Source organism: Larus michahellis, chromosome 7, assembly GCF_964199755.1.
Source record: "Larus michahellis chromosome 7, bLarMic1.1, whole genome shotgun sequence".
NCBI lineage: Eukaryota > Metazoa > Chordata > Aves > Charadriiformes > Laridae > Larus > Larus michahellis.
Window position 1 is genome coordinate 31639837 of NC_133902.1, and position 144179 is coordinate 31784015.

A 144179-nucleotide genomic window follows, 5' to 3' on the forward strand; every position below is an offset into this window, starting at 1 on the left:
GAGTCTGTAGGTCAGGAGGAAAAAAAGAGACGCTTGGAGCGATGAAATCAAGGGGCTGGGGGAAAAGGAGAGGCAGGGAAGGTGGGAAACTGGAGCCGCGGAACCAGGGGACGGCCCGAGAGGGGAAGGCAGAGCCGGCTGCCGGGGAGATGCGGGAGAAGAAGCGGTGCCGGAGCAGCGAGCGGAGCGGGGAGGATGAAGCCGGCGCGGCAGAGCCCCGCCGCCCCCGGAGCGCAGCGCCCGTCCTTCGCCCCGACGGGAGGCACCCAGGAGCGCCTCGTACCTGCCGGCCCGGCTCCTCCACAGCCACGCGTGTCTCCTCGCCCAGTGCCGCCCGGGCTCGGCGGGCTTTAAGCCCCGCTGCCCTACTGCCTGCCACTTTATGTGTCTGTCTACTTAACTGTGCATCGGCAATTTGTTGACTATTTTGTTCTCGGGGAAGCGGACTGTACTGAACACGCTCAGAGGCACACGAACAGCATCCCACAGCTCCCGCCGCCCCCCGGGATTCAGCTTGCTGCCAGTGCCCTCCTCCCGGTGCTTTTGCCCGGTGTTTTCCCAGCGCCCCACACGCCGGGTGTATTCCCAGTCCGTCCCATCCAAACGTGGGTGACATTTTCCAGCAGCCGAGTCAGGGCTGGTCCAGCCCCATCCCTCTCCCGCGCCCTCAAAACCTCCTCAAACCTCGCCCGCTTCCAAACCCCCTCCCCTTCAGCAGCGCGGCAGCCCCAGCAGCGCCCCGTTAACGGGGTCGCACTCCCGAGGGGGCGGCCGGCCCGGAACGCGGGCATCCTCCCGGCCCCCGCCTCGGGGGCATCTCTGAGGGCAGACAGGGACTCGCCACGGGCAAAGGCTCGCACCGGCGCTGCCCTCCCGGCCGTGCCCCTGGGAAGGGCCGCAGCCGCCGGTGACCCGAGCGTGCCCCGCTGCAGCCCGGCCCGGCGGGCACACGCCACGGCTGCCGCCCCTCGCTTCGTACGGAGAAACCGGCCAGCTTGGAAATTAACAAAACGCAGCCGGTTGCCCTTCGTATTTGATTACCGAGGAGGCAAACATCCCCCGGAGTCCCCTCCTGCCGCCCCGCCAGTCCCAGGGCTATGTAGGTCACGAACAGGAGAGAAACGTTGTAAAAATAACCCGACCTGGAAAAATATCTTTCGGATCGGTCTCCGCGGGGCGGAATTATTGGTTTCGCGTTTAAAGCCGCATGAGGCGAAAATAAATTATTTCTTTTTATTGATTAAATCTCCGGATAACGCGTGCCGGTAGCAAAGCTCCCCGCGTTATCACGCAAGGGATGGAGATCTCCCCCCGTTAAAGCGCACCTCGAGAGTTTCGGCGGCGTTCGCAAACTGCGCCGCGGCGTTTAAAGACTTTCAAAGCGGCATTTCCATCCAAAAAAAAAAAAAAAACAAAAACCAAAAAACAACCCCACAACAACAACAAAAAACCCAACCAAAAACGGGGAAAGCGGGAACAGACGGCAGGACACACCGAGGGGGACAGCAGCCCCGGGACGCCGTATGTGTCCCCTTCCCCCGGGAGAAACCCACGGGTGCCTGTGGCGGCGGGAAGGACGGAGACAGGGAGGCTCCGGGGGTCAAAGGCTGATAAGGAGGGAGGGGGAGTGGGTGGCGGTGGGGACCCGCGGAGGCTGCACCCCGGAACAATGGGAACAATGAGGATACGCGTGTCGGGGAAGGACCCCCCCCCCCGGCGGCAGCGGGGCGGGCGAGGTGCGGAGCGGAGCGGTAGCTCCGCTCCGCACCTCGCCCGCCCCGCTGCCGCCGGGGGGGCTGGGGGGGATGTCCGTTCGGTGACAGATGGCGTCGCCCGGCGGGCCACAAAGGGCGTGGCGACTCAACGGGCGGGCGCGCGTCCGCATACAAATAAGGGGCGTCACAAGGTGGGGGGGGGAAAGGGGGGGGGATACAGGGATGAGGCGGGGGGGGGGGGGACGGCCACCGCCGCGCCTGACGTGGGCGGCCATATGGCGCGTGCCGGCGGGCGGGGCGGGGCGCGGGGCGGGGCGCAGGCGCGTTGGGGCGGTGGCGATCGGCGGCGGCAGAGCCAGGTCCCGGTGACCGGCCTCCTTTTCCCTCCCCATCCCACCCCCCGCCCCTCGCCGAGCATCCTCGGTGCCGCTATATAACGGGGGAGCCCGGCGCTGCGCAACCTCGGGGAAAAAAAAAAAAAAAAACAAAAAAAAACACCAAAACACCACAACACACAAAACCACCGCACCGTACCGCACGACACAGGCGGCTGCCCTCGCACGGAGGGGTTATGAGACCGTCACCGCGCCGGAGAGGCTGAGCAACGGAGGTAACGGAAAAACGGGGTTCTCCTCCCTACCGGGGAGCCTGCGGGGTCGGGGCGGGCGGGACCCGCCTCGGCCGGGGCGGCTTCGGTGTTATGGTGTCGCTTGCGGGCGTGGGAAGCGGCGGTTGTTCCTGCCGGTGTGTGCCGGCAGCTGTGTGCGTGCACACCTGTATCCATCCATCCGCACATATATATATATATATATAAGTATACATATATATATGTAAATATATATTTGCTTCCATACATATGTCTGTAAATGTGTATGTGCGTCCATACACATATAAATATGTACGTGTGCGTCCATCTACACGCATACATATTATATATGTCTCTCTGCTTCCACCTATACACATCCTAACTTCCAGCTCCCTCTCCTGCGCTGCGGGCTGCCGCCGCGGTCCCCCGGCGGGCGGGCGGGCGGCATTGTTCCTCCCCGGTGTGCCCAGTGCGATCGGAGGGCGGACGCAACCCCTCACGAAGGGGCCGCTGCGGGGAGCGGGGGGAGGATGCCCTGTCTGCGGCGGAGGGGATGGCGGAGACGAAAAGCCGGGACCGGTCCCGCACCTGTTACCGCGGGCGGGGGCCGCGCAGCGCCGCTGCTCGCCACCCCGCTGCGGGCAGCCGGCGGTAGTCCCGGGGACGCAGGCGGGACCGGGGGATGCTCGCCGGGAGAGGACGAGCTGAGTCGGTCAAGGGAGCAGGTGGTCGGTGCCCGGCGCCCGTCGGGGCGGCACGGGAGCCCCGCGCAAGGCGGCGGAGAACGACGGGGACAGGCATCAGAGGCGGCCGTCTGTCACTGTGAGTGTCCTGCGTGTGCCCCCCCACGCCTTTCTCCCTCCCCGACTCAGGAAACGTATTTTTTGGTGTCTGATTGTTTTTGTTTTGTTTTTCTTTAAAAAAAAAAAAATACCACCGCTTGGTCTGCCTGCGTCGTGCCGCCCAGGCTGCCTCCCGCACACGTAATCTGCTTATATTCCCCTCTAATATCAGCGAGTTACATAATGGCACTTGAACATATGTCAACTTAATTATAAGGCAGGACCGCGGAGACAATTAAAAGTTTGAGCTGGCACCGTGGGGAAGCCGGGGCTTCCCTCGGGAGGGACGGGAGGGTGGTAACGGGGGAGGGACGGGTGGCTGCGCGGGGCCGCGGCCGCCGGTGCAGGTGCTGACACGTCTCTCTTCTGTCCCCTCGGCGGCGCAGAGGCTCACCATGACCAAGTCGTACAGCGAGAGCGGGCTGATGGGCGAGCCCCAGCCCCAGGGGCCCCCGAGCTGGACGGACGAGTGCCTCAGCTCCCAGGACGAGGAGCACGAGGTGGACAAGAAGGAGGAGGACCTGGAGGGTCTGCACGCCGAGGCCGAGGAGGACTCGCTGCGGAACGGCGAGGAGGAGGACGAGGAGGACGACTTGGACGAAGAGGAGGAAGAAGAGGAGGAGGAGGAGGACGACGACCAGAAGCCCAAGAGGCGGGGCCCCAAGAAGAAGAAGATGACCAAGGCGCGCATGGAGCGGTTCAAGCTGCGGCGCATGAAGGCCAACGCCCGGGAGCGCAACCGCATGCATGGCCTCAACGCGGCCCTGGACAACCTGCGGAAGGTGGTGCCCTGCTACTCCAAGACGCAGAAGCTCTCCAAGATCGAGACCCTGCGCCTGGCCAAGAACTACATCTGGGCGCTCTCCGAGATCCTGCGCTCGGGCAAGAGCCCGGACCTGGTCTCCTTCGTGCAGACCCTCTGCAAGGGCCTCTCCCAGCCCACCACCAACCTGGTGGCCGGCTGCCTGCAGCTCAACCCGCGGACTTTCCTGCCGGAGCAGAGCCAGGAGGTGCCGCCACACGTGGCGGCGGCGGCGGCGGCGGCGGGGGGCGGCCCTTTCCCGGCCCACCCCTACCCCTACCAGTCCCCGGGCCTGCCCAGCCCGCCCTACGGCACCATGGACAGCTCCCACCTCTTCCACCTCAAGCCGCCCCACGCCTACGGCGCCGCGCTCGACCCCTTCTTCGAGAGCGGCCTGGCGGAGGGCGCCAGCCCCGCCTTCGACGGGCCCCTCAGCCCGCCCCTCAGCGTCAACGGCAACTTCTCCTTCAAGCACGAACCGGCCGCCGACTTCGACAAGAGCTACGCCTTCACCATGCACTACCCCGCCGCCGCCGCCGCGCTGGCCGCCGCCCCCGCCCACGCCGCCATCTTCCCGCCCGCCGCCGCCGCTTCGCGCTGCGAGATCCCCGTCGACGGCCTGGCGCCCTACGAGGGTCACCCCCACCACGAGCGGGTCCTCAGCGCCCAGCTCAACGCCATCTTCCACGACTGAGCCTCTCCCCACCCTCTTCCCCGTCCCCCTTCCCGCGGCGAGCCCCGTCGCCCGCCGGTGGCCACCGCCTTGTTTACAGGGGGCAGCCCGGAGGGTCCCGCCGCTGCCTTCGGGGGCCGCCGCGTCCCCCGCTCACCTTCTGTCCCGCTTCTGCCCCTCGGGGCGAAGCTGTAAATTCGGGGGTAAGGGGCACTGGGATCGCGACAATTACCTGATCGGGATGACAAAAAAAAAAAATCACAAGCAATAATTAGGATCTATGCAATTTTTAAACTAGCGATGGGCCAATTACAAAATATATATGAAATCTATATTTTTCAACCAACGTTTTACTACTTCTTACCTTTCCCATGCTGAATTATTTTGTTGTGATTTTGTACAGAATTTTTAATGACTTTTTATAACGTGAATTTCCTATTTTAAACCATGCAGCTTCATCAATTTTTATACATATTGGAAAGGTAGAATTATATCTAATTTATACAAAATAATTTAACTAATTTAAACCAGCAGAAAAGTGCTTAGAGAAGTTATGTTGCCTTAGCACTTCTTTCCTTTCAAATAGTTGAAGAAGAAAAAAAAATGCACAATCCGGGCAATTTCTTTCCCATTAAAGTATCTTTTTTATTATTATTTGTCTTTTCTTTTTTGTTGGTTTTTTTTTTTTTTTTTTAATTTTTCCTTTCCCCCCTACAACAAGAACCAGATCCCCTAGGTCTTGAGAAGATATAAGAACGAGAGACTTTTATTTTCTATTAAAACATATCAATTCAACACATGACTTGCACAAACTTGTATATAAAGATTATAAGCAAATGCCAACACCCTTTTTAAATCGAAAGCTGCTTGACTATCACATACAATTTGCACTGTTTCTTTTTAGTCTTTGAACCCCTTGGCATTCCGTGGTTTTTTTTGAAGAGAACTTGAAGATGTTAATGTTTCCAGGCGATATAAATGCATGATTTTATACATGTTCACACAATCCGTGGTTGTCATATGCTCATCTTATAAATCGGAACCTAAAACTAATCAGGTTGTTAAAGTCGGGCTATATACCTATTGTAGTCGATTAGTACGGTAGCTTGAAACAAATTCAAACCATTTAATCCGTAATTAGAACAATAGCTATTGCATGTACAATGCAGTCCAGAATAAGTGCTGTTTGAAATGTAACGCTGGTTCAACTGGAATCAATCTGTACTGTAATTTTGTTTGTAATCCTGTATATTATGGTGTAATGCACACTGGGATTTTAGAAAAAACATCCATCCTTTGGCAACAACATAGTATTGAACATTTGGTCGAATGTTGCATTTCTCCTTAAATGTGATGATGATTATTATTATTATTATTTTTCTTAGTGTAAGTAATTCCTATGGGATTATTGTTTTATTCGAATAGCTCATGAAAGGTGCGACACTTATTATTTGTAGAATAAAATTGGACTAAAAAAAGGACACGGAATCTTTACTTACCGTGAGGGGTTCCGAGGGAAGGGCTGGGTGTGTGTGTGTGTTGTGTTCGTTTGTTTACAGCGAAACCGGCCATTTGCAATGCTGATTTGTTGAATTAGGGAAAAGGGGGCAGAAACGCGGTTCCCCCCCGCCGCCCCATCCCGGAGCTGCGGCTGCCGGTTCGGGCTGCGTCGGCCGCTGCGGCGGCCCACGGGCGGCGAGGCTCAGCCCCACGGCTGCCGCCCACCCGCCGGGCTCCCCTCTCAGCCCACGCCCCCCGCCCCGGGCACCGGCACACCGGGAAAATGCCGTTTCGGCCCCGCCGGCAGCAGGTGCTCCTTCCCCCCCCCCCGCCCCCGCAAGCCAGCCCCGGATCCAGCGCTATCGATTCGCCGTCTCCCCCCCCCGCCCCAATCCCAGACGCGAAACATGTGTTTCTTTAATCTTCACTGATTATTCCGGGGTTTAAGAAACCCGGAGACACAACCTGCGGGAAAGCAATTCCCCTAATGACCAGGAACAATTATCAACAGGTCTTTGCCTCCGACCCTCAGAAACAGATTTAAGAGATTCCCCGAAATACCTTATACGAAGGTATTTATCTGTCACAAAACAGAGGTATTTCCTAAATATTTCACTTAAACCCCGCCGAAAATGAACAGGCTCTCCTCTGGATGAGGGCATTTTTTTTCATGAGAAATCAAGCTATTGACTTCTATTTTAACGGTGTTTATAGCTATGGAAATATGATGCATAAGCGCTGCAAACCAGTATTAGTATGGCAGCACCTTCACGGCCAGTCTTTCGTGCTAAAAACAGGCTGAAAATTAATTGCGACGCTGGCTGATGCATTTTTGCAGCACCTCCCTGTGCTTCGCCTGAGCCCGCAGCTCTGCACTCCAAAACTGTTGCTGCATCTGAAAAGGAAGAAAGCAAAAGGCAACTTTTCCAGCACCTGATTAACCTTTCCCAGTCAGTGGCAACACAGCTAAATATACCCTAGATAACCCGAGGTGGGGAAATGAATGACAATTTTTCAGATAAAATTGAAAAAGCTGACCTAGGCTTGCTCGCCTTTTGGTTGTGTGCCGCCTTCTTAAGCATAAGGATTCTTCTAGTCAGTCAAGGGGCAACTCACATGCCACCATCTTTTATTCAAAGGCAGGCACAGATGTTCCTTCTGCAGGGGAGGTTTTAATTTATGAAAATGATATTGTTTATGCATGAATGCACTCTGCATAACACACAGTACTTCCATCTGATGAGAGAAATACCACAGAACCAGTGCCAATGTCAGGAACATATTCTGCAAATTTAGTCGCTTAAATGTTTAATGAATATTTGGAAGGCATTTCCAAACCACAAGAAACCTTTTCAATTACCTTTTCTTTTTCCACGGTTAATAACAAAATTCAACTCCTCTAGCCAATGCAATTTACTTTAAAGATCTACCTAGGCTGTCTGAACGTTTGCTACTGTGATACTTTGGAGAAAATAATATTTTAATGTTATGAGCAACCTAATAAGGAAAATTAATTAGGCATTTTGGTAACTAGAGCCTCCATTTTACAAATCACTTGTGAGTTTTGTTATTTCAATTAGTTTAGGGCTTTTTTTCCCCCCCACCCTTATAAAATATTGGAGATGATCCCCTCCCCACACCCCTTTGCTACTGCTTCTGATGCTTCCATGATATTTAGTTTTTCTTACTGTTAATATCAAGCCAAATCTTGAAATCTCTGCTCATGACTCCCACAGGAAGGTCTATCAAGGTCTCTTTCAATGGAAAGAATTACTCACACTGTTCCTCTCCTAGGAACAGATCACTAATTAACTAAGGCTACAGTGGGATTATCTAACTTCCACATGCAGAGGAAACTCTGGGGTTGAGTCATACCCACACACATGCTGGGTCATCCAGTGGAGGCCTAGGACTCAATTTTTATGGCTTGTTGGGACCAATGGCCTTTCCCTTCTTCTTTATGCCATACTTCTGACAACAGAAATTGTTCTGCCACCAGTGCATGTTTGAGAAGACCCTGGTGAAATCTCTGCAGGTACAGTGCATGAGTAACAGTCATGGCTTGCAGCTTTTCCCTTCTTTGTTTTCTGAAGCAACAGAAGAGTAGTCCAGTAATTGCAGACTCATGGTTGCCTGTGATACAGCTGAGGCCCCAGCTACGACAGAGGGGTCTGAAATCATGGAATTCCAGGTTACATCCACAAGATGCCTGAGAGGCATCTGAAGCCTCAGGTTGTACCTAGCCCAAATGAAAAATGTGCCTGAACATCATCAGACTTTGGCCCAATGTCTTCAGGAGGACTCCCCAGGCACAGGGAAGTAGATTCAAGGATAACCAAGAATCCACCAGAAGCCAAGAGAACATCACTTTCTCCAGAAGATAACAGTTCTAGAATTTTAATAAACTAATATAAAAAGCAACATACAATCACAAAGGTAATAGGAATTAATAGAAATAATTCTAAACTAAGTCTTGAGAGCAAGTAAAACAAACCTTTTTCTATCATCTGTAATAGTAAAAATTCTTGCAATTATTTCAGTATTGTAACTGATCAAAAGTGGATCCTCTGTGACAATTGCTTTTGACATATGCAAAATATGAGTCTCCTTTTTTTAAAAAAAAGGAAAGAAAAAAACACAGTACTTCTGTACAAAGAACCATCTTGTGAAATAGTTTTAGAAACTACAGAGTTAAAATCCACTTCTCTTGTTTATATGTATCTGGTATCTAAAGATAAAAAACAAACCAACCCCACTCAAGTTCTTGCTCATTTCTATTGAGGAAGAACTCACAGAAATGAAAACTTGGAGTTCTGCCTGGTGCCGTACCAAGGAAAATATGCAGAAATTGGATTTAATTGACCAAGATGGGTTGTATAGTAATTATTTCAGAAATTATAAATGGTCTACACTTTTTCCTTAGCTGAAAATCCCATATTACAAAAAGGCTTGAGAAACACAGTACATGAATGCGTGTTGAAACAGTGAGCTGAAAATCTACAAATAGACTGTTCTTTAAATAGGTACATAAGCATTTTTTAAATAATTCATATATGTATTTAACAAACTGTCAGAAGCTATGCAATACAAAATTAAAACTGACAATGCTCTCAAAGCATTCTCTTAAGTATTTAGGTTGCCTACAGGGTATGTAAAACACAGAATATCAGCCCTGGCTTTCAGTTTCCTAGCTTGTAGTAGTTTGCTGCTTCTTATTCCTGCACAATAATTTCACTCATTCTTCTTCTCCTCTTTGCACAGATTTGTCTGTCTCCACAACTTCAGACTTTCTTTTCTAACTGCTCTTCTTTCTCTTTATTTTAGACGTTTTCCTTCTCCTTTTCAGACATACAGAAAGATGTCTAGCAGCAGCAATGCTTGCTTCTATAGACTATTGATGCCATTTTTCTTCAGAATAATTTATGACTTCACTTATTGTGTGAAAAGTTTGCTGCTCTGCTTGATGTCTCTTCTTTGAAGTCAAGGAAAAACAACACAACGGACATGAATTAATATTGAGAACTATAAAAGATTCTTTTCTAGAGTAGCAATAGAAGAAGGGAACACACTTGGGAGAGCTAATATTTGGGAAGGAACAGTTGAAGTGACTACCCAGTAAACCTTCATTGTATAAACAGACACTGTAGCCAGAAAAACCTACAAGCCAAGGGTATGCTGCCAATTTCAAAATCCGAATTTTTCCAGAAGCAAATCTCTATTAGCCACTGAAACAAGGCAGCTACCAGAAACATCCAGTTGAATCCTCCAGATTGGACATAAGGTATTTTCCCCACAGCGTCCCCTCATCTCTTCCATGAATCTAAAACTGGCCTTCCCATTTCTTGCCTATTTACCTCATTACATTTTTCTACCCATTTTTCTCAAGGGGAGAGGATCTGTTTTCCAATAGCTTGCTTTACCTGCTTGTTGTCCTTCAGTAAACACTAGCTATATTTCCCTCACTTGCTACTTCTGCCAGAGGTTGTCCTACCTCTTCTCTACACAGGGTTCTTCTAGAAAAGCATTCTGAGACTCCCACTACTTCCTAGCACCTAGACAGCAACAGATGATTTCCTTCATCCAGAAACACTGTTAATCAAGGGGAGGTTAGCTCATGTCCTTATTTCCTATTACCTCTTGTCTGAGCCCATAGGATGCTGCTCTCTCCTAGTTTAGTGGCCTTGTGCACAGGCATGTGTACCCTGGCATGGAGCAACATCTCCTCCAGGTCTAGACTGCTGAGAACAAGCTCTGAGAAACCCCAAGGGGGATCCCCCTCCATCAAAAATTGCTTAAGAAGAGGATCTCGCACCTGGTATCTGCCTTCATGATACTGCAGCCATACCTGTACCTGGCCATATGATGACCCTCCCCACAGACTTGATATCCTCACTTGACCTTGGACCCACCTTGACAGTATAGACTTCCCTAAGGGCTGCTAGGCTAGAACTGACACTGGCTCCTATCACCAGGCCAGACCCTGACCTGCTGAGTCTGCTTTTCAGCTTGATGTTGGACCTACCTCATTGCAATAAGTCTATCTATACTCTTAGCTGAACTTGGCTACATATAGTTCTGCTCACCTTGATCAAGTGTATGGGGCCTTACCTGACCTATAGCTACCCTTAGCTTTACTGGGTAGGGTAGGGTAGGGTAGGGTAGGGTAGGGTAGGGTAGGGTAGGGTAGGGTACCCTCATTCTTCCTTGATATTCCTCTTGCACTTCCAGCCACTAGGGCCCTACCAAGCCTTAAAAACCCTGACCAGCCCCACCTGCAACACCCCACCAACCCCGCCCAAGGGTCTGGAGGTCTATTTAAGCTCAACCTGGGGCTACAAACTCTTCTTTTGGAGATGATGGTCTTCAGTTCAGTTATGGTCCTGATCTGGCTACAAACTCTGCTAATCCTAATCTGCAAACTGATGGCCTAGTCTCAGCCCTGCCTCGTCATTATGAATTTGCCTGATGATTTGGATTCTTGGGGGGATCCTAGCACCCTCCCCTAGCTGACCTTGCTCAGATACCATCAGGTGGGTCCTGGCCAAAAAGGCCCTTGCCTTGCTAGCCCGGGGCTGGGGGGGGTGTCCCCCCTTTTGCTTGCTGGCCCTTGCTGTGCTCTGACAATGACTTTTCTTCCCTTTCTGGTGTGTCCCCTGCCCCATTTTTGCCCTTTCTACTTTACTTGAGCTATTTATTTAAAACAAAAAATGTTAAGACAATTTCTAAGGCAGCTCTACTGGCTCTCTAAGCAAGTAAAATGGAGCAATAGAGTAACCTGGCATTCAGACTATAAAACACAGCACAAAAATGTTTTGTGGAGTCAGTTCTATGATTTTTTTTAAAATTCCTGGTATACTGTAAGAACGCACACCTTCCATCCCTATCACTAGAAAAAGAGAATAGCTACGTCTTGTAGAGAACTGCTGATGAACTAAATGTCCTTGTGTACTGCATATTTAAATTAAAGGAGGTACATTAAATTCAAAGACAGAGTTGCTTTATGCATGGAAAACATGAAATATTTATAAATATTTGAAGAATACTTCTGGAGGCTCTCTGAAGAGCTGCAAAATTTAATTTGTAGTATTTTTGTAAAAAAATGTCCTCCCTATTAAGAGGTGAATAGGGCTTCTCTATGTTCATGTATCTGTTGCCATTGAATCAAAATACGCATGAGAGAACAGGAAAGTAAAACACACCTCAGCTGCTTTGGGTGATTTGCAATGCCTTCTACATCATCTCTGTTCCTCATGCAGCATACTGTATTTCTAGATGTCCCTTGATCACTCTGTCATCACAAGTACTTATATGCTCCACTTCCAATTCTGGTTATGATAAATGATTTAGATGAAATCAAGGCCATTACATGTAAGTTCAGTGCTCTACGCTATTTTGTTGTCTACTATACAGTTCCTGCAACTTATTTACTGTTTGTCTTGTGTCTCACTTTTTTTTCTCTAATATGGGAACATCACACCAGATACTACATGGGATCATCAATACACACTACCCTTCTTACAAGAGAGGACAAGAAGTTCTATGTGTGAGAGTTCCAGACATAGTCTGGAAAACAGATAAAAACGATATTGCTGGACTATTATGTATTATTTCCAAATTCAATGTACAAATATGAAAGTTTTGATATTTAAAAGAAGAGTAGATTTGCTTAGAATATAATTTTTTCCACCCAGGAAAAAGTGTGTGTCTCAGACTTACGAAGGATTGTGGGGACTGAGCATTTGTGAACAAAGAGTGAATAGGCTTGTATGTTCCTCCTACGGTTTTTGTTACTGTATGCAGTTCTCTTACTATTTTATGTTTTTACTACATTAAAAGATGTGTGGATGTGGCACTGAGGGACATGGTTTAGTGGTGGACTGGACAGCGTTAGGTTTATGGCTGGACTCGGTGATCTTAAAGGTTATTTCCAACTTAAAGGATTCTATGATTTTAGTATCTTAAGTTACTGATTTAATACTCCTTTCAAGCAATGCCAATAAAAAGGTGCAGAAGTTTTAATGACATTAATCAAAGGGTATTACAAGTCTCTTAGGAACTGTAAGTCTTCTACTGATGGTCCTGAAAACAGTATTATTTTATAGTGCTAAGACAGTTATCAGCTTATCCTTTCCTGTACCTTATGAGAAATTACCTGGCGACAATATATTATATACATAGATGGGATGGGTTAATAAATGGTCCCAGAAAAAAATACAAATGACTACAGGGGATTATAAAGGGCACACAGCCTCAAAATTGATTCAACTATATCCAGTTTCATGTTGTGCTTTATCTTCTAGTTAATGATTTAGCTTTCCTTTTGAATGACATCAACGCAAACACATTAAAGATCACCGATGCCAAATAACAGACACAAGTTTAATTGGTTCATCTACTGTTGTACCAGAATGATAAATTGGTAAAGCAAGCTTGTTTGTTTGGCTCCCAGTTTTTCTTGCTTTGTCACTCGGTTATCTTTAGGCAAAAAAATACTATTTTGCATTAAACTTCCATAGTTTACACATAATTTCAATTGTTTACACTTTATTTTATCCAATTACTCTGCAGTCAAGATACTTATATCCCAACAAAGAAGATCTAAGGGACAAAAAATATTGACAAAATTAAAGTCAGAATAAGACTATTGACACTAACAGCTTTAAGCAAGCAGAAACTATACAGTCGTGTTATGATTCAGAAAGGCAAATTGGTGAGGGCTGCACTGCAGTGAAAGCTGTATCAATGGCTCGATGAAAACCGAAGAGCATTTACAGGTTGTATATTTAACAAGTATTCAGAGCGTACTTTAAACTTGGCAAAGTACTAGGTGGAAATATGTACCAAAGAGCTGTACTGTAGCGACTTTTAAAATGCGTCTTGTAACTTTTCTTAGCTATATAATTAGCGGCTTGGTACAGGTTTTTCTGGAACTATTAAGGAAGGCAGCTTAACAGTTGTGAAATCATGTATCATCTCGTGGGCTCTCGGCTGGTTTGATTGCAGACAATGAGATTTCCTTACCTGTAACAGCATTTCTCTTCTAAAGCGACATAAATCATAGGAAGAGCCTTGGATATTTTTGACATGTGGCTTGAACTGTAATGTATATTGACCTGCCAAAGGCAATATTTTTAATTTATCACTTTATTTTTTAGAGGGGCAATGTATATTTGTCTTATAAATACTAGAGATAAAATTACTAAACTGCATGTTTAAAAATGTCCTTTTCATGCACTAATAAGCCAACATGACATCATACAACTCAGAACTAAAAAAAACCCACCTTGCTGTTTTCCTTCAAGTTAAGCCCTTACGGGCTCAGGAGCACCTTATAAATGGGAATTGATGCCAGAGCTGTAACGTGATTGTCATCAGTCAATCTTACAGCACCTGTGAGTAAAGCTGTCACACCTCCAGACAGTAAAATCTATCATTTACAGAGCGGGAGCAAAGAAGCGTGTCTCCCCTGCTCCGCGTTGAAGCTTTGAGGGTGCGGGATGACTGTGCAACATTCTGGGTACGCTTTCTGCATTTACCGCTTGATGGAGAGTCTAATGTATGAGTTTTTATTCGATTCTGAGTCACTGTGTTCCCACATTGTTATAAGGGTATGTATAATTGTGATACCTCCGCCTAGGTTTACGATCATACCCTGTTTTGCAGCAGGGATGTCAGCACGGTATTTATCTTAAGGCTAAGCCATAGACACAACCTGTGAAAAACTGGACCTTTTTAGTATGAAAGGGCTATTACAACTTCATGTTGCAGTTTTCTAAAGCTAAATAATCACACCCGTTTCGTGTCAACAGGAAAGCAGAAGACACGCGGTAATCTGACAAAACAAGCTTCTGTAGCTAGGGAATCACAGAAGGGTTCGGGTTGGAAAGGACCCCAAAGATCATCGAGTATTGGCATAGTATAGGAATTCCTTCATTGCTCTCCTCGGGGGAGTAACTCAGGGGAACAGAACCGTAAGAAGCCCGAGTGCCTGTGAACCGTTCCCGCTGTTACCGTACCCAACTTGGGGTCCCGGGGAGGCCTCAGCGGGTAGTAGGAGGGCCGCGGCACCGGCCCGGTCTCCGTGACCCACCGGCAGCAGCGAGGGCTCCGCTCCCGCTCAGCGGCGGAGGGAGAGGTTTCCCCCGCGAAGAGCCCCGGACAGCCCGGCCCGCTCCTCTCCCGCCGCTGCCTGTGAGGGGACGGCCGGCCGCGCGTGCGACACCGCCTCTCCCGGCCCGGAACGGGCGCCCTCCCGCCGGCCCCTGGGCGGCCGCGGCCCCGCCCGCGGGGCGGGGCGGGCGCTGCCTTGGCAGCAGCCGGGACGCCGGCAGCGGGCCGGTTTGGCGGGGTGGCGGTGCCGCCGCCATGCTGGGAGCCTCGGCCCCCTCCCTCCGCTCGCAGCGACGGGCCTGGCCCGAGCGGGGGGCGCAGGCGACGGCTGGGGGCGCCGCTCGCTTCTCAGCGGCAGCGCCCGAGGAGCGGCGGCGGCGAGTGGCCCCGCTGCCGGCGGCGGCCCCGCCGGCCGAGGCGGGAGAGGAGCCGCTCCTCAGGGGCATCTTCGAGATCAGCAAGAGGAGCTGCGACGTGGTGCTGAGCGCCCGGCGGCTCCGTTGGAGCCCCATCCTGCCCGAGAGCCCCACAGGTGGGCCGGGGCGGGGCGGGGCGGGGGGTGCCGCAGGGCCCGGGCCCGGGCCCCGGGAGCGGGCGGCGGGGCCGGGCGGGGCGGGGCGGGGCGGGGCGAGGCGGCTTCCCCGCGGTGCTGCGGGGGGAAGGCGGGCTGCGGCCGGGGCCTCTCCGGACAGGGCGAGGGGGTTAAAACAGGGTTGCAGCAAACTGGTTAAAGTCAGTGGGGTGTCCCTTCCCTTCAAGGTTATGCTGGTGATTAAGGAAAAAAAAAAAATTGTTCATAAGGCAATAAGTGTCCTGTATCTGGACCGACTCTTCCTGGCAAGAGCCTTTACTTTTTGGCGGGTGATACAAAAAGGACAAAATGTAAGAGATGGTGTTTTTATGGCTTCTTAGCCCCAGGCAGGGCAGTAAGAGGATTTGTTTTTGTTCCTGCTACATCAGCTTTCTTTGGCTTAACCTCTTTGACAGGTACATAAACTGGAGTGCGTAGAGGTGGGTATGGTTTTGTGAGATGTGCCTGGGTTTTGTGATGAGGCTTCTGTGGCAAGTCATCCTTGCTCTGTGCTTTTCCGATAAAGCAATACGCTGTGACAAAGTGCTGTTATAAAGGGCTTGATCAATTGAAACATTATACACAAAAGTTATAGAAGAAAACGAATGCTCTTTAAACTTATCCAAATAGTCTTTTTTTTTTTTATCCTAGGAACTGTGAAAATATGAATTTACTTTCAAAACTAAATATGCACGCTTAAAAGTGCTTGTATAATGCAGTGACCTCCCAGTGCTTATGTGAAGGAGGAATCAAAGTTGTGTTCAGGAATGCAGAGTATCCAGGCAGCGCACCTGCCTTCTGGTATGGTACGGTTAGCTTGTCCAGGCCTAAAATATCAGTATTATTTTAGTATTATTTTGGACAGAAATTAAAGCTTCATATGGGTAAGATCCAACAGCTGTAAACTCAGCATACAGAGAAACAAAGTTTCTTTCACGTGCCAGCTTTTCTATGTTAAAGTAATCTGTTCCTCTTCAGGGCAGTCTGTATGCTGCAGAGCCTTTAGAGTAGTGTGGAAGCCTGTGATTCCAGTGCTGCTGCTGCAGAGAAATACTCAGATGTTCACAGCTGAAGTCGTTATGCTTCATTTCATGTACCCATGTTGGGATACCAGAGCTACTGAAATCAAACTAAAGTGATGCCATGCACAGCTATTGATTCTTACCCTACGAATGGCATAACTGTCTTAAGGCAGTGTTGTGCTCGGACTAAAATACCTGCTTTTCAGCAGGACCGTTGAGTTTGAATGACAGCTGCAGTGATGTGTGTACAGTCCTTCCTCTTGTGGAGCCAGTTGGGCTGCCTTTTTAATGCTGTTACACAATGCTGTAGCCTCTTCCTTCCCTTTTGGGATTAACTACAGGTCTCTGTGTATATGATCTGAAGTCTGATTTATTAATTATTTAGTTCTGTGTGCAGTGCTCTAATTTGATAGCCACTTTATGTTCTGGCTACTTTAATGTAGCTTGAATTGTCATATATCAGGAGCTAGAGTCCACAGTTTTCTTTTAATTGTCACCGGTGAAGGATTTTAAGGTACAGACAAGAAGAATGAATTTTTGTATGTATTGCTTCATGCTTCAAGGGATGGGAGTACATTCTGATTCCTTTTTTTTTTTTTTTTTTTCCTAGGAAAAGTCCACCCCCTTAAATTGCTACTTTGTGTTAAGATCTTTTCATCCTTAGATTACTCACACAAACATGGGGAGCTTTTCTGTCTTAGCTCCTGCAAGGTAATAAAGTATGCAGTGCTTAAAGTCACGCATGTTGCAGATGGCAGGACTTGAGGAGTCTTATGGAAAGCAGAACTGACAAGTTGGTGTCAATTTTATCAGGATTTGGGCTTTTCCTGCACATGTACTAAATATATGCTGATAATTCTTTGTCTCTTCCAATTTGGTTTTGTACTATGTAGCATTGAGCTGCTAAATGTTTTGGTTTCTGAGACGCTCTTAACGTCCTACTTCTTTACTAACTTCAGTGGAAAAGACAGTGGTGTCTTCCAAATGCTGGGTTTTTCCTGAAGTCTCTGGTAGGCTATGAATTTTTACTATAGGATTTCCAAATTCTTAAATGTCAAGTACTGACATTGAAGATAAAGGGATTTTCAGTTCCTCTGTTGGTATAGATGCCACCACTATGTCACCTGTAGCTGTTCCAGGCTCTCTTTGAGAATGAAATAATCTTAAAAGGAAGACTATTAGTTTGTTTCTGAGACCCTTCTATCCTTCTGGCCACTTTGTGGTGGGAACACAATGGTCTACCCAAGCAGCATTCAGAAGGATACTTGTGACCCCTTCCTTCGGGCCAGCGTGGCTCTACGTGTACCTGTCGGTGACTGCAGATGAACTAAGAGCTGAAAAATTCACTGTGTGGGGCTTTTTGCCCTCACAGGGATGAATTCAACAAAAGTCTTCTCTGTTTTTCTTTCCGTCTTGGATACAGTAGGTCAGGATGGTTTTACCTCTGCAGTTCCTATTTTAGGAAAAGACCTTCTATGGCAGTCACTCCAGTCTGTCCAGTCAGAGAGCTCCCAGGCAATTGCTTTCTCCCATTTTCCCTGACCTCCCATCCCCAATAATTCCCCCAAAGTATTCCTGACTTGCTGAAGTTGTAATTTGTCATACGCAATTATGTGGTTCTTATTATATGTCCTTACATGTGGTAGCTTGTACAGCCTTGGCTTCTTCACCTTCTCCTAAATAGAACTGAAAGCTCCAGCTTAAAGTTCCCAAGCAGGTGACATCTGCTATGCCTGGGCTCGATCATGTCACGCTCACTTATGTGTAGTTCTGCCCCACTGCACTGTTTCTGTGGAGTTTTTGACAGTGTGATTATCAGGCAGACTTCCTTCTTTACCTTCTCTTTGTTTTCTTCAGCTTCTGTCTCCTTGAGTTTTTTGACTACCAGTGTTCGCTGAGGATTTCTGATGGCCTCCTTTGTTGTTCACTCTCCAGACCTTGTAGCAAGCTCCCGAGCAGCCTCCTCTCTAATAAGCGTGACCCATTATGAATTTTGCGTGTTCTCTATTACGACAAAACTTTGGGCAGAAGTAAGGCCTGGGCAGGCAACTGGATGTGGAGCCTGAGGAAGTGAACGTGTCCTGTGGGAATGCCGGCAGTGCGAGGCATGGCTCAGCTGCCCCCTCCAAAACGCCGCGGTTACGGTCCGGGCGTGCAGCTTGGCTCAGCCTTTCCTTCTGTCTGGAGCTGGGTACCCTCTGACCCATTGCTGGTTGCTGGCTGTTAACAATGCACCCAGCGTTGCAATGAGAAGTGGAGCTCACAGTCAGTAGTTAGGTTTTTTTTCCTCTGGCTTCTTTCTGTGTGATTTTCCTATGCTATAAATATAAATACTGAAATTATGAAAAAACAAGACTTCTCTCTCTGTATTAATAATCCATCCCCAAATTGATGCTTCTCCTTTTGGATGCTGCTTCAAAACCATATCAGAGAAAGCTACCTTTAGTATAGATTTGAAAATTCTATGTGATTTTTAGAAGTTCCCAGAAGATAATAAGAATGACTGAATGATGGAAAAATAAACATTTACATTTAAGAACAAATGCTCAGAGTGGATTTTTTTTTTTTTATTTTTTTGTATGGCTAAAGTTTAAAAGCTAATGACATGTAGGGGATCAGCAGCAGTGGATGCAGGAATCATTTGTATTTTAGAACATTTTCAGTACAAATAGTGTCAATTCGGTCGTCCTTATGCCGTTCGTCCAATATGGCTTGTTTCTTGTTTTTGAATAAGAACTTTATTCCTGATATTTTTTTAAAGCCTTCATCATCATCTTTTTAAAGATTGCCACAGAATTTCACAATTTACAGTAACTGTAGTTTTTCAGCAGATTTCTGGCAAATAGGAAACAGAACAAGACTGGCTCAGTGTTTTACTGGTATGTGAAGTCCGGAGGCTTTTGATCATTATGAAAAACTTTTTATACGCATAGTTTCTTTTTATGTGTGTAGTTTCTTGTGTGTGTAGTGTACTTGACTGAAGGGTATATGAAGTTGTTCTCAGACTGATAGCATGTAGGCTGGACTGAGTATTTGGATACTAATAACTTGGATAAAACTTGCTTTTTAAATATAAGTAATAGAGCATAATATTCTAAATGAATTGATGAATAAGAAAGTGAGATCTCTGGAGCAATCCAGTGGTTAATGTATTAATGAATATATATTTTCATAATGAAGTAAAAAAGATCAATGTGTTAAGTATACTATTCTTATATATAGTATACTATAGTTGTTGATGTTAATCTAAAATATAGATTTATAAATATTTTACATAAGTGCAGCAATAAGGAAAAAAAAAAAAGAGCACTGATGTATTGCAACAGTGAAAGAGTTAGCAATAAAGGACTTAAAATTAATTCCGAGTGCATAGTGGCCTGCTGCCAAGGCTATTTAGGAACAGATGTGGCTGAAATAGATACCAATAGTCTGTTTGGGATCTCTAAAGTAAGACATCTGTCAGTCTATCGGTCAGTCAGGAATAATGGAAATGGGAACTGGCTGTTACAAAATGCGAATTACTGAAGTTCCATGTTGGTCAAATTCAAAGCTTTTGATTCTACTTCTGACGTGTAGAGAACATAATTTCTCTAAGTGGCTTATCTATTGTCCAAATAGGAAAACTATTTTTAGGGAAGAGACATAAAAATAAATAATATGAAGTGTAACTAAGGGTGAGATGTACACGTATCACATTAATATATGGCTTTAAGAAGTAAATTGAAGGAAGAAAGCATGCAGTTTTAAACAACCCCGTGGTGTCTGAACTTGTAAGACACACTTAAATTTTTTTTTCAAGGAAGTCCATAAAATTAATGTCTTTTAGGTAATTGCTGCATGAAACTGCAAAAGAATTTATTAATTTACAACTTTTTATAAAAAATTAAAAATATTTCAGGAAATGGAGTATACTAATTAAAGGTCTCTTAAAATTTGTTCTTTATTTCAGGTGACTTCTAGACATAATGTTTTGATTCTCGGTGTGTCTTTTATGCTTTATCAGCGGATCAGTTCATGGCTACTTGTTTGTGGAACAATTTATGTTGTTTCATGCTTTCTGGTGGTTTTCTTGTATTTCACATCTTTATGCACCTCTCTGTTTACGTTGAAAGGAATTAACATTACTTTAATTCTCTGCCTCCAAAGAGAGAGATCAGATATTTAAATCTTTGTTGCGGAGAATAAGTTTCTATGCTAGGTCTTGCAAATTCTATTTGTGTATGTTTGGGTTTACATGCATGTTAAGTTGGAGCGTGTGTTAGTTGTAGGGAGCTACGTGAGTTTGAAATAACAAGATTTATATAGCTTTCACACAGCGTAGTAACTCTTCTTTGTGGCCTTTTCTTTTTAATGCAAAACACTTTCTATTGGTGATATGGTGGGTTTTGTTACCTTAAAGCTCTTGTAGGCCATAAAATGGCAAGTTTTAGACTTGCCTAAAGGTGATAGGTTTTGGTTTTGTGGTTGGGTTGGTGTTTATTTTTTTTCTTCCACTCTTCATTTTTCCTGTTGCACTGTGTAATAATTATACCTTGCCATATACTGTTATAGATAAGGCGATGCTCTGCTTTATTCATCTCCCGTGCCTGCCTGGCGAGTGAGGGACTGGGTGGCTGGGTGCTTGCCCGATTCTGCATCATCAGGCAGTTGGCACACCAGCAACGAGCCAGACGTAGCTGGTGCTGATATTTTGGCTGCGGAACAGGCCAATTGAAGAAAGATAGGTTGGAATCGAGGAGCGATCAAGAATACTGCCGTGGGGTGAGCTGATATATTAAGGATTTTGGTAAAGTGCCATATGGGTGTGAGAGGGATTTGTGGGTACTATGGAGAGGGATATCAGTGAGTGGAGGGGAAACTGAAGCTGTTGCTGGGCAGATAGGAAGACATGCAGGGTGATGCTATAATGCATGAGGTATGTCTGATACAGGGTAGGGAAATCCCTAGAAAGTCAGAGGAGACATAATAATGTGGTGAGGTAAAGAGAGGTAGGATGCAAGTTTATTTAAAAAACAAAATAATTATCAAACTTCCATAATTTTCCTGTCCATGGAATAATTGCCAACTCTTCTGCCTAAGCTTTCTGTGCAGAGGTGTGCAAGAGTAAATTGATGGTCTTGCTTATATACAATGATGGAAAGAATCCAGAAGTGTATATTTAAAAAAAAGTTGATATACTATCCAATCTGTGATGTCCATGCTAGTGCTATTTTCATGTCTGTGATAGTGATATAGGGTTAAGACGCCCTTCCTCAGTGTAAATTAATGTTCTTTTTAAGTCATTAAAACCAGTATGCAGGCAAATCCCACCTAAATCTTGTATCTCAATTTCTGAATCTGTTCTTCAGCCTTTGAGAAACACTACTTATTTTTTTTTTACCTCTCTTTTGTATTCTAGATGCTATTGTAATCTTTTGTTGGTTGCCATTTTACCATATCATCCCTGAATTTGTACCCCTCTACTGTGCACCTTTATGTGTTTTCTGTTGCATCAAATGTTGCCAACTTACCTTGACTTTTCGAGTGTAGTTTATTGGATAATGCATGATTTCTTTCAGGCAATCCCTTACAGTTAGAAGCAGTGCTCTGTAAATGTCCAAGAAGCTACATAATTCCTGATTCCTGAAATCCTTTTTTTTTTTTTTTTTTTTTTGTAATGTCTACAGGAAACACATACAAAATCTGATGAATAGCTTGGCCACCCGAAATCTGAGACTGCTGCCTACTTTCTTTGTCTGCGGCTGTTTCTCTCCTTGGACTGCGTGTAGAATGTGGTTCTGTAGCACCTTGCGTGAGATAGTTGTTGGGATCATGGTGTCTAATGGGGTCTTCTGCTATGGTAAATCCAAAAAAGCTTGCTCCCATAGTTGTAACTGTTCATGGTAATGAACAAGTTAAAATTGAGAATATGATGTTCTTTTGCATTTTCTTATTTTGTATCTTGGCAAAATACATGCTCAGATTAACGCATTTCTGTCTTTATTTTACAGTTACAAAATAGAAATAAAAATAAAGCAGGAAAGTCTGACATCTGCTCTCATTGGAGTCAAGATAAACAAAACTTAGATAAACAATTTTCCTTTCATTGTAGATGTCTTACTTGTTAACTATGTGTTACAAAAGCAGCAGGTAATAGATGCTGTTGCAATTCTGCAAAAAATAAACAAACAAATAGGTACTGGATAGAAGGAATTCCTTTATGTTTGCTGTTTCTTTTAGGTATATCTAACTATATTATATGCTGCCTTTAGAAGGAAGTTTTTACTTCAGTTCACTTAGTACTCTAAAAATATTTTTATCCTTCTTCTGAAAAATCTGAGAACATAGATCTGAAGTTTTTGTGTACCTTAACATTAGTGGGTCATGGAACTAATGTTTTCCTTTCAAGGAAATCAGTGGTTCCAGTTTTTATAACTTATGTTGTAACAGTATGTGCAGACAAAAAACCATAATGTGTTGCGTATGTGATACACATCTTACCATATTGCCATAAGGAACTGCTATTATGTTAGACACCAACTGATTTTGTGATAGTGTTGGATTTCTCTCACATATGCTTATGTTTTTGTACAGATGATCCTTTAGGAACATCTGCTAGTTTTGTGGTGGTATCTGCTGTTTCCTTTCAAAATGTGACCTTTTTGTCATCTACTACTGGGACTGCTATAGGATTGCATTATACTAAGATCCTTTTCTAAATTGATTCCTGTCTCATAGACATTAACGGTCAATGTTTGAGTTAATTGGGTTTCACCATTCTCTGACATACTACAGAGTTGATTGCAGCTGCAAAGTTAATAAATTAACCTTTTAAAATACTATTTAATGATTTTATTTATTTTTTTATTAAATCTGCTAACTTGTTAGTGACTAGAACTTCCTCCTTCCAACTGTTTAGGTTGCCTCAAAAATACTTGCGTCTGATGACTAAGTATAAGGATGGTATTTCTCAAACTATTTCACTAGGGAAGAAGTTTTGGAACTCCCCTCTTGCAGTTTAGGAACCCTTCCCACTTTAGTTGAAGCGCAGATCCTTTGGACGGTGATACCAGTTCAGGCATCACTGTCCAAGTGTAGCTGAGTAAGTGAAGTTGCAAGCGCAACTGAAATTCATTTGCACACATGGCACTGTAACTGGCAGAAAAGTCATAACCCTGTAACTGCAACCAAAAATGGGTTCTTAGCATTTTGGATGCTCCTCCTCTTGGATGAATTACCAAGTTGTAATATAATGTCTCTTTCACATGTAGATATTATCTGGGTAAATGGATGCTATGTAGCTACAATGAAGAGTTGAAGACATTGGTATTTCCTATTTCTGCACTCTGGCTGAGCATAGAAATCCTTTTTGTAGGACTTCAGACTTTACTGTCAAACTGTTTTTCTGTGGCCCTCTGCAGGAAAAAGTGGCGTCTTGATTTTTTGTCATTCGGAAAAGTGGCTAATTATTTTGTTTCCAACATATGAGGTATGCTTGTATAGAGATAGTAGTTACTTTCACATAATACTGTTTGTGGTTTTAGAAGTTAAATGTGTATTTAAGCATGCATGAGACTTAATATTTTGAAAAACAATTAGGTTTCTGGTACTTCTTTAGCTTCATTTATTGATACGCATTGTCATCTAGTTATACCTGTTTTACTCCAAACTGTATTAATTTCAAAGGTGATTTTGAAGTTAAAAGTAATTGACTTCTACTTTCCAGTGACAGTGTTGCTAAAGGAAACAAAAAATTAGTTAACTCATTTAAAATGTGTTTATGGCTTTCTTGGTTGAACCTAAATTTCTTGATGAACATGTATTTTGTTACTATCAAAGTACGCAGATCAAAAATGCACTATTGAATGAGAACATTTTGCTTCCTGTAAGGTCTCAAGGTAACTCTTTTCCAGTTGTGTTTCCTCATGGACTCATAAAAATCATAAACCCCCCCCCTCATAACGTAGCTCCATCAGAGCAACAAGGAATGTCCCACAAACCTGGAAGTTATGTGATACTAGAATTACCAATATCACCAGTTCTTTTTTGGAGAAGAATCAATAAGCTGATTTTCAGACAACATCACAGTCCCCGTTATTTAGGTACCGTTATGAGGAGTGGCTTGTTTATGGTGTAGGCAAGTCTTAGCTGAGTTTATCTTTTGGGAATGAGTTTGGTGCTGGGAGATGACTGCTTTTGTCTGAAGCCTTGAGCTGTATTTGTATCTTTATCGTGCTCGTAAGTGGGAGCGTTTAAAAATGCTGATGTACAGATTGAGAGGGTGCTTCTGATTTTATTCCTTCCCCAAATTTTCCTAGCTTGTTTCTTTTTAAGATTAAAGAGTAATCCTCATTTTATTCTTTGATGGTTGGGTATGTGATTAAAAGAATTTTTTTGGTGTGATTTACGTTTGCCACCCTAGCTGAATGTTGTGAAACATTTTAACATAGTGTCCACTGTAAATGCCAAATATTGAATGTTATTTTGTGAATGTTAGAGATTAAAGAAACAAAATACAAAGCACAGAACTCATGTGGAGCTCTTTATGTATTATCTGTCAATGACAACGTAGCTCTTAGCAACTTTGAGATTGATGCAATAAATACGTAAACCCTTAAGCTGCAAAACCAAGAAAATGCTTCAAGCCACGCTTAATTTGGAGTTTTGTGATATGATTGTAAGCCAGAGCATGCAGAATGATTGTAAGCCAGAGCATGCAGAATGATTGTAAGCCACAAAGCTTAATTTTTGTAAAATTGGAGCTCAGAAACCAGAGTGGATCACGAATCATTTGTGTGATCCTAGGATAACTTGTATAAGAGGTAAAAATTATTTTCCATGCCCACTATTGGCTTTATGTTACAAGGAATGATTAGTTTTCCTTACTAGTAGTATGGAAGCTGGTGTTTTCTCTCATGGTCTTTAAGTGATAACAGATGCAGATAGTAAGTTTGTTTAAAAAAAAAAAAAAAAAAAAAGGTGTTTTAAAGTAAAAAATAAAAATTGTAGGCTGAATTTTCATGCGAGCCTTGATAATATGGTAGCCTTTCTGTAAGGGATTTGATGAAAGAAAATTCTACTTCTTATGTTTAAGATCTGGTGCAACTTCCTCCCTTTCCTGGTTTCTTGTTTAATTGTAGATGTAAGAATATATTAATCTCTTGAGAAAAAAATATATAGTAACTTGGTTTACCTCACGGTTCTCTAATCTAGCATGTAGCTGTTTCTTTCCTGTGTGTTGCAATTTTAAACAAATCTGTTCATGAACAGAATTCAGTGATGAACTCTGGATTTCCTGGCTCTTGTCTGTTTGGCTATATAAGATGGGAGTTACTTAAATGCTTTTCAGTATGTAGTAATTGCCGTAGTTGTGGGTTTATTTGAACTGTGACAATAAATCTCTTCTGTCAGTCTATACACTCAAGTGAATATAGGAAAGTATGCTTTGCAAAGCTCCGAAAATGCAAAGCAACAGATGTTATGTACTGCACAATTATGCGTATCCTGGAAACAGTTCTTTACACAGTGCAGACAGTCTTGGAAAAACAAAATTTGACATACAAATGACCAAGTTAAGGGTAGCTGCAATAAATACTTACAACTAAATATAATGCTGTTTTGCAGATGCTGCTCTGAGTTTGAGTAATTAAATGCTAAACTTAATAGTTGTATTAAAACACCCTGTTTGACAGATGTTTAAATATCATCCTTGTATTTGTATTTTTCTGTATTGTTTTAGTCCAGCATAGGAGAAATAGAATAAGTATTCTCACTTAAAAATAATGTTATAGGAAAATGGATTTTTAAAAAAGAGCCTAAGTTATTCTAACTTAAGTGAAAATTCTTGTAAATAAATTGCTAAAAGTAAATAGGAAAAATTTCCAGCTAAATTGCCGGCTTTCTGTGTGAAAACAGCACATCTTTGCCTGTCTGATCTGTTGACTGCTCTGAAGATGGTTCAAAATGAGATTGCTCTTGTCCAAGTCCTCTCCCTGGTTCGCCGTTTGTCGCAGGGCCTTTTGGAGACTCGTCAAACAGCTCTGTCAAGAAAGCTACTGAAAGATTTCATACTTGGATGGTTTTGGACTTCCCAAAGGCCTGCTCTGTCACATCTACATAGTGTAACTGGAGGCGAGGTAATTAGTTAGAGATCAAAATTTTCATAGCACCAGTGAATAAAATTATCATAGCATAAGTGAATAATAACAGTTAGATGTCTGTAGATGGTGCTAACTCATGCTGACGTAAAACTTTGAACAGATTTGTGGTTTCATTTAGTAAATTCTGCAGTTGGCACATCCTGTAGTAAACCTAAATGTATTGATATGTTACAATGATCGGGAGAAGGTTGTATATAGATGTCTATTTTTAACTTGGTATTATTAAAGGAAAAAGAATGCTTCTGAATATTTTGTGTGAAATGGACTGTTTCTTGGTCACTTGACTACAACACAGTCATTAAACAAGGCTGTGATTAAACTAAGAATATCCTCCAAATCCTTTTCTGTTCCATGTATCTTTTGTGATAGAGGAGTAATAATAACTATGATTGCTTTAGAAAACAGTGCTTAGCAGAAGAGAGTACCTGATAAATGTCTGTAGTTCTTTTTTTTGTTTGTTTACTGTAGTACAAACAAAAATGAAATAAAAAGGCTTTTTTCTGCACTTACATTTGTTGAGGAGTTAATTATTTAAAATATGATGGAAACAAGCAGGTGGTGTTTTTGAAATTTCGTCCCTAGGTCTCACTTGTTTTATGGAAACCATTTGTGGAAAGTACACACAGAAATTCAGTACTAAACTTGCAATGTAATTTGTACATATATGCTTGTTTGTCTTCGTTAAAGTGGCTACTGCTTTTTACATTTGCAAGTTTAACATTTTAGCAATATTAGTTTATATGCAGGAGCAGACTAATAAAATGAACTTACAGTAAAAAGGAAGCTGTTCTTAAATATGTTTCTGTTTGTTTTGTTTCCAGTGTTTGTTTTCTTTGTCTAATTCATGGAGCGAAGGCTGAAAAGTTCACAATGCCTTTGGTATATTAACAATGTGGTCTGGAAGGAGTATGGAAGAGGAAAAAATGGCATGGGATAAACATGAAAAAGCAGAAATGCTAATTTTTTTTGTTGTTTGGGGAATGTTAAAATAGGAGTGGAAAAGCATTTAGAGACTGTCAGTTATGTCCTACAGCACAGCTTCAGAGACGTGACCATTTTGCAGATTTAACTGGGTAATTGGACAGTGAGTCCAAAAGTTGATATAATTAACCTTAGTATAATGTATTGATCTCTTATCTGAATGCCATCAGCTTGGGATCAAGATCAGGAGCTGTAGCTAGACCATTCCTAACCTATATTCCTAACCTGGGGCCCCTAACATTGCAAGGACACGGACCTGTTGGAGTGGGTCCAGAGGAGGGCCACAAAGATGATCAGAGGGGTGGAGCACGTCTCCTATGAGGACAGGCTGAGAGAGTTGGGGTTGTTCCGCCTGGAGAAGGCAAGGTTCTGAGGAGACCTTATAGCAGCCTTCCAGTACCTAAAAGGGTCCTACAGGAAAGCTGGGGAGGGACTCTTTATCAGGGAGTGTAGTGATAGGACAAGGGATAATGGTTTCAAACTGAAAGAGGGGAGATTTGGATTAGACATTAGGAAGAAATTCTTTACTGTGAGGGTGGTGAGACACTGGAACAGGTTGCCCAGGGAAGCTGTGGATGCCCCATCCCTGGAGGTGTTCGAGGCCAGGCTGGATGGGGCTTTGAGCAGCCTGGTCTAGTGGGAGGTGTCCCTGCCCAGGGCAGGGGGTTGGAACTGGATGATCTTTAAGGTCCCTTCCAACTCTAACCAGTCTATAGTTCTATGATTCTATATGATCATAGGTTTATTATGTGGAAAATGTCATCTGTCACTTAAACAGTTGTTATGTTCTAATGACCCTTAACATAATAATCCTAAATGGAGACTAAACCAGATGTTTGTATGCTCTATAAACCAAAGGTTGTTTAACCACATCTTGAATAGTGCGTGCAGTTCTGGTGTTCTCAACAAAGATGATGTGGGACTAGAGAAGGTTCAGGGGGTGACAATGATTAACGGTCGGGAATGGCACTTGGATGAGAGTGACAGACTAGGCTGGCACTCTTTGGTCTGAAAGGGAGGCAGTTGAGATGGGGCCTGGAGAGAGTAGATGGCAATGGCTTTCCATCTTCCAGCGTAAGAAATACGACGCATCTAATAAGGCTAACAAGAACCAGGCTCAAAACTAAAGGAATAATCACACAGCAAGTAAGAGAACTGCAGAACTTACTGCCAAGGGATATTGTTAATGCTAAAAGATTTTGTGGATTCAGCTGGAGAAGCAAGGCCTCATTTGAGTGCTGTTAAATGTGTAGAAACTGCAGTCAGTTCAGGGTGTCCCAAATGAAAACAGGTGGGGAGGGGAAAAGTATTAGTGGAAAATAGAATAAATGCTTGCTTTATTCCTTCTCTTCTCTTAGCATCTGCTTATGGCTATGGTTTGACATAAGATACTGGGACAGATGGACTTTTGCTCTGATCTGGTATTGCTGGTCTTACGTACCAGAAACCTGTTAGATTATATTTAAATTATATTTTACGTAAAAGCACACATGCACACTAGTCTGTAACTCCATCTGTATTTGCACTACTAAGCAAGCTTTCTTGGTAGAATTTGAACTTCAGTTTGCCTAACCTTCTATTTAAAAGGTACATATTTTTGTTGGTGGATTGATATAGTTTAAAGAATGTGTGTTCTTTGACAAAATATCGAGGTTAATTTTATTACATGTTTTTAAGAATTACAATACAGTAGCAGACTGTATGTGAAACCGGCATTTCTTAACCATTAGTGCCTTGAAAATATGGTTTATATGTATGTTTATAATTACTATAGTGTTGGGGTTTTTTATTTTTATTGTGGAGAAGGGAAGTTAAATTCCAAATACAATAGCTAAACTTGTATATGATATAAGTCTGAAACCATTACAAACCATTCCAGAGGAGTAATTAGTTTCATCAACCTCAAGGTAGGAAAAAGTGCAACTTTAATATGCTTAGCTGGTATTTCCATACATCTTTTTTGGAAGATTTCTGATATTCAGAGGGTGGAAGATGACTCTCGATGTAAAACACCCATTTGTTATGTCAACAGCTTAAAGATGTGTGCCAAGGTTGTCTATTGTAATTAATTCTTGAACACAGGTGGTGATAATTTTCTTGCACTGTTTCACTTTAAGGCTGTCAAAGATTATTGTCTGATTTGTAATGTGCGGCCGGATATGTGTAGAAACTCAGATGTGTTAAATTTACTTTTAAATGAGTGAGGTAAGTTTAATATTGCGATAGAGGAAAATTTGGATAGAATGGTAACAATAACGTGCACACTCTGCAAGCGCCTGCTGGAGACAGTCTGAAGATGCATCTCTGTTAGTTGGTGTATGGGTGCTTGGAATATGAAGCTCTCTGATACTGCAATCATATGCAGGATCTTTATGCTGTGAGTAAAATTCTTAGGATCTGCAAGTAAGAATCTTACATCAACCTTATAGTGGCAACCCCTGTACGTATGTGTCCATTTGGTGTAATGCTATCATTTAAAAGTTTGGAATAGTAAAAATTCATATGTATTATGAGACGTTTGAGTTGTGTCTTTCTGATCTGACGCATGTTTCTCCAAGAGTGAAAACTCATCTGAAACTGGTTTTTTTGATATGTCAATCAGTTAGTCTTTCTCTTTGATTTTTGTACTACTTAGTACTAGGATTAGGAATAGACTGCAATTAGCTACAGTTATCATACTGGAGTTAAGAGGAATAGATGAGGAGATGTCAAGGAATTTGCTTAAAATAGATAGGAGACTGCTGGTGCATGCAAGGATGAAAGTCATCATGGAAAATTTAAAGGTGGTGGTTTTTGTTGCTGTTTTTTTGTCTAGGGACTCTGTTTTGAAGCAGTTGATGTGCCTGTCAGGAAATAAGTAGGTTTCTGTAACATAGTATACTAATGTAGTTTGATGTAATAGTGGAAGTTATTTCTATGCTGATAGTTAATTTTGAATTTCATGGTACTCGATGCTAAAATTTTATTCACAAAGAGTTTAATAGATTCTGCACGTTCTTTAAAATGCATTAATATATTCTACTTTATGCACTGGTTATTACACAAATCAAAACCGAGATGGAGATCTTTTGATTTTTTGAGAATCTCATGAAAATTTCAAATAATGGATTTTAAATGACTCATTACCATTTATTCTTATAATTCCTGAACTGGGTAACAACATAAAACATTAAAATAACTCAAATTACGGGCTTTACCTGAAAATTTTTGAGTGTATTTTGATTTCCAAAATAGCATTATATGTCATTTTCTTACAGTCTAATCAGATATTCCCCAGAATTATTTTTTTTTCTGGAAAACATTTTGTAGAGCTGTTGGTACGCTTTGCCAGTGTCTTAGGTACGTGGTTCGAAATTTAAATTAGGTTAAAGACATTTGTTATTTGCAATTTTTAGTTTTATTTCGACATAAGTGTATTGCAGTGTGTATTCAACAGTTCTGCTGCTATATGAAGTAAGCATATCCTTAGCTTGCTGCGCAGATACACGGGCACAGGTGGACATCTTGGTAGTATGCACCATGCAGTGAAACACATGGCGCTACACAACATGGGGCAAAGAGCACGCAGTTTGAATTAGAAGTCATTTTATGGATACCTTGTAAATTTGTGCTTGTTCATATATGGGCTGTAATTTCTAAAAAGGTGTACATGTTTTGATATTGAACATTTCTGATACATGCATCACTCTAATGTAGCTGTCCTTGCTTTGTGAAGAGAGGCAGTATTGTATGAGCCTGTTTATGTCAATATTTTAATAATTTATCTTTATAACTGCTTTTGTCTATATTTATAGTAACATTGGCACCCTGTGTACAGAAGATACGATCAGTGCTGAAAGGAAACTTGCATCCATCTGGAAGCAATAAACTTTTCTAAAAGACTGCACAGTGTTACTTAATCCTGTGATTTCTTACTGTGAGTGAAATTAAGGTTGGGTTCAGTTGTGTCACATCATATTGGTATCAAATCTTCTGTGAGAGCTTTGTCATTGTGTTAAGCTACAAACAAAATATAAAAATTGATGAAAATCTGAGAATGTAATTTCCTCAGTCACAGGATTATGCATCACTGCAAATGTAGTCAATTCCATATAATAACAATAATTGTAATACCAGAAAGCTTTTTGTAAGCTTTCTCTTTATATGAAGGGCTAATTTGTATACTGCACCATTGAGTAAGTATACCTTAAATTTTGCGTTGTATTCTAAGCCATTTTTGTACTATACATATATCATGTATAAAGTATATTTTTAATGGGCCAAAATATTTTACAAAGTTAGAGAAATACGAACAGCTCCGTTAAGAGGAAGGGGGGAAAAAACCCCATGTATATTTCAAAGATCATCTAACAAAATTCTGTGAGGTTTCTTGTTGCGTTTCTTTTAAGTCTGTTAGAAGTGTGGCATACGTGAACAAAATAGGATTCATTCATCCCTGCAGGCTAAGTGGTGTAGTTTACATTCTTCCTTTTCCTATGTGGCAACTGAGCTGAAGAGTGCTGGGGTGAGGGAAGGGTTTTATGCTTGTCAGAGGATTCTGGTGGTGCTGTTGCCGTCTTCTACCCTTGGGCTAGTGTAGACGGTGCAGACAGATTGATACAAAGGAGGGCTGAGTGTATGAAGAAAGCTCCTGAAAAAATAGACCAAAGATCAATGAGGATGAAGCCAAACACGTAGCTGTTAATCAATGAGAAATTTATGGATGAGCTTATCTAACAGCTGATAGCTATGCTTCAATACCTAAAAGCATGAGTTGCTAATATACATGAATTAGCAATAGCTTCAGGAAGGAAATTGTCCTTTGTTTAGAATGGGATGTGTCTGTTCTTTTTTCCGGAAGAAAATGTTGGCTTGAAAATCTTTTCCAGAAAAGACCAAAATTCAGATATTTGAGGCATGTAGAGTTCTCTGAAACACTGATGTTTAGCACTATGGGTGGTTTGTAAATTTGTATTTGAGGCTGAAGCAAATCTTGTGCTGGGAGGAGTCCAAGTAGAACTAATTATTAACTTGTAGTTAATAGAAGTCACTGATGTCACATGGCCATAAGAGGCTATTTTGATTCCCTCTCATTTTCTGAAATGACAGAAGTAATTGCCATGATTATGACATATGTTAGTAGGTACAAAACAGCATGTATGCATGAGATTTTTTTCAAATGAATGTAAAATTAGGCTCATGTTTCCTCTTTGGAGATTCTCTAGTATCTTTCAGCTCTGCAAGCCCCATTGTACTGAATCATGTAAGCTATTAGATCCCAGTCTTCTGCTTTATTTCATAAATCTCTCTCTTTTAATGAATTCCATTATATTATGGTCGTATTGTTGGTCTATATGAGACTAGTCATTTAATCTGATGCTTGTGCTTGCAGCGGTTTTACACAATGATGGAAATCATTGATGTTAGTTACCGTGTTGTTACTCCGAAATCTGTTACGTAACTCCTTTAACTTATTACATTAAAAGCCCCAAAGTTTCAGGCACTTCATAAAAGGTTTGCTGCTACTTTTCCAATCATATTATGAAATTAGGCAGTGTGTGGGCCATACTCTTCACATAAAATGTAGCTTTCTGTAGTACGTTTATTTTCAGTGACCTCTTTCTTGGTGTGGTGTTAATGAGGAAATTTAAGTATTTAAAACCACAGTCTTTGCTGCGTGCATCCTCTCAAATGCTTCAGGTTCAGAATCACTCGGTGTCTGCCTTGCTTCCTTTCAGCTAGTGGTGGTGTTCTGCACAGCATTATTCCCAGTAGATCTTTTTAGGGCGGATATTTTTCATTTCATCACCTCCCTCAAATTCTTTGTTGGGGAAGGAAGGGGAAACGCTTCCTTAAGGTGACACTTCTTGTGTGGAACAGCATTAGGCCTCGTGCTAAGCTTTAATCACACTTATCTATGGAGGTATTTATTCAAGAAGCTATTGGGCTTCTTTTCAAACTACCAAGTTGGGTATGTTTTTTGGACAAAGTTCTGCCATTAGCCTGTAATTAATAAGCAAGGTACTTCACTGCTCTAAACCAGAGATGGATCAAGACATTAATGAAAGCTTGATGGATAGATGTCTAATGAGCCTCATTACAAGATGGTGGTCCTGTCCATGGCCTGCTGGGACATCACGGAGACCCAGGATGCTGGGTCCAGGTGTCACTCTTGAGATCTGGTGGCGCTCAGAGGGGAAGTCCCCAGGTCCGTCTCTGCTCCAGGGGGAGTCAGCTCCAGGAAAGATAACCTCTGAACTGTACTAAACTCTGCCCTTATGCTATGGGATTAATTGAACTGTTCCCGTGTTTGCTCTGCCAGTTGCCAGCATCATCTTTCATTTTGATTCAGCCAGAACTGGGCAGTTTAGCTGCCGTAGTTTTTTGTCAGAAATTTGCCTGTTGCCATCTTTTAAAGGTGGTGTGAACCTTACCCAAATTTAAAGTCCTTGAGCATGATCCAACTCAGGACTTCAAGGACTTACACCAAATGTCTCCTGAAGCTGCTCTTCCTGCAGTTGCTGTGATGATACGATGCTGGGCACAGAGGCATGTATCTGCAACAGCCCTCTAGGTTTGATAAGGATGTTCAGAAGTATGAGGTTTAGTCCTTAAAAGATGTGATGGAGAACATTGGAATCAGCTGCTCAAGGGGTCTTGGGGGAAAGCAGAGGTTGAAACATGGAGAGAGACAAGACGGGCGGATGAAAGGTAGGAGGCTGCCGGTTTAGATGTGTTTACTCATGCTATGAATATAGTAAAATTGCCAAGAAATACTCTGAGCAAAGAATGAAAGAACTTTTCACTTTCTGGAGAATGCATTGAAACTTGCACAAGACCATCAAAGCCAGTTTTATATTGTTGTCTTTATCACATTTTGTCTTTTTTTAATTATTTGTAAGAACTACTGGACAGAGAAATAAAATAATGTAATTTATGTTATCTTGTAAAAGCCTTTATCCCATGATCTCAGATTTGCATAGGGAAGTTACTGGGGTTTTTTGTTTGTTGGTTGGTTTTTTTTGATCTGAGTTTGAAAAATTGGATCCTGAAGTACATATTTGTTCAAGAATACTATTTATTTTTTTTAATATATCAATTATTCTTCATAATAATATTATTTTTAGAGATAGCATGATACTACTTGAAATAAGATGATTTCTTTGAGCTGGAGTAGTGAATAATGCTTTTTCCTGCTGTATTAAAATAGTGTGTAACTTCCTCTCCAGCAAAACTACCTTAATGTGCTGTTATAGGTTTATAAAGCAGAGTTTTATTCTGAGACTTACAATTTTTTTAGTTGATAAGATGTAAATAGAGCTCTAAAAAATTAAGAGAAAACGTTGTGCATCTTTCCCAGTTCTTGCTGACTCTTGTTGATTCTATGATCTGTGTGTGTGATCTTTGGGGAGTTAGCAATTGGAAGTGAAAATGCACAGCAGATTGGCTCCAACCATGTTGGCTTCCTGCTGGTGAAAGGAGACAGTCCCAGTCCTTCCTTCTGCCCTGTTGTGTATTTTCTTGTTGCTTTGAAGCACCTCTGGTTTTGTAGGACTTGTGTTGAACTGATCATATTAAACAACTTGTCAGAAGACCATGGCAGCACAAAAGCTAAAAATAGAGTGGACAATCTGTGTTACTTTAGGGAGTTGAATTGACTCAGCTTGGTTTTGCCCAGTGCCAGACATAAGGAAAAGGGCTGGACTACACAGTTGTATCAGTGAGGGAGGGTAGGTGCCTGTGTTGGAAGAGGGATTAGCGACAAGGTATTGCATTGGCTTGTCAAAATACATCCCTTCACCCTCACATTCTTGAGAGACAGAGGATGAAAATCGGTTGTATTCCTGACAGATGTTTTTAAGCTCAATTTTCTGCCCCGAAGGACTACAGCTGTTGCTGCAAGTGAATAGCTGCCATTAAAAGATGAAGTTAGTAGTTACACCTGCTTTTACTCTCCAGCTCTGGAGGAACAGAGATGCATCTCTTCAGTACTTTGTAGTACTTCTGAACTCCTTGATGCTCCTGAGGTCATTATACACAGTCTGAGAAACGTTTTTTTAGATTAGGGCCTTGGTTGTGTTATGCTTCTCTTACAACATCATTTGAAAGGACTAGAGTAGCATAAAGTAATCTTCAAAGAAAACACAGCCCCTCCCCAACCTGGCCCTTGCTGTCCCTTCGTCTCCTCAGCTTACCGTTTGATACCCTTGCCAAGCAGAAAGTGCAATTTTGCTTTCTCTGCTTGCGGAAGAGAGTAAGAGGTGTAGCGTCAAATTTTGCCAAAGTGTTGCATGACCTGTCTTTTTGAAATAAAAAAAAAAAAACAACCTTGAAAACTCAGATGTTCTGAAAATAGCTTTTCTGTCTCATGTTTGGTATTTAAATTAATGTTAAATAGCCTGACGAGCTATACAGTGATTCTCAGCTCTTCTGGCAACAACGATCATAGGCGCTCCTTTATATTTCTCATTGTCAGTCCTTAATCAAAGTTGTAACTGAAAACTGTAGAGGTTTTATGAATCAGTTGCATGCTACTTACTGTGCTTTGCAGACTACAGGAAGAAAAAAATGGGCTTAACAGTTCCTAGTTTATATGCGTTAGGCATTATCATATTAATTTGAAATATTCCTAAGCCTAAATTTGTAGATACATTGTCAAAATTAGTTTCATTTTTTATTCTATTTATTTCCTTTTTCGTTCTGTATTAATGCAGTTATATCCTTATTATATTATTATGTAGCTATATATATAATGCAGATGTATATTGCATATCCTGAATGGCTATTCTGAAAATAGTGTTTATACAGTGTAGGATGATCTGTAATCAGTTCTATAATAACTACCGTTGATCACTGTCTTTTCTTTGGTATAGTCTTGATAATTTTTATTTCTAAGTATTTCTATTATGTTACACTGCACTCAGTTATAGCAACCAACTATTAATGAAGTAAATGTTGAGAGTGTAATGGGACAGAGAGCCTAAAATGCGTAAGAGATTTATCTATTAAATGTAGTTAAGTGGGGCTAGGTGTCTTGCCAAAGGTCATAGGAAGAATTTATGACCAGGGGAGTATAACACATTTTCCTTCCTGTCCAATACTCGTACTTGAATTACACAGTCACATTTCATGTGTATTTTCTACTGTTTTCCAGATATTTGTTACGGAAATTAAGTCATCAAGTACCACTTCTAGATGTTGGGCCTCTGTGGTAGAAAAACAGTCCAATAAGTGTTTTATTCTTGAAGTGTTGGTGTTTATATTTTAATAACACCCTTCTCTTTCCAAACTGTTCTATTTTTCAGTAGTACTGCTTTCTTCTTTGTGTATGTTTTCATCAATTTTGCTGTAAACATGTGTAAAAATCTATTTGTTTAAAGCCTAGTTTAACACCCTTAACTAATTAAAATTTGGGTTGCTATTTATAATTAAACTGTATTTGAGCGTATTAGACCCTCACCCTTTGATTTAGCTCAGTGTGGTGTATTTAAACATAATTTTTTATTAAATAAGAGATTAGACTACCATAAATAGGAAAAATGTCAGGTAGCCTCATTGCTTGAAATCAGTGAGAGGATAAATAGGGGCATAAAACTTCTTAGAAATTCATATATCCAGGCAGGGTTTTTTTTTTTTCAAGCTGTATTTGGAAAAAAAAAAAAAAGCGGACATGTGCAGAAACTGTGAGTACAATTAGCGTCAAGCAGATAAATCCAACTCTAATCCTGTTTACGCTCTACATCAGACAGATGTGCTGAGATTGATTTAGACAAGCCCTTGGCTTACAGCAATTTTTTTTTTAAGTGCCATATATTCTGGTTTTGTTAGATCTTTGTTAAATGTTAAGTGCTGTTAGTTTTATTCTTCGGAACGCCTGCAACCTACTTTATACAGGTTCCCTCTCTGCTCTTGTGATGACAGAGCAGCCTGGTAGAAGAGATTATCTTTATTCCTTGTAATTAAATTGACTTTTTTTTTTCAGAAGATACAACAATGGGAAGCGGGTACTGAATTAAATAAATAGCATGATATCTAATAGATGTATACTTAAATCTCTTGCAAGAACAGATGGTACCCAATATCTTTCTAAGTAATGTGAGAGGATAGTTAATGTCCTGAAACAGCTAGCAATAACCAATGTGATACTAACGAATCATAGGGTTTTGGAAGTTTAAAAAAGTGTCTAACCAAATAAATAGTTTATTTTTAAAATAAACTTGGTTGTTACCACATACTAGAAATATTTTATAAATGTAGCTCACGATTAAATTTTCTTTATTTGAATTGTTTTATAAAATTTTGCTGTATTTGTGATGATCTTATTTTCAGTAAAAACAGATAATGAAAATTATAGAATGTGCTGAGGGACTTTTATGCAAATTTCTTTTCAACTTTAGTAAAAATTGGCTGTCCTAATCCTACTAGCTAGTTAATATTTGCTCTACAATTTAAAACTCGAGGCTGATGCTTTTGTACGATTCAGTATTCCTACAGTTTATGTGTTTCTCCAAGCTGTATCTGGAAATGTATTCCAGTAGAACAACGAGAGTCAAGTACTACTTTTGAAAGTGTAGTGCCGCCTAGTAAGAATATGTTATTTTAAATGTCCAAAGTTTTGACGTGCATCTGAGCAACACAAGAATTTGACAAATACAGAGTAAGGGGAAGGTGTAAAAGCAAATAAGAGTCTGGCTGAAATAGTAGCTTGAAAAGAATAGACAAGACCTGGCTTATGAGTAAATGTCATTCTATGAAAGCTAGTGGGGGAATATAAAGTATTTTAACAGGCCTTCATTTTACTTGATTTGTGCAGGATAAATAGGCTAATGTTTGGCATTTATTTGTGATGCGTATGCATAACATGATCATTTACCCCAAAAAAAGAGTAATACAAAGTATGAAAAAAAAAAAATATCAAGATCTCTGATTTGGTAATGTTGGTATTAAGGTTACTTGTACAGTGTCCACTCTCCCTTTGAGTCTATGCAAAATCATAGTTCAAATGGAATCATGCAAATTTTTTTCCCCTCAGTCCCCCAATTTCTTTCAATATATATTGTAGAAAATACTTTTATAGCAATGATTACAGTACTTTAAGCTTTGTTTTGTTTTCTGTTGTTTGGTGAGTTTCCTCCTGTTTATTTGCTGCATACTTCTGAAAAGCTGCGCTACAGACAATTTCCCGTGTACTATCTCAGTGCACACACACATTTACTTGTCACAGTATTCCTGATAAGGATGGAATGATTTTAGTCCAATTTTACACCTTAGTAGCTGACATATGGAGAAATCAAGATGGTAAAATGTAACAAGTTGGAAAAATATGTAGGAAGTATAAGGTCATCTGCGGTAGGTTATTTGGTATGGAATAGGAAAAATTGGGTTGTTTGAGAATTGTCAGGAGAGGTAATACTGACTTAAGCTTTAGCTGTGTTAGGATTGCTGCGGTGCAACAATCTTCCAGGATTTCTGGATAGAAAGATGATTGCTGCATAGTCTGGTTCAAGAAATAATGTTGAGAAATGCCGGCATCCGTTACAAGAATTGATGCAGGCTTCTTTTTCTCTGCTCAGGAAAGTTAGGACTCTCTGAAGCCCCCAGCTTCATGTCGTGTAATGAAATAGGCGACACGTGATTTTGCAGCCTCACACTTGCAGTGCTGTCCATCTTCTCCAGGAAGACAGTTAAAAGAGTCTTTTTCAGCTTCTCCCAGGCACTTCAGTTCAGCATGCAGCAAATAGTCATCAAACAGAATCTGTTATGGCTTTTGCTATTGAGAAACCACTTGACTGAGCTGTTGCGAGATTTGGAAAAGGTTTCTGGTTTGTAGTGTTTCTTGCCTTGGGCTGCAGAGGGACCTTTATAGGTCTAGCATATCGGAACGGCTGTAATTACAAAGAAAGCAGGAAAGCTTTTCTTTTCATGTCCAGAGTATCTGACCCCTACAGCAATGGTGACATTTTTCATTCAATCTGTGTATCTGACTTTGTTTTTGAGGAATCAGGTGTTTTATGGCTCAAGAGAGCAGAAGGAAGGGAAGCCTGTATCACAGTGGTTCACTTGGTCCATCTCCAAAAGGCATCTGGAACTAGTGTCACTGAAGCGGTAGTGTCTGCAGCCACGGTGTCCCTGTGCACGACAGCCCCGAGATAAGAAAACCTTCACTTAGTGTTCCAGCCTAGCGCAGATCTCCCCTGGGCTGAGGGTCTTGAACTGTCAAAAGAACTTTTGAAACTGTTTTTCTTGAAACTGTTTTTCTTTTACTTGTCTTCTAAAGTAAATTTGTAACTCGAAAATGAAAGCTAAGATGGGTGACACGCTTTTTGCTTATTTTTCTATTTTTGCTTAACTGTTTTCTGATATGTCTCCAGTCTAAACTCAAAAGGCAGAAGTCGTATCAAATGAGAAAATAAATTGAGCATATAGTCAGCTTGGGTCATAGCACCCTTTCTGATCGATGATTGAGGAGAATACAATGAAGAATTTGCTCTTTGAATGCAAATGCAAAAAATAAAAAGTGGTTCATTGTTCTTAGTCTGCAATTTTATTCATTTTTTTCAATATCAGAAAAGGGATTAAATAACCTCTTTGAATTCATGTTATTTGTATAGCTGGATACCTAACCTAAATAACAGAAAGTTGGTAAAATGTAAGACCAGTGATTGAGCCAAATTATATGCAATAAGTTTCAATACAGGCATGAGCAGATGCAACAAGTGAAGCTAGAGATGAAGCGGTAACGGTATTTTTTTTTTCTTTTTAGATATTACTCCTAATCATATCAATAATGCTTCTTTTTCTTTTCTTTTTTTTCTTTTTTTTTTCCCCACAGGTGATTCCAGTACGGTTTTACAGGCTCAAGAGGAGATTATTGAAATGAAAGATGTATTTTCAGTAAAACTGAAACGTCGTCGTTTTGCAGGGCAGAAAAATGGTGGTACTTTGTTGGGTATCACAATTTTTAAATGCTTGAATAAAGAAGGGAATAAACTAACAGACTGTGCTGTCCATTTAAATAACTTAAGTGAAGATCATTGTCAATCGTGGTTTAGACATCTAAAGGAAATTTTGAATGGTAAGTACTTAATTGGGGTTGATGTCATTATTATTTCAGACTTGTTTCTATTGGCAATACATAAAGTTGAGTGATGCCTAGAAAAATATTTTGCCTGTGGAAATTAAGACACACAGATATGAATGTTATTGCTGGTGAATGCTTACTACTGAAGTTTTACACGGTGAAGTGTAAAATTTAGGAAAGTGACAATAATTGACTAATGCATCTGTAAAAATTAAATTGATGCTATTTTTTGGAAGTGTTTTGGAAGCTGCTGAAAATAAGTGGCTTACTATATTCCGACAGAAGAGTCTTTTGGGAATTCAGTTTCTTAAAGAAATAAAACACATTGTTGATGTTTTCACATGGAATTGCAGCACATCTAATGGGACTACAGATACTGCAGTCCTGGGCACACTTCAGGGACTTCCCAGTGACTGTTTAGGAGCTCCCACTTGAGACCTGCAGATTCTTTAAGAGACTTATGGGAGAGGCTTTCCTCTTCTGCTTAAATTCACAGGTGGAACTCCTCTTAAGTTTCTGTAGGACTCTTATTGTATGATTTTATACAAAATGTATTGACACTAGCTAGTGATGAGAGGCTACTCTTAATTTTAAAAATACTGTTCTGTGTTTGCCTGGGCTGATGCCAGTTTCAGGATGCTTTGTTTAACCCATGATAGTTGCATTTTTTTTCATGGAAGCTGTATTAAATTTAAGAAAAAAATATTCACCATTTAGGGAAAAAACTCAAAACACCAAAGACTTTCACTGTAATTTAATACTATCAATGTTGGAAAGACACAGAATATAGCATACTTTTGATTTAAAAAAACCCCAAAACAATAAAAAACCCACAAACCAAACTCTCTGATTTAGCTCCAAAATATGTCTCTGCTTACAGACTATAGTAAACGAGTTTGTTTATTACAGAAGAAAAACAATCCATCTTGCAATAGCTGAGTTGTTGATGCTGAGCCAGATTACAGAATTCAAATCTTACACATCTGTAGTGTTTGTAATAACACTTTCAATAATGATTTATAGTTTACTTCTACTAAAGTGACTACTATCTGTGTCAAAAGCAGATATTAGAGAATGTAAAATAATATGAGTTATTAACGGTGCATTCTTACATTTTTTGCTTACAATATGCTTTGGATTTTACAAATAAAAGTGTATTAAAAAGTGCCTTCCCTTGCCCCTTTTTGAAAGGCTTTATCACGAAATATCCAAATCTGCAGAAGTGCCAAGATTCTTGCAGATCTCCAGCTACCCATAAAGGCAAGGACATTTGCATAAGGAGCAAATGTCTGTTTTGTTCCCAGATTACCCTCCATCCATCAGGAGCAGTGACACCATATGTTCACAGAAAAAAAGCTGCAGTGTCTCCTGCTCAGGTTGTCTTGACTTGGAGGTGCAGCCTCTGTTTTATAGCTTTGTAATTGGAAGCCACCTGAACCTGAAAAAAGCATTCTGTGCAATGTTGTTGCTGTTTCTAGTTCTTCCTTTGGCTTCAGTTTTTCTCCAGAAGCTCAAACCTTGCACAGATTTTTCTTGATCTCTAATCCATACATTTTTCTCCTTTCCTTTTAGTTCAGGAACAATCAGGACTAAGAAGGGGGGAAAAAAAACCCCAAACACAAGCCCCAGAATATAATTTACTAATGTGTTTATTGTTTTAAGTTCTGTAATTACAGTAGAAGTTTTTACACTGTTACGTTTTGAAGACTCAGTGGATATTCAAACTGCCTTTCTATCCAGAAAAGCAGCAAAAAAACCAGCAGCATTTTTGCATTTAGTGTGGCAGAGACACATTATCAGTAATTTAAACAGTGACGGTATAGTGATGGTATAATTCAGAAACAAAAGTCCTGTTATTTAGAACGTACCAAACATTGGCAGGAAGTTCCCAGTGGGATCCAAGTCTGGGCTAAAAGTATAAAATGCAGATAAGTTCTGTTGATTCCTCACTAACTGAAATCTCAAAAGGCACATTGGTATATCTCTGCTCAGTGATGAATTTTCAGTGGTTTTGCTTCTGACATCTTTGTTAATGAACTCAGATTGGCTCCTTTTTGGTTTCCTTATGAACTGCAGGATAAAGTTAAAATTTCATCCTTCTAAAATGATCACAATTTAAGTGTACATATCTTTTTCAGATCTATCTGATCACAAAGTAAATTTTCATTAATTGCTGCATTATTTACTTTAAGGTTTTTTATTACTTCTAGGCTGGAGCAAATGAAAAGCTGGTGATTTACCGAAGTAGAGTGTATATATGTTTGGGTATGGCTGTCAGTAAACATGTACTTTCATTTGTCAGAGTGGCTAAATATTATGGAAAGGTGTGTCTCTTTTCAAAAGAAATGCCATTTCTATTTGTTTACCTTACTCTGACAGGTTTTTAGGTTTTTATGCATATGTAGTAATTTGAGGAACAACAAAAGCAAGTTTATCAGTGATGACATGAGCTAGAGTTTTATCTGGAGATTTGCTCTAGTGAAGATTTCACTTTTTTTCTGAAACACCATGTACACGGTTTCCCTTTCACTGTGCGTCTTGTGTCTGACTTGAATGTTTCCTGCATGGTTTTTCCTGTTCATCCTTGCTCTCTTCATAGTGAGTATCCTCTGTTGCTTTCAATTTCTGCTCAGACTAGCTAGGCTATAATTTTTGATGAAGCCTGTCGTCATACAAGTGAGCACACAGATATAATGTAGTTATTTAGAATGTAGTTACTGTGGCTGCTATTAATGGCTTTTTGTGTGTGTGTGAGAGAGGGTAACAAAACACGTGTACTACCAGCTTCCCACTTTTAAATAAGTTCTTATTTTCTGCATAACGTTTCTGCTGCTCATGTGCATGCCAGCTAGATATGAAGAGCCTGCTCAATGATACGGTGATCTTCCCATATATTGCATATTCGCTAAACTGATGTAAAATAATCACTGCCGTCTTGAGGCATGCACCTATGGAGCCTTGGTTCTGGACTGGCTGCCGGAAAGCCCCAAATGGCAGCTTAGACACACTGTAGTGTGCTGGTGAGCTCACGTCAGACCTGTTGTACACCTAGCTCTCCGTGATTTTGATTTATATGTTCGCATCCTTTTGTGCTGGACTCACGGGCATGTACAGCGGACATACTCTGTCAGTGGAATTCACTGTTTAATTTAAAATCCTCTGTGCATGCAAATGCTCAGTGTTACTTAAAGAGTTGATAGCCCCAGAAATGGAAGAAAATGCATAATTATCAATGCTTATCCATTTGTTGATTATTATTATTATTATTTTTAGCAAGGTAAGACTTATTTTTTAGTAACAGTTGATTTGAAAAAGTTTTACTTAAAAACTTTGTAAACTATCAGAAGGCAGTAAATATGGTTAAGAATAAATGATAAAGTAGCAAAAAAATGCATAAAGTGCATTTTATTTTTATCTACTACTCTGTAGTATCTCTCAGTGGGATTTGATATGAATGTCTGAAACTTCATGCATGAAGTTTTAATTAAACCATTAATGTTAAACATTAACTTTGGTTAGTTAATATTAACAGTGGTGTCTCTATAGTTACATTAACAAATCTGTCTCATATTATTAGTTTTCCTCATGTATAAAATTCTTACTGCTGTATAAAGTATTTATAAATGTATGCAATAATGACATGATTCCAGGCTCTTAACTTTTGTAACATAAACCCATTTTCATAAAGCTAAGAGCTGAAAGCAGCACAGATGTACGTCTGAGCGTAGCGTCTCTGCTGCCCTATGAGCCTTTGTTTTCAGAACACCCTGATTGACCCACCACCTTTCATGGTTCACTGCTTCACTTGATAGATCAAGTTTAAACTAGTGCATATTAGCACATTTGTTAGTACTAGAGGAACAGTTGGCCTTCCTGCTTTCGGCTGCTGGTTCGTTTCAAATGGAGCAGCCACGGCAAACAATAACAGAATACCAGTTAGGAGAACACCAAAAGGCTGACAGACTGAAATCAGTTGCAGACTGTAGTAAATGAGATTTAATTTTCTTTAAACAACATCTATATGGATTAATCAAAGATGATTATTATTTAAAAATGCTTTTTAAGAAGTTTCACTACATAATTGTGTGAAAGTTTAATTTTTTGACTGTTACTGGATATTGTTATTCATTAAACTCAGTTTTTTGGTGTGTTATAACATGTCCAGCTAATGATAATAATGACAAATAATTTTTGTTGTGATCATTCTTTCATGTCAGTTGGCACTCATTTGGCACGAACAAATCAGTAGTGTACCATATCCCTGCTCAAATGCCTTGTTTGTGATACCTATTGCTATAAATAGTTTACCTCTCTAAAAAATTAAATTGATATTCAAGCAGTCATAAAGAGAATATTCTAACACTTCTATCCTGTGAATTCATTTGATTCTTGAAAATCTCACTAGGATTTATGTATTAACTCTGTTCTAGTTTTCAACAATAACCTAATATATATAATCATAAATACAGTTCCTGGTTTAGAATAATTTTTGGTTAAATAAAATAATTCAACTGTTTTCTTAAAAATCTAGGATTTCCCCCCGCCTCCAGTTGGAAAGTCTGTATTCTTTTGCCTGCTTATGCTTTCTTGTAAAGCTTTATATTGCCAGCTGGGGCTTCGATTTTTACACCTAAAACTCAAAGTTAAGTGAGATACTGATGTTTGCTTTTTTCCCTTCAGTTTTCTGCTCATGGTGGTTTAGCAGTTGTGGTTTATTGTAACTCGCACTGTCTGGGTCACATTTATGACACTTCATCACCTCTCTACAAGCTTTCTACTTTCCTATTCTCCTATTCCTTCCCTTCGCTTCATGTGTTATAAATATATATCCATTTATAAATTTAAAGGTATGTTTTACTTACAAATCAAAGACTCTGTAGTCATTTTTTACAGTTTTGTGGCTCTGGGTGTTGGTGGAGGTCAAGCATTTAGGGGCAGCTGATCACAGGTAGATCTCTCGTAGAGAAGATAAGAAGCATTACAGCACATTTATCAATGTGGCTAAATCTTTTCTCTTTTAAATCAGGAGTCCGTGTTCTTGTCGCCTTCAATTTAATTTCTATTGACACTTTAGGCAAAATTATCAGGCCACAGAAATTAATTTTTTGGTCTTAATATTTTTATGACATCTAAAAGACTGCAACAGTACCAGATAGCAGATTTCCATTAAGTGTTTTGTATAACAATTATTATAATGTCTTTATGATGATGATTTATGTGTTTTAATAGACTTCGGGAACATTTATTCCCTATTTGTGTGGTAATTCCTATGATTAGAAATTACACTACAGTACAGTACTGTTTCTGCTTCCAGAGAATCAAGAATAATTTAGTTGGAATGTACCTCTGGAAATTATCTATTCCAGCTTCCTGCTAGGAACAGGTGAGCTTCTATATGAGATCAGATTGCTAAATTGATAAGTTTCGAAAATCTCTAAGGACGGACATTCCACAGCATCTCTGGGCAGTGTGGTCCATGGCTTAACCGCCCTCATTGTGAAGAGTGTTTTTCTTTATTTCAGATTGGAATATCCCTTGCTGCAACTTGTGTCTGTTGCCTTTTTGTCCTTGCACCTGCAAGAAGTCTGGCTTGGTGGTCTTTGTTACTCCCACAGTAGACGCTTAAGGACAGAACTTTGGTAGATTCTCTTCTCAAGGCTATCCAAAGGCAGCTCCCTCTGCCTCTTGTATGTGGCCTGTTCCAGCCCCTTGTTGTTGTCACAGTCCTCCGTTGGACTTGCTCCCCTTTCTCAGTCTTATGCTGGGGGCCTAAAAGTGGACGCAGTTTTTGAGAGTCAAGCTCAAAAGATGTTGAATACAAGGGCATAGTGATACCCTTTGACCTGCTGATCACCCTCTTGTTGGTGCAACCCAGTAAGCACTTGGCCTTCATGGCATCAGTGGCACAGTGTACTCATGTCCCAACTTCCTGTCCATCAGGAACCTCAGATCTCTCTAAAGAGGTGCTGCATAGTTGGTCAATCCCCAGCCTGCACTTCGAGGGTTGTGCTGGGCCGGGTGCTGGACTTCATGGTTGTCTTTATTGAACATCTTGAGGCTTTTGTCAAACCTTTCTTGTAGCTAATCAAGGTCCTTGTGAATGGCAGCCCTGCCCTGCAGCACATCGGCTGTCCTCACCAAGTTCCCTATTTACTTTTTATCTCCTTTTTATAGGAGATACTTTCAAATATAGGTAGTAAGGCTTATTACTGAAGACATTCGGGATTCATCAGGCTCTAAGATTTCATCGGGATTAATTTGCCATGCAATGACACGGCACTGTGCGTAACATTTTGCCATAAATATAATTAGAAATCTTGTTTTTTATGTATGCTTTCAGGTTATAGTAGCAACCTGATCTCGTAATTTCATTCAGTATCTAAGAAGTCTTCTAAGATTTACTAACACAAACTGGATAAAATGCTAGTTTTCATTTCCATATTCTCTTATGTGTTTAAATAAGTGAAAAAAATAATCGGTGGGACTTTTATACTTGCTATCTTTTGATCTTAAGGAACGCTTTTCCCTTTGATGCTGAAATAATATTTAGCTAGAATTTCTCTGAGGAATTGCTCCTGTTCAGGTGTTGAGGTGAAGTGGGAAGAGCTTCAGAAGGTCCCAGCTGACATTCTGAAGGTACACGTGGCTGTAAAAATTGAAGTAACGCTCTAGATGGGGCAGCTTTCACTCTTGGCTCCTTTTGGAGTTGTGGCCTACTACTAATTTTGTTCTTGAATGTTGAAAGCAGTATACTTGCCAGATATTCTAGCTTTCACTTGGCTAAGACAGTGATAGTGTAACCTGATACTAAAAGAAAACTTAGAATTCATAAATTAATTGAGTACAAAATTGTTCAAATCATTTATCTTAAAAAACTACCAAAGAAACAGCAGTATCGCACACCACCAGTTGCTTTTTGTAGCAAACCAGCCTCGCTGAATCATGGCAATTGTAGGAATTCTAGAAAAGAGAACTTGAAAAGTAATGATGTTATTTGTTTTAGTATGAATTATTTACTATGCAACAAAATGCCATATTCCAAATAATAAAATTACTTCATGGGATGAATGTGCAAGACAAGATACTGCTTGCGTAGCAGTATTTCTCAGTGTTGTTTGCTCAGAACTTGTTACTTTGAAGACCTAAACTTAACTTTTTAAAAAATAAAATGAACAATAATTCTGAGATTTCTGAGTGATATTACCAGTTTTTCTATTTCTTTGTATTTCTTTGGACTTCTTTCAAGATGAGGGAATTTCATTTGCAGTGTTTGATTTGAAATCTCGGAAAACAAAAGTATTGGATTGTAGTATCAGTCTTGTTGGGTGTTATTGTCATACGCCTGCTGGCAGTGTTTCATATTAAGTTCCAAAAAGGATATGTTTTGATGTTTAATTTTTTGTTGTTGTTGTTGCCCAATCTTATAACTTCTCCACATTCACCCTGCTCCTGTATCAGGGTTTAACTAGATTATGACATACACTTTTTTTTTTTCTGGTTCCTACAATGTTTTGGTTAGTGTATGATTAATTTCTACTGTTTATTAGCTGTACACAGAAAAGTAATCAGTAGTATAATTTTAAGATAAATAGCGCACATCCAAGAAATTGAGACATTTTTTAGGCTATAGTTTACTTACCTTTACTTTACCCTGTTAAAGTACTGTAATAATTCTAATATTAAAAATTCATTTAAGCTGTACAAATAGCTGGGCTGTTTGTAATCTTAAATGTTTTGTGTTTTCCTTTAGGCTTTCAAAATAGACCAAAATCCTTAAAAGTGTTTGTTAATCCAAGCAGCCACAAAAGAGAAGCCGCTCATGTTTATTATGAACAAGTCGCACCTCTTTTTAGGCTTGCTGACATCAAAACTGATGTCACAGGTAAGTTGCTTCAAAAGCATAGTTTAATCCTTTGTGAAACAAGTACTTAAGTGCGCAAGATAACTTGAATTTACCGCTAATCTTTATTGGCTTTCCCTGCAAGTAGTGCATTTGAATGATAGTTAATGGAATATAATGTATTTTTATTTAGTAAAAAAAATGTTTTACTAATTCTGTTATTCGTTTAATATTTTTCCCCTCTAGTATCAATACTAGTAATATATTGTTTTTGTATTTTTTAAAGCAAGCATTCTATAAAAAGAAACCAGCATTTAATGTCTGAGAGTCCTGTATATGCTTACTAAGAGTTGTTCCCGCATTCTGACAAACACATGTCCTTATGTTTCTGAGCACATCTATTGGCCTGACATCGTAAGAGGGGCTTATCCGAAGGACACATTATTTCTGGATTCTGACTCAGTTTCAGAGATGACTTGGAAGCCTAAGTGATTAAGTTCTGTGATGACAAGGGCAGTTCTCACGAGGCACAGGGCCACAACTTGGTGTCTGGGGAATGCGAAGGTACAACTTATTAAAGTTGTAGTGATGCTGCCTTCTGCTCAGCAATGGGTTCCTGATAGCCGCTTTGGATTTAAGGCCCCAGTTTGTACCAGAGTTCTGCTTTATGTCCTGAATTTGCCCTTTGACTGTTTCATTTGTTTGACTTTTTATAGGAAAACGAACAAGGAAAACAATGCATTTTCTTAAAGCAGTAACGTATGAATGATCTGGTCATTACTTCTGCCCTCTTCTGTGAAGATACCAAAACTTATCGTGCACCAAATTTGGTCCTAAAACCCACCCAAGTTTACAGAGAAATTATATTAGTATTTCCTGTTCCAAATAATTTCTTATCCATAGTATTACAATTCCCTTTAATACACTGCTGATTCTTGATTTTGCATTTCATATCCATGGGAAGTATAAACTCTGGTGCAAGGTATTTTAACACCAAAAAGTATTTTTCCCTATGTCTGTTGTAATTGTCTTGCAAAATAATCAATTCCAGCTTAAACAAATTATCGGGCAGAGGGCTCATCCTACAGTTGTCACTTAAACTTCTTGTGAAATCATGAGTAGTTCAGGTTGTAGGCCAAAAATCATTCTGAGCAAATCTAATTTAGGCATGAGGATATAATAATGCAATAAGTGTTTGTATATGAGGTTTATCTTGCTAATTTTATTACCTGTATCTATGTATTTTTAAATTATTTAGCCCACGATTTAAAGTAAAATCAATCAAAGATTAAAGATGCATAGGAATAAGTGTGAAAAAGTTTGTCTGTGTTAGAATTCTGCAGTGATAATTTCTGAACTTCCTTTAATTGATAAGGGAATACCAGCAGCTTTATGTAAGTTTTGATTCTCACAGACATATTTTTCACCTGCAAGGCATGGATGATAGTTTAAACAGCTTAATGATAATGCTGTTTTCTTAGAAATTGAATTTAGCCTTGTTTGGTCACAATTTTGTAAAAGAAGGATTTTTTTGTCATGCAAACCTTAGTTAGAGATGACTGACTATGTCATATTGTTAAATTACTTATTACTTTACTTTAAGCATCTATTTAAAGAAAATTACCTTTAAAAAATTTTATTCCGTGCTACTGGTTAGTGTTTCTTTTATCTTTACTGTGAACATAACCTTGTTTGTTAGACTCTGTTAAAGGCAGCATTATTATTAACATGTGTAAGATTACGGTTTTAGCTGTGTAATGTCACCTGGAATCCTAAAGCTGAACTAATAAGCAAATCTGTATCGTAGTTTTTTAGATTAATTAATAGAATTTAATATAAGCTATGAGTATAATTTGTAGTGGTTTTAAAAACACTATTCCTAATTGAATAAATTTTTTTTGAAAATTATTTTTCTTTTAAAATTTGAAAAGAAACTTCTGGTTTTAGCCAGATAAATGTTTATCCTTAAAATAAAATTATTTTGGCAGTGTCCGAATACTATTGTGCTTATTAGCTGCCTAACACTCCTCCTACAGGCAAAATGAGAAAACTACATTAGAGTTTTAAATACTAGTAGAGAAATAAATAATTATAAATTATGTACTTAAAAAAAAAAAAAGGGGTGGTAGTGATGGGTGCTGATTGCAAGTACTGTCTACTGGTACCATCTTCTAATGAAGCTAAGTGCCTCAATGCAAGTAAATTGAACAGGTTTTTTTCCTCCCATAATTGCGTTGGATTTTGTGAAGTTGGAGTGGGAATCTGCTTTTTTGAAACATGGCCGATATACAGCATGTACACAATGGTGTACAAAGGTGTATTAGGTAGTAAAAGTTGAAGGCTTTTGCACAATTTTAACCCTGAAGATAGTTTACTTTTAGTCTTTTCACATATACATATTTAAAGTTTAATTGTGCGTAAAAATCTTAAAGCAAATTGGAACCTCTGAAGTGACTTCCAGTGCATACGCAATACAACATTTGCAGGGTACTTAAAAAAACCCACCCAAAACCCAACAAACTTTGACAATGGCATGCTGAAAGGCAGAGCTCTCCACATCCGATCTTGTATTTTGGTAGCTGGCTGTTTTTTCCTATGTGAGCAAGCTTGCCAGATCTTATTCTTGTAACTTCTGCTGGAATAAATTTTTAAAATTTATTTAGAAGTTTGGAGTGGAGGTATTTTCACCTACTCAAGGATATACAGCCATCAAATGGCATGTATGTAGATAAGTGAGTTCTGAAATAGCATTTACTTTCTCCAGTTATCTTTAAATTTGGTAGGGTTTTCTGTTTTTTTGCCAAATTACTTTGCACACTGCAAATGTATTAATTTTAGTAAAATTAACCACAGGTCTTAAGGAGCGGATTGTGTTTTGTTGAGTTTTGGGGTTATTTTTGTTACATGGAATAAACAAACCTTAAGTGTTTAGTGCAGAAGAAAGTGGGAATTATCAAATTTAAACTGAAACAGTATTTTAATGGCAGCTAAGGCTAAGCAATACTTAAAATTAGTCTTTATACAGTCTTTTAGGAGTTTGGCAATCTTGAGTGCTGCAGCTGGGATATGGCAGTTAGGAAAAGAACGGTGACTCTTCTAAAAATCTGGTTGAACAAAAGCTTGCTCTGCAGTTGGGATACCAATAAGTACTGGCACACAGCGATAATTGGAGCTAGTATTTTTGAAATATATTAGTATCTTGCAAAATCTTACACATACTGAAGAAAAATAAATAACGGTAACCCTGACAGACTCCTAGTTTGTCTCACTTCTATTCCTAGTTTTGACTCTTCTGTTGATGCACAATTACAAGCTGGATGTTTAGGCAAAACCAAGAGCATTCCCCACACCCCAATTTTTGGGACAGAATCACAAAGGAAAAAAGAGTGATTGAGAATTGGACAAACAACATAGGTTTAAACTTACTATACAGTAAATAACATTAATATTTTTTTCCATCCATTAACACCAGTTAATCTCTTGTTATCATTAGCAGGTTTAATCCTATTGACATTAGTCTGTGACACGAGCGCCAGTGTTTGTGCGTGTCATATGGAAGCGTCCCACTAATTATATGCTGCTTTTTCTATATGCGAGGGCTGAAAGCCTAGTTTCTTGTTGGCTGCATGAGACAGGGTATTACAATGTTTTGGATATGTTTGACTTCAAATGAGGTACACTTTTCTAATTATGCATTAGAAATGGTTGCAAACAGCATTAAATAATACTTTTGTGATAATATTTTTGCCAAATACGTAATCTGAATCCTTCTCAAATGGTGGATGAGCTCTTTTGTCCTGTTACCAAAATTTATTGTGTGGGTTTTTTTGGTTTTGGGTTTGGTTTTGGGTTTTTTCCCCTGAATTGGAACAGAACCAAATATTCAAACATCTAGCTTTTTTCCCAGCTATCAGAATGACTTGTACATGTCCCTCTGGAGGTTGTCAAGCCTGCAGAAAACTTTTTAGATGTGGTCTTTCTATGTCTGTGTTGGATTTTTTCAATCTTTTTTTACTTGATAGATTTTCTGTATGTTCCCATGAAGTCTTTCCTGGGAACTTTTTTCATTAACTTTTTGTTACAGTGTTTCCAAACAGATGCTGTGTACCTCTGTCATTCTCTCATCAAATTTTAAATTCATTGGAATTATCCCCAGTGTTAAGCCTTGCAGTAGTCCTTCTGTGTAAATTCCAAATTTAAGCCAAAGAGGATGGAGTCCCCATCAATCTGGCTAACGCTACTCAATTTTACTGCTTTTATTGATTTCTCTGTAGACATGAGTCCCCTTTATTTTCATGTCCTTATTCTTTGAGTGAATTAATCTTGTAATAGTAAGTGTAACTTACACACATTACATTAGGAAACCACTGAGCATGTTTTCTTTTACAAAATAAAATCGTATTTACTGTACCGTTTTAATTAGACTGTACTCATAATGTTCTAAATGTCATCGTGTTCATTTAACAAGGCACGTAACCTGGTAACCAACTGTATGTTTTCATGGGAAGAGTTTCTTTCACAGTTAAGCAATGGTAAGATATTTGAACCTTTCTGCATTTTTTGCATGATGAACGGTTTTATTGGTCACTTTTTTCCACAATCTACAGATAAGGATAAAAAGATAGTTCCCGTCAGTAAAAGCAAAACTGAGTACGATAGCTTAAATATTGTGCTTTGATCTTCCAGAAGAGATTCTGCATGAAAGTAAATTCTGTCAGTCATTCCTGAAAGCTGGTGATAGGTTTTTCTGTAGCAAAATGATAATTCTCTGCCTTTGATGTAATCAAAATAACTGTAGTTTTTAATTAAGAATTTCCGAAATGCCAAGCACTAGACCTTTGCTAATAATGGGTGTGACACATTAGAAGTTATATGCTGATATGCGATTTGTTTAGTGTGAAGTGTAAAAATCTTATCGCTCTTATTTGGCTTTTTGTTTTTTAAACAAATTTATATACACATGCATTTGTGTGTGTGTATGTATATAGGGCGAGAAAGAGGTCTTTTCAGTTGTTGTAAGCATCGCTTGAATAGTCTGTAGAAATACTGTTATAACAGGTACAGATACGGAATGATTGTTTTAGACACCAAGACTAATAATTTTAACAGTGTTTAGAAACACTGGAGAAAAGCCTTGAACTATGCTAGCACCAGGGACAGACAAGCATGAAAGATTAATGTAATTTTGCATATAATGATGCACATTCTTACACAAAAAATCCATCTGCAAGTGTCATGTCAGTCAGCAAAAATCTTTGATGGGTGGCTGCAGCTGGGCTGTCTCTTCTGGCAAAGCTGGCCTAGAAAATGCTAAATGTAGTTATGATGCTTTGTGCCATCTGTAGTATGCCAGTTTATCCTGTCTTCGCTGGCATTTACAGTACTATGTAGGGTATCAGCAAACACAGAGACATCAATGTGGAGTGACAGATTCATTTCCTCCAGAGGCTATGAACTCTGGTGTATACTTGTGCCACCTTCCTCTGTGTGTTATATTCTGTTGTCACTGGTATTTGGCTTGATTTCATACTTCTGTGTTTAACTCCTCATATTTTTTGATTTAGCTATTTGCATATCCTAACACAAAGGCAATTAGATTTGATTGATACTGAAATAATTCAGTCTTAACTGAGGATATGCTCACATTTTCCTGAAGTTTACCAACTGTGTCAATGCTAAAACTTGCATTTTGATGCAACAAACATCTTCGCTAATTCTCTGAATTTAAATGCACTAAATAGCCATGCGTCTGATGGCAGCTGAGTTTCCATGTGTCTTGCCTTCTTGCTAGAGTGTAGCTGTAAAACATACCTTCTCATACTTCTAATGCATTTAATGATTGTTTAAAAAATCTGAACTGAATTGCCGAATGTTCCTTAGGCTAGAAGGGCAAAAAAATAAAAAAAACCTCTTAAATTATCTAATCTGCTGATAATTAAATAATGTTATTTTCCACAGTAACTGAATACGAAGGACATGCTCTCGCAGTACTTAAAGAATGTGAACTCCAGGCATTTGATGGGTAAGTTGTTTAGTGACAACGAATGTTAGTAAACATCATCGCATTTGTTTTTATTTGTATTCCATCCAAAACTATGCTAGTAGGTATTGAATGAGTTAATCTGCTTCACATATGTATTAAGCCTGAGAAAATCAGTTCTCATTAGACGCTTTGCTTTTTATTACTTACTGACAATAGTTATGTATTTTAGATTCATAAATAATGATAAACATAAAGCTTTCTTAAATGTTCTTCATGAAAGTTTCAGTCTCTGTATTTGCAAGAATGGTACAAGTGCCTTGTATTTCACTCTATCCATTCAAATGGTTCTTAAGGAGAACATTTTGTCTAAAAGTAACGAATATTTTTTCCATTAAAAAAAAATAAATAAATTAAAACTTACTTGAAGTCAAGAGTGAAAATGTTTGTTCAATAATTTTTAAAGACCTTGCTATGTGGATTAATCCTGCAATCTTTGGTATTCTTACTTTAATTATTCAATAGGAGTCAATAATAGATAAGAATATTTTTGCATACCGTGGAAGTCTTACCACGTTCTTACAACTCTTGTTGGAATAGGCAGTGAGCCATACAAGAAGGCTTAAATAGTGTTTTATAGTTTAATCAATTTTTATTAGTTCTAGGAACTCACAGAGTTAGGTGAGAAAGTGTATCTGAAAAAGTATGTACGTATTCCAGATTCTGAGGATAATTTCTTTCCAATTAAGACATGCCTTTTGGGCTGCTAGCTGGGGAACCAGTTTGTCCTGGGAAGCAGATATGAAGACAGAGAAGAAAAAGCCTGGGTTGTATCTTCTTGCGCAAACCCCTTCCACTCTTGAGTCGTATTTGAGTTCCTTCATCTTTGATCATTGGGCAGAGTCACTGGAGTAATTCCCTTGTAAGACTTCTCTCCAGTAGCCAGAACTACGGGCAAATATGGCAGAAGAAACTGAAAGAAAATAACCCTTAAGTCGGTATGGTGCTAGGAATTCTGAGGTGAAAAGAACCCTGTCCTTTCTAAGTTAGCTGTTTAAGCGTTGTGTTTTTTTTTCATGTGGAAATTAAGTACCTCTTTTTTAAATCAGAGGTTATAAGCAAAAATGAAATTTCTGAAGTGTTTGAAGAATGAGTTTTATAACGTCTCAAATAACCTGGCCTCCGTCTATGTACTCATTCAATAAAGCACAAAATAGAAAAACATCCCATTAAATAGCTAACTTGAGATGCTTTTTGATATAAGACCATAGGGAAGAGGAGTTGCAAGGGTAACTCTTTACACTGATGTACCTAGAGATATCCTAATTGCTCTTTTCAAGTAAAATCTGAGACTGATAGGATGAGGTCAGCATTCATAATATGCTAAAGGACTAATACTTTGAAAAAGAGAGCTACAGAACATCACTAGTCTCTCCTCCGTTATCTTTAGAGTTGTTCTTAAGAACAGGAAGAGAATATTTGAAATTGGGATTTCCTTTTTCAAATTGTTTAATGGCTTATGGTGTACTTTTTATTATGTTCCTGTGAAGTCCTTTGTGACTTCCTCATTGCTGTCTAGCCTAAGAATTTTTGCCATAGATACAAATATGTTATAGGCCCCCCAAACCCCCCCAGTGTTTCCCAAATAAAATTTTAATTACAATTTTGGTTTATTGAAAATTAAACCAGGACATGTATGGGATCTGGTTTGACTTGAAAATTAACTCCACAACAATGAAACCGACCTACCGATGAAAAAATCACACTTTTAGCAATTCCAGCAGCCACCTGCCGTAATGTCTTTTCACTGTTTCCATTAGGCCTTGAGGAGTTTTACCTGTTTGTTGAGCAGCATTGCTTGTGATTTGGAAGGCTTTGGTGTTTTTTTACTGTTTTGCCTTGGCTTCCTGTCCTTTTAGACGTGGCAGGCACTGTATGTGGTGGTAAGAGGTAGGGTAGGTAGGTTTAGTGCTATTTGTACCCGGCAGAGTTCATGTCCCGTAGACCTCGTCTGCCTTGCCTGAGCCGCTGGAGGCGAGTGAGGCGTGGAGGGAAGGCCATGCCTGCACACGTTAGGCTGCTGCTCTCACTCGGCTCGTGCTTTTCCAGTGTTACCTATTTCAGATTGAAGCTAATTCAGGTAAAAATGTATAAAGGGCAAGACACAACAGGTGAGGTTTTTTTTATTTGTTACAGTAGGTAAGCAGTGTGGCAACATACAATTTCTGATCTTGAATTTCTCTCTAAGAGAGTTATGGTTCCTTACATGTTAAACAGCCTATGGAGTAAACTGAAGCTTACGTTTTGCAGCAGTACGTTGGAAGTTTGTATCTCAGTACTTTCTGTAAGCAATACTGCTATGTCTTAATTCTTTGTCAAAGCTGGTTTTTTCTATATATAAATTCTTTTCTCTGATTTCTCCAGTTCCCACTCTGTTTTGCAAGTTCATAGGCATATGTTGTGTATCTCATAAACTCCATCTTTTTTGCTATACCCCCCCCCACCTTTGTTTTTTTTCTTTCTTACCAACCCTGGAAATGTAGGTACTTTGCCAACTTGGCAGTGTGCTTTTTTCCCCTGCCTTGGGGCCAAGCCTTGGTGACAAATAGAGAGAGTGCATTTGTGATGCTGCTGTCTCAGCTGCACTTTCTTGTTTGCACAGTGACAGAAATACATAACATACATATATGCATTTCTTCCCTAATCAGGAGCCTTAAGGTATTATGGGTGTTATTTAGAGTAGCCCGGGTTAGTCGGACTTTAGTCAATAGTTAAGAAAACTTGTGTCTGATGATTAGACTGATGGTTAGACAGATGTTTCTTCCTGTAAGAAGCCTTCTTCAAGATCTTAGCAAACAGATTTGACTTAAGACTTCCTGCTGCTTATGCGTAGTAGGTTCTCACTGATTAGCTTTGGAATCCCTGGTCCCTGATGGTATCTCTATTTCCAGCCAAAAAGGCTACTCTTGATGATTAGTGCTAAATTAATAAAAATTAAAGTCAGCAGTATTTTTATGTTATTCCTTGGACTCTTCATCTATTTCCAATAACAACAAACCCAGCCTCTCAAAATGAGAAGAAAATATATCTGTGTTCAAAAGTTTTAATAGCCTGAAGACAATCCGTGTAAGTCTTTCCAGGTGTACAATTTATCAGACTGCAAAGATGAACTGTTTTTGCTGCTCTGGCAGAAACTTTTAAGCCTAGGAATAAACCAATCTAACCCAAAAGTAAGACAAAAGACAGGAGATGACTCCTAATTACGATTCCTAAGAATATAGAAACTAAGAAGTAGCTAGGAAATAATAATAGGAACTGAAGAAAAATTTAAGGGAGCTGAGTTAATTTAAACATTTAATAACATAATGAGTATTTTCTTATAAAGAGCATACCAGTTTTATCTGGTTGAATTATTGGACATAGTTTTACAACTGCATTCATAAAGATATATGAAAAAAAGATAATTTAAGTAAATGCCTCCTAAAGTAAATCTGGCATTTATATTGTAAATGCTTGCAGTGCACTATCACTATTTTTATGATTAAAATGTGTTTACCTTAAAAACATTTGACTTTCAAACATTATTAATTTGGAGAATCAGTTTAATAGTTACTTAAATACAAAAAAAATTAAAAAAAAAAACACCAACAGGAAAAAATAAAAGACTTTTGCTGTAACAGATCTTTTACAGACAAATGCATTCCTTTCTATAACCACAGCAGGTGGGAGTTTAATTACATGCTCCAGAAGCAGTGATTAAGTACCTTCATGCAAAGGATTGCTGGCACTAGGGTTTTATACCTTGCTAAATCCCTCAACTGCTTGCGTAGTGTGTGGAATTAGCTGTTTTCAAGTATTTCTAATTTTATTGTAATATTTGGTGAGTTGCTATTATAAGGGCAATTCCAAAGCTTTGGAATGCTTGTGTGGGTCAGCATTGAAAGATTTAAAGTACTTTTCCACTGGGGCACTTGAGCACGTGCTTAACACACTCTTCCATCTGATCCGTTCACGTGCATAACGCGTGATAAGGTAAGAAATATTTTGTAAGTCGTTAAATGTATTTACTCCTACTCAGAAGAAAGCAGAAATAGGGTTGCTTACATCTTGTTAGTTAACCTTGACTGATCTGACAGTGAAGCCCTAGCTTGTTCTTAAAGAAAGACTGGTTTTTAGCTATTTGGAATATCATTGTCTATATGGTGTGTGACAGCTGCCTTCCACTTGTTTGCTCAGCTATGGAAGAGTTTATTTTGAACTGTTTAGCATTTTTTGTTTTGTAATAGGGTAGTTTGTGTCGGTGGAGACGGATCTGTCAGCGAAGTTGCTCACGGTCTACTCCTTAGAGCCCAGATAGATGCTGGAAAAGACACAGACTATATACCAACGCCTGTCAGAGCACCGGTTCCTCTTGGAGTAATACCAGCAGGTGAGACTAAAAGGTACCGTTACATTTTGCGAGTCATCTGTTTTAATTCCCTCTGGCATGTTTTACAGTTTTGGCTACTAAAGGCAGTTCTTGGTGATAAAGCTTCAGATACTTAAGGGAGATATTGAATAAATGCCCTAAATTAGTGATTTAGATTGATTACGAATGACGAGATTTTAAATCATTATGATAATTTATAGTAATGGCACAGATGAGCTCTTTGCCTAAAGGAAGACACTCAGGAAGAAGAAAACTAAAATAATTTTCAGCTGATCCATGCAAAGATTAAGTTTTGCCCTCATTTGCTGCCAGAAATGAAACCAAATGAAAACTTTGTTTTCTAGATTTTCCTTAATATAAGCCATGCTGTTTCGCTTCTCTCTCCAGTTTTCTTGGCAGGACTCTCAGTTGGATTCATGCTTAGTGTCTATTTTTAAATGGTGTCCCAGGAATACATTTTGTGGATTATATTAAAAAAAATTAGTACTATCCACACTATTCTTGCTTTCTTCTTTACTTCTACAAACCTGAAAATGTACGAATCTCTCTTGAAAAGTCCTTTTGCTCCTTTATTAACCTGTACTTGCATCTTGTGGGGATTTTTTTGGTGTGCATATTTTGGGTTGGGGAGTCCCTTGTCCCAGTTTTTGTATTTGCCTTTCTCAGAGTATAACTTGGGCCAGGCAGGGAGGCTTAGCTAGAACTAAGTACAGGCAGGGTTGATTCTGGACTTTCATATGAATCACTCCTCTTTAAAAGAGGAGGGGTATTTTTGCATGGTGTGGATGTTGATGTGACTATTTGATGTAATTTCTCAGATGTTTTTAACTAGAAAGGAAAAAATTCCTGCAGCCAGGTTAACAGCAAGTCATCTTTTTCCGTTTTCTACAAAAAGAGGAGCAAGTTGCTTCTGAACTGAGCGAGCAGGTTTGCACTTCTGAAAGCAGCATTAAGACAGGGACTAGTTGCTTGTAAAAATGCAAGATTTTACATTTTTTAATTAATGAATTTTAGTACAGCAGTTGGACCATCGCTTATCAGTTCAGTTGCTGTGAGTATCTTGATGGTGTTGAGATGGAATTTCTCCAGCGCTTGACTCTATGCTGCTTGGGCATGCTTAGGTCACTGTGCCTCATCATTAGTGCTTCCTCTCTTCAGTTTAATACAAATAAGTCATGATCAAAAAGGATTTGTAAACCCAAAAGAATGCTGTATGGCGTGTTACACAGAATGCCATAGACTCTTAAAAGAGGGTGAGAACAATTTATGGAATGATAGCGTGGAAAACTCCTTAATGGGTTCTTTAAAATAATCTATAGCTTATTTTATTTCCATATTATTGATATTCCAAAAAGTAGTCAGTTAGGAAACATATAATTGTGATGCTTGTGTACATGAAGAAGATGGAACTCAATGGTCCAATAATTCTGCTCCCCCCCGCCCCGAAATCCATTGTAGCAAATTATTAGGATTCTCCAGCCAAATAAAAATTGAAACTGTATGATGGGATAGCGTTATTTGAGTGGCTTAAAATCTGTTTTTAGCCTTTATTATAAGTAATTAAGACAGCATTTTTGAAGTTCCAGCCAACTTGATGGGAAGGAACTGCTCTTAAAACAGGTTACCTCCTGAAGAGAAAGGTCCGGAGGGAAGTGTATTTATACTAAAATACTCTACTGAGCTGCCTTATTCTGGTCCAAATCAAATGGATGAGATGTGGGGAAGCCTGCAGTTGTACTGCTGGCCATTAGCAAGAGTGTTTGTTGCTATGGGAACTACTGCTAAGAAACTGTACTGAGGGGGAATGGGAGAAAGGGGAGGGGGAACTGGAAGGACATTAAAAAAGCTATCCAGTTGTTACGGAACAAGAGACAATCTATATCTGGTGACTGGGAACCTTTTGGTCCTAAATGGTTCGTTTAAATAAATTCATGATTTCCAATTAATTCAGAAAATAAAATATTACTGAGGGACTGTTAATTTCCGTGATATTTCAGGCAAAGGACCAAAATGTTGGTGCAGTTTTCATCAGAATTTTAGCTATGCTTGACTAGGAAGTCATTACATCACATTTATCTGTTTGGATGGGGGAGACATTAACAGCCTTATGAATATTCATGTTGTCTGGTTAATTAAGTTAATTGTACTGCAGAAGTGCTTGCACTTCCAAGGACAATTTTTTTCTCTACAATTTCTGTTTGGTACCTTTATCAGTCATGCTTTACATGACCTGCAGGTGCTTTGTCCATACTGTGGTACTTTTGCACTTTTCCTGGGAAGGAGGTCGTAGGAAGTTGTTTGTAATGTCAGGAAAATGGGTTAGTATTTTGAAGAGATTTCTTTTTTTTTTTAATAATAAAATCTTCTTTGTTTCTGTTTAAAAAAAAAAAAAAAGATGTTGGTGGCAGAGATGCTGGAGTTGTATGGATGAAACCTTTTTACAGTAAATTGAGTAGTTGGAGTGAGATCTAAAAATGTGTTAGTAATCTGTGTGGGGTGCAAGCCCGTCCACGAGCATCAAAGTAGGTTATTAGTCTCTGAAGTAATATGACAGTGTTCAGGGGAACCATCTTGTTACTGGTAAATAATATTCCGAGCTTACATAGGGGGCAGAAAAAGGTTTAGATGACTTCAGAAGATGAATAATAGCATTAAAACCACTATTATTGAATCACCTCTTAAATCAGCAAAGCTTATATTCTAATTTTTTTTGTATGATAACTTTAATTATTTTGGTTCTGTTCATAAGCTTGGGTTTTGTTTTCTTTTTGGTGTGGCATCCTGCTTGTATAGGACCTGGGTAACGAGACATATTATTCAGTCATTACTGGAATACAAGTACTGTTAGGCGTGTATTAAGAGTTTTATAGAGAAGGTGATGGTACTTGCCACTGCAAAACTGTGCGTGTTCTACCTCTTCAACTTGTGGGAGGGTGGGTACATTACTGACGATTTTGAACACGGGCAGAATTTATTTTATTTTCCCAGGAGTCATGAAAGGGTGGGGTTTTGCCTTGTTTACTTCTGCAAATGTTAATGAGCTCCACAGATTTAAGAGAAGGATGCAATTACTTGTGCCTATCCTGTTTAGTAAGTATGAGATTTAATTCTCATTAAAGTCACTATGAAGATTGGTATTGACTTCTGCTGTGGTCGTTTGTTATCTTGCTGCCATCTGTATTGATAAATTACTCTTACTTAAATGAGGAATCCCAGTTTTAAGACATACCAAGCCTGATCTTCAGAAGTATATTCCGCCTTACGCTCTTTCATTAGCTTGATCTTCAGGGACAAAGAAAAATATTTTTTCAGAATAACCATTTGCAGGAAATAAACACGATTTGCATGACTTGTAATGATCTGCTCTGTGTGTGCGTGATTTCCTTTGTTTTGGAGAGGTTCCCATAAAAGTTTATGAGTAGGAAAAATTTGATTGAAGGAAATACTGGAGTATTTTTGAGCTGCTACTTTAGCTAGCTTCACTGGCTAAGCAGAATTAGTTGAATCTAGAGGTTAAATGTCATAAGTCATTCAAACATGAAAGGTGTTGGGCATATACTCATTCTGTGAAGAATTGCTTTTTAGGTCAAAACTAATTTTTTTGTCCCTGACTTTTCCTTATAGAACTGTATTTTATGTCACCGAGTTGAAAAACTCACTATTTTGCCCCATCCCTGGAGGTGTTCAAGGCCAGGCTGGATGGGGCTTTGAGCAGCCTGGTCTAGTGGGAGGTGTCCCTGCCCAGGGCAGGGGGTTGGAACTAAATGACCTTTAAAGTCCCTTCCAACCCAAACCATTCTATGATTCTATGATTTTGCATAGTAAATGGTGTCTGGAGCTACGTTTTTGCCTTTTCTTTTTTATGCATATTGGACAGAAAGGCAAGTTCAAATTATTTTTAGTTGAGTTGTTGGGTGTAAGTTTTTGGATATAAGTGATTGAAACTGTAATATTCTTAGTAAATTGGACTTCCTGTTAATGTATCTACAGAGTCTTTCTTTTGAGAGAAAAAAAAAGACGACTTGCATTTAGGCTTTGAAGTTATCAGTTTATTCTTCTTTCAAAGTACTTCATAATCCCAATTTGGTGGGTTTATTTAAACATTACTTTTCTTTAGGAAAAGGAGAAAGAAATTAATAGTACAGCCACCTATAAAATTCTGAGAAATACCTGAATGAAATTACTCTTGTAATTGTTCACAGAATAAAACTGCACGTAACCTGATTTCTTCCATGTACCACTGGAGATGTAAACTTCAAAGAATGTTTTGTATCTGTTATCTTAACAGATGTACTTCGCTTGTTTCCATCACATAGCAGGAACCCCGACAGCCATACTCAGAGCTCGTCTCTCCCACGTTATCAAGGCTTTCCATGAGGTTCTGAGTATTCTGAATTACTTTCAGAGACTAAGGTGCTCTAAGGATGTAACAGGTGCTCTGTGAGATACTGAGATACAATTCCCAGTTACTTTACAAATTCTTATACAGAGAAATTACTGAAAAAAAAAATGAAGCATATACTTCTGAATAATAATGACAAGATGCCTTTAGGGCTTTGTAACTATGTACATCAGTCTTGCCAAATTTAGTATTTTTTTCTACCACTAAGATGACATCAAAGATTGCAGAGTTTTGGGACGAATATAATTTTTCAGTCTGGCACATGATGCTTTTAAAGTGCTTATTTAAATATTGAGTGCCTCTTGTTTGAAATGTGACGTCTTTCCCTTTCTTCTCTTCTCTCCCTCGCTTTTGAAAGACAAGTTTAAATACTTGCATAAAACGGAAGGTAAATTTAGCATCCGGAATTGTCTGTTGCTGCTGTAGCACATTAAATAATTCAAGCAACAAGAAAATGATTTGAAAATCTAACTGAACTCATTCCTTTATGGAATGTTAGGTTCTAAATTGTTCTTTTGTAACTTCTGTTATTTTAATGAATCTGTTATCGAATTATTCATCCCTTAATCAGTGATACGAAGCAGCTCAATATTCTGCCTGCTTGGTGGAGGTCCTGGTTCTTATTTTTGTGGAAACAAATCCCGGGGCTCTGATGCTTGGCTAAGAAATGCTAGAGATGCGACCAATGAGAAAAATCAACTTGAAATGCTGTTAAAACTATACCCATTTAGGAAAGACGCAACCATTCCTTGTTCAGGATTTTTAAAATAAATTGCTGTTTAGAAGTCAGCTGATACACAGACACACAATATCCTATAAATTAATGCAGAAGGGAGAAATTTACATGTATATCCATGTTTCTGACACAGGTAAAGTGACTTGACATATCAGTCACTGCCAAAGATGGGTCTCCAGAGCCATGCTGCTTTCTTTTACAAACTGGTAGCTAGTTTTTCACTCTCTCTTCCAACTCCATGCTCACATCGCTAGTTCTTGACTTTTTAATTCTATTTACCAGCTGATTTACTACTCATTTCCTTGTTTTGAAATAAATAAATCTCTTCTCTCCAATGCCTTGTAGTGCAACTGGTCTGCCAGTGTCCAGGCAGTGACAGAGACAAGTCAGATGGGTCCGTTTTCATGCACTGAATACAAGCCGACAATTTGTCAGACACATGTCAAATTCTATGTTCTCTCTGTGTTTCAGTTATTAATGTGTTCTCATAGGTAAAGCTGATGCGCAGTAGTTAATTTTATTCCCTATTGCTTCTAAGAACCTAAAATGTAGCCTGCAAGAGGCACAGCAGCTATCTTGGACTAGATCTAGTAGAATTCTGTCTGGGACATGTACAGTTTTGCACTGCCTGGGTATTATTTTATTTTTCCAACTTAAAAATATTCCCCAAATATATCTTATTAGATAATCCGCCTTCTAGTACAGTTGTCATTACAGCATTCTAGGTAAAGAGGAAGTGATTTTTAGGGAGATGGTTTAAAAAAAGGCAATTTTTGTTAAGCTTACCCCCCTCCCCGTTGTTTTTTTATGGCATTTTGTGAAGGAATTTGTGGAGAGGATTTTATAGACCTTTGGAAGTTTTAATGGTTTTAATTTGTACTGTTCAGCATTTCTGGTGTTACCAAGACAAAGTAATTTGTGGGGAGGCTTTCTTTTTTTTAATTTTTTTTTTGAAAATGTGATAAATGTCTCAGTTTCTTTATTCAAAAATGCTGTATTTTTTTTTTCTTGCTGTTCTGTATCTCTCATTTCTACAACCGTTTGTGTTCACTTTTACAGGTACTACTAACATTTTGGCCCACACTCTCTACGGTATTAAGCATGCAGTGACTGCAACGTTGCACATTGTAATGGGTAAATATTTTTTACATACTCTATCAGATTTTAAATAATGAAGCAGCATTTAGAATTTTGCCATAACCAGTGGTTTAAGAAAGGCTTACCGTTATGCTATATCACTGCAAACTATATTGTAAGACTTTTAAACCCAAGTGATTCTATCCTGATTTATAGTGTACTGGAAAGGGTGTGATTCTTTGAGTATAGTTTAGTAGCGAAGGTTGTGGGCCTCGTCTTTTGGTAACTAAAATCTGCCATGGAATAATGTCTCATTTTGGCATTCAAGCCCTATTACTGGTGTTCTTTTAATGCAACAAGTAACCTTTTCCAGACTGGATTGTGGGAATAGTGTTACTTTGTGTGTGTTATTATGCAACGATTGGTTGCATAATCACATGATTATTTTGATGTAATGTACCTGCTGAAGACAATGGGAAAATATACAGTACTTCCAGCTCGGGAAGTGGTTAGGATTGGACTTTTCAGGGAAGTATTGCCATATTTCTGGGAAAGTATCATTCAGCTTTTTAGCTCTGTGTGCATTTCTTTAAAATACTAACAGTTTCCATAAGAAAGCTTTATTAGTAGAAAAAACTGTATCACTCGCCATTTGGTTTGCACAATAAATAGGTTTTTGAACGTGAAAATGTAATTTTGCTAAAAGGAGAAACTACGTCGCTACTGCAAACCTTATTTTCAGGTCTTAGGAAATGGCAAATACTTAGTTGAGCAAGGTTAATATTCCTCTCAAAGCAATTTTTCTTTAGGATACTAGGAACGCTTTACTTTATGGTATTAGGATACTAATTCTTGAAAATTTGAATAGAATTAAGAGTCAGACCTTTTGCAGCTTGATGAAGTAGCTGAATTTCCGCCATGGCCTTTTTAACATTTTGAAGCATCTGAACGTTGTTCTCTGAAATGACTTGTTTTATAGAGGCTTAATTATATCTAGATTGGTTCTGGTTTCCGTTAGTAAAACTTGACTTCCTAAAGAGAGAAGAGTCTAGAGTTTTTTCCCCGCAGCTAAATTAGATGCAAAAGAAATGGTAAGATGTATTCCGTTTGAAATACAGACGTTACTTGTAATTTCTGATCTTTATCTTTGAAAATTTAGGACACATTCAACCAGTGGACGTCTGTACTTTCAGTACTCCAAGCAAGCTTTTGCGGTTTGGGTTCTCAGCTATGTTTGGTTTTGGTGCAAGGACTCTGGCTTTGGCTGAAAAACACCGTTGGATGCCCTCCAGTCAGCGGAAGGATTTTGCTTTTATCAAAACACTGGCCGATCTCAAGTATGCCGTGAGCTGTTGTATTTTTCTAGTATTTCTCATTTTCTTGAGGAAAATGCAATAATTAATGTGGTAAAAATATAGACAGTAGTTTATCTATCTTGACTTCTTAATTGCAGACAGATTTAACTCGGATGTGGTGTATATCCCTCTTACATGTTAAAGAGGAGATAAATTCTGTACAGTCAACATCTCCTTAAAATAATCTTAACTTGGATAAAATCTGTCTAGCACATATAATGTTGTTTTACATGATAGTAAATATCAATACTTTTCTAGGCCAGAAGAATGTGAATTATCGTTTCTACCTCTACAGATTCCACAGGAAGACTCTCATGAGAATGACAGGTAAATAAAACTGAGCCAAACAATTCTAAAGCTACAAAAATATGTGTCACTGAAGATAAAAATTTTACGAATTCTTAATTTTGTTCAAATTTGACCATCGGGTGAAACAATCTTTAAAAAAAAAAAGATTTGTTTTGACAACTCCAAATTCTTACACCTTCTAAAACGTTCCCTGTAGACTATAGAGGATTTGTTACGGAGCAGCCTTCCACTCAGTAGTACTGGTTTGTTCAGTTCCATTAATCCTTTCTTCCGTTGACATCTTCCTTTTTTTCTACAGTAGATGTTGTTTAAATGTGCTAAAATGACTCTAAATTATTTTACCTACGTGTTTCCAACCTTTTAGAAAGAAGAAAGAGAAGATCAAAAAAAAGGGTGAGTTTTTGCTTTTCTGGTTATTTAAAAGCGAACTGTGGCTGTTTGAACTGGAGTAATATAGAATTACTCTGTTATATTTAGGTAGCAAGGATCAATGGCACAAAATTCAGGGTCACTTCCTGAATGTGAGCATTATGGCAATCCCTTGTCTGTGTTCAATGGCACCGAGAGGCTTGGCACCTAATACGAGGTCAGTAGGGGTTTAGAGTATTAGTCATGTCTATAAATTCTGACATCTTACCTTAAGACCTTGGCTTTTCCAAGAATACGAGCCTGTGTTTAGGTAGTCTAGACCCTCTGGAATGGGGGAGGGAGCGTGGACTGCAGCAGACTCAATAATCCCAGGAATTGTAATCAGTTTTTGGATCAGGCAAATAAGGTCAAGCAGTCTAACTAGAATAATGAGTGGATAATTGCTGTGATTAAATTAGTTGGCAAGTCTGACTTAAGTAGTAGTCATCGAGCAGTCATCTGTCATGGGATTTGGCTATATGCAGAAACTTCATTCTTGGATTTTATTTTATTTTTTCAAATATAAAGGTGCCGCTCATCTTTTGCTTTACAGCCAGCAAAAACGAAGCACGACTCTTTCTCCTGTTATAAAGAACTGATATTCAGACTTGTCTTCTGACTTTTTTTCCCCCTGCTCTTTTTTCCCCCCTGAACTTAGAAAATGCAGGGTTTATACATGTATGGTTTTGGGAAACAAATGAGTATGTAATCTGGCTGTTGACGTTGACTCATAGTGCTTTTAGCTCATTGTGGAGAGCATGCTTTGTGGTGAGCAAAACAGTTATCAGGTGATAAATATTTGTACTTGATGTACCCCATTGATGATTAAGCAGAATAGCAAGTACAAACTTTGTAGTTGTACATGAAATACGACACGCTCCCTCAAAAAAGAATGCAGAAACTCACATGTGTATGTGTGTGTGTATCTATTTAAAAAAAAAAAAACAAACCACCAGCAGTCAGGAAAGTTTATGCAATGACTCTGTTTTGTTTCATTTGATTATCATTAGGTGAAAATTAGGTGTGCCTTAGAATTGATCAGGTATTTTTCTTCAAAAATACTGTCTCATCTGGTAGAATCTGACTTCTTGGAAACAATGTAGAAACAAATGTTTTTGATGAAACTCTAATTGAGTAGTTTTCTTTGCTACAGGGGTATCGCTAAGCCTCATATACCTCAAGATAGTGCCCTGATCCTATCCCCACTTAGGAATTTACTCTGTTCAGCATTTAGTGTGTTATATACCAGTCAGTAGAAAAATACTGACAAGAACTGAAGAAATCACTCTTTTTTAGCTTTGCTTTCTCTTTCCATCTGTTCTAGCACCTGTTTCTCAGTGACAGAGAATTTTATGACAAGTCCATGCAATTATTTCAGGTTTGAATGAGCCTGTTTCTCCCACAGTGTAGTTGCTCGGTGGATCCCCCTAGCCTTTCATATAAGGACATCCTTTCCTCCCCCCCTGCCTTAAAAAAATCATCGTAGGAGTGAAGTCAGCTAATAGGGTAGGAAGAGCAGACTCTTAGACAAGTGCTTCATTTCTCATAGCGAATAGCATCTTGACTGTAAGGCTTTTCAGTACGGGAAACATAAACGTTGCACTAATTGTTAGAGACCCGAGACCCATCATGGAAGGTTCAGCTCAACTCAGCTAGGTTTCTTTACTCTGTCCTGTTTTCCTCAAGAGGTTTTTGCCATGTGAAGACATTTGAAGTGGAATGAAAGCTTTGGCTGCTGCCTGTAACTCTAGTTATACTAGCCTAAGTCTGCAGACACATGCCAAGATATGTTTAACTCGCTAGGTGAGCCATGCGGGACATTTGTTTCTGGGAGCATGGTGTTGTGCTTCGCTGCAGATTGGACTTTCAAGAGGATTAATGAGAATTCTTTAGTCATCTCTGAAGATAAAAGGCCGTAGTGCCAAACGCATTGCCCGGCAGCCTGCTGTCCCCCTTTATTGCAGCAAATATGACAAGGAGGCAACTTTTTCGATTTCACCATTGCTGTTTTCTAAATCAGCAAAGTAACGCTATGCTGGGTGACTTGTTGCACGGTTACGTAAAATTACCTTCTTAGATTGTGCTGTGTCGTAGTCTGAGAACATTCCTGATGCAGTCATTCAGTAGCCAGAGAACTACGAGTGTGGAGAGATGTGTGGTGGTAGGCTGGAAATATATATATTTTTAAACATTCTCAATGTATTTTCTAAGGGTACATGCTGAATAAATAAATATATATACGTGTATGCATATATATTCAGAAGATATGAAGTACATAATCTCTATATAGACTCCAATTTCAGCAGTGATTGTCGTGTCCATCCGCTCCTCTTGGTGAATGTCAATTTGTCTCTACAGCTTAAACAGGATTTAGGCATGAGTGTGCTGAGATTTATGTTGTTCGCTGCTGCGACAAGGGACAGTTGCATTAAGGAATGTGTGAATTGATACTAGCTCATTGTCTAACCCAAATATTGATGCTAAAATATCAATGGCGACTGGATACCCATTGCGTATCTGCGCTGTAGGGTCTCTTCTTGATTAATCTCCAGGATATGACTATTTTATCTTGTGCAAAATTTCCCTTAGCTTTTAACTTTTATGTGCGTGGTGAAACGCGTAAGTAGAACTGTACCGAGAGCGGCGTAGAGAGTTTGAATAGTGGCATAGTTGAAGATGGGGATCTTTGTTAGGGCAGCATGAGTGTTAATGGAGGAGGCGAGTGAACCCACCTGCACTGGGCTGTGTGGTGGGGACGTGCTCGCCTGCATCATGCCAACGGTGTCTTGGTAAAGCTCCGCCTCACAGCGTTTATGGTAATCGTACCTTGCTGGAGAGAAAAGCAAAAAAACAAATTGGTGATGCCCAGTGTTTAAAAACCATCACTTAAATAGAAAACCAGGATTTTAGAAATTATATGTATTGCGTTCAATAATTTGGATTGGTTCAATAATTAAGGATATTGGTAAGGGAGTACGATTTTATTGTTACAGTGTATATTATATTGATGCTAAATAGCCTCAATTGCATAGTTTATATTGCTCTACGGGGGGGGTTGGCAAAAAAATGTAAAAAAACCATTGAGACTATTCTATTAATTTACTCTTGATAGCTTTTTAAAAAAAATCCTAGACTATTGAATAGCCTGTTAAACTTCCAAATTAATGAATTTTCTTTTGGGAACTAAATTGGTCTGCTTTTCAGGTTAAATAATGGAAGCATGGCTCTTATTCTTGTACAAAATACTTCTCGAACAGAGTTTATAAAACATCTGAAAAGATATGCCAGCATAAAAAATCAGGTACTGTTAATTTCTTTCTGGTGATTATGAAAAGATAGGCTGCAAGAGTTAATGTTTGCCTCCTCATAAGGAGACTTAGCTTCCTGTCAGAATACATTAGCCCCCTTTTTATCTGATTTTTTTTTTTTTTTTTTAAATCACTAGACTAATACCGATTAGCCTATTTCAGCCCATCTGTTGTGGTTTAAATTGTATTTGTGTTGTACCATAGTTTTATGGGTGTAAAGCCCTCTCACCACAATAAAGGAAATGCACGCTGTGTTTAGATTTTGTGTAGTAGTGAGATGCAGAACACAGGCTGAGGGGGCATCATGCACTTCTGTCAGAAATAGGTAAAGTCCGTAACTTCATCAGATCATGGCACGCTACACTGGTAGCAGTGGATTATGACCGTTGATTTTTAGCAGGTGTGCATTCCATCTAATTACGAATGCTTGCAGAACAGCACGTCAAAATTGTGGTCATTATTCTGTCTTTGAAGAGAAAAATGAAGCATCCAAAGGCAGCGCCCTTATTGCTGTCCTAAATACCCAACGCGCAGCCTGAGCACCCGGCTGCTCATTCAAATGTTTCAGGATTATGGGAAATCACTTTTACAAGGAGGTTTAGGTTTGAATTCATCAACGGTCGGGGAGATTGGGGGAGAGGTCACAATTTTTGCCACGATTCCATGTGACAGCACTAACAGCTGCACTTAGGAAATTGTTTATGCTTTCCAGTTACGCTTTTGGAGGAAGGCTTTGCTTCTCTCTCTGCATTTGTAGTTAGACAAGGAGATGTGGACCCTCCTTTAAACGTAAAAGGGCCATCTACTAGAATTCTAACTAGCCTTGTTTAGGGCAGGATTACTGGTAATAATGAACAGAGCACAGGAAAAAAATCTGCTTGGACTTTCACATATCCTGAAAGCGTGTGCCATTTTTGGCATGTGCAAAATATACCACCCCACCTGGAGATCCAGCAAGTCCAATATGGGAATGCAAATGGAGCGCCACCATTTTTTCTGAGGCGCTATTTAGGATAAAAATAGCATGTTAATCTATAAATGCTAGACGGAATGTATAATGCCTCATGTGGTCAAAGCTTGGGTTAAGTGTTCCTATTTACTTAAGTAAAAAAAAAAAATAAAAGGCAAGCTTTTTAATTTCAAGTAATACAGTTTGTTGCTAAGCTACCCCCAATATCTTTCATCTTCATTTAATATATATCTGTGTTTGGTTTAGTTCAATTTTCCCTTTGTTGAGACCTACACGGTTCAAGAAGTAAAAGTACAACCAAGGCCTAAAAATGGGCTTGATGCCAAAGAAAATACGCATTTGAATCCTGCTTCTGCAGAAGGAAATTACCCTTGGAATATAGATGGAGACTTAATGAAAGAAGCATCAGAAGTTCACATTCGGTAAGGCTAAGCGCTGTGTTTATGGACTGTATACCTGTAACAGATTAGTGCCACAGTCTTAAATGTATTACACCTGTATATAACAGAGATGACACCAAAACGGGGTGTTGTAAGTGCTATGAGAATAGTTCTGTTGTGCACTGCACAGTCTGGCCCTTTGGCCATTGCTTGGGCCTCTGCCCTGTTGCTTTCTGCCCATCTTGGGAAAGGTCCGTTAGGACCCACGTGGCCTTTCCTTTCTGGGGCTTCATCAGCCTCCAGCTCTACTTCCTCTCTGCTTTCTGCCGGTTACTTTACCCTCCTGTTTCTTAGAGCAGAACAGATGTATATAAAGGTCCGTGACTCCTGGGAGGAGCTCCTTTTGGGATAAGGATTCCTGCTTGGAAAGCAGTGTGTGTAAGGTTAATAAAAACATGTAGCTGTTCAATTGTGGGAAACTGCTGCTTGAGAATAGTCTCCGTGTGTGGGAGCGAAGAAAGAGACTGGGACGGCACAGGGCAATCGGAGGATGATCAGTGGAATTAAATGGGCGGTGGCTCGTGCTGCTGCAATGCACACAGGATTAGCCGAAGGCACAGAGCTCAGAGTAATGCTCTGGTATGTAAAATAAAAGGCAGATCATATTATAGAATATATAATATATAGTTCTAAAGAGTATAGAATCATAGAATGGTTCGGGTTGGAAGGGACCTCAGAGATCATCTAATCCCACCCCCCCGCCCTGGGCAGGGACACCTCCCACTAGACCAGGCTGCTCAAAGCCTCATCCAACCTGGCCTTGAATGATGACCTTAGATGAATTGTCAAAATGTAATTCACCTGTTTTTATTCCATGTAGTAGTTCATACGTATTTGTTCTTCCCCCCAACCCCCAGAGGTGGTGCGCCAATTGCAAGAGTTAATGAAGATAAAGTTTGACTTCCTCATTTCACAGGGTCCATCCTCAACTTATTAATCTCTACGGAGTGGACACTGATGACCTGGAGAGTTCCCAAGCAACGTGCAATTGCATATAGAAGGGACACGCTGCAAGTTCAGTGTTAAAGAATCCTTTTCTCACCTCTCTGCACAGCCTTCCAAGGTCCCAGGCTTTCACTCACTGAATTCATTTTGTAGGAGAAGCTTAACTGGGATGTTCGTAATATTTCTGGATTTAAATTTTTATCAAGTAGTTATATATATTTTTATCAGGTTGTATTTAATTGTAAAGAAACAGGCTTAACAAGAAAAAATGAAAACTGATTATATTGGTTTCTTATAAATTTGGGCTTTGACCAGTGTCCATCAGAATAGAAGAAAATATTTTTTTTTCTTTAAAATTATTCTAGCTTTTGCAATAAATATAGTATGAGATACTTTTAAGTCTGCTGCTGCTATCCGTGTTGTCAGGTAGCTCAGTTCAAATAGAGCTGGTGAGTGCAGGTATGGTACGACCTCATACTGAAGAATGGTGGCAAAATAGAATTTATTTATTTTTTTAATCAAGTACTTCCATTTCTAGCTATCATTTTTAATTTTGCCTTAATGTATTTGCTTTCAAATAATTTCTAGTCAAACAGCAATAGAATATGCTGATGTCTTATACGGCTTTTCTTCGTTGAAATGTACTTTAAAGACTACTCTTTGTACAAAATAAATATTTTAAAATATTTTGTCTATCCTAGAACTGAAATGATACTCAGCATAGTTTTTGTTATTGCTGAGAATAAAGTTATGATAAATAACTTAAAGAGTTTACCTAAATTTTTATAACTTCCTTATAGGGCATAAACATAATTTTTATGAATATCATCTGGGTTTTTTGTAACTTATTTAATACAATTATTTGAGATGGCAGCAAATTAAGACTCTGTTCTTCCTGGGAACTGGCTTTCTCTGAGATGATGAACAGTAGCAGATCAACAAGTTCACCCGTCTGCAAGACCACGGGGATAATGAACGTTTTCCTGGTGACTTGTCTATGAATCGTTCAGAAGGTGGCTGACAAATAATGGAATGAAATTGTCTCAGGGTGAGAATGAGTTGCTTTAAGTTCTTTCTTCAGTAAGCAGTCACGTTTAATGTAAAATTCATCCCTTTAAGATCTTCTAAATCAAGGGCCTAAGGCTTTACATAGGATCTATAGCTACTGTACTTTATTTAATTACTATTTGTGAAGAATTCTTCCCTGTGATAAATACACAAAACCAAGTAGTACTGCACCTAAAGCACTGCAGATTTATTATTTGCCTTCTAAGAACATGCTGTTACTTGTTGGAAATCTCATGCAATTTCTGCGGACAAACCCAGCCAGTAGTAAAGGCCAAATTCATAATTATTATAGGCATCTTACAGCTAGTTCTGCTCTTTGCAGTGGAGTTGGCAGCTGCAGAGCAGGATCAGAGTCAGGGCATCCTTTGGGCTGGCGGGGGCTGCAGCAGGGCTCTGCCCCGACCTCCCGCTGACAGAGGGTCCAGCTGCGAGATGAGATCTGGTTGCTCTGGGCTTCACCCAGACCAGCCTTGAAACCTCCAAGGGTGGAGACAACACAGCCTCTCTGCACCCCTGTTCCGCCGCCTGGCTAGCCTCATGAGGAAAATATTTTTCCTCGTGTCCGGTTGGAATCTCTCACGTCAGTTCATAGCCGTGGTCTGAGTCACACTGAGTAGTCTCCAGTTAAACTACTATAATTGATGCTATTCACATCAAGGACTTTTAGAATGTTAAGGCAATTCAAACTAACCTTCCTAAAGTTGTCTAAGAAGGAGACTCCAGCTACTTTTCGTAGATTTAACTGTTTTTATTACATAACTGAAAATTAACAAAATAATTGAACTCGCAGAAGAAACAGCATTCATGTGCTTCACTTGTTGGGGTTCTTTTTAATAAAATGCAATTGAGCGATACTTTAGAACCTTGCCATCATCAGGACAGTATACATTCATTTTTTGTCAACCTGGCTTATAAAAGCTAATTGAGTTTTGCTTCCTATCCTAAGAGGAGGCAGCCAACATTTACATGTTAATAATAAAATCTGAATAGGAATTATACAATTTCCAAGGCAACATTATCACATGTACTGACTTATGTAAACTACTTCAAAGATAAATAAAATGCTTTAGTTTTTCACTTCTTTGCATTGTTTGTACTAAAAAGAATGTTAATGCTCCTTCCGGTATTTGAGGTATATTTTTCACAAGATGCTGTAATATCAAACTCATTCTTCTTCAAAGATATTTTGGTTAAAGTGCAAAAATTCACTAAAGCCCTTTGGAAGATAAGCATTTTGTGTACATTTTCATAGACTTGCAAGAAAATATTTCATTCTTCACATACTTTATTTTGATTTTTTTAAAAAATATATGCACATTCATTTGTCTTTACACTGCAGAAGATTTGAGAGAGAAAATTTACTTTTGAGCGATTCACATCTTTGGCATCAAACGAAGTGAAAGGAAATTACAAAATGGTCCCTGATACCTTTAGGCTCTGTGGACAATGTGGCTTTTACGGCACCAAACGCTCTATTAGCAGAAGTGCTTGGTGAAGGCACTCTGCGTTGCTTTCGAGTCTTAGGCTAACTCTCGAATGGTGGTGCGGCTTCGAAGTGTGTGTACATGCTACATTCATTTCTCCTCGCAGTTCAGAAGGACGTCAAGGGCAGGGCAAGAAAGGCCACGTTGCGTACTGCTGGTGCAATAAGCTCAGTTATTGAAGAAGTTGTACATTCTCCAGTTAGCTGTACTGGGGAGCAAAGTAAAGTAATGCGTTGTTGGTTTTTTTCCCCTGGATTGTACTATTTCCCCAAAGCTAGGTGGCAGTGCAAACTTACATCTAGCTGAAGAAACTTCCTGTAGTAGCAGAGCAGTGGTTTGAACCATGTTTCTATTCAGGCATTTGCCTTTCTGCTGAGTGGCTTCTGAGGATGCCTGTTTGGATGGTATTTATCTGAAAACTTCACAAGAACCCAAGCTAGCTCTCCAAAGGACTTCTTTCAGGTAAAGGGTGGCACAACTAAATATAAAATTTGGCCCAGTAAGGTTGGCATTTGGAGTCTTTTGGGTATGTGTTTCTCTGTTTTGTCATCATGCGAAGTCTTTTTTATTTTTTCAGGTCCTGGAAGAATGCCAGTACCAAATACTATTATGCTAAGTACTATAGAAAAATCTTCAAATAAATAAAAATAAATACTTGCTTAAAACCTCCCCCCCCAGAATTATTTCATTGGAGAAGTCCAAAGCATCATGGCAGCAATATCTGAGGAAATGATGAAACAACTAATTCGGTCATGCTTGCAAGTACCATGTAAAAGATGGCTACAAATAATGATTTCCAATACATTACTCTTCCTACAGCTGAGAGAAGATTCTGTGCTGCGTCTCCAGGCTACCCCACAGAACTCCCTGCTCTGAATCCACCTTTGACCTTGCTGGTTCTGGCTTGCCTGGCTGTCTAAGTCTCTGCAGTCTTGTGGCTGTGCCTGTGAAGCCAAAGCTTACGAGGTCCTTCAGAAGCCCAAGAGAGCTTCTGATAGCTGTTTTCTACATCCGTGCACTCTACTTATGGTCCTTCTATTAATTTAAGCTAATTTACCCTTGTAAAACTGCCACAGCAAGATGAGGGAGGATTTCTTCTTCAATGTCTAATCAAAAGATTATTGAAACTTGAGAATTAATAGAATAACTCATGCTAATGTGGTTGACATTTTCCAGAATTGGCCAAACGTTGTTACTTTCTAGAAATTCTTCTTTCCGGTAAGTAATTCTTCTTCTCTTTATCTTTAGTGTTCTTCTGTCTGTTTGAAACCAGATATATATATGTGGCATTTCAAATGTTACTGTGAGACTTCAAACCAAACTGTTTTACCATTTTCATATTAGAAAAGCAACAGTACTCTAAGGTGTAGTCCTCCATACAGTTCAACAAAATAAAGTGTATTTTGTAAGAGCGAGTGAGCTCAAGACCAGTTTTCTTGTTACTGATGTCTCTCCTGTGAATTAACCTGAATCTTAAAGTCTTCATTTTAAAATCAAATGTTTATTTCCCCTCTTACTCATCTTTGTTCCCAGTTGTAAAACTCCAGCTGTCTCTTCTGTCCTTGTCTTGAGGGACTGGTTTGTATTGCCTTTTGAAAAAGCCAATCTGAAATACACAATTTTGGAATCTGTTGTCAGCAAATCTTTGTTATCAGATCAAAACCATAGAAGATAAACTAAAATAAAATGCATATATACGGTGTTTATGAATGATGGCATTTGCCGTTGCTTTGTCATACCAAGGAATCAAGCATTACTCAACCATCAAAAAAGTGGGTTTTCTTTTTCTTTTACTTTTTGGGAGGCTAGTGCTCTCCTGCAAGGAGTAAGGACGTGTGGGCTCGTGAACTCTAACACTCCACAGAATCCAGTATTTTTTTTAAAATGTGAAATGGTATTAAAACCTTCCTGTTAAATTTGTTTCATACACCTCCCTGGGAAAAATGAGGGATGGAGAAAGTCTGCGTGTAGGCAAAGAAGTTAACAACCTCTTCATCGCTTGCCAGAGAAGCTACATCCTTCAGTTTTCTTTTCTACTTATGCACTGGATTTTTTTAGCATTTATGTTGCAGTTTAAAATCTTAAACGTTCAATTCTGGCATGAAACTGTAGTTGTAGACTATTAGTCATCATGTGTCAAGTGACAGTAAAAAAGGAGCACTATCCCACAACAATGATCCATTTGATGTCATTAAATTATATAAATCATTTGCAAACATGAGATGCCATATAAAACTCGGGGTTTGTGCTGTTGAATAACAGATGATGCAGAATATGCAGAAGAAAAGTGAAGGAAAACTGAGAAGTATTTTGAAAAAAACCCCTCCCACGTTACAGGAAGAATTGTTTCTTTAGAAAGGAAAGATCATAATAAAATAATATTTATCCTTTAATCTGCATTAAGAGATCCAAAAATCCACCAACAATGCGAATTCCTGACTTGAGAACAACTGAGAAACACTGAAAACCTACCTTCCACAATACAAATGAAAGAAGCAAAAACAAGGTAACACCAACTATTAAGCCTATGCCAATAATTATCACAGTAACACGGTATTTTGGCTTTTGGTGGTGCACTCCTTCCAAATAGACCTGGAAAGCAGAAAATAAGTTTAGTGCTAACTGTTTTTTTTTTTTCCTATAAGGTACTAAAACAAACTAGGAAAATTAATTACATTCTTAAGTAATTAACACTATATTCATTGCATGTTTATAGATATGTATAGAATTTCACAATTTTAATTGTTGTTGGTTTTTCTAGTTTAACCGTTTATCACAAATTCATTAAAAGAATCTTACATATGCAACTTGCTTGTCCTTGTGTAGCTCAATAACTTTTGCATTTTTTTCTGGTGAGGCGGTTGCTCTTACTTCAAACTTCAACGATGATGCATCATCCTGATTTAAAAAATAAAAAAAATCCTCTCCTTTAAAAAAAAATGACTTCAACACGTTAATTCCTACCCAGCAAAAATGGTAACACAGCTGCTCGCAGAAACAGAATCTCCCACAAACGCACAATGGTGCCTTTTTCTGATCACAAAACAAATGAGGACCAGAAGCTGGAATAAAGCCCAGTTGGATTTTACTTAAGTCCACATCCATGCTGCTTTTCTTAGAAAAGTACAATTTATGAGTTGAAATTAAATCCCAGTCCTACATAAACCAGACAGAATGGGCAAAGCAATACACAGTGTAAAATAAAGTGATAATCTAAAATCCATATTTTTCAGTGGTTTTCATTTTTCATATTTCACCTTGAAAACAAGAAATAGGTTAACACCTAAAAGATTTGGGTTTAATCATACAGTGTGCAATAATATATTAATACCTAGAATTTATGTGCAAAGAATACTGCAAATATACTTGAGGGGAACATTTCAAGGCATGAAAAATTCTTGTGTTACCATTTCTAGAAGCGAAGGCGTAGCCTCCAGATGCACCTGAATGGTTGCTTCTTTTCCGCTTTCCATATTTCCAAGTTTGCAATGTATTTGTAAGCAAAGGCTATCGTTTTTCATGCAGTACTGCAGAAGGGAGGGAAAGATTAAAACTGAAGTTTATCAACTTTATCATCTTAGCATTAAAGACACTCAAGAACCGAGTAAAACAAGAAAATCCATGTTTGTTCTTGAAAAGCCAGGGTGTAACTCCAGGTTGCCATCCATCACTGTCAGTCCATAGGTGCTAAAGGAACAGTACAAGAGGCCAACCTAATTGTTACGGACGGCAACAGATCATTTTTCTTAAAAATCCAAATATTTTTATACTGAATAATAACAATTGTCATAATTTGGTTATATGGGTTTGGGTTTTTTTACACTGTTATTTCAAATTAGCTTTTATCAAGAATGATAAGTGACAACGACTAGATGATATCCAGTATAAACAGTATAACTGATTGATTCTTACACTTGTACACTGACAGCTAGCACCGTTTCACTCAACTTTGGGTAAGACAAAAAAGCAAGCCTGTAGATGGTTATATTCTTTGTTCTAGACAGCCGTGCCTAACTTCTGATTTGATATTCTACTGCAGTCATTGGTTGGTGTTCCTTGTCACATGCTTACTTAAAGTCACTTAAAATAACATATTTTAAAATGTCTGGCTTCTTTTTTAAGATGAAAGCATTAAACAAAATTGTACTTTATCAAATGCAAGTTGCAGGACACAGATTTCTTTGAGAACAGACCCTCAAAACCGTACCACTGGACTAGCAATTCTGGTTTGGACTACAGAGTCAAGTATCTGATCTCCAGCAGGGCCCATAAGCAGGTGCAGAGGGACGAGCTTGAACAGGCCAGGCACGTACGATATTCTCCCAGCCTCCCAAATATTTTTAATAAGAGCTTTGCAAGCCAAAATTTATTTCCATATACTTTGTAATTCTTAATGACTTTCAGTCCCATTAATTTGTATAGTATCCCTTGGAATTCACTTATTTTTGGCATTCATAACATCCTTCAGTAAGAATTTCCACCATGAGTACTACTTTGTTTTTTTTTTAACCTGGCTCTTATTAGTTATGTTTGATGGCACTTTTTTTGATGTGGAAAAGGCAATGAATATTTAATCTGCATAGTTCATGTAATTAAAATTAAGACTGCTTTTCCTACACGCATCGTTTTTGATTTGTAACTGAATTTCATCTGCCATTCTGTTAGCCCACTCATTCAGTTACATCACCCTTCGGCAGGTCGTTCTAGGTGACTCTCATCCACCCTGACTTTAGTGACGTGTCATTAATTAACTTTCTCATCTCAGATCTCAGCTCTTTCACTAACGTCACTTATGACGACATCAAACATATCACAGGTCGCACCACAAATCCTTGGAAGACTGCTTTGGTGACCTCATTCTATAAGGTATACTGTTGCCTTAAGGCTCATTCATGTGATCATTTATTTCCCACTGATGCCTGAAGACAGACCTTACCATTTGTCTCTTAGCAGGCTTTGAAAAGAAAGTGATGACCTCCTTTAATATGTTTTCATTTTTTTCTGTTGCATTACAGATTCTGGGATATTTATTATAGGAGCACTGTCCAACTGTAGTCTGGAAATAAAAATAACATCATCACTGTTAGAATTTAAACATCAGATAATAATCAGAATACAGATTTCTGAAAGGCAAGAAGCTCAAAAGGAATGTAATTTTTACTTTCGGAATTCTAAAACGCATGGGGCTGAAATATCATCCTGTTCTTGTTCGCACTGCTTCACCACAGCTAACAAACTGAACACATACTTAGTACCTAATTCTGCTATGCTCTGCTTCTCTTTTTCATAGAATTCATATAGCTAATAAAATTATATTGCGTAACTTGTGCTTACCTTGATATCCAATGCGTTGAATAATTTGTAGTCATTGGGTGGAAAAGCATTAGGTATCATTATCTCTAAGTTTGTATCTGGAGCCATGCTTGGTCCTGCACTGATAACCTTGTGGGGAAGATGTTATACATTTAAAGCTTTAATTCACAGTCGCTATTCAAGTAACAAAAACATATATATAAAGTATAAATACATAAAACTTCACAGAATGGGGTAGCACCTGCATTGTTATGCTGTCATGAAAGTGGATGCTGCTAGGAGTTGTAACATTTTTCTTAATTCATTGCGTAGGCTTACTGAACCCTTCACTTCTCTGAAGCCAATGAGTAAGCAGTGCTAATCTGCGATGACTACCCTGAGGTCATACACACTGCCTTCCGGGAGAGCATGCAAAAGGAACTAGGAGAGATTAATGTCCAACTCCTGCTTTTAATCCATTGGAGACAAATCTGATACCTATAGATCCCTTCCAAGGAGCTCCTAGTTCCTTTTGCTTACCATAAGATAATTCCTTTTAAAGTGTTTCTTAACGGAGGAAGTGGCAAGACAGAAATGCTCTACCACTTTCAATCCTACTTGGGCTAAGTATTTTTTCTGTGACCATTCAGTAGAAGATTGTCCAGGCCAAAAAAAGTGTTCAAAGAGGGATTAACAGCCACTTCCCAGTGCTAATGCTCAATAGTTGCTCACCATGCCCTTAAAAAGTTCTCTTATTGACTGTGCAGACTCGTTAGACACACTGGAAATATAAGTGGTAACCTTCAAAACAAGGATAATAGGGTTTACAAAGAAAAACTCTTACATGGAAAGTGAAGTTGATGCTCTCCTTCATACACGTAGCTGGTGAATCTTTCTCATTTGTTCCATAAACAAACGAAGCTGGTGATACAAATCTACAATGGTTTAGAAGTTGTAAATTAATGGAATTGTTATACATTGTTAACATAACTTTCTGCTCCATGCTATCTCCGGTAAGGTTGGTTCTAAGAAAACACCTGAGTTTGCGTTAAAGTAAATCTAGGAACACTGAGTAGAAGTCCTCTACCTTTGTACTCTTTCCTCTTAAAAAAGCAGATGAATCAGAAAAAGTCATAAATCCTCACCCAAAACTATGTTCCATGAATGCCCCACAGGAAACCCAGAATACAGAATCATAGAATGGTTCGGGTTGGAAGGGACCTTAAAGATTGTCTAGTTCCAACCCCCCTGCCCTGGGCAGGGACACCTCCCACGATATGCTTAACGTAGACCACAGATGTTAACATACATGTTAAGCAAGGAACATGAGGATCTGCTGTGCTCTTATTAAATACCTCCTTCTATAAAAAATATTCCTGTTCTTAAAAAAATTTTAGTCTGTTAAGAGAGAAGTTTGAAGCACCATAGATATCCATTGGTCTCATCTCACTGTGGTGGAAATAAAATCTTAGAAGTGGAAGGGTCACACCCCGGGACAGCTGCACCATTTCATTCCCAGGATTTTTCAGCTACATCGCGCTTCTGCTTAAAAGCTTTGGGAATTGAGAACAGTACCAAGAAAGCAGTTCTATGGATGTGCAGGTATAGCAATAGGTGACTTACCCATGAGCATTTAACTCAATCTCGTATTTTAGAGGTACAACTAAAGTTAGCATGTTATCCAGCAACATGTTCCCATCTTCATTTTGACTATAAAAATGCAATGAGAGAAAAGTGAGTATCGAATGCATCATCATATACTATGCGTTATTTCTATACACAAATATGAAACAGATCTTTTGTCTTATTAAAACAAAAATATTTTAATGGTAACAACATGGCTGGCAGTTAAAAAAAAAAGGAACATTTTACACAGGCGGAAACCTGCTCATTATTTAAATATCTATTATCTGGGGATTTATAATTTCCTTTTCTCTACAGATTTGCAACCGATGTGCTTTCTTGCAATTGTGCTTTGCTCAGTCTTTTCAGCATTCCCTATTCCGTTTTCCAAAGCTAGTAATATTTTTCATTGAGCAATTTTTATTAGACATTACCAGGTAGCATTAATGATGATGTTGAGGTCATCTTCTGCTCTGGTAAATGAGCTTGCATCCAAGAGGAAACTAAAATCCAGCTGTAGAACAAATAAAATTTTCTTTATAGCAAATGATAGTGTGTCTTCACACAGATTTAATAAAAATATTTTATTAAACTCCTTTAGAATTTCCTGCTCTAACAAAATTCAGAACTAAGAAAATACTTGCTTTTTGTGTCTTCTACTCCCTTTCTATTGACCTAACACACTTGTTCATAGCATTAGTCAGGCACCTTGGCTAAGAAGCCAAGCACAATCAGTTGATGCATAATACAAACTATGTTGTCCCTTAATTAATTATTCCAGAGAACGTTTAAGCAACTAATTTTAAAAGTAGCAGAAAGATTCAGAAACCAACATGATAAAAGGCGTTAGTTGGGAATGAAGGAGAGATTCTGAAAAACAAGGCTTTTTCTCCCCCCCGAAAATCCTCATAACATATTTAGGGTGTTTTTAAAGCTCGTAACTTCATATGTAGCTTACCTTTGATTTTTGATCTACATATAAATAACCAACGCTGCACTCAAGTTTCACTGCATGCATTTCTTTATCTAATACTTCACAATGTATCTGTTTTTCTTCCTAAAATACAGGACAAATTATTAATGATTAAAAGAAAACTGCTTTTTTCGGACATTTCAAATCACACGTACACACTGAAGTTGGGTGGCTTATATTTCCCTGAACTAGCGTGTTTGTTATTTCACTGATGCAAATATACAGAACGCTCATATTGTCCATCAATGTATCCTTAGATTGATTACTGTATCCTGTTACTTCATCTTCTGTTTGCTAATAGTGAAGCTGAGGCGTATGCATCAGACCCAGACCCGCTCAAAGCCAACCTGTGAAAGGGGGATTCTACGCAGAGAGCACTTATTTTAAAAAGGCAGAAAAAGAGCACAATTAGATTTGTGACTTCGTCATAAAACTATGTGAAAAAGGGCAGGTCCAACGAGATCTCTGTGATCACTGAAAACATGATCATCAGACAAAAAGTAGCAGTAACATCTTGAAAAACATTTCAAAACCATTTTTTTTTTTTAATTTTAGCTGTTACCATCACATCCTGTTACTGAAATTATTTAAGTCAGCTGTATTGATTAAATTGCATGTGGTTTGGGTAGGTAGAAGTCTGAGAACTTAAAAACCAGAGTTTTGTCAGCTTTTCTGGGGGGTGTGTGTGTAGGTTGTCAGTACCTAAAGAAACTCAACAATCCATTAACATAATTTGAAAAATGTTTGGCTGAAAAAGAAAAAATATCAAAGGATTACTGTTTGACAGATTTTTTTTTTTGTTCTTACCAATTCTAAAACTCGGATGAAATAAAGACCTTTAGGGATTTGAATGTGGAGGACAGTTTCATACGCATCGTCTCCAACATTAAGCAGAGAAACGTTCAACAATACAGTCTTCATACTTCCTACAGCGAGATATGTTTTCTTCTCATACGGCCTATAAAAATAATTATTGTAAATGAAAAGGAATCCTACGTACAGCTTGTATGCAAAAACTTTACGCCACTACTCCTTTAATTAATTTCATTTGGTTCTGACAAAGCTCAGCTGGAGATCATTAGGAGAATTTTCACTCAGCCCTGTAACTGCAGGGACTACACCGGTTATAGGATGGCCAACTCCAGGATTGTACTTTTTAAGGCCTGAGGTCATTAATGCAAGAGCAAGAAAACTGTTATCAGACCAGTCGCGCTTCTGGCTTTTCCAAGATAGCTCCTGTCCTTCACAGACGAGAAGAGCAACGTGCTCTGGCTACAGTGTTTTCAGACATTATTTCAAAATTCACTCTTTGTACTCAAAGTAAAGGACTGAGTTAATATGAAAGAGGCGACAAAGAGGGCAAGTGAACACGCCTGCCTTATGATCTATGTAATGTTCTATAATCATGTTACAAGTGCAGACGCCCTATGGGGGGCTAAAAGTAAACTTCAGCTTGACATTAAGGTTTAATTAAGACTTGTAGAAAGGCTGCCTAGAAATAGACATTTATCAGATATTCTGGCTTGAAACCAAAGCATTAGTCACCGAACACCTTTGGGAAAGAAGCTGGCACTTCGAAAAGCAACAGAAGGTAAAAGCACTGCATAAGCAGATAGGTTCCAAGACAAAAGCGAATTAAAGAAAAACACAATGTTAACATTTCGGTAGCTTGATTAAGTTTCGGTTAAACTTTAAAGTTGTTTTACTAGTTATACGCTTACCGTTCAGTCCTCTTCTATGCATTAAAGCCAAGCTCATTAACAAGATGCTGTCACAAAGATGCCTCCCAGCTTAACACACAAGTACACAAAAGCACCAGGTGCACATCTGGGACGGCAACAAAGCTGAACCAGAGCTTTTCCCTGGTAATCATATTTCATTCTTCATTAAAAAATGCATGATGCGGACTAGAAATTTACAGAGCAGGCCAAAATCTAAGCAATTTAAACAAAACATGATAGTGTATACATGAAGACTCATAACTCGGTAAGTAAAGCGTTACATTGACACCCCTATTTGATTTCATTCTTTCAAGATGAAAAGTGTTTGCTTTGCTTTTCGAGGATAATGAATGCATTCTGTCTAGACAAAATAAATTAACGCTTCACAGCTAACTAGTTTTTAATCGAGATTCTAGGGGCACAATGTAATTTAAGGTGATACTTCACACTTTATCAAGATATTTAGCCTATTTATTTACACTGCGAATCTGCTATGGGTACCTAATGCCAAGCAGGTTTGTTGTAATCTGTTTTCCTTTCTTAGAGCTTTGAAATACTTAGAAAACTGCATTGCTAACGTCACACGTGGAAATGCTGCACAATCTTTCTTCCTGGAAAGTTTATGATCGTTCAAATAAAATAACCTTCAAGCCTAAGAAAATCGAAGGGCTGAAGACTCACGCTACAGGCCACGCGTTAAAGCGAGAGACTAATCTTATTGTGAAACCTATGAAGATGAAGAAGCTTGTGCTCAGGATCACACAGGTGTGATTAATCAGCATTATGTAACTGTCATCATCTTTCGGTGTCGTTTTAGCTTGGTTCAACCTAGTATCTCGATTAAAGCAGAATCGACTTGAAAAGTGATAAATTACATGAGAAAACCCCGGTCACACACAAAATACCCAACTATCTGAGATTCACAACAGGTACAGTTCCTCTTTTTGCACAGCAACAGCACATATTTCTTGTATTGAAGAAAAAGTTTGTGATGATAAAATATAACTTAAAATCAAATCATTAAAATCCATTCTGAATGGAAACGATAGTACGTGGCTTAAAACTTTCCAAACATGATGCTAAATAAAAACGTATCTCACAAAGTGTTGCTTGGTGTAATACAGATTCTGCAAGACGATAATAATTGTATGTGAATACTTTGAAAGTGCGTTAATTACCTTGCATAATAACAGGATTTAAACGTGATATCTAATTGGAAGGAATGGGGAAAACTGAAACACACTAAAGGGTATAAAAAAAGATAGGGATGTAAATGAAAAAATCACAAAACAAAATTAATTTTGGAAAATGCAAGCTAATTCATGTAGGGAAAAGAAGTCTGAACCTCGCATAATACTCAACCATCTGGTGTCTCAATCAGCAGTATAAAACTGAAGATGTAATATTCTTAAGTAAATGAGGAAAAAGAGCCACTTAATTAGTTCATAATTGAAATAATAAATATAACAATGTCAGTACAAAACTGAAGTATCTTCTTTGTACAGTGCAAGTACAGTATCTTCGGAAGAGCAGCAGAAATAATTGATAGTTCGTCAATTTAACAGTAGTTACGATGTCTACATATTTAGTATGCATTGTGTACTGCACCTTTGCCTAGTTATATATGAAGTGTCGAATGCAAGTTTACCTTTTTGTGAAGCAGATATATTTTATGAGCTGTAAAGGTCTTCTAATTATGCAAGAACATTTTTTCAGTTATGTACACTTCTGTTACATTTCCTGGAAGATTTACAATTTAAAAATATTCTTCAACCAAACACAACTTCACTCCTCATATTTTCTCAGGGAGTCCATAGTCTACTTTTGCAAATTAATGTTCTTTACATACAAAAGATTAAGGAATAATTTAGATAAAATTTTTATTGAACCTTTCCAAAAAGATGAAAGCCACATTGTACTTACTTTGGAAAAGCAACTTTTCCAGAAACTCTCAAGTCAGCAGAACAATTTTCTTGTGAGCAAAATCTTGCAAAAACAAACTATAAAAGACAAATAAAATAAAATAAAAAAGCACTTTAGTGAATTACACATATTATAGTGAGCAAAAAGTATTTTCAAAGAAAGAAGCCTATCACCTTGTTACCGAGTATCTGGAATTGGCTAACAGCTCTTGCTCCTAAAAACAATTGAATCAAGCGATGATTTGCAATTTTCCAAACATATTGTGCATGCCCAGAGTAAGAACAGAGAGGTTTAACTGTGAGAGACCGACTCTGGAAAGCCAATGAGTGTATGTTCAGCTGATTTTTTACAAGTAGGACATATAAAAGGCAGAGCGTTCAGAACTGAGGTCTCTGCAGTCTCCCCTGTGATACAGCACATTAACTTTTGCGAGAGAATTTCATTACACACACTTTGCTTATTGTACTGTTAGTAAGGTTTGATGAGACTACAGTCACCAAGAGTTGTGTCCGTGCGTTGGTTATCAGTATGCTCCAGAGCACATTTATGTCACTATATTCAACAACGCCTTCTTTCTCTCTAACTCTGTGGTTTCTAAAACAAAATTTTGAATGAAGATGAAAAGGAAAAGCAAGCCATTTCAAAGGAGCTTTGTATATCTCAGGGTTCTGATAGTCAACTGTATCCAAATTACACGAAGCTTACTGTTTGTGAAAAGTCATAATATGTTTATGACCGTTTGGTAGTTAAAAATTCAAAGCATCCTGACATTAAGTTGGAATAAAAGCCTTAATAAGTTTTTTTTGAGAAAAAAAGTTAATTTCATACTCATTTAAGGATACAGAATACACTTTTTTCCCCACAGACTTTGTGTTTGAAAAGCTGCAATATGGTCACAGAACTAATATTTCAGCAATATTGTTGAAACGCTTCAAAAATAATACCAACATGGTATTATGTATTTAACACGGAATTAATTTTAAAAAACAATCCTGTGTAGTTGAAAAAGAATGAATATTTCAAAGAGTGAATTTCATACCTGTGTGTTCTTAGGTATACATTATATATGTATAAGTTCTCTGCACATACCTCTTTTTTTTTTTTTAAATCACAATACGAATTGTATACCAGTTCTGCACAGATTTTCTTTTTTAGTGAAAAATTAGGCATTTTTTAGCACACTGGTTTATTAAGATCAAGGCACTGGATGCTGGCCTGGGAAATGCATTCCTTCGCACGCTATGGATATGTGAAGCTTTTTTTAACTGAAGATTAAAATGTGAATATTTATTACTGCATTTGAAAAAAAAAAGAGAACTCACACACTAACCTTGCTTTTTATAACATCTTTTTCTTTCCTTCGTTGAAGAACAGGTTGAAGGGGTGAAAATTCTTGAGCATTTCTTTTCTGTAGAATATGATGCCCCAGATGATAACTTGCTTCAACATGTACAGGAGTCAAGATATCCCTTACATCTTTCTATGAAAATTGGAAACCTAATGAGTTAATCATATAAAACAAGACATGTATGCTTATGTTTTAAAGATTATAAGGTTCCCTAGAACTAACTTAAACAGGAACACTTATTTTTTACATGTAAAATAATTTCATATGCCATATGGCTCCTATACTTTTCCAGACATCTTTGTCGCTGAAAGAGGTAATCAGAAACACAGAAAAGCATAATACATTCAATGACCGCATTAAGCATTTCATAATGGAAGATTCTTTTATTAAAGAAGTCTTATTCAATAATGAACCTATTTCTCTTAATAGTACTGCCTTACGCACCTATGAAATGCTGTACTGCTCAAATAGAAAAATAGGCAAAAGTTGGCTAAAATGGAGAAGGTTGGGATAATGTCAGACAAAACCCATGGATATTTCTGTATGAAAGCAAAAAGAGTTCTCCCACAGTAACACTAAATCAGGCCATGACTGCATTTTATTTTTCTGCCTCTTTATTTCCTATTCTGTATTAAAAAGGATTAAACTGCTCAATAAACGACCATTTTGTACATGAAGCTTTGACTGTGTAGGAATGTTGCAGATCAGAGCCCAAACTACCTACTTGTGAAAACTGAACAGCTTGAAGCACCGAGTACTAACAATAGCAAACCTGATTAAATTACTCCCTAAGTGTAGGAGATAGACAGACACTGATTGTCCCTCCACATGGCCACTACTTTAATTCTTATCTGCAAGCTTGCTTTGGCCAAATCACATATTATCTAATTCATAATAATTTTCCACAAGGTCTTCTCTGCATCTGCTTTATATTACTTCCATTATACTAATTAGCTATTAATTAGTCTTGACTCGAAATACATAAAACGTACACCGTCTCTTGCAAGGACAGTGCTTGACAGACATTCACTTTTACTTAACTTTAGGAGCTTCATACAAGTACAACAATCTCAGTGGGTGGAAGGAGATGCTTATAACGCTATTAATTAAGAATTAAAAAGAAAATTGAATTATACGGAGGAAAAAATACTAAGGATAGACTCTAGGAAGTGATGAGCCAAATCATATCCTTCCTCCTACACAAATACCTGCTGCTGCTGGTACAGCAATCTGTACAAGGTCAGCTGTCAGTCAGATCTTTCTTAGCTTACAAAACTCTTGGAAGTGGGAATTTGCCACTGCTCCTGTAAGTAACATTCACTTAGGTGCAACTACCAGTTGAGATGCATCTGGGCAATTTTCCAGTAGATAACATAAACTTTCCTTTCTAACCCGAAGCTTTATCATGAAGAATTGGCTTCTAATGGTGTCATAAACAAAAAACAAGTTAAAGAAAGAAGAAAAATATGTGGAAGACTTTTCCATGCAGGTTTTTTTGTAGCTGTAGAAAATCAAATCTATTTCCCAGCCTCTGTGCTGGATCAACTGCACCAGTCATCCTAATAGATGTTTGTTTCAAAAGGGCACAGAATTGCCACCGTGAGGATTTTAAAGAAAGGGCTAGGCAAACTCCTTTGAATCAGGAACTCGAAGGAGTTCTTCCCATTTATTCTCCAAAATTTTTGTTGGAATAGGCAAGCCTCTAAGATGTTTGAAAGACTGAATCACTTTTATTCTTTCTTGTCCAGCAAATGGCCTTAAAAATATTATTATCCTTGTCCTGATTGCAGTTGGTTTTACTTTAAAGACATTGAAAGTAAAACCTATTCATCCTTCAGAGGGATACACGAGTACGACAGTTCATTTCCTCCAGGGTAACAGTGACTTTGAGACTACTATTGCAGTCAGGATCTTACTGACTAGATTCTTACTAACTTATTTCCAAGTCAGTATCATCCTCAGTTTCAAAGGATGGTTGCTGTTGGATCAAACTCTACTTCTGCAGGAACCAACAGCCAACTTGCTCCTGCTGAGTAGCTGGTACCATGTCTGTTACCGGCATTGGTACAGGCCTCCTCGGCTAGCTGTCAGCTTGCAGGCCTCCAACAGCCTCCTGCTGAATGCCCACGTGCCCTGGCAGCACTACCACATCTGTGGCTTCTCCTCTGAAGTTCTTCTACAGCAGATTCCTTCTACAACAACCTCCACAGACAAGAGAACTGTAACCACATTCACTACTAATCTTGGTCCAGGATTCGCATTGATACATCCAGGAGGGAGACATGTGTGCAGGCTTCACTTTTGTGAGCAGAGGAATAGAGAGATCACTTTGTCAGCACAGTACACATTCTTCATATTTTTCAGCTCTAGATTCATTCATGAAACTCTCACAAGTGCTCTTCCTACCCCTTTTCCACCTCTCGATTCTCTGAGTACTTCCCTTGGCGAGTGCTGCATCCCTTGCGGGGAATAAAATCAAACAATTCCAAGCAAGTGTTCTTCTTCACGTCCTGCCAGCCTTTGGCTCCTTGCAACAAACTCACAAAACAGACCACACTATAAACCTCGAACTACAGATTCTCTTCTACCAGTCACCTTCATTTCACTTCCTATGGATCAGGAAGGGGTTCTTTTCATACGAGGTGAGTCTACCTCATCTACTCACATGAAAAAGGGGAGCAAGACCATACATGCGTTCTTTGAAATAGTTACAAATGACAAAACATAATAAACATTTTCTCTGTGTCATTACAAGTTTAAAGATTTTGCATTAAGGAGTACATAGGAAAGCTCCATCAGAAAGGTGGAGCAGAAAATATATGTAAAATTGTATCTTTTTGTTTGCCTCAAGCCATCCTCAATCTATGATCTGTCGTCCATAAAAAAAAAGGGTGAAAAAATCTCATGAATGCTCATGGTCTGCTTCACCACTGTGATTATCATTATTATGCACACTCTGACCAACATAAGAGATGGCAGACCCACTGACTTCCCCACAGAAAGCTGAGAAAGCATCAGAATTAAACTATATTAACTGTGGAAGATATGAACACAAATATTTTACTTCCAAAATTATGTGATGCAAGTTTAAACAAAATAGGTTCTTTTGCAGCAGGTGTGCTTTTCAAAGAAGAACTAAGGATTTACAGGGCAATATATATTGAAAATTACATTACCCTCATAAATGCTGGATGGTTTTTGCAGGCAATATTCTTGCTGTAAATCTTTACATTTCCTGAGATTGTATCAGATGTTCCATTGGAGGAAAAATAAAATCTTGCTTGTGTATCCACTTTTCTGTTCACATCGACACTCAGATTATAAAGCAGCACTGCACAATAAAACCCAGGGAAAATAAAAAGTTATGAAAACTTTAAGTGTTATAATTTTCATGAATTTATGATAGAAATTACATCTTCTGAATCACTTCCTTAAACATGTTCCATAACATCCGTTTCGAAATGCTCCGCTTAAAAATTCTCTGACATAAATCCATACTAACGAAAGCTTCTAGCCCTCTGAAAACTGACTGCATCATGACTGATCCCTGATACATATTTTTACACCAGGGCTAGTTTTGTCAAGTTATACTTATAGTTTTCTACCAGAATCTATTTAAAGAAAACCTGCTTCAGTTACTTACAGGGCTGACATTAAATTTCAGCGAACAGATAAGTCAACAGACACTGAGAAATATTGTTTAACTTCACAGTTCTTTTTCTATTTAAGTCAGCATGAACTGCTATGATAACAGATTGCAAATAAATTTCAGAGCATTACTAACCTATTACTGCTTAACGCCTACCAAAAGCTGAGTTAGGATAGAGTTTCCTCTAGTCTTCTCTATTTAAGATGAAAAGTTTTATACCCAAATCCAGCAAGAGTTATCCAGTCTGACTGCTCATCTTTCACAACAAATATGAATTTCAAAAGATCTGAGCTCAAAACTTTACAGTTCATCTTTGGATGTGTTCTCTACACTGTGTTCCTACAGGATATTGTATATTCTCATATAGAAGATTTAAGCAATTTAATTTTATATACCGCGTATTTGCTGGGCTGATTGCAGTTTACAAGTAGCACATGACAAGTAGCTTAAAAGCGCCCAGGTAATACAGTCGAATTTAGACAGTAAATTATTTTAGATAAGTTCACCATGAATATTCCCTCCAGTAGGTACTGCTTCAAGCAATACCAGTTTTTGCCAAAAGCAAAATACGAATTATATAAAATATAATACAAGATATATTTTTCAGTAACTTTGACGGGACCCTCTCTTTTTCACATGATGTTCCGTAATGGTATGATCAGGTGCCTGAGCTGCTTTGTGGAGGGAATGTCTTTTCTCTGTTGCTAAGTGGAAGACTGCTTTTAGAAGACATCTGAATATCACGCTGAATAATCCATTCGGTTCTACATTAAGAAGAGACATTCACCCACCATTAATTCCCTACCTAATTGCAAAACAACAACCCAGACATTTGCATGTGGGAAGTTCAGACAAATTTGACAGACACCCCTGTTGGGCCCTGTGCAAAACAGAGTTTGGTGCCTGGGCAACTATGTAAAAGAAAGTGTTCACAGAATAAGCAGACTCAATTTCTTTGTGAACCCTACCGGCACACTAGCTCATTCAAACACCTATCAAACTGACGGCTCTCGTTACTGTGATGCTATGAAAGGGACCATCTGAAATGGCATCATTACAATGCAGTTCAAAAGCATGTGCGTGAGCTTAATCACATCACTGTTAGGTAAATTATTTTAGGTACAAGGATGAGCCTATCTATGATGGTACCTCTTTTAGTACTGCTGCAAAACCCATGTGAAAATATTACTAAATGTTTGCGCCCAGCCCCTGCTGAACTCTAGAGAACCACAACCCAGCTAGCTAGTTAAAACTAGTCTTTGGTTGTCTAAACCAGTTGCCATCGAAACTTTAGATTACGTCATTGATGCAATAGAGAACTTGGGAGTTCTACCTTCCTCCTCACAACACCTCACCTTTTTAACATCGCTATCTCTTCTAGGCCATGTAACTCTGCTTGTCCTAATAGGGATGTCCTGTTACTCTAAACTGAATAGAAGTGTAATGGCTCAGTGTTACAGGGTAATTATGAACTAAAAAAAAGGTATCCATGTTTTTAATTTTTCATTTTATACTGAACTCAGATTAATGGTCCACTAAATACCAACAGCATTATTCTGTAAATAGGTGCATTTAAAATGAATACATATACTGGAATTTTTTCCAAGTAGCTTACCAATATAACCAGGTACCTCTCGTCCTCTATAGGTAAAGCATATCTTCAAATTCATACAGATGGCAGGCTGGTCATTTTCCGTGCAGTTTAAATTAGTTCGATTTATTGAATTAGGATGTTTTAAAGAAGCTTCAACAATTATCACTGGTTTTGTTCTAAGAACAGAAAAGAGTTAATGTTCGCCAAACACTTCAGAAATAGCTTACAGAAGCTCTGCAGAATCTACCAGTCTCTAATGGAATCTATTTTTATATTTTATAATTTTTTAAGCTATCTGATTTTTCAGAATCCAAATAGTTGTATGCACATTATTTGTTGCTGCAAGAAGTTTCAGAATGATATTTTCTTTTTCTTCAGGGTGTTTACTTAAACGTTTCAGTTGTAGAGCATTCTAGAGCTTAATGGCTGAAGTTCAAGACACCAAGAAGAATACCACGAGGTTAAAATACACTGAGTTTTATTAAACTGCATTAAAAAATACAATTAAATTGTATGGTCTTTAAAAGCACTGAAATGTAGCAATCTCACCTCAGCACCACAGCAGAATCAGAGAGAAATGCACCAACTGCTACATCTGTAGAAAAAAACAGATCAATAAGTATAATTTGTGAACAGGAATTACTTCTCGGGTACTACAAGCATTTTGTAGCATATTCACCTTTTGATCAGCATTAAAACACCATTTGCCCTTTATTAGAAGGCATAAACTAATATTCAAAGGTATTCTTCTCCGTCTAGAAGATGATTCCTCAAATACTTGTCCACTGTTCATTAACACTGTGTGCTAATTTGCTGGATTTGCAGATATTGGTAATGTGATGGTTTGATTTCTATTCCACGTTTCAGTGGCTGATACTGAAGGACAATTCAGCTAAATAGGAGGTATTGCCTTCTTTTTTTATCCAAATATTCAATATTGCTATACATGCACACTTATATGTGAATAATTCATATATATATAACTATATATAGCACATGTATGAAATTATACATAGACAGAAAAAAAATATTCCATTTATTCCAAATTAACTGAAAACTATTCATGCAATAAGGAAAGAAATGTACACAGTATATACCTCTCAAATAAGGTAGCAAAAGTGAATACTCAGATGAGTCTAAATGAATGAAGGGTCTGAGGATGTGACTCCCAAATCAGGAAACAACAGGTGACCCGACAGCAGACGACTACGCTACCTCTTAGCCCAGCATTACAAATTAACCCGGGTAACCTTCCTGTTGACACGGCCAGAGTATAGAACATGCAGTTCATGATGACCTCAGGCTTTTACACCCACAGGGGCAGGACAGGCAATACCTGACCTGATGCAACGCTTATCCGCATAACGTCAAAATATTTTGACAATATGTGTAAAACAATGAATATATACTTTGAACCAGTTAAGTTGTTTTACACCAAATTAGCACTTCTATGTCATGCCTACAAGAACTCCGCAACAGTTTTAACCCAATGCCATGAGCCCTGACTCTGGTTAATGTATCGTTTTCACAGACTGAGAGTCACGGAGCTCAATGGCTCCTGCCAAAATCCAGACTCTGTGAAGACCAGTATGATTTTTAGGTTAGCACACTAGGCTGACAACAACGCTTCCAGTGCCCAAACTAGCTCATTGTAACATTAGCAGATGAGATGGCTGCCGTAAAAATAAAGATTACATTTTTCTTCTTCTTGTACTCTATGATCTTACTGTTACTTCATTCTCAGTCCTTAAATAATAGTTAGATGACCGTGAAAAATGACTGCATGGCCTCAGCTTTACCTCCTTTTTTTTTTTTCTTCTCACAAAATGCAAGATGTGACATGTCATCTTAATAACAGATTTTGCTTCTGTTAAAAGTAACAAGTAGCATGGTAGGGTTATTCCCTCTGAATTTCTTTTGAAAATGAAAAATAAACAAAATTGTTTAATTCACCTTGATAACCATTGTTATCTGCATCAATGCCACTTGCTATGGATTGTCCAAACATACTCAAAGAATTACTGATTTGATGTCCTTGTATTCTCTGAGGAGGAAAAAAATAGAAGAGAAAATTATTCTTGGAAAGCTAATCTTTGAGTTACAATATTCAATGAAAACTGTTAGCACAACTATCCTGCTGCTGAAGGCAGTTAGATGCTTACCTCTGAGAGTAATATTCCTCAATTACTGCAAATGTTATATCCCGTAAACCCTGTCTGAGTCCTCCAAAACAATTTATTTTTCTGTTATAGGTTATATTGTGTCTGGAAATCACAGACTATGTAAAAAATTTCTGAAGTCTTTTACAGTACCTCAGGTGGTCTGAGTGTTAAATGAAGGGAAAACCCTCTCAAACTTAAACTTAAGTTTTTTCTGGATTGATTATTTTTCATTGAAAAAGCGTACCTGTGAAAATGATGGTGTTATTCCATCCTCCCTGCCATTGTATATATAAATAACCCCTTTTAGATTATCTTCTTGTGGAGCCCCAATTGCTACATCTGTGGAAAAACAATTTAACAATAATCAGTTGACTGGGAAACACGAACAAGGAAGAGTTAAAGAAATCCAAATCGTGATGCATGCAATGCCAGACCAACTTTATTTGACTGAATTCAAAAGAAGTGCTGAAGATAGATATAAAGCAAATGGAAACAATAGAGACCAGCTCAGTAATTTGACTGCCTTAAGTACTACATTTCTGGGCGAAATACAGCCATTTTGTTCAAGACAAAGTCTGCTCCTACCAATACTGAATTTGACCCTCAAGAGGTTATCAGGGAGAATAGCCAAAATGGTCATGGTCTTTAAGGGAAAGACAAAAAAAAAAAAAAAAAAAGCTTTGTAGTCATGGAATTATGATGATTTTCCTGAACTCTGCACTCTGCTATACCCACATGGATTAAATCACTGAAACACAAGAAGTATTCTTACTATGCTGCCTGAAATGAACCATTTATTTTTCTATGAGATGTTCTCAAACAGCTGATAATAGGCATGAACACGCATTTAACAGGGAAATGAAGATATCTGGCTTGTACAAAGGGCTGTGTTTTACGCTTACATGATTTAATCCCAGAGGGCTGTGGCAATGCATAAACAAACCAACCCACCCACCCTTTACCAAAAAGTCCCATGGTTCAAATAGCCAGAGGCTGTTAACCAAAAAGTGAAGGGGAAGATGAATTATATCATCTTGATATTCACTACCATAAATCAATAAGTGTGAACTTTCATTCACAAATAAGCAAACCTGAACTATCTGCAAATCATAAACACTGTATGCTACACCAAACCAAAATCAGAGGAAAAGCAAAGTTTTGACGATTCAGTTTTACTGAACAGTTCTCTGATTGAATCCATATTGATTGAATACATACTTTGGTGACTAAGACACACAAAATATGTTATGTCTCTCCACTGGTGAGAGGAAAACGGGACAGCCAAGTTGTGCTAATTAAAATTACACATATGTTCTTGAGAAGGTCAGATTCTACACCAACACGCACGCCATGATCTTCACAGGGCTGATACTGATGGTTTCAATCATTGAAGAAGTTGGCTCTGCTGTGCTTTTTTATTATTTACTACAGACAAATGGTTTCTAACACCCAATTTCTCTTTATATTTTGCTTCCAGCTGTTTTTCTTACAAAATTGCTTTTCCTGCTGCCACTCTCAATATTGCCAATGCTTTTTTGTTTCAGTGATTTTGCTCCCTTCAAAAGCTAATCCACTTGTCTGCTCCACCTCCCCCTGCAGATTTAGGATGCCCATTTTACGTTATATTCCCTGTCATACATCTACTTTGCTATGCTGCTATTAATTTGATTTTAGTTCTCTGTTCCCCAGCCCTACATTTGAATACAGTTTTCCTTTGCAGTTTGAACATGTTTGGGGGCAAAAACTGAAACTTGTGCATAAAATTGTGAAGGTAATGAAAAACAGGAGGAACTAAATTTAACAAGAGTTTGTGAGACAGGTACCAAAGGAGGGGAAAAAAAAAGAAAGAAAAGACTACTTTAAGGAAAAGGAGACCAGATAAGAGAATGACTGTTCCAACTTTGCAGGTTATAGAACAGGATCAAGAACACAAGACAAAGGGAAGAGTGAAAGGAGAACCCTGGACATTAACTGCAAATAAAAAGGGTCATTCAGAAGCGTGAAGAAAGACGTGGACCTGGTAAAGATACAGCCCAGCAAAAGCTGGCAGTTTTTGCACAAAGGATAGCTCCCTACATACAGTCTAAGTATTGATGATGGAAAAAACTGAAACTGTTTATGAATTTGTGAACAGTAGAAAACCCCTGTTGTGTTTTTATCCTGTCCCTATACAGTCTATTGCACCTGCCCTTCTGACAGAGGGGAGCACATGTCATTTTTTCAGACAGGAATACTGGCCATTCCTATTTGTTTGAAACCATGACAAGATGAATGAAGCCACTAGGCCAAGTCCCCTCTGCTTGTCTTCAGTCTAGCTGGAGGCCTTCCAGTCGGCTGTCGTTTTGCAGGCTACCTAAACAGCTAGGCAATGGTCTTGGGAGGAAAGAAGCCAAGAGCAGCAGACCATGGGGATTTCTGCAGCAAATACATTTTAGGCAGCCTGACTGGAAGCAGAAGGGAAGTAGGCGGCCATGAGAGTCATTCTAGAAGTTTTAACTCATCTTGCATCCTTTCATCTGTTTTCTCTAACTAAAATATGCTTTATCGACAACTTTCACATGGTGAAAGTTTCTCTTTTCAATGTCTATTTTATGCTTATTACAGAAGTTAGACACAAGTCTGGAGACTGAATCTCTCTGCCCTCTGAGCAGGTTCCACCTGAACAACATCGATGGAAACTTCTACCCATATCTCACCATAATTAGAGAGGGTGTTTCAGCCTGAGTGGTGGGGAAGGAAGGGAGGATATTCTCAGTTTCTGTTTAGGCATCCAACTTTATGTGCCTGAAATAGATCCTCCTGTATAGACAACAGGAAGAAAAAGCTCCCTCAGAGCCCCTTTAACATTTTGAATTCCTTATTGGGGCATGGCCATCAAAGTCCTTCCCTGTGTTCCCCGTCCAAGCCCCACTGGGAGCCCATGGCAGGCAATTCACGAGTTGTCTGCGGGCTTAAGTGGGAAATACTGCCACAACAGCCTCCCAGGTTGCAGGTTGTTTTTGATATCCCCCTGAGTTTAGTACTTCCTATTGGTGACACAGAAGCAGATCTTGACTCAATGTGTCATTTTTATTTATGATGTTACAAAATTGGCAAATTGTTCCCCAAACCTTGTCTCAGTCTAAAACAGGATTAGGGATTCCACTTGAGGTCCAGCAACTGAAATTTCAGACTATGTCATCATGCTTATGCTCATGCTCTTTATTAAAGCGACAGAACCTAATCTCTTGGTATTACACATTACTGACCGTGAAACAGCTATATTTCAAATCAGTGGCCTAGAAGAGAAAGTCCAGGTCACTAATTGAAAGTCTTCCCAGATTTCCATAATCCTCCTGTTTCTCATGACAGCCCACTGCTCAGAGAGAATTAAACTCAATGGGTTTTCTTTAGATACTTACCTTCAAAACCATCATTATCAATGTCTCCGAGACTGGCTATGGACTCTCCAAACCTGGCTGCATATGAGTCACTCCCGCTGAGCTCTATGTTCAGTTCTACCATCTTTGCCTCCTGAAGGAAAACAGAGTCAATGGCACATTAATTGAGTGTCTTGAGGTGACCTGGAATATTACTCAAAACATTAAAATTGCCTTGGATGCCAATGTTATAATCCTACTGAACTCCTTGGTGCAGAAGCGAGCATTATAAAAGACATTTAACAGTATTTAGTATAAGAATAATGAAGAATAAGAAAGTTGTTCTTTAAGAAAGAGAACTGCAACGTGTTCCCACAGCAAACACCCGTAAACAGCAGCAAGCTTGTATCAGAATACAGAGGCTTATTGCTCTGCAAAAACTGTATTTGCTAAAAAGGTAGTAAATAGAGCTGCCTCAGAGGTATTGTGTGTGCCCTAGTTAGTTATAGGTATCCTGGAGTGACTTAGTTCTCTGTGAGCAAAACATGTCAAGAAAATGTTAGTTGCAAGCATAAGAGAATAAATATGTATTAGTGTGGAGAGGAAGAAAAGGAAACAAGATACAAAGATAAAATTCAGAAAGCCAAATTCAAAAGCACACAAAAGTAGTGATTGTACTTTCACTTCTGATCCATAAAAAGAATAAAAGGAAGCTAATTGTAATGCATTCTTCCCAGTTACTTTATTTGCCAAACTGAGGACTGACAGTCTCTTTCCTGACTTGTGCCACTAACTGCACACAAATTTTTCATTCCTTGTTCGTTTCTGAAGTGATAAGTAGCTCTTCACATGCCAGTTGAGTGGTGAGCAGGGTAATGGAGGACAGCTTGCAAAGAGGCTGTAGTGGCAGCCTGTCACCACCTGAAGTTACTACAAAACAAAACCAGTCTGTCCTCAGTTACAACAATAGCCTGAGGAGCAATGCGTTAGTTTGTACATCTAGCCTTGTGCTACACAGTCCTGCTGGGATTCTCATCACGGTCCCAGAGCTGGTTTTCCTATATCCTGAAATACTTTATGATAAGAGAGAGGAATTCTCTTCTTCTTAGCTTGTTATACTAGAACGACTGTGTTACCATGTGCTTTTAAGAGAAAATACTTACAGAACCTGAATTGATATAGACATAAACTCTTCCTTCTTCTCGGATGGTACTTTGCATGGGCGCACCAACGAGCAAGTCTGAGAGGCCATCTGAGTTCAGGTCCACAGCACAAACTGCAGCTCCAAAGTAAGAACCAAGCTGTGTGCAAACAAGAAATCACATTATCTTCCAATTTTGATCAAGACATGCTAGAAGTTCTAAGATGCAGAAAGTAGTATGAAAGATTTACCTTTTTACCCCGTAGTTCAAATAGAATATTTATTTGCTTCTCAATGCTAAAAATGTATGCCTAAAACAAAAAGAAAATATAAGTGTAATTCAGCAAACAGTAATCTGAAATACTTTCCTGTGCTTTCTCTACAGCATGTGCTAGAGAATCAGTAAAGCAACACACAATACCACAAAGTACAGCTATTTACTATTTCCTATCTGTACCTTTCTTTAACACCATATTTCAGAGCAATGTTATCTACACTATCTTCCCTCATTCCTCCTTTGACTTTTCTCCCCGTGAGTAATCATACATATCTGATATTTGTCTTTAATATGTTAATCTAAATTGGAAAATCATGGGAGGGTATGCGGGGGTATATTCTTCAAACCAATAGTATAGACAATCTCTTACTTTACCAGTCTGCTCCTGCTGGGGTGCCCCTCCAACTACTTCTATACTGGTTGATGTCAGAAAATGTCCAGCTCCAACAGAGTATCCTGTAAATTAGAAATGCACTATTCAATACTGGAAATGCTATATACAGAAAAAAAAAATGGGGGCATGACGTATAAAAGCTGTCAACACCACAAATTATTGTGAGTCTGACATTCAGACCTCATGCAAGCTAGCAATGAAAACAGAAAAGAAAATTTTTGAAATATAAGCAAAAGGTCAATACAAACACAGTAAGTTCCAGCAAGCAGAAACAAGTGTCAGAAACACTCATTTCTTCCCAGGATCTCAATTATCTGCCATACCTTAAGAGCCAATAAAATAAATTGCAAACACCTTCTGCTAATGCATATTCTACAATTTTTCAGTGAGTCCATATTGTAATACAAATAAAAATGATCAAATGTCCATACAGTGCAATGTGGAAACACTTGATTCAATCGTTGTTTGACTATTGTTGTAACTGGACTACAGAAAAATGAAACGTAGTGCTACTTATATGCATGTGCGCATACACCTATAGAGTGTATGAAAATGTCAGGAACAAATCGGAGCAAAAGCCTGATTATGGAACAAGAAAGCATTGCATCAGCTTTTGTAAATGAATCTATGTAACAAAGTATTTCTGTATGTGGAGACAGCTCTCAACAAACAAGACCATACTTCGGTGCAGATGTCCAGCCACAGAATTGCAAAGTGAAGGCTGACACCTTAGTCTGTAGCTACACAAGTCATCCTTACTCTTTCCAAAATACATTATGGCGGAGTTGAAACAGGGAAGACAGTTAACGTATTGTGCCACTCCTGCATTTACTGAATGACTGTTGATTTTCACAGCATACAGGGAAAATGGGAAAGTCATCTTGGATCAGATGAGAATAAGCCTTAAATCTTCCATCTGTGAGGACAACTGTCCAGCATTCAAGTTCTCATTGAGACAGCTTTTTCTTTTCATATTTTAAGCTAAAAGAGGTGCACAAAGCAATTTATCCTTTAAAGGCCAACAGGTCAACACCTAGCTTTAACTTATGCAACAAAAAATTAGGCTTAAGTGGATGAACCTTAATTTGCCTCCTCTGACCTTTAATTTCTAGTTATTTTGGTTTTGCTGAAGTGTAACATTGATAATTCTAACGAACTTGTTTTTTGTTTTAAAAAACCCACCAAAGAAACCAAAAAGCCAAACACAGTAAAAGAAAGTACAGTGAATCAGATGTTTTTCTCGTGTTTACTATGGTCTTAAAATGTTTGGTGGGGGGTTATCCCGTAATCAACCCTTTACATTTAAAGGCACAGTCAAATAAAATTTTATTTCCATCCCCAGAATTCTCTTCAGTTTTCTGAAGTGTCATTTGCCAGTGTCAGATTCCTAAAAGAAACAATCTGTTACTTTGTGATTTCTTTAAGGCAGTTTGTTAAGTGCCTACAGTTACTCTTTCATCAGGCCCAGCTGATTTGAAAGACTGATTTACTTATCTAATTCCTTTTAAAGAAGTCAGTTATTAATCTCCAGGATACACTGAAGTAGTCAGGGGAATACTACCAAACATTATGTATTACCAGCTTCTCTTTCTAACCTCCTTCCTTCTTTGAATTGTCTGGTACTTAAACAGCTTCTTTGTTTCTTCCAAGTTTTGGAAAATGCAATGATACTTCCGCACACTCTTCCTGCAAACTCTAATTTGTTAATTATTACACTTTGACAGTTTAATGAAAAATATAAGCAAAGAGGCCAACTTCTCAGTCCCTGCCAGAAGAAGTATAGTGTAAGTAGATAATTATGTCTAGTCATGTGCTTGAATTACCTCTGGTCACAATATACTTCCCCCACTTGGTGAGGGGGGGGAACGACAGTTCATTATTTAAAGGAGAGGCAAACTCAGTCTTAAAAAAAAAAAAAAAAAATCTTGGTAATGGAATTAACCCTAAATAGGTTTTGGCCTTAAACAATGCTAAAGATGGGACAGAACAGAAGCTGAGGGAGGTGAAGGAAGGTACCTTTACATTCTTTTAACCACATTATCTATTATTATGAGAGAACAAAGTGGAGGTTCAAGTAGCATGGAATAATGCAAAATTTAAGGTTTATCACAGCTGCTACTGTAGAGACACACAGATGAGCCAACGGCCCCTTTCTTCCCTGTAGAAAGCACAAGTTTGGAGGACCCACGGCTCTGCGAAGGCAGCATGCTGGCTGCCATGCTTGCGCCAGGTCACTGGAGAAGCATTTGTGAAGCAAAGTCCAGCTGATTTCAGGACCTGGATGACAAAGGGAACTAGGAGAGAGACTATATGTGCGGGAAGGCTTTCCCTGCACCCTCCCCAGCCCAGTCCTTAGTCAAGCTTTCACCTGTTTGCCTATACCTGGCTTTTGTCTATCAGTGACTTGACTCATTCATTACAGAAATTCTCACTCTTATACTTGTAGGAGCAGAAATCTGGAATGAGCTTTTTTCCCCCCAGACAAGTGCAATATTTTTTTTCTGCTGATTGTTACTGGAAAGCTGGAGCAAGCATTCTCTGAAGTTTTTCACATGCCCTATGAAATGTTAGAAACATTACTGGTTAACCATAGTGATCTGGGGATCTGAGCATTTTTTGCCACGCAGCATCTCTTTTGCTTGACTTTCCCACAGAGCCCAACTGCAGCCTTTGCGAGGCTCAGTACCGAGTTCTGAAGTGTTGGGCCTTTGTATTTCATAACAGTTATTTCATTACCTATGCCTGCTTCCTACTGTCAAAAGAGTGAAATCAGAAACAGGAAGTATTTATCCCCGTGAATCGGACCTATGAATGGGAAAATGCAAAAACCAGTGGTGACAGGCAAAAACATTCTTGCTCAGGAGTTCAGGGAAGGACAGATGAGGTTTTCTTAGCGTGTAGTGAGAAAACTGAAGCTGATGATGTTTCTGGCATAAAACCCTACAAATTCTACCACTAAATCCACCTAACTACTCGGATATAGGTACCTAAGTACACGAGTAGGAGCTTCATGGCTTTCTTTGCAGACATTTGTAGATAAGGTTTGCTTTCCCATATATCCAGACCAAGATACGGTTGGAATAAAAGAAAAAAAAAAAATCTCAATTGGAGTCAAGTCTGTCTCTTAAGATCATAGTATACTTCCCCTTACTGACAATGCAATTAAGACTTATTTCCTTGCAGCTTTCACTGTAACCAACTTTCCATATTTCTGTTATATGTGAAATCATTATGTCTTTTGCTATGAAAGTCCTTGTCAGCATTTCAGACGTAACAGTGAAGTGCAAAACGTTGCTAACCAGAAGCATATCTCTACCTTCTAAATCAAGAAGGGATAGAAAACTCCGTGGAGAGATGATAAAACCAGAAATCCCATGTTTGAGATGCTTCCATGTAAAAAGAACAGAGAGGAAGCCTTATAAGTAAATAATATTTAGCAAACTCACAACATATATTTAGAACCGTCACTTCTGGGATTAGTAAAGAAGCACTGATGAACACGGTGCACTCACTTCAAGATCAGCTATTTAACTAAATCTTTGACTTATATTTTTGTAAAGTATTAGATATTTTTAAGTACCTAGATAACTGCCAAATTTCACTTGGTTATTTGAATCTGTATAAGCGTCGATTGTATTTGCAGTTGTATTGTACACAAAAACAGAACCAGTCCAATAAAAAGATCCAGGGGCTCCCATTATAATTAAGTCCTAAAAGAAAAATTAAAAAAAAAGCCATGTTATTCATATTTAAATATTCATGAAAATAAGCAAAACAAGTCAAATGCTTTTCTTTAGATCTCCTGTGAACTCAGTGAAACGCTACTGGAGATACATCTGGATCAGTACCAGGGGATTACCACTAGATCACAGATAACATTTTTCAGGCTTTCTAAAAATATGGTTATTAAAAACCTTGAGCTGTGAACAACTTAAAAGAGAGTAACAAACAGGATATTCTCTTGTCAAAGGAGTTTTTTTAGAAATCATAATCTTAGGGTGAAATGGACATTAAATAATACAGAATATTACTCTGTAAAGCAAGAAGGTGTTATCAGTGTTAATGTTACATCAAAGAGATTACTTTAAAGAGAATAACAAAACTTCATACTCCGTTATATCCATGCTCTTTTTCCCAGATGAAAAGTAATTTTTGGTTTAGTCAGGTGCAGAAGTGTTTTTGGGAATAAAAAGTAAAAGTATGAGTTGGGAATTATCATGCAAGTCTTATCAAGATTCAATAAAAAAGAAATGGGAAAATTTTGATTTTTCCTTCCCACAAAAAAAATACAGTGTTAATGTTTGCATTTACATACACACTTTTATGTACGTATACGTATATATAAGCATATAGATATATAGAGAGAAGTTTGGTATCTTTAATACACACCTCAATGTAAAAACTAGACATTCCAGCCTGGCACGACCCATGGTTTTCTCCAAACTTTCGCACATGATCTAGGAATGGGCAAGAAATATTAAAAAGGATGAGAAGTGTGTAGTTTCAGAGTTTGTTACCAGGCCTTCAACAGAAGTTGGGACAAGTTTAAAAAAAAGAAAAGAAAAAAAAAAGAAAAGAAAACAACATTGGTTTTCAGTCCTGTGATAAAGCTAAAAACACCATTTCCACTGTATAGCCTTTAGCTTCAATATAGTATTGTAACAAACTCAAAGCACTATGTATCACTTGATCACAGCTTCCTCTGAAATCTTGTGACTTTAAAGGCTGTACTTTTCTTTTTCAGTTGCTCCATGAATGAAACAGCACAAATAGTTTGAGCAGCACAGCTACGTACGCTTAACTCTTCTCTACAACTCTGTATAATTCAGGTCTAATCTGATTGACGGGCTTATGAATCTTGATAGGAGTTGCCCTCATGCTCCACTAGTGGTCTGAAGGGCTTGTGTTACAGCTGTATTGGACATATCGGTATCTGTCACCCTTAGCAGTTGTCTCTACATCCAGTTCTCCCAGCTCTGTTTTCCTGCTTTTCTGTGCTGACTGCCTCCCATCAGGGTTCCCTTCATCTCATCCATAGTTTTGTTCACTTGAAAAGTCACTGGAGATAAAAGCATGATTTCACCAATGCTCCTAACAGTCTCTGAAGCCAGCAGCGGGATGTTTGATGGTGTTACTCTGTAGGTCTGCACGGACAGGCCAGATTGTCAGCTCTTCCTTGCGTTGGCAAGGGGCAGGGTCACGACATCACTCTCCCGGATGGGCGGGAGGTATGAAAGGGAAGGCAGGGATGGACTTGTTTGATAGCTTCAGGTCTTGACTCTTATGCTGCTCCTGCAGTCCTCGAGGAAGGACCACTGAAGGTCTTGCACCACAGCAGTGGCCTTGGCAGGAGGCAAGTAAGGTACAGGGCACACACTGTGTTGAGGAACCAGAGCAGCTTTGTACCAAAGGCTAAGGAGCCAACGGCAACAGTCTCTTGCAGGTATTGCTGCTGCTGCTGCTGTGGGGCACCCTCCTGAGCAGAGGGAGCAAATAACAGAGTAAAGGAAGGAAGGACGTCCTCTACTGGCCTGGTTTTGAGAAGCACACATCCTTCAGTGATCCAGTCCAAGGAGCAAGTATTCTGATGTCCTATTTAAACAAATTTAAATAGGCCATCACGGCCAGGCTGGATGAAGCTTTGAGCAGCCTGGTCCAGTGGGAGGTGTTCCTGTCCACGGCAGGGCGGTTGGAACTGGATGATCTGTAAGGTCCCTTCCAACCCAAACCATTCTGTGATTCTGTGTGATTCTGTGAATTTTTTTGCCTGTTGAAAGCAGCTCTTCTTTGAAGTGATAAGCATCCTGTTAACAAATCTACATCATAAATTGGGCTCATATCATCTGCACTCAATCTGCAAACCTTTGGCTGCAGAAAGCCTGCTCAGAGCAACACAGGCTCTTCACAAACTCTGCACCATGCAATTAAGCATCTTAATTTCTCCCTACAAAGGACCCAAGCATTGTCCTTACCTATATAGCATGGGCGTATTGATCTGCTCAGTTCAGTTCGAAAATCAGAAGAGACAGCAAAACAAATACCATATGGAAGTTTGTGCTCATTTTTTGCGTAAAAGACATTTTTCCATCTATGTCCACAAGCCTATGGATAAAAAACAAACATGATGTTTGGCACAGAAGCATAAGAAAGATGAAGGCAGTCTGACAAACAGACACGCAGCTACAGCCATTAATACATACAACGATAGATCCATTTTCTTTTGGCTGCCTCGATAAGCTGACACCCAGCCACTGATTATCACGCTCTTCCAAACAAGTCTTCCCACAGCGCTCTCCATTGGGGTTGCCTAGGACACAAAGACCAATGCTCTGAACAGGAGGACAAGCTGAAGGGCCACATGGTGAGTAACAGGAGCACCCAAGAACCCTACAGGGAGACTGCAGCAACTCAGGTCTGGTGGACCTGGCCTCTGTCTCACGCAGGCCACGTAGAATTTTCACTTTCTTCTTGATCAAAGGTACGGCTGCATGTAGCCAAAGGGAGCGCACTGGTTCTGAATACAATAGGTTGGTAGTGAGGCTTGGCTTCTCCATCATTATTGAAATTAAGATAGAAAGTGACATTACGCTCAATCTGATGAAGGGCTGGCTGTTCAAGTGTTCTCCAGCCTAAAAGTTCATAAGAAACACAAGCAATACCCGAGAGTGCTACCCAAACTCTAGCCTAAAGCAAGGACCTCTCAAACTACATCTCCACTGGTAGCAGACCTTAAAATTATCTCTACTGCAAATGGCTATCACATAAAGGGTGTATAACTGCAATCTCTACTGGGGATGTCAGATCATTATGTATGCATATCCTGCGTACTCCTTGCACTGTTGCAATTATTTAGCAGTAGCTCTTTGGTTTTTTTTCTTAAGGAGAGTTAATTTTAAAACCTTAGAGAACATAGTGAAATTTCTTTTAACTCCCCCAAAAGGCTCCAGTATTGCCAAGTTAGCAAATATTTGCTTCCTTCTAGAAAGCAGCAGTGGCACCCGTGGTAAGAAGAAGCTATGCATTTAAAAGTATTCTAAGTTACATAAAGCAAGCTTTTAATTTGTAAGATGTTCGTATGACTATGCATTAACCAAATTATTGAAGCAGTTAGTTACCCAGAAGAGGGCATCAGTACAGATCACAGAGTGCCCATACTGATGGGGACATGGTTTGAGAGGAAAACACATAAATCAACACCCCCTCAAAATTCTGCTCCCACCAGAAATGAAATATTACTGTTCAATGCATTAGAGAGTTTAAATAAATACACTCCTAATTAGTGGACGTGTTGAATTCCTTCTACAGGACATACAACTGCACAATATTGTTTAAACATGGAAACAGAATGAAGGGATACACCTTGTCTACTTAGTACCCAGGAGAAAGATGAATGACTGTGGGCTTTGCTACATACATTCTCACAACCAACACTGACTTAAATGATTTTATGCCTAGGATGTCAAGGACTTTTTGAGTGAAAATAGCAGATTAATGAAATCAAGATAAATCTTTATCACACAATAAGAAAATGTAAGGAGAAACACTGTAGGAATAAAACCCAACAACCATCCTTATTTCAGAGGTTGTTGCCTGCTGTTTTGTGACAGGCCTAGCAATTGACATTTGTCTGAAGAAACTGCTGGAGCCTTAATTTCTTCTACTTCCGTACCACCTCTCCACTTTTTTCAGACATCATGTTTTCTCCCTGCTCCTGTGGAAAGACCAGAGCAGTGCAGTCAGGAACCCCTCACTGTACTGCACAGAGGACGACACACCCTGCGCACCGCAGCTGTACTCTACCTTCTTCCAAAACCAACATCCTTCCCAGGGTCAAGAGGCACCTGACCCTCCTTCTTTACCACTTCCTCCCCCATGTGCCTTTCCCTAAGACATCAAGGAAATAGTATGCAATATCCAAGTAAACAGGAATCGACCTTAACACTCGCAGTAACATCACATTCAATTCTCTTTGGGCCAAGAGATTTTACATTACTGTAGTTAAATAATTCCTGCAGGTCACCTGAGGAACAGTAATTAACAACACGTGGGCTCTCACTCCAAGACGAGCACAAAGTAAAATGCCTTACTTTAAAAATCTACTAAGAAGTAGTTGATTTTTCTGCAGGTTGTCAGTTACTGCGGTTCAAGTAATAAGCTTCCGAGTTCTCCTACCTGGCTAATGTCAGTGACATGAAGATCCATGTAATACATACATACCATTTTCAAAAACAAGTTTGGAATTTAGTTTTAGACTTCAATTTTGGAACTCCTCACTTCCTCAGGGAGACACTTCCATGGTTTGCATGAATGATAGAGCATGTTAATCTGACTGAAATCACCTCAGAAAACTAAATTCCATTACGCTCCCACATGTAAGATTTAATCCTCCTTTAAATCAGAAATGGCGTGTCCGGTAACTCTCTTCTAGCAATTCTTTATGTCCTCTTATGACAATGACTTACCTGGGATTTGCTTTAAAGTGTATGTGGATTTGCAGGAAATGGAAGAAGTGGAAAAGACCCGTGTCATAAATTTGTATCTCAAGAGGCTTTCTGAGACTTTTATCAGTTAAGTCAAACAAAACCAGATAATGATGATATGAGATAAAAGGAAGTTTTGCTCATCTCAGTGCTTCATTCCTGAGCCTATTTCAGAGGTCCATACCAAGAAAAAGCACCACCATTCCTTCATGCTCGTTGGATTGTATTCCCCTTTTCCTTGGCTCCAGCATACGTTCTTGATTCAGGTACACTTTGGCCCTCTGCTGACCTGCTATCTTATATCTCCTCTCTTTCTCTGACTGGCAAGTATTCACCCAACTTGGAAATGACACGCTTTTGTGAGCGAGAAAAGTGCGAGCTTTACATCCCAGACATCGTGATGAGCCCCTGCTCAGGGTATGACATTATAAAGGCTTTATAGAATGAGAAGAGAAAATGCTGTATTCTGCACAAGCAACAGAGCAGCACTGAATAAGCTCAAGAGGACATGGCAGCTTGGTTGCCTCAGGGAAAAGGAGCACGCGCTGTCATAAAGTCACCGAGAGATAAGTAATTGCCCAGCCTGTGTACATTACACAGCTGGAAGATACACTTCTGCCATAATCCCCGCTGCACGCATCCACAGAAACAGCACAAACGCATATAAATAAGGTCACAACTTATAAAGCCACTTCTAGCTTTGGCCTCAAGGACTTTAATACAGATGTTTGCCATGTCATCTGAGAAACCAGTTTTATATAACTTGCTCCAGTGCTTTCCATGCCCAGCAGCCTCCCGTGATCTTTTTTTATCCTCCCAGAACTCCCCTGGCCCTATTGCTAATTGATTAAAACTATGAAGTCTACTGCAAAGACGACAAGCCTTCTGATATCCTGCTCCTAGATGTCAGGGCCTCATTAGACTCTTCATTCATCCGGGGCAATCTTTTCTCTTTTCACAGATTTGATAGGTCTTATCCCTCTTATGTCCCTCAAACCAATTCTACCCAAAACATTTTAGTTAAATGCCAGCTGTTTCTGTAACAGAGCTAGGTCCTGTCTTCCTTGGAATAGCATGGCTATTTCAAAGGAGATCACTGGCAGGGTATGAGCAATGCAAGTGAGATCAAAGCGCTAAATGACCAAAGACAAACTGAAATCAAAGTTGAACAAATACAGGTCAGCCTTTTGGGGAAAACCATTAACTGTTCACTTTTCCATTGTAACCATTCAGCTGGGGGAGCTAGAGGGCAATTTGTTCATAGGTTAATTGTAGCACCGACTTAAAAGAAGGGTGGAAGGCTGAGACTGCAGGCAAAGTTTTTTGGCCTTAGGTTAAACAATATGCACTGAATTTACCATGTACATTTGCAGTTAAATTTTTTTTAACCTGATGGCAAATTTTATAAATTGTTCCCTGTGTTTTTAGCCAATGTTATCACCCTGTTTCAAATCTGAGAGAAATTTTGTTGAAGAATTTCTGTAACGTTTTGCAAGTCCAAGATGTAATAGATCAAAACATTGAAAGAACTTTGTGGAAGTCCCTCTGCAATAATCTATGACAACTCCAAACTAATGTGAGCAAGGTCTTGAAATTCAGAAGACTAGAAGACTGGTAGAAGATGGACACTTAGTGCTCCAAATAATAAACCTGCAGCACTGTATTTTGTATTTGTGCCTACAGCTTGATTACAAGCCTCTGCATCTAACACAAGTCATCATTTAAAAGCTCTCCAAATACAAATAAACCAGCAGTCTAGAGCACTTGACACCATTGACAGAAGTAGCAGAACTAGACAAGAAACCCTTAAAACATTAGTCCTCTGTTCAGCAATTAGAGAGAGATTTAAAAGTGATCATGAGGCACTGGGAAGACAAAGATTTGCTTGCTCATGGCAGTGTATCTCACAGCTCCTCTCTACTCTTAAAGCAGCCCGGGCCCCTGCAACATCTTGAACAACATTGAAATTCTCTAAAGTATGCCTGGATCAGGTATTTCCAGATGCTGGGATGACTGCAGTATAGGACTATTCCCAGCAACTCCTTCACTACTGAGAAAGCAGACAGGAACGTGTGACATCATAAAAAATACAACAGCAGTTTTGCGTGATCAGAGGCTTCCTAATTGTGCATGAATCCTTCATTAATTAGTTATGCCAGTTTCAAGGATACTTCAGTGAAAAATAGCAACAAAGTGTTTGAACATATTTATGTCTCCAAGTAATTCACATCCACTTATTACAGAAGCCCAACATTTGGAGAAACCCAGTTCTATTACCTTTTGTCACCTCTATATTTCTATGACTCATAAGTAAAGACTTATTACTTCAAAGATTCTTTTACTGAAAGAAATTCAAGTATTCACGAGAAAGACAGAAATAGCTATTTCTCAATTTGCCTGTCCGAGCAACGTAATATATCCCTGCACGTTTTACAAAGGAAATTACCCTATTCTACGAGATCAGAACCCAAACTTGTCGCTGGCAAGAATCCAAGCAGAAGAACAAGGAGGTCACTGACTGAAAGACACAGCTTCGATAAAACCATTATGTCCAAAAGCTGCTGACAGCCTGAATGAGTTAGACAAGAGATAATTAAGTTCAGCTTTGCAATTGTGAGTTCCCTTGTGTATTTCTGTGACCGCTCGGCAGGATGGCAGAGGCTTAACAAACCTCAGATACTATCCTACTTCATTTACATCCCATGCACCACAGCCGCCTTTGGCTTCTTCATTGACCTCACTGACCTGTCTTACAATAGAGCACTTCTTTTCAGTATCTATATAAACTTCTGTATCTATATAAACTACAGAAAAACTGTAGATGTATCTTAGTGATGTGAAGCACCAGGGAAACTAGCACTAAGGGAAATAAACATTTTACAGAGATCTCTTGTGGTATCACTATTTTTAAAAATGCAAGACAAGACAGTAAACATCATTATGTAACCTGTAGCCTCTAAACCCAGGAACAGAAGCTGTGTTAAATTAAGCCTTTAGAACCACATAAACATTTTCATTCACCTGTTGCATCATTTCATTTTAATCCCCTAAGCTGCTGAGAAAAAGCCCAACAAGTTACTTCATTAGAGCTTTTGTTTCTCCACTGGCTAAATGAGTAAGTCAAGAAGTACAGCAGATATACGTAGTTTTCAAAGAACCTGAAACTTTCCACCCTTCCCCTCCTTTCCTTCCCCACACAGTGAAGGACTATTTTTCCCTCCAGTCCAGGAGCAGGGGTTTATTGCCTCTTAGCATATGCTATGTCACCACTTTAGTTGGCTTCTTTGACTTTTGCAAGCCTCTAATAAACGTGCAGTTGGAGAAAAAAAGCTCTTTGTTATATATAATTTTTCAATAGATCTAATACTGGAATGAAATTAGTCAAAAAAAAAAGAAAAAAAAGGAAAAAAAAAAAAGAACTACTTGGGCTGGCATAAGTTTAACTACAGTTCTTTCTATGAGCAACTGCTTGTCTTTTCCTTATGTGGCTACAAGTAAAGCACCACTGAAGTACCTCAGGTTTTTGTAGCTTAGTTACAAAAAATAACTCTTATTTCAATCTGTAGGGAAAAAATCGATAGAACCCATCAGTTCTAAGCATCATGCATAGATGTGTAGAGAAACAACTGTTTTAACATTTTTGTCACAGAATGCTGTGTTCTGCCCTGAAAGCCCATCAGTCCATGGTGCGCTATCGCTTTCATTAGTTTCAAATATTTTGAAAACCCTTTCCCGCGCTTCTTAGCCTTACTGGGCGGCAAGTTCATAGTTTTAACGGATCGGATGGTCTCGGTCACAGCAGGACAGAAAGTTCAGGAAGCTTTCAATGCATAGCCTCGGGACAGAATGAACGGCACTGTGTGCAAGGGGGACAAGAACAGAGCCCAAAGCAGTTCATGCGTGTTCACGGTAACCCACTGCAAAGTGTTCTCCTTTTTAACGAGTATCAAACACTTGGAAGTTGGATAAGTGTACGCAGCTTCACCTCCCAAAGACGGGGACTGGGGAGCTAGAGAGGAGTTAGGTCAAATGCAGAAGCTGGAAATACTGATTCAGCCAAAAATAGCTTTGTTCCCCTGAAACTCAGTTTTTCTACAAATCTGCAAGCAGGGAAAACCCATCTGCAAAACGACTGTGGTTCAGAGTTACTTTAGGGTGGCTTCTACGAAGGGACGGCTTTGCAGAAGAAAAGACGATTTAGGCACATGCTGCCACCCCCCCACCTCTGAGCTCATTACATTCGCCGCCTGCTCTGAAAGCTGAACTAACTTTCCGCTGAGAAGTACGAGAGACAGACCGAAACTCTCATAAAGCTTTTGAGCTGTGGGTGCTGAAAGGTGCCAACGAAAACTGTAGGAACGGCAGCTGTCACAGTCTAAATCAACTTTTGGTGCATTTCTTTCTGTTTACACGAAAAAAGCGGGGGCGGGGGGGGGGGGGCGCACCATTGCCGCTCTTCGGCAATCGCGTTGATCTCGCCCTTCAGCGAGAGGCAAACGCCAGTTTAATCTGGCAAGGACCCAGGAGAAACCGCCCGCAGCCCTGAAGGCAGCGGAGCCGCGGTTGGCGCTAGGCGGGCACGGAGCGTCCCGTCCCCTCCCGCCGCCGTCGGGGACAGCCCTGCCGCCCACCCCAGCGCCGGGGTCCCCCCGCCCGCGCCCCGCCGCCGACTCACCTAGCTGGAGCTGGTCGCACCGCCCGCGGGGGTTCCTCCCGATCCGGCACCGGAAAATGGCCCCGGGGTTGGCCACCGAGACGTTGGCGGGCCAGCTGGCCCGGGGGGCGCCCACCACCAGCCTGCGGGGGCAGAGACGACAGCGTGAGGCGCCGCGGCCGGCAGAGCCGGGAGAAGGAGCGACGGGCGGAACGGGGCCCCCGCGGGGGCGGCCCGGCCGGGGACTCACCATCTCTCCTCTCCGTGGCCATGCAGGAGAACCGAGTACCCGAAGAGGGTCCCATTGCCCCCGCGGAAGAGCAGCGGGTGCTGGGTGTCCAGGTTGTAGGGCCGCGCCGTCGGCAGGCACTGCCACAGCAGGAGCAGCGGGGCGGCCCAGCCCGCAGCCCCCCTCGCCTTCCCGCCGCTCCGCATGGCTCCGGCCGGCCCGAAGGCAGACGGGCGCCCAGCGCCGGCTTTCCCGCCTGGCTCCGCTCCCCCGGCTCGGCGAGAGGGCAGCGCCGCGCCCCCGCCCTGCCCCGGGACGGCGGCAGCCCTCTGCCTGCACCGCCTCTGCTACCGGCGGGCCGAGCCAGGCCGGGCCGGGCGGGCTCCCCGCAGCCCGGGGTGGGGGTGTCCCCTCCGGATGGGGGAGTCGCTCGGCCGCGCCGCCTCCTCCCGCACAGCGGCGGCCCCTCTCCCTTCCACAGGCGGCGAGGGTCGGGTTTCTCCCCGCCCCGTCCGCGCCCACGGAGGTGCTGCCGAAGGGGGCACGGCCCCCGGGACCCCGGATCCCCGGGCCCTGTGGGACGCGGCCGTCCCGACTCCCGCCCCCGGTGGGGCAGCGAGGGCGTCGGCTGGGTTCCCTTCCCCTCCGCCCCGCTACACCTGCGCAGCGGGCGGCCCCAAGGGGGTGGTGAGCGGTTTGGTGGCAGAGGGTGAAGGGATAGGCCCGCAGGCTTCTAAAAAAACTCCCCGCCGACTCTCCGGCGCACTTGAAGCGCCCGGGCCCATTTGGTTTGGTTTGTTGCTCCCCTGACCACCAGCCGGGGAGCTCCAGCCAAGCACAGGAACTGTCTTCTGGAGGACAACTACGTGGCGAGGCTCGCGTTTTCCTTTCAAATTTGGAAAAAGTCCCTGTACCCCTGTGCTGTAAGCCTTGCTGTGCCAGCATTGTACTGAGAGGTTCTTCCCCACCAGCCCCTCCTGGGAGGAGGTATTTGAGTCCTGAAACCAGTGCATTAGCAGCAGAAGACAGTCCTGAGTCCCCTTGAATACAAGGATTTCCCTTTTACAAGTGATAGGATGAGGGGTAATGGCTTCAAACTGGCGGAGTGTAGATTTAGATTAGATATCAGGAAGAAATTTTTACTATGAGGGTGGTGAGACACTGGAACAGGTTGCCCAGGGAAGTTGTGGATGCCCCATCCCTGGAGGTGTTCAAGGCCAGGCTGGATGGGGCTTTGAGCAGCCTGGTCTAGTGGGAGGTGTCCCTGCCCAGGGCAGGGGGTTGGAACTAGATTATATTAAAGGTCCCTTCCGACACAAACCGTTCTATGATTCTATAACCTACGTATAATGGTATTTTGAACCACAGAAACAAGAGCATAAGCACTTCTTCAAAATTAAAATATTCAATATTATACACACTAGAAATAACTGTGAGATAGTAGAGTACCATCCCCTAATGGAAATTCAGAACATGGCATTTTAAGCCACTTGGAATAAAAACCGTTTCATTTCCATTCCGTTGGTGGAAATGTGAAAAGTTTAACACTTCCGCAAAATGCTGAGCAACTACCAGAATGGGACAGTGGGGCAAGGCAGGAGTGATACATTGCGTCATCCTAAGCGCATGCAGATGTGGAGCTCCTGGAATGAGATCAGCACGTTGCAATATCTGACAGTTTGTCAGTCAGCAGTGTATCTTTTTTTAAGTCCACATCTCTAGAACCATCAGAGGGCTTCCCTGGATCGCACTGATGCAAAGCAGTGGACTGTTTCGTGTAAGGGAGTTAAACAGCTCCTCAGCTGCTATTCATCTCCCTTCCAACTACCGACATCAAAGGAGTTACAACAATCAACAGCAGCTGTGAATTTGCATTTCTAGCAGTCAAGTTTTCACTGTCATTCTGAAAGCAGCAAAAGAAGCATGATTCAAAACTGAAATGCTAAATTGTGGTTTAGTTGGTGGGAAACCATAACGTTGTTTCACCACCATCCTGAGCACTTAGCTGGTTTTGGGGGGTTTTCAGGCTTTTCTCCAAGAGATATTACAATTCCTGGGTTCATTTCTTATTCACAAAAATGGACACAAAGCTCTATCCCTTGAGTGACGGAGAAGGGAACAATTTCCCAGACTCCTTTCCCCTTGCAAGCTTATGCCCTAAACATCTCTACTCTTTCTGCTAACTCTCAAGAACCATCTTAATTCTATCATTTTGCAAATAGCTTGTGCAGGAGCCATGTGACTGCGTCTGAGGTATTTCTAACCATTTGGGAGAACCACAAGAACCCTTCATCAGATGACTCGCTCCTCACACTGGGCGTTGTAGTTTATCAATGAGTGTCATATAGGCGAGGGGTAAATGTGTGCAAGCTGCTTACGGCACTCAGAGACAAATTGCAGTCTCTTGAGACTAGCATTGCTGGGAGAGTTTGGGGAAAGAGAGACACTGCTGAAAGTTATAGGGACTTCGTAGAACCTCCAGTCTCGTGGCCCCTGTATTGCCAAAGAGGGCATTGAGCTGGTGGCAGGGATCCTAGATAACAAGAAAAAGTAGATGGTAAAGCTGTGGGATTCGGCTGTTGGTACATAAATAGCTTTTCATGTGATGCGGATGAGAACTGTATTGTATCTCACCTGTCAGGAGGAAACATGTCTGTTATCTCCTAGACTGTGTTAGAGTAGATGTGATCGTGAGCCACCAGACATCAATGAAATCAGCAGAACATAAATCCACTGGAGTGTAAGAAATCCATGATTTGAGAAATATTTGAGGTAAAACCCTCAATCAACCCGCACCGATCAGGTGCAGGACAAGACAGAGAGCAAAATCAATGCCAAACTGAGAAAACAGTGTAATAAAGAGAGAACTTGAGCTTTATTAAGGATTAGGAGAATTTGCAGCAGAAATGGAATCAACACTGGAAGCCAAGTACCCGTATTTACAAAGAAAATATATATTTATATATGTAAAGTTATCCTGAAATAAGAAAAAACAATTCTCCCAAAACATGTTGCCACCATGCAATCCGGACAGCACATCCCCCACAGTCCTCTGTGATTTAATACCACTAGAAGCAAAATACCACAGTGACTTGCTCTTCTGCTTGACATTGGTTCACCATCTAAGGCATTTTCAGAGAAGCTATTGGGATGGTTTGTTAAGTGAGAAAGTATATTAGTCTGCAGTTTGGCAAGCATTTTTTATAGCAGATGCGTGCACTTCATCTGACTGTTCTCATCTCTTGCTGCTCACTCTTGAATCATACTGCTGCCTCTGTTACACTGACACTATTCTGTGTCTGAGCAGTGAATTAGATTGGAGAAGTGATCGGATTAAAAATAGCCCAGCAAAACCCCCAAATCTCGATTAGATTTGCAGTTCATGTGTTGTGTGGATGGCTAGTCGTGTTGGTTGTGTTAGCAGTGTGGTTTAAGCTGGTGCTGCAGCTTTAGGGGCTTTCTCAGGCAACAGCCTTAACTTTCTAGAGGAAGTGTCAAGAGTCTGCGAAGTTAAAGCCTACATATCTACCTTAAAATGGAAGCAGAAATCCATTTCCCTGGCATTAATCTCCTGCTGGAGTTCAGGAATCTTGGTCCAAATAGTCCTCTGCCTATGTCCTGAGGGGTCCAGCTTAAAAAGAGCTATATTAGAGTAAACCTGATTTACTGGTGCCATAAATGTCAACATACAACATCATGCGAAGAAGGTGACCCTACAGGTCTATATAGGATCATATATGGTCCTTCAAGATTTAATATTTCAAGTTCAACTAGAATGTAGTAAGTACTGCTGAGATTTTTCATGTGTTAGTTTTTGCATTTGGAAGGGGTATGAAAGAAAGCAGCTGGGAAGTAGCTGTTCCATTTGGGAAAAGCAATGGTTTGGGTCTTTAATCACTCTGTCAACATTGCTCACCTGCAATACATCCCACTGATGGTGAGAAGAAAGGAAAGAAAATGAATGTAGGAAGAAAACGTTTTGATTCTGAATGTCTGTCATTAGCTTTCTTCTGCGTAACTTGTGCTTCTCCCTTTTTGATTCCCTAACTTGGAAGGCAGTTGTATTAAAATAAGCCCTGTGTATGCACAGACATTGGGTAACTAATCACATGAGTGCTTTCACTGTGTCGCAAATACAAGGGAAAGCATGCATTCCTAAAAATCTTCATGCATATGCCTGCTTCCAGCTGTGTCTATCTTTGTTCTCCTTTGTGTCATGTAAGCCTACCACTACTTATGGAAGAGTGTTTCCAAATCTACCCTCAATTAGAAATAAAAATGATCAGCGGCTAACTTCCTGTTCCTAATTAGAGTTGAAAGTTCCATTTTGAAATTGTCTAAGAACTTAAATATTGGTATTTCATATTGAAATTTTCTAAACTTCTGTAATTCACTGAAACATGGAAAATATAGGGTTTTAGTCAGACCAGAACTATGTCTTGTTTTTCTGTAAGCTTTTTTTTGTTCTCCCCCAACAATGGCAGTGGGCCAAAAAGTCTATATGCTGTCATCTGAGAAATTATAGAAGGCAAATATACTGTTACACTTACTCCTAAGATTCTCTTCAAGAAACTTCATCTTCCCTCTGCTGTAAGATATATGTGAGCTTGCACGAAGAGGATATATCGTCCACAGACAAGTATAATTAAGCACAGATGTCTGAGGCACCAAAAAGCAGCTAATATTAGCAAGGATCTTTATTTTTAATGTTTCACTTATGTTGTCTTTAGAGATCCGAATTTCATTTAGAATCAGTTAAAGAGGAAGAAGCTTTTCATTTAATGGACAAATAATATCTTCACGTTCACATGACATCTTTTTAGGAAATACTTTAAAGAAGTTTTTCTTCCCTTGAACATTTGTGTTGGTGAAGTAAAGACAGGCTTTCCAAAAGAGCTTTCCAATATTTAAGCTTATAATGGTGTCATACAGATGATGACTATGGCATCCTGACTATGAGAAGCAAAGAACAGATCATTATAGTTAACAACAGTTATGACTTCATTCTGATTTATAGATAGGTAAGACTGGAAATTAATCATTATATGTGTATGTGTGATAAGTGTATTGCATATCCTTTTCTTCCTTAGAATTTTGTCTAAGAATTTTGAGTTGCAAGATCAGATCCAACCATAAATAATTAGTTTTGAGTGGAGCTGGGCAGTAACCTCTTTTCCCATCCCAAAGGAATTGCTGAGCTTTTGAAACTTCCCCTTGTCAAAATCAAACAGAGTGTTCTCATGTGCCCTCTCTGTGTCTGCCATTGCAAAAGTCTGGATCAGTACAGTGGTAGCATTATTATTTTCACCTTTTAAAACAAATATTTTAGGTTTGATACGGTTATTTTGAGATGGAAAGCAAATAGGTATGTTCAGAGAATTTCAACATAAAGTATTTAGTTTATTATTTAGTTTGGGGTTTTTTTTCAAAATTAATAATTACTTTAAATTGACCCTTTCCTGAAATTAATTTCCATTTCAACATATTAGTCTCTTGACAGAAAAATTCCTGAACATCTCTTGATGTTGCGAGTTTCTATTTTTTTCATATTTCTATTCTTCCATAGATTACACACCTTTACGGAAGAGATTGGGTGCAATAGGAACGGAACAGAATCCATAAGAACTTTGCCTAGATTTATTTCTTAGCTGCAAAGCAACTTGAGGTTAAACATTGGTCTCTTGCTTCTGCTAAGCAAGATAAACCAGAGGACAAGCTAAAAGCACAAGCTTTGGTTATTTAACCAAAGTAGACCAAAGTAGATATTAGTTTTGCTGACAAGAAGCCTCCGTTCTATACTCTGGTATGAATTTGTACAGCACTTATCATCACTAGAGCAAAGTCGCTTGGACATAACGATAGTTTCAATTCGTATCAGCCTTTGAGTGTGTGTACGTGTCAATACAACAAGACTGTTATGTTACACAGTTACGTTAATACTTGTTATTTTCCAAAGGTGCCCATTCAAGGGTACTTGAATGACTGAATATTTTGAGAGGAGTGGGGGTGATCTTTGGTCTCTCTCTCTCTCTTTTTTTTTTTTTTATAATTTGTAGCAATAAAAATATGCATGGTAAATGATTGGTGAGAGTTGGAGAATTAATAGTTTAGAATCTGTGGGTCAAATGATGCTAAGGCTGAAAGCCTTTGGCTCCATAGGAAAAGTGAGCACGATGAAAACAGCCCCCAAATTATGAAGGTTTTGGTTATGTGCGAAGCATGTTCTTTCAGCAGTGACAATGGTTATGTTTCAGATAGGAAACAAATTCATAAGGCCCTCTTATTTCTTGGAAAGAAAAAAAGCAAACAAACCAAACCAGCTGTTGAAAGAGAACTGTTGAAAGGAAACATCTGGAGGAAATGCCAGTCCAATTTCAATCTTGTCTTCAGGATACCATAACTTACATTTTCCAGGATGTGATACTGTGCTTCATCAGACAACATCACAATGAGATCATACCTCTGAATATGGACTCCAGGCCACCTTTGTGAAGCACGGTAATCATTATGTCTGATTCTGCTTCCTGAGAGAGTCTATTAGAAATATTTCTCATTCATTGGTCACTTCTTTGATGCTAGCATGGAATCCTAGATATGCACAAAAATGATTACTTCACAAACTCTGTATCTATGTGAGGATGGAAGCAGGCATCTCTAACGAGGAGTGAGCCCTGAGATGTCTACACTGTTGTAGAGAAAAGCTTAAAAAAAGCCACAGCTAAATCCAGGACAAAATCATGCTAAGAAAGAATTATGGTAGAAGGCAGTGAAAATTCAGTGATTTTGTATAGCCAAATGCAATGTGAGACTTCTGAAATTTTTCAGAGGAGAAGAGGAAAAATTTAAAAAAAAGATTGCTCTAGCTTTTTATGTACCTGTTAATATGTCTAGCAGTTCTTCCATGGATGCCCTTAGTATGAGTACAGAAAACATCCATTCCTCATAATACGTCTTCATGGATTTATTAACCTCTTTAAAAATTTGGGAAAAACTTTTTGGCAAGCTGTCAGACTCTAGTTGTTAAAATGTTGACTTAAAATGCCCTTGGTATTGGCATGACCTTCATAAGTAGTTATTTGCTAGCTGTGTATCTGTGATTTCATAGTAATCAGGTCCAGTAAAAGTTTAGACCCTCGCATGTAAAGATTTTTGTTGGCCTGCAGGAGCAAGACCGATCTGAGTATCATTGTCGCGTGGTCTGCAAGAGAGGTTTTTTTAAAGTTGCAGTCTTATATTCAAGGAAAACGTAGGAGTATTGAGACTAGACAGAAAACAAGGTATCTAGAGAATATACTACTAAAAGTTCATCCACTTACATGTTGGTGTCCTGGTTCCTTTTTGTTGCTGAAGTAGGCTATGTCTATTTACCAGTTTGTTTGTTTTTCTATATAGTGATCTACATAATAGGTTCCATAAACAATGTTACAAGCTGTTGCTATAAAACTTGTAAAGAAATGAAACAATGAGCTGCTGTCCTACTTAGAGGTTTCTCAGAGTTGTCTCAGCTCTGTTTGAGAGTACTACATGTAGTAGTCCTAATATTTTCTTTTTTAGTCTTTGATTTTGACATGTCCTAATTCTCAATTTGTTTCTGAATTGTTGTAATTATAGCTGGACGTATTTGAAATGTATGAAATGTATGTAGCCTTTTGTGCCCTTGCAAACTAGACAGACTCAACACCCAACATGGATGAGCTATGTACATTTGTATTTTAATCTCATATTCGCATGGGTATATCTTCTGTTGCAAAATGGACCTAGAGCATTCATAGCATACTCCTATACTCTTTCATTTTCTTATTCTAAACAGTTGCATACCTTATATACATAGGGATCAGGTCTGAAAAAAGCTGTTGTCCTTTTTCAGAGAGTGCTCATCATACCTGAGCAGGTGCCCCACAGTACAGCCTGTACTGAGAAGAGAATAACCTGACTGCATTGCTCCTCCTGTTATCAAAGAATATTGATATTCAGCTCTTTGTTGCTAAAGTACATCACTCCCAAAACAATTGTGTGTTACACCAACACAATAAGCACGATGCTTTAAAAAAGAAAAGCTTTGATAAAAGACCCTTATTATAAAAACAATATTATATTATATTATAATTCTCAGACATCAGTGATTTCCTAAGGAAGGAGTAAGATATACCATGTTTTTTCCTTTTAATGAGACAGTATTTCCAAAAGTCAAGGAAAGGCCATGGGTCTGTCTCCCATATAGTTGTGGTTTACCTCCAAATAATATTTTCTTTATGGGGGAGAATCGTAAAGACACATGTATCAGTTATTTTATGCCAAATGTGTAAACGTTTATATAGGAGCAGAATGAACAGTGAAAATGATTATTTAATAACTCCAATAACACAAACGATTCAGAAAATCACTCATGTCCTGGAAGACCATGCAAGCATGTGTTCAGCTGTAACACAGCCCTGAATTTTAGTGAACTTAAAGTTCAGCTCATATGTGAATATCCCGGTTAGAGGCTCATTGACTGAGTATTTGTATAGTTCAGAGAATTTCATAGGAATACTGAGAATATCGCCTAATTTATGAACAGAAATGTATTCCTTTTTAATTTCTAAAAAACCCTACAAAAATTTTTATGTTCCAGAGAGTCACAATAAAACATGTTAGCTAGTTCTTCTAAATCAGCTTTGCATGCGTGGAAACTAGATGACTGATTTCTATATATTTCCTGCCTCCTATCAAATGGAGAAAATCAGTTGAGTTAATAAATGATTGGAACGTAAACTGAATTGTGCATATTTGGGGAGAATCCTAGCTTCACTGGCTTTTGGTACGCCTGGGAGCACTGTTATGTTTGATAGATGGTGAAATCTGCTAGTTGTTTTAATTATTAAGAATGGTTGTTCTGGTTCAGAGCAAGGGCCTGCCCAAGCCAACGCTCCTGCCTGCAGCGGCTGCCAGGGCAGATCATGGCAAAGACAGGAAAAACTGATATGATACGCCCCCACGAGACCCTTTCCTGATCTCAGTACCCCAAACAATTTTCCACTTAGGGTTTTGCTGACTATGCATGAAAAGTGAGCTCCTAATGTTTGTTTTGAAGCTAGTTCCCCGAGCCTTATTTGTTCTCCCTGAGCTCTTGTACTAGAAGACTCAAGGTGGTAACTGAAATAAAAGCCCTCAAAACCAAAAGTAATTTAGAGAGGAGATATTGCTTTATTCGACGTCAGGTGCTAGGGGGAAAAACCCACAAATCTAGCACACCTTACTGGGGATATTCACCCATTATTTATACACAAAATATTCTCATAAGTCCGCCTACCTAATACATAGCTCCACCTAGGCTTACATATTCATTAGGATGACTGAGTAGTCTTTTTGCACACGTATATCAAATTTTGCTGTGCCAGCAAAACACTTCTGTGCAAGTGTGAGTATCTCGGTGGTCATTTGGGTAAGAAGACCCTTCCTCACATTATCCTTTTAAGGTATTGAGTCATCTCAGGACAGTAAAAGTTTGCTGTAAGTTTGCCAACTTCTTGAAGATAATAAGGATGTTATTTGTAGTAGCCATAACTCTATCCTAATTGGTATAGCAGTACATACTTGCCATATAGAAGAACCTTGAAGTGATTAACTACTTCTGGTTGTCTCTTCATTATCACTATCTGTAACATCAGCTCAGTGACTAACTTTTTACACAGTAAGAAAGTCAGTAATTAGCTATTTTCTCACACAGTAAGAAGGTTAGTAAGAAACAATTATTTTAGAAACAAAGCAGAGGCCTGTCTTTGGTAACAAAGGGGTAACCAGGGCCTGTGTGTGTTCCCCGTGCTCTACTCCCCCATCTCTTCCCCAGGCTGAAGAGCCTTGTCCTAATCCGTAACTCCTTGCATGTGTCGTGGTTTGGGCTGGTCTGGCCACTGAAACGAATGACAGACGCTCTCTGACCCCTCTCTCCCAACTCCTCTCAGGGAGAGGAGGAAGAAAGAGAAAGACACTTATGAGTTCAAAAAAAACTAAGCCACTTGAATGAAAATATTGATAAAATAATAAAAAGAGATTAATGAAATATATACAATATGTACAAAACCGTGTCAAGCTCCCAGGATGATGACCACATCACTGGCGGGCACTGGGAAAGTCCCAGACTGGACTCGGCGACAGAGGGAACTGGATTCCAGATCTAGATTCAGCAACACACGGATTGGGATCAAAGGCAGACGAGCAGACACTGGCCATTGAAGAAAGAGGTTGACCCTTTAATCCCTCAGCTTTTATACTGAGCATGATGCAGAGGGGATGGAATACACTCTTGGTCAGTTTTGGGTCACCTGTCCTGTCCGCTCCTCCCGCAGGTGGGAGCCCTCTATGCTTTTCCGCTTCCGAAATAACCAAGTTATCTGGCCTTGGTTGTTATAGCAAGAAGTATAAGCAAGAGCCTCTCTGCACACCACCCCTTGGTACGAATTACAAACGTCAGGTCTTATTCACCCTGGAAGCAGACAGTGTCTTAAAAATAAGCCTTCAGTTTCAGACAGTTCAGTTAGTTAGAAGAGGCTTAGCTAAAAAGTAAAATTACTGAACAGAAAATTGGTTCTGTTTTACCTCAAACCAGGACAGCATGGAAGCCGATATGCCATTAATTAGCACTTGCTGAAAGGCCATTTTGAGTGTCCATTGCAGGGATGGCCTCTGTGGGAGGAGGCCAGGGGCTGCCCCGTGCCGGACACAGCCGGTTCCAGCCGGTTCCAGCCAGCTCCTCAGTGGACTCCCTGCAGGCCAGGACAATCAGCGAAGTTGGTGGCTTCTCTGAAAATACCTAACAAAGGGCAAAAGGCTGCACAGGCAGTGAGGAGCGAGGGGAAAAAGAGCAAGAAACAGCCCCGTGAACACCTGGGGTAGGAAAGGAGGAGAGGGAGGAGGCGCCCCAGGTGACAGAGCAGAGACTCCCCTGCAGCCCAGGGAGACGAAAATGCCATAACAGATACCTGGCCTGCGGCTCATGGAGGAGCCCACCTTGGAGCTGGTGGATACGCCCTGAAGGAACTACAGACTGTGGAGAGCCCACGATGGGGCATGTTTTCCTGCCAGGATCTGAGGCCATGGAGTGCCCGTGCTGGAGCCGATTGTCCTGACAGGAACTGTGGCCCATGAAGAGCTGGTGCTGGAACTGGTTCTCCTGACAGAAACTGCAGCCCATGGCGAGCCTATATTGTAGCATATTTTCTTGACAGGAACTGTGGCCATGGAGAGCCCATGCTGGAGCAGGTTTTACTGACAGGAACTGTGGCCATGGAGAGCCCATGCTGGAGCAGGTTCTCCTGACAGGAACTGTGGCCCATAGCGAGCCCATACTGTAGCATATTTTCCTGACAGGAACTGCAGCCATGGAGGGCCCATACTGTAGCATATTTTCCTGACAGGAACTGTGGCCATGGAGAGCCCATGCTGGAGCAGGTTCTCCTGACAGGAACCGTGGCCCATGGCGAGCCCATACTGTAGCATATTTTCCTGACAGGAATGGTGGCCGTGGAGAGCCCATACTGTAGCATATTTTCCTGACAGGAACTGCAGCCATGGAGGGCCCATACTGTAGCATATTTTCCTGACAGGAACGGTGGCCATGGAGTGCCTATGCTGGAGCAGGTTCTCCTGACAGGAACTGCGGCCCATGGTGAGTCCATAGCGTAGCATAATTTCCTGACAGGAACTGTGACCCTGGACAGTCCATGCTGGAGCTGGTTCTCCTGACAGGAATTCTGGCCCTGGAGAGCCCACACTGTAGCAGATTTTTCCTGCCAGGAAGTGAGGCCCATGGAGATCCCACACTGGAGTCTGTTCTCCTTACAGGAACTGCATCCATGCTGGAGCTGGTTCTCCTGACAGGAACTGCTGGCCTGTGGAGAGCCCACACCGTGGCAGGTTCTTCTGACAAAAACTACAGCCCATGGAGAGCTCAGGCTGGAGCTGGTTCTCCTGACAGGAACTGTGGCCCTGGACTGCCCATGCTGAGACAGAAACTGGCCCGTGGAGAGCTATGATGGAGCTGGTTCTCCTGACAAAAACAGTGGCCCATGGAGAGCTGATGATGGAGCTGGTTCTCCTGACAAAAACAGTGGCCCATGGAGAGTTGATGATGGAGCTGGTTCTCCTCACAGGAACAGTGGCCCTGAAAGCCTACGCTGAAGCAGATTTTTCTGACAGGAGCTGTGGCTCTAGATAGCTTATGCTAGAGCTGGTTCCTCTGATAGGAGTTGTGGCCCTGGAGAACCCACACTGTGGCAAGTGGTTCTGAAGGAATTGCACCCATGCTGTAGCATGTTCTACTGACAGGAATTGTGGCTCTGGAGAAGCCACACTGGAGCAGGTTCTCCTGACAAGAACTGCAACCCATGGAGAGGACCCACACTGGAGACGGGGAAAAATGTGAGAAGGAAGGAGAGGCAGAGAAGGTCTGTTATGTACTCACAGTAACCACACATTCACTATCACCCTTGCACCTCTTATGCGTGGGTAGGGGATGTAGAGGACCTGGGAATTAAGGAGTGAAGTTAATCTGGGGAAAAAAAGTCGGGGTGGTGGGTAAGGTGGTATTTTATTTTGTCTTTGTGTCTCACTCTCCAAATCTATTTTAACTGGCATTTTTTTTCCCCAAGTCAATCCTTCTTTTCCTGATGACAGTAGGTGATTGCCCTGCCTTTATCTTGACCCACAAGATTTTTCATCATACTTTTTCCCTTTGTCCTGTTTGAGGAGGGGGAGTGAGTGTCTGGCAGCCTGACAAGGTCAACCGACCACAAAGTTCCAGACCTTTTCCAATTCCACAATACTGCTTTCAGTGTAAAGAGACTAGGGCTGTAAAATTTGAGGTATAATCAATATTCAGGGCAATATTCAAGGTGTAAGTGAATGGATTTATATAGCATGTAGATGTTCTTTATTTAACTCTCTTTATTTCCCAAAACTTGATTTGGCTTTTTTTTATTTATTTATTTGGTTCCGCTTACAATGAAAGTCATAACGAAAGAAGGTTTAATCAAGGTCTAGTACCTGCGGAAGAGTCAAGCTAGTTCTGCATAACTAAGCAGAAAGAAACCACACATTTGATTTTTCCAGGCTTCAAAGTGATGTGGAATTTCTCATGTGATTTATAAGCAAAGGATCCAGCTCTTGGTTACACAGATATCTCCCTGGGGTTTACAGCTATTACAAGCTCAGTATTATACCTTGTGATCTTGCCTCTGATAACCCTTCCCTACCATATCTTCCTCATGAGACTCCTCCCTGGGCTGTACAGAGGGTTGAAAAGTTAAAAAAGGGCTGAGGATCTTGTCCTACATAAGTGAATTTGTATCAGTTTTAGATAAGGTAAGTGAAGAATCTACGACATAGTATTTATTACATAATAAAAATGCATCATAATTTTAAGAACAAAGGATTTTCTTATTTTAGGCAGAGTACAGTTATCTTTTTATGTTCTGTCATAATTCTAGAGCAATTGAAAAGATGTACTAATAAAAAACCCACACCTATATTTAAGCATCATATTAAACTATATGTGATAGCACTTAAAATTTTATATAAAAAGTTATTTGGGCATTAACCTACCACATAAGAAGGGAACAAAAATAACTGAACCATCTTCTTTCTTGTGACATATCTGAACTACAGTTTTCTCTTTATTCTCCCAGTCAAGATTATTTCATATACACAAACTGACCATAAATGAGCATACAGTTTGCATCATAGACATGCCTGTGGGATAATAAGACATAGTATCTGTTTTGAGAAATGAGTGTTGCTTATCTAAAAAATTTTGTTTCTGCTTACTGAGATCACAGAAGGCAGCTCAGAGAAAAGTAAAACAGAATCTAAGTGTCATCACAGATGGGTAAAAATAAGATGTTGAATATGTATTTTGTGTAGCTAAGACAAAATTGTATGTTTTGCAGAAAAACAAATTCAGATCTAGAGCTAACAAATGCTGAACATCTTCAGCAATGGGCCATATCTCTTTCACCCTCAGTAGTCATAAAAGCTGTTTGGCATTTCATTTAATAAAGCAGAGATTTGCCCATACTATTCATTATTTAAAGTTTGACTGATTTTGAAATTCTATCTCTTTTAATAGCTAATGGAGTTTTCCCGTTGTTTGCAACTATGCCATAATTTTGCCCATCTGTGTATTTGTCTGGGACTATGTGAAGACTGAAGCATAATCATTAGATAGAATCAGATTAATGGGCTTTGCCGTGTGATTTTTTTTTTTTTTTTGGTTTTCTGGCTAATGAAAATTGATCTTCTAATTAAAACCCCCACAAAAATTCTGACATATTTACTTAAAATATGATTACATAGATACTTGGCACAATGTATGAAAAATAAATTATCTATTTCAATGATCTTTCCATTTTGAAATGATACAGTGTGTTATAATGTCTTTACTGTATCATATCAGTATCATCAACCTTCTGTTTCATAAAAAGAAGTTACATTTTTTCTTCATGTTAAGTAGATTGAAGTGTAATATTGTACATCTCTTCCTGAACAAACTTTGTTTCTGCTATAAATGTATAGTAATTACTATGAGGAACAAGTCACTAAACTGTCCTGGTGATTCGTGTGTTGACAGCAAAACTTTCAAAGGCAAGAGTAAAGGTCTTTGCAAGGGAAAAATGTATGAAAATATAGAGTTAAAAAGGCAGTCATCAGTTTAAAAAAATAAGTTAAAGGATGAATTTTATTGTGGTAATTTTATCTGCTCCAGATCATTTTGACCATTTTGCCACTTTGTCGTTTTCAAAGTGATAGCTTATCTGAAACAGTAAATAAGCCTTACATAAGCAAGCCCAACAATCCACCAAATTTTTATATATTGGAATGCTTGTGAGTTGGGTATATCTCTGCATGAATACAGTTATAGACTTCTGAACCCAACTGAATCATGTGCAGAGATGTCTGTATTGCTTTTCCATCTTTCTTTTTGTCTAGATCCAGTCTTTTATTTACTTCCGGTTTTCAAGACAAGTAATTTCTACTTTTTTGCAATAAAAAATCCAAAACTTAGATTTCTGTCTTCTCCTTTTTCAGAAGCTTTTTGAATATTCACATTTTGTTGGCTGCTTGTTCATCTTTCAATGGTTTAGGTCTCGAAAATGTCTTTAGATGGAATTTATGAAGACTGTGACTAGTTTTATGTATTTCCAGGGGAGGCTGGTAGTTTGAAATCAAGGAAGCCGCATGTGTCAGTCCAGTAGTACAATTCTGCTCCAATAAAGATACTTGGGTGCGTTCATGGGTGTTCATGGTCAATTAGTTTCATATACCCATAAAATGCTAAATATTTTTAAAGAAATCTCTGTGAGACTTTTCTATAGAAAGGGCGATCGGTTGCTTCTGAAATCATTAGGAGACTGCAATAACTGTTGAACTTCAGGCTTATGGTAAAGGAATAGAGAAGAATAGAACAATCCCAAAAGTTAATGGTAGTAGAGGGCTGCTTTCCACAAGGGAAAAGAATTACAACTTTTCAAATGTTTCCTTTTTTAAAAGTGCAAGCTGACTGATGGAAACCTCAGGGCAAATGTTAGTGTTCCCTGAAGCTTGTTTTATTGGTTTTCTCTTCTAGAAACTGCTTTCTGAAATGAACTTTTCTTTTTTTTTTCTATTAGTCATCGCTTATGCCTGCTAACTGTTAAGTAAAAGAAATAGGTAGTTATTCAAAAGGGACATTGCTTTTCCTTCATTTTCATATTAATTTGTACAAAAGATAAAGCAAAAAGAAGTATTGGCATTAAAATTGCAGAGCGAAAAAAAATAACATCGTCTGGAAACAAAAACATTTCACTTACAATCATTAATTGTTTGGTGTCTGTTACTGTAATGAGTCCTTTAAATAGAGGAATATAGATGTGGAACGTAGATACAGATACACATACATACACCCATGAAAGTGAAAATACTATCCTTTAAAAGGGTTTAGACTGGTGCCTATGCATATTTTCAAATCTGCAACATGGCAAACTGTATTTCAACAAGAGCTGTAGTCACTGAATAGAGAGAATGCAGCAAGCACAGTGCTACTTCTGCGTGGGGAAAGGCTTGTTAAAGTCTGGGGTGATATCTGAAGGACAGATTCATAAGCACAAAGGAAGTGTCATGCATAGTTCCGGTATTTGGACCAAACTTGCAGCTCTGGATCTAATCAGTCAAGCACAGGGTCTGACTTCAATACATGTATGTGTAGGAGTAACTGTTTGCCATCTTAGGCTATAACAGCCAATAGAGCTTATAATGAGCTGTGACTTGTAGAGAAATGCACCACAGTAAATCATGCAGACTGTATATTAAAAACTTTAAGATGCAGCAATACAGTTAGTTTGTTAGGCAGACTGCGGACTTTTATTCCATGTCTCAAAGCTAAATAGTACATGCCTGAGGGATGGCGGGGGATGAGAGGTCAGTGGAGTTAGACTAATGTACACTAGCTGAGAATCTGGTATGGCAAATTATTTCCAATCACTCCTTGAGCAGTAGATATATATTTTTATCTTTCCAAAATATTTTGCCTCTCCACTTGCAGTGGTTGCTGACATTAAATATTTGAGAGCAATTTTGCCACAAGTAGGGCCAGTTTCAGTGACAGCTGAAGTTTTCCTGTAAACTTGTGTGGATTATGCAATTTAAATGGACAGAATTCAATCTTAACTGCCTGTCACGTTGATCATAATCACAGTTACTTTTTAAAGAGTATTTTTGTAGTCTTTGCACATATGATCTCTGCAACTCAGAGTGTTTGCATACCACGCAGCATCTGGCTCAGTTTTTACAGGATCTTAACAGATGCAGTCAGGAACAATGCATAACTCCCTGAAGTCTAAAAATAATTGTATTTCAGTAATCTCTTATGCTATACTCACTATCCCATACAAATATAATAATCACATAGCGTTGGAAATTACTCCGAAAAATCAGAGGAAACCCCACAGCTGTAGCCACTGAATCTTTTATTTAACAAAGAAGAAATATTAGAGATAGAGAATACTTAAAGAAATACATTGAAATCTTTGTGTTAGTATAGTTTTAACTTAAATCATGTTGGAAAGATTTTGATTTTGAATATCAAAATCAAGATTTTGAATATCAAGTTGACCTTCCATATAAAAGATGTAAATGACATATTCACTTAAATGATTACTAGGATTTGGCCTGCGTTATTTTAAGTTAAGGAACTTACAAAGTTGCTTCTGTTTTCTTCATATCAAAAGAAAGAAAACTGTGTTTCTTTTACGTCTGCAGTATAGATACACCATTGTAATGTACTGGAAGGAAGTCTAACTTCATCAAGCCACATGTTGGGCTCATACTTTTAGTTCTTCCACAAAAGTATCATTGACTGAAGTGAATGTTTTGCCTGAATAGATGAAAGTCGAAGAGATCAGGATGAAATGCCTGATGAAACAGGCTGCTTATAGTAACTTTAAAATAAATATAATATTCCACAACTCTTAGGAACTCCAAGTACAAATCATGTGTAACCCTTTCAGATCCATGCAGCAGATCCAAAGTTAAATCCCTTCCTCAACGTGATTGCTGAAAAGAAGAAATAAATAGGTGCTGAAAAGTCTTCAGCCATTCATCAGTAAAACCATGTTTTGGGATATTATTTTGTTGTAGAGAGAATCTTAAAGGTCACATTTATCTCGGTTTTCCCTTTCTTCTGTCCTGAAGTTTTGACTGGCAAGAAGAGAGGAGCGTGGATTGCTGTTGCCTGTGATTCCCAGGGCTCCAGCAGGACTCTGGGCTACAGCCACTGGAACTCGTAACCAGTTAGTAGAGTAACCACTACGAGTAACCACTATGTATAGGTTTTTTATGCAGGGCATGTGTAGTCAGATGGAAAATGAGCAAAATTGGTAACAGGATTAGGTATGACTCTTTAAGTTAATACCAAGGCCAGTGGCTTCAGACCAAGCATGAAACAGGTGTGTGAAATAGTGTGCTGTTGAGGAAGGATATAGTATTCCTTCATACACATACAAGCAATTGAAGTGAGACGAGGCTCTGCGGACAGTGTATATGAACAGCATCAAGCACATGTCTCCCCTATTACTCGAGACTTGTTTGTCAAGGAAAAAGGAAATGAAAATTTTGTTAGGCAGCTCACTCAAACCGGAACAAGCTTTGAAATCTGAGGTCTCCATATATCACCAGCAAAGATGTCTCTAGTTAGTCAGATTTCCCCTGCAACACAAAAAAACTCACCCCAAACCAAAAATATTCCTAGAATTAGATCCCTGTCTAATCATCTAAGATTCTAAAGGTAACTGATTTTCAGGTATGCTTAATTTTATGAAACAGAGATCATCTAATTAACATCTAAATAACATGTGACTTGAATGATCTATCACGTATAATTATGTGCAAATAATAGCCTTACATTTCAGATAATCCATAGGCAGTAATTTGTTTGGACAAGTGTCAGTGAACAGTGATGAATAACAAGCAAATTCTGTAAGATCATTATTGGTTTGTGGTTCAGTTCTAACAGGGAAAACGACATGTAGTAAAGAGAGTGTTAATTTTTAATGGTTCATCCAATTCTACTAAAAGGCTTCTTGGGGAAAAGACGACAAGGTTTCTATTCTCATTTTCAGCAATTCATTTATGTATTGCAAATAACTCATAGTCAGGAATGTGCTGTCTTACAACACAAACAGCTTTAGCAGTGTGAACAATAAAACACTCTTTGACCACAGCATTAATCGAAAAAAGCCAGATGTATAATATTTTCATGTTTGCTTTTCTTGTTGATTTCACGTGGTTCCCGTTTTCATCTCCTTAAGGTTTTTGTTTTCACGAGCAAGGCACATGGGAGAGCACTCCAAATTATCTGCCTTCTTTTAAGTAGTGTCTTTCCGAGATTTCAGAAATTTAAAATGAAAGTCCTAGAATCTGAGAGGGCTACGGTAGCATAATTTGTTAACATTGTTTCATTATTATGGGTCCTGAATACAGCATTGAGCCAATAGCTAGTAATGTTGTTTGTCTTTTTTTCCATATTACACAAGTCTACCCTTTCATCTTTTGAATAGCATACAGCTCTACTTCAGCCATCCTTGACTTGAAGGTTAGTTGCATGACAAACCTTTGCTTAATCCTTTTTATCATCTTGTGTTAGAGAAATAGCAGACAGTGGGGATATTTATCTGCTCCTTTTGTGGCCCCTGTTCCTGGATGACCTACCAGGGTTAAACATGCTCTGATATCCATGCAGAATCAGGTTTTCTTCATGTAGGCACAGCTTTCAACTCTAGAATTGTCAACTGCAACCCCATAGAAATGAGATTTCACCTGTCCTCCAGTGAAGAAGGGCTGCTATACACTGTTGTATCTCAGTTATAGGTATAGAATATGGATTTTTATACCCTAGGGCATATTTTACCCAGGTACAAATTTTAAGTCAAATGAATTTGGGAAAATCTCGCTGAAAGAAAAGGCACCACTTCTATTAGTGTTTTTTTGTCAAGTCATTCATCTGTTACTAAAACAGTCCCCAGTTTTGTGATCTTCTTTCAATGCAGATTAGGAAGCTCTTGATCTGAAAGTACAGCGTAAAATAGAAAACAAAGCAGGTTTCCTCTTTATTATATTCTGTGATGCATATTTTTCACTTCTCTGCAAATTTATCTCTTCCCCTACTAACTGAAGTATATCGTAACTACACTCATGCTCATACGATGTAGCATAATACAGCAACACCAGGAAGGTAAGTCATTTTGGATTTTTTTATCAACTACAACAATAAATAATTTATGCATATAGGAAATACAAAAGGACTTAGTATCTTGGCTCTGTATCTAAGCTTAGTATCTTAGCTTCTGAACCATCAAACTGCTTGTGCAATTTGATGAAGGGAAGATGAACTTGGATCTTCTGTTCACTGCATTACAATATGTTTCTTATCTATTATTCTGCACAGTATATTTAAAGCGACAGAACCAAAGCTAAGCACTTGCTGAATTAAGTTTGATTTGTTAACTTTAGCAAAACCACATACATCTGGAGGATATAATGCCCAAATATTCCTGCTTCTTTTGGTCTTCCTGAAAATGTTTAAAGCAATAGTAATTTTTCTGCGGGGCTTGTGGAAAAATAAAGCTTGCTCAGTGTTAGGATTTTAGAATATGGAGCTAATTTCTTCTTAACTAGACCTTTTGTAAAATGAACTTGCCAATACTTAAACCACTTCGTAAGGGAATGAGAGGGAATGTGTTCTCAGCAGCTGAAATGAACTATTTCTGTTTGGATAGATCTTTCCGGCCTCCTCAAAAGGTGTGGTTTGACTTCCTCAAGCTCCTCATGCTCAAAGAAACATAGATAGTAGCCAACTTATGTTTACAGTGATGTGCTAGAACAAAGGCTCCTGCCTTGTAAACACCTTCTTTCAAGGTGACAGGACACTAAATGATATAAAAGGCACTATGGAAAGCGCAGGCAAATCAGCAGTTCAGCCTGTACAAAGCAGGACAAATGGTGAAGCACTTGACCTTAAAACTTCCATTTGAGTATAGCAATATCTATGCAACAGGAATTGCTGTTTTCAGACAATACAACATAATTGCCCATCTTCTTTAGAAAGCTTTAATTAAAAAAAAAATAAATTAATAGAATTCTGTTTCCAGTTTTGATGATGTTTGCTAGGGGAAAGGAGTAGAGGGGATGGAATGTCCTTTTTCAGATTAGTTTTATCAGTGCTTCTCCTGTCTTATTAGCAATTCTTTGTTCCTACTTTCTTCTGACTTACCTTAAACTATACTCTGAGAGAATTTAAACTGTATCGCCCTATATTACATAGCTGTGTACTTCTTCAAAAAATCTAGGGAAAAGATATCATTCCACTTTTCCACAAGGCCTGGGGGATTTGGAGGACTGAGATTGCTAGCATTTTCATTCCTATTCACCTTGGGAGTGGGATAAAATTTCCTGAAGGAGCCTGGATCTAACTGAGAGATGTTAGTTATATGAAACAACAATAAATCTGGATGGTTAGTTAGAGAATAAATAGTTTCATGAGATTTTAGTTTTAATTTGATACTCTCAGGATCATAAGCTCAAATGAGCCTAGGAGCTGCAAAATGTACAGAATGTAGTTGTGTATCTTATTTTAGTTGACTTTTATTGAAATCATGGGAATATTTTCATTATACAATCTAGTTCATGTAAGTAGATAAATTCAAGGTATACTTCTTTCCTCTTTATTCATTTCCCCTTACATTGTTTTCAGTATCAGTTTAATACAGTTGCAGAGCTCTCTTTCACAACCCAACAGCGATGCTTTGCACAAGACTTTGCCGCAGAGATTCTGGTAATCGGAAGCTTGATGTAAACAAAGCCCAAACGGGAAAGAGCTTTGTGAGGGACTGCATTTACATGCATGGTTGGATCTTGGCAGATAAAGGAAAGCTTTTGGAAAGGGCTAGGACATTTCAGGAAAACAGTTATTGTTTATTACTAATATTTATTTTATGTCATATGACAGGAGGAATTCTACTATGTTGTATTCCAACTCATAAGAACAATTACTTTCTCATTAAATATTTAAAATGAAATTTTCTAACTTGTTTTTGACCACATCTTTAGCTGCTGTGAGCTTTTTAGAGATATCCCTGGAGTGGTTTTAAAAATCTTGTGGTTAATTTGATACACTCTTTTCTATGCCTCCAGTGTAACATACTTACTAGCAAAACTTTTTTACAGTATGCAAACATAAGATTTTCATAAGTTTTGCCAAACATATCTGAAGGATTATTCTCTTATCACAGAGAAAGAAAAGAAAATGTAACCAATACTCTCTGTACTGGTCTTGGATAAGAACATAAAAATACTGGGAATATTTCTTAATCAGTACCAAATTTATTTCTTGCTGACTATGGGGAAAAGAAGGCTTAAAATCCTTTAGATAGTACTGAGCAGGGAAAGTGCTTATAAATGAAAATTATATATGAAGTCAGTGAAGAACAAAGAGACTATTGTACATAAGTGGTAAATGGGGTGATTTCTGAAGGACACAATAAAAAAGGAAGAAGTTCAGGATCTCTGGTATATAATATTTTTTCTGGTGTGTTCAGAGGTTGTGTCAGAGTTGTTGTTAGATACAATTATGGTTGCTATCAACAGAAATTAGGATGAAATTACATGGTCTGAAAAAACAGGAACAATTTTGTAACCTAAAGGTCTGGGCACGTCATGTACCCCTGAGTTAGAAATGGAACTAGGTGGAAGTAGTCTGAGGTAAAGGCTTCAGTATCAGCAGCTGCCTAAAATGTATGGAGATATCAGCTTGCTTGAATATACGGAATAAATCTAAAACTATGCAAGCCATTTTGGTTTTGAAATAGAATACAAGAATGGAGCTTCTTTATCCAAGAGATGTTCCCAGTTTCCTACACTGGTCCATTTCCTCTCTGAAGACAAGAAATTATATAAGCAATAATTTGAGGTATGTGCATTATAACATCTAGTTGGGGTTATCTACATGATAACCTTCTACCCTACATGAAAAATGTCCAGATGATATCTGCTGTAAATATGACTCTAGTACTGAATAGGAATCAGATACAAAAAAAAAAAAGGACAGAAAATGTTGAGGCTGATCCAGTATTTCCTCAATCATCTGTAGCAATTTTTTCCTCCTGTAGCTACAATACAGTAGCATTAGGTGGAAAAAGGAATGAAGGACACACAGGAAGGTATTTAATCTGCAAATAAATTATTATCTAGGAGGTAATACCTGTCTTACTCACAGAAGATACCTCTAATCAAATGTTTAATTTCTTGCTTGGTATAATTATAGTTTTATTACGTTAATTAACAGTTTTGTTAGAATGAAACATTAATAAGAACAAACAGCATGAACGTTTTTGTGAAGTTACTTTGTTAAATATTTATAAAAATATACAAACTGGATAGCTACTGTATTAAATTAAATTGCCACCGTTTGTGATAAACAGAGCATATATTATGTAATAATGTGATTTTAAATTGTTTAAACAATCCAGATAAAATGGTGGAGGCAAGACCCTGGAGTTTTCCCATTCAGTTCCAAAGTGACTAGGCTACTGCTGAAAACCCTTAATTTAGTGAATCGGTGTCCATGACAAACATGTGGAAAAGAACGTAAAATGAAACTACCACTGTTGTGAGAGCAATTTTGCTGTGATATAGGGGAGAACTTAATAAAAAAAGGAATTCAGAAGTTGCATGGAAAAGCTAGAAAGAAAAACTGTCTCGGTCACAAGCAGAAGTTACAGGATCTGGCCAGAAATTTTCCATCAGAATATTTTTCTACTGAGAAATGAAGTTTTAGTTCAGTCAGACAGACTGATGTTTTTAGTGTTGAGGATTATTTTCACTGGGGAAATAAGAAAGAAAGATGCAATTCCTTGGACTTGTGAATTCTTGCCTGGTTGCCCAGCTGTAGATCCAGGGCTGCATCAATGACAGGGACCTTGGCCCTGAGGGAGGCTTGTCCCCCTGTGTCCAGGGGACTTTGGCCACTGCAGAGCTGCTGCCTTTTGGAGTGGGAGGGCTGGAGGCTTGCAGAGCTGAGTAGCCTGCTGGCACAGTCAACGGCCCACTTGATGGGGCCACCTTGTCCTTAGGCCTTTGCTCCACTGATTCCCACCTATCCCCTTTAATGACCATGCCAGGGGGGTCAAATGGTTTAATAAGGTCATTAGTAGCTTTTCCTGACCATCCAACTTAGAAATCAATAAACCACTGAAAAATAGTTCACCAGGGGCACACCTTCTCAGAGGTCCAACCCCATGCAGAAGACTGAGCCAGAGGAAGGAATACTATCCCTGGAAGTCTGGGTGGACGTGGATGTGTTGCATGTTGGAGCGAGAATCATGCTCCCTTGAGTCATGGGGCAAGACCTTGGCTGTTGTGTGTCTGCACAGAGTGTGTGCGTGTCATGGAACAGAAATCTTACAACAGAAATTGCTATCTGCCTGCTGTACCCATTCTGCTTAGTAGACAATTGGAGATTTTGTGCCCCAGAGCGATGTGGTTCAGGTCCTGCTGCTGCTGCTCTCTTAATGCCCCATGACAAACTGAAATAAGCTGATACTCCTAAACTGGACTGAATGGATCTTCAAATCTCTTAATTTCCTGTTCAAAGTTTCAAACAATTCAGCTACAAAAGATATTTATTCACTATTGGCAAGAATATCTGTTGCTGCTTAATTTAAAAAGAGGATTAAACAATAGATAAGTATTAAAATATTAACAAAATATAAAGTCCAGGCAACCCAGAGAAGAGGAGACTCCTAACATTATGATCGCTTAAGTTCTGAGCCAGAATTTTGCAACTCTGCTACCAATTTCTAATCTTTGGGGTTTTTTTTCCATAATACATGAGCAGAAACAGATGGTTTCCACTACCAACATCTGATCTGTGTGTGAAGAATTAAGGGCATTATATACTGTCAAAGCAATAAGTGATATTTAACCATGCAGACTCCTGTTAACCCCAGACAGAACCACAGTGGTAAACATCTGCATATTGTCTTCAAACCTTAAAGTAACCTAATATGACAGTTAAGTCTCTATAAATGACATATATGTATTTAAAGAAACATCTTGGTTAATTTAAATAATTCCAAGCAGGGGCAAGTTTTACTTTCCAGGAGTGTTAGAGCCATGGAATAGTTTTTGTTTGCATAATTCAACAACAATTTCAGGTATCAATCATACATTTTAAAGATAAGCTTGAATCCTCTTCTTAAGTATTCCAGCAAATTTAGCTTTTTTTTGGTTCTGCAGGTCAGCCCCAGGGTGGGCTTAAATGGCCGCTTCGGTCACTGTCTGATACACTATTTTTGTTGTTCCTACTCTGTTGCCCTTCTCCACCTGGACCCAAGAAACTGAAAGGTCAAGAAGTCAGCATTTCTCTTCAAGTTTCCTCAACCATGCAGACAGGAATGCCTAAGAAAAAAAGGCATTTAGCAATGACAGCTATGTTATTGCTGTTTCAGTACTGATCTTCTTGGCCATCAAGTTAGAATAAATTGTGGCATGGATAAAGTCTGTGTAAATCAGCCTCAGAGACATGACAGAGCAGAGCCATCCTACAGCTCTTATCCCTTCACAAGGATGTTTTATGTAAAGTTCCCCTGGATCTAGCATAGTTAATAAATGGTGTTACTTACAATTAAAGTATGACAATGGCTTGTTTTATACGGCCTTTGTGAAAGCTCATTTTTGCACATCCAAGTTCCCTGTAATTCATATAGTCAAGATTGGTACTAACAAGAGGAAATTGCCAAAAGCAGCCAAGTTGCTTGAATTGAAAACAATGCTGGAAATGACTTTTCTAAACCAGCATTTTCCAAAGTCATCGCCATAAATCTGCCAAATACATTCCAGACTAGTATTTTATGACAGAGTATTCTCCTTGTTATACTCAATGGGAAAGACTGTAATCCGTGCCTTCCTTGCATTAACCAAAGAGGCACACTGAAGGATGTTAATTTAGAAAAGATGAACATGATGTAACATTCCATAGTAATTTTTGGTTTGAATAGTGCTCATATAACAAAACAATAATAAAGGACCAGATGCATCAATGAGGCCATTCTTGTTAGCAGATGCAACACTGTAAAATAAGGGATTTGTTATCAAAAGGTGCATGACAGTCAATGGACTATGTTAATTTGTAGTATGCATTAATTAAAAAACAAAAGTTCTACTGCAAATACTATAGCCCACTGTTTTAGGAGAAATTTAACTGTTTTATTTGTTGGAGGAATAGGTATCACAAAAACTGAAACCCCTGTAACTTTCAGGAAAACATGTAGCCAGGAAAGAGGAAAGATTCTGTGAAAGTCTCTCCAAAATTGCCTGGATTGTGCTCTCAGGTGACGCCCTGAGCAGTCACATCAGAGGCCCAAATGATGCACTCTTAGCCCCAGCCATGTTAATCTGAGGTGTGCCTAAACTAAAAAAGTTGAATCCATGCTTGCAAAGTTGGACAGGCTTTGTTGATTTCTTCAGTAGTCTTCTGAAACTCCTTTAGCTTAAAAAAAACCCAGGCTGCATTCTGCTGTTTGGAGTAAGAGAAGAGGCATGAGAAGAGCAGAACAATTATAAATAAAAATAGACAAGGATTAGGGAATATATTATTGTGTCCCTTGCTTTTCCTAAAGGGAAATTAAACACTCCAGACATACTGAAAATTGAAGTAGGACTTTGCTACGTGCCCTATGATGAAGTTCAGATGAAGTTCAGATCTCTTGAGTATGTGAGACTCTTGTGTCTAAGGGTGGACTCCCTCCCTCTAGCCTTGCCACTCACCAGGTGCAAGCTGGGCTAGGTATATCATCTCTGAAGAAGGAGAAGAGAAGCTATGGACCAGATAATGTAAATGTATTTAATCCTTGGTTAGCTGTAAAGAAAACATTGCTACTTGCTTTGTCAGGGCTTCTGGCAAAGCCATCAACTAGGCACCACTCTGTGAAGAGATTTGGACTTGGAGATTCCTGTCACTGGAGCATATTATTTAAGAAAAGCAATATGGAGTTCAGCAATATGGAGAACAAGGGGCAAGGTGATTTTATTTCATAAAGCTCTTGTCTGTTATCACCTAGATGATGTCACTGATAACAAGAGGCATATTTAACCACTCTTAGCTGATACATAGAGTCATGTGGCTGCCTCTTCTTCTTCTTGTCTCCCAAGGGCTGGCCCCCCATACCCTCTGGGGACAGTGCCCTGCTTCTTCAATATGTCACAGAAGGGACATTAGGCTAATGGCTTTCATCGTTTTTCCTGGAAGAGAAGCAAGTTACATGATGAGGGCAAGCTTTCCCTCATCAAGGGAAAATGGTGTGAAAGCTCCTTCAGGGTAAAGCATCGATTATTATTCTTCCTCTTGTGGAGTTATTTCGATGCTTTTTGTGCAGCAGAGGACAAGCAAGGCTCTAACAGTCAGTCGGTTATAAATTCCTTTGCATTGAGTAAATGTGTTTTTTCCTATATGCTAAAAAAATTAATGACATCACCTCTTAATCATAGTTAATCGCTCACCCTATTATAGTTCAGCTGTGCTTGGACATTAAAGAAAAATCTGTCAGACATATTTTAGCATTTTTTTGGTGCCAAAATTCTTTTCCACAGTTCATTTCCCTATGAAGTTAACTTCAGTCATTTTGAATTAATTTAGAAGGAATGGCTTCTCTCAGTCATCTACCCACCCACAGATGCATGCAAAAAACAGAAAAGCTTAGTATATGATGTACTAGGAGATTGTGAACAGCAGGCTACATTCCTCCTTCTGATGTAAGGGAACAATAGTTGGGGGTCTGTACTAACTGGGTTATTAGTAAATATGTTGCCAAGATTCCAAGTTGTGTGTGTAAATATGGTTTACAGACTGTCAGCAATTCTTTTTCACTCTTTTCTGAGTTAGTTTTAGTGACAACCCCACTTATGATTATTAATTATCTCAATCACAAATCCGTATAAGTGAGCTTGTCATGGTAAACTCAGTTTCCATGAGACAGTTTCAAGTACAGTCTAATATCATGGGAATGGCCATCACTACACCATCTCTATTCCCAACTCCAGTCCTTTAAATGTACTGTTTCAACCAGTTCTCTGACGGTTCACATGTGCTGTAACCCTGGTAGGGGTTCTTAAATGTACCATAAGATTAACACTAAACTCAAGAGAAACCGAGCCTAAACCCGTGAATTGGACTGTAGTTAAGCAGAGCTGCATGTAAATCCCTAAGCAACATAATAAGTTAGAGATCTCTCGTTTATCCATTTCATGCTTTCTTTAACATTTAATGCTCCAATTAATTTTTCTCCATATTAATCCACATGTCCTTTTTGATTCCCTTGGATTATATTTTCTGGATTTAGCCTTTCTTGAATTTATTTTTTTTTAGTCCCTGAAGAATAAGATTGTCCTTAGTTCCACAAAATTCTAACTTATAGTTATTTCATCCCCACAAAGCTATAGGAAAACATAAATTTTTGTCATTAGACACCTGGAATGGTTGGACCATTATTTTTCTACCATATATTTCTTTATTTGCTATGTAGAGAACTATGAAAACAAATTTCAGCTTGTATTAAAATGTGTTGAACACCTTTATCAGTGCACAGAACATTACGACTAGCATATGCCATCCTGTAATATTTCTTTTTGCCCATGGAAAAGATTCCATACTGTAAAGATTCATTTCTTAAATATTAGTGAATGTTGGATGTGCGGTGACATATTTCTTACTAGCTCAGGGCCAAAGGCTAGTGTCCTATTTGCAAGATGCTATTTAGCTTACCTAGTGAGTTCATAAGCCATGATCCATTTAAGACAAATTGATATTATTTTAAAATGTTTTGCCATGTTTATTAAATTTTTGTTTCAAAATACAGAACACAAAGAAAACTCTCAATTTTTGGAAGCCTACAAGTGTTGATGCAACAGAATTCATGGTCTTTGAACAATTTTTCAGTAGGTTGTATGTGTACATTTCAAGCAATTACAGGAATAATATTTACCATGAATTCAAAAATCCTTAACTTTTTCATTCGGTTTTTAAGATGCAAGGATCTGTCTTAAGTTTTGCATTGCATATACAGTGCACAGCAAAGGCTTAAAGACAGAAGAGTAGTATGAAAGGGTTTACTTCTTAAATGCGGTAGTGACTTTCATAGCTTCATGTCTTTTTTTTTTTGGTATTTTTGTATTAGCAGAAACAACTTGAGCAGATTCTAGAGAAAATTCAATTAGTCTTGCTTATTTCTACCTCTAAGATGTACAAAAATATAAGTGTAATCAAAAGATACTAGTGTCTCTGATATTTTTCAGCTTTAGCAAACTGATTTTTAAAAATACATTATTTTTGTTAAAAAATAAAATGACAAATTCATGTCACAAGTTTCCAATCAGCAATTAGATCTTACAAAGAGTTTCATGATAAAGCAAAGGAGGAAAAATCAAGTGGCATGAACTTGTATAGGCTGCAGTTATTGAGGCAAGGATTTGACGGAGAATAAAAGGTTCTGTATAGGAAACATCCTTGTTGATCAGATAGAAAGCCTTTCCATATTACTCCAGTGTGTAATAAAGGAAAACTCCACACATTTGACAAAACAAAGGTGAGCAGAAGGAAAATGTGTCCTAGGAGAGCGCGAGTAAGCCCAGACCCAGAGGCTATTCCAGATCTGTTAGCACAACTGCCTTTAGACCTCGCCGCGCAGCCAGATGTTGCTGCTAGAGCCTTCCCAAGATTGGCATCTGGGTCCTGGCAAGCCCCGGGAACGGCCCGGGGTGCTACCCCCCTCGTCGGGGTAGGTGCACAAACAGAAAGGCTGGGTGAATTGCTTCTTGTCTCAGCTGAAAGATCTAATTTGCTCCAGACTGCAGATCCTATAGACTGCAAATGTGAAATGTTTGAGTAAAAGCACCACAGAGCAAATAGTTCTTACTAAATATAAAAGTGTATACATCTATTAAATAAGATTTCCTTTTCTTCTATTGATAGAAGTTATTCTTTTTCCCAGGATTTCAGGCTCTGTGTAGTAGTGCTTTTTCGCAATTTCAAGTAATTTGTAGTGGCATTTATGGGGTTTAAAAATTCTCTAAGTTTTCAGACTTAATCTTATGAGGTTCCTGTAGCCTTTGCACTTGAGATATCTGTCACTGGATGCCGTGTTCTGTCCTAGACAGATAGGATTTCACCCACACAATAGGGATACTGAGCAGTAACTGTAAGCCAGAGCTTCAGCTGGCACGAACTGCATTATGCTTAATCAACTTCAGTGTGAAGCTATGCCAGTTTATACCAGCTGGGCATCTAGCCCTTTGTCTGCTCCCGCATAAAAACTGTGTTTATCTGCTTTTATTGAAGCTTTACATTTTCCATGTGAGGATAAGTAACATTGTCATTTTAGAGCCAAAACCTCCTTTTTATTTCATTTCCCATTTCTGCTCCCGCTCCATCCATCTTGAGAATTAAGTGCACACAGGGGAGGGCAAGTAAACTGCTTAGAAACATCTGGGATGCATAGAGTCTGTTTCAGTCTCCAGAGAGAGCAACCCATTTGCAGGGTACCTCTGATG

At 39.3% G+C, this 144179-nt stretch overlaps 3 protein-coding genes across 7 annotated transcripts; 2 read left to right on the forward strand and 1 right to left on the reverse strand.

Moving 5' to 3' along the window:
* Nucleotides 1-1986: 1986 nt before the first annotated feature.
* On the forward strand, nt 1987-6089 carry NEUROD1 (neuronal differentiation 1). 2 transcript variants are annotated; one of them, XM_074593657.1, is made up of 2 exons: nt 1987-3123; nt 3530-6089. In XM_074593657.1, the coding sequence occupies exon 2, from the start codon at nt 3539-3541 to the stop codon at nt 4637-4639; it is 1101 nt and encodes a 366-aa protein (XP_074449758.1). In that variant the 5' UTR covers nt 1987-3123; nt 3530-3538; the 3' UTR covers nt 4640-6089. The 2 variants fall into 2 exon arrangements, with proteins under 2 accessions (XP_074449758.1, XP_074449757.1); XM_074593656.1 differs by having other exon boundaries at nt 1990-2325.
* Nucleotides 6090-14855: 8766 nt separating this feature from the next.
* On the forward strand, nt 14856-73464 carry CERKL (CERK like autophagy regulator). Of its 3 annotated transcripts, XM_074593660.1 has the most exons (14): nt 20946-21082; nt 21988-22160; nt 40253-40495; nt 48252-48383; nt 54300-54363; nt 58608-58750; nt 64948-65022; nt 66125-66302; nt 66579-66647; nt 66994-67022; nt 67107-67215; nt 70242-70338; nt 71562-71737; nt 72672-73464. In XM_074593660.1, the coding sequence occupies exons 2-14, from the start codon at nt 22007-22009 to the stop codon at nt 72751-72753; spliced, it is 1551 nt and encodes a 516-aa protein (XP_074449761.1). In that variant the 5' UTR covers nt 20946-21082; nt 21988-22006; the 3' UTR covers nt 72754-73464. The 3 variants fall into 3 exon arrangements, with proteins under 3 accessions (XP_074449760.1, XP_074449761.1, XP_074449763.1); XM_074593659.1 differs by lacking the exons at nt 20946-21082; nt 21988-22160 and adding an exon at nt 14856-15260; XM_074593662.1 differs by lacking the exon at nt 20946-21082 and having other exon boundaries at nt 21876-22160.
* Nucleotides 73465-74578: 1114 nt separating this feature from the next.
* ITGA4 (integrin subunit alpha 4) lies at nt 74579-114424 on the reverse strand. Of its 2 annotated transcripts, XM_074593658.1 has the most exons (28): nt 114093-114424; nt 113864-113985; nt 106909-107015; nt 106681-106810; nt 105098-105165; nt 104289-104418; nt 100685-100770; nt 100289-100348; nt 100060-100197; nt 98939-99050; nt 95782-95876; nt 95329-95419; nt 93925-93970; nt 93397-93551; nt 91309-91463; nt 88115-88264; nt 86785-86861; nt 83948-84098; nt 83126-83224; nt 82602-82681; nt 82168-82254; nt 81389-81479; nt 80587-80694; nt 80189-80308; nt 78660-78779; nt 78052-78150; nt 77725-77844; nt 74579-76858 (listed from the first exon to the last, which is right to left on the reverse strand). In XM_074593658.1, the coding sequence occupies exons 1-28, from the start codon at nt 114275-114277 to the stop codon at nt 76766-76768; spliced, it is 3075 nt and encodes a 1024-aa protein (XP_074449759.1). In that variant the 5' UTR covers nt 114278-114424; the 3' UTR covers nt 74579-76765. The 2 variants fall into 2 exon arrangements, 1 of the variants encoding a protein (XP_074449759.1); XR_012588193.1 differs by lacking the exons at nt 74579-76858; nt 77725-77844; nt 78052-78150; ... (3 more) ...; nt 81389-81479; nt 82168-82254 and having other exon boundaries at nt 88115-88281.
* Nucleotides 114425-144179: the final 29755 nt, after the last annotated feature.

Excerpts from the sequence above, each read along its gene's own strand:
- ITGA4 (XM_074593658.1), bottom strand. The coding sequence starts at position 114,277 with ATGCGGAGCGGCGGGAAGGCGAGGGGGGCTGCGGGCTGGGCCGCCCCG. Across the intron at positions 95,877-98,938 it reads TGATAATGATGGTTTTGAAG|ATGTAGCAATTGGGGCTCCA; the intron begins GTAAGTATCTAA and ends GTTTTTCCACAG. Across the intron at positions 88,265-91,308 it reads ACCATCCAGCATTTATGAGG|AAAGATGTAAGGGATATCTT; the intron begins GTAATGTAATTT and ends CAATTTTCATAG.
- CERKL (XM_074593659.1), top strand. The coding sequence starts at position 14,984 with ATGCTGGGAGCCTCGGCCCCCTCCCTCCGCTCGCAGCGACGGGCCTGG. Across the intron at positions 40,496-48,251 it reads TCTAAAGGAAATTTTGAATG|GCTTTCAAAATAGACCAAAA; the intron begins GTAAGTACTTAA and ends GTTTTCCTTTAG. Across the intron at positions 54,364-58,607 it reads GAACTCCAGGCATTTGATGG|GGTAGTTTGTGTCGGTGGAG; the intron begins GTAAGTTGTTTA and ends GTTTTGTAATAG.
- NEUROD1 (XM_074593657.1), top strand. The coding sequence starts at position 3,539 with ATGACCAAGTCGTACAGCGAGAGCGGGCTGATGGGCGAGCCCCAGCCC.